The sequence below is a fragment of the Doryrhamphus excisus genome, chromosome 10 (genome assembly GCF_030265055.1).
Source record: "Doryrhamphus excisus isolate RoL2022-K1 chromosome 10, RoL_Dexc_1.0, whole genome shotgun sequence".
In the NCBI taxonomy this organism is placed as follows: Eukaryota; Metazoa; Chordata; class Actinopteri; order Syngnathiformes; family Syngnathidae; genus Doryrhamphus; species Doryrhamphus excisus.
In genome coordinates, this window is record NC_080475.1 from 20285223 (window position 1) to 20429401 (window position 144179).

At 38.6% G+C, this 144179-nt stretch overlaps 3 protein-coding genes and 1 long non-coding RNA gene across 7 annotated transcripts in view; 2 read left to right on the top strand and 2 right to left on the bottom strand.

Moving 5' to 3' along the window:
* Window positions 1–1387, bottom strand: part of LOC131136731 (uncharacterized) — a 3098-nt gene extending 1711 nt beyond the window's left edge. Inside the window, exons 1-3 of the long non-coding RNA XR_009131795.1 lie at window positions 1318–1387; window positions 974–1046; window positions 613–704 (exon numbers count right to left, since the gene is read on the bottom strand). This is a non-coding gene — a long non-coding RNA (uncharacterized LOC131136731). The remainder of the gene's footprint in view (window positions 1–612; window positions 705–973; window positions 1047–1317) is intronic.
* A 9097-nt stretch (window positions 1388–10484) lies between these two features.
* LOC131136694 (putative helicase mov-10-B.1) lies at window positions 10485–28077 on the top strand. 4 transcript variants are annotated; one of them, XR_009131787.1, is made up of 24 exons: window positions 10485–10711; window positions 10837–10936; window positions 13356–13537; window positions 13722–13815; window positions 13881–14022; window positions 16041–16290; window positions 16411–16521; window positions 16787–16955; window positions 17825–17967; window positions 18039–18212; window positions 20065–20177; window positions 20250–20446; window positions 21717–21814; window positions 23584–23681; window positions 23774–23872; window positions 23964–24066; window positions 24141–24258; window positions 24385–24576; window positions 25548–25619; window positions 25690–25815; window positions 25883–25971; window positions 26045–26154; window positions 26247–26885; window positions 26995–28074. XR_009131787.1 is itself a non-coding variant. In XM_058083855.1 (23 exons), exons 1-23 carry the CDS (start codon window positions 10581–10583, stop codon window positions 26291–26293), a joined length of 2958 nt encoding a protein of 985 aa, XP_057939838.1. In that variant the 5' UTR covers window positions 10485–10580; the 3' UTR covers window positions 26294–28075. The 4 variants fall into 4 exon arrangements, 3 of the variants coding, with proteins under 3 accessions (XP_057939838.1, XP_057939839.1, XP_057939841.1); XM_058083855.1 differs by having other exon boundaries at window positions 26247–28075; XM_058083856.1 differs by lacking the exon at window positions 10837–10936 and having other exon boundaries at window positions 10570–10711; window positions 26247–28075.
* LOC131136724 (rho-related GTP-binding protein RhoA-D-like) lies at window positions 26417–35714 on the bottom strand. Its single transcript, XM_058083914.1, has 5 exons — window positions 35605–35714; window positions 33759–33914; window positions 29810–29930; window positions 29569–29699; window positions 26417–29485 (listed from the first exon to the last, which is right to left on the bottom strand). The coding sequence occupies exons 2-5, from the start codon at window positions 33912–33914 to the stop codon at window positions 29312–29314; spliced, it is 582 nt and encodes a 193-aa protein (XP_057939897.1). The 5' UTR covers window positions 35605–35714; the 3' UTR covers window positions 26417–29311.
* A 9230-nt stretch (window positions 35715–44944) lies between these two features.
* LOC131137266 (chemokine-like protein TAFA-2) lies at window positions 44945–118650 on the top strand. Its single transcript, XM_058084988.1, has 5 exons — window positions 44945–45480; window positions 83327–83427; window positions 106056–106205; window positions 110097–110221; window positions 117577–118650. The coding sequence occupies exons 2-5, from the start codon at window positions 83328–83330 to the stop codon at window positions 117586–117588; spliced, it is 387 nt and encodes a 128-aa protein (XP_057940971.1). The 5' UTR covers window positions 44945–45480; window position 83327; the 3' UTR covers window positions 117589–118650.
* Window positions 118651–144179: the final 25529 nt, after the last annotated feature.

A 144179-nucleotide genomic window follows, 5' to 3' on the forward strand; every position in this document is an offset into this window, starting at 1 on the left:
AACGGGACTGAAGATTTTGTCCGAAATAGGCGAAATCCGTTATAAAAAATCCGATATATGCAATGAATTTTTATTGGAAATGCATTACAGAAAAATCGGTTCTTTTTTATCTGTCCGTTGTGAGCAAATTTCCGATATATCCGAGGTTTACTGTACAATACACTCATAAGTGAATTTTACTCATGTGTATACACCATTCATCATTGCACTAAAATTAATATATCTGCAATATGTCTGCAACACATATCTGCTCCTGTGCAATATTATGTGTATATGTTGGATACCTTGTATATATCTTGTATATATCTTGTTAAAATGTCTTTTAACAACCATTCCATTCCAGAATCAGAATCAGAATCAGAAATGGTTTATTGTCAGGTATGATCAAACACATACTAGGAATTTGTTTTGGTGAAGTAGGTGCAGACACATCTATTAAAAAATGAAAATACAAAATATACAGAATAAACAGTATAAATATATGTACAAAGTCTGTTTTTTGTTTGTTATTCCGGAAGTGCAGTCTGATTGTTATTTCTAAGAGTCCAACCTCAGATTCAATCACAACTACTTATTAAGCCTTATTATAAGCAGCTTAATATAAAGCATTACCGGAAGTGTTGCCCCTCCAAATCCTGTGGTACAGAATAAGGAAGACAATCCACGATGACTTGACGTATATTCACCCTCAGGATTTATTCTTCCTGTCAAAAATAACAACACTTCAGATATCATAAGATGATTACATCAACAATTAACAAATTTATTTCCAGACACATTTCACATTTTTCAATTAGCCTGCTTCATGCTAATAACTGTACATTAAAGCGGGCTAGCATTAGCCGTTTCGCTTATGTTCAAATGCTCTACAACACATTTTGTAACAAACATTTAGCAGTCAGCTGTTTACTCTAGCAACTTTCTAAACTCTTTACAGCCGTTAAAATATAAATTATCTCTACTTTGTACTAACCTGTGGTAGGTACAGAATAAGGAAGACAATCCACGATGACTTGACGTATATTCACCCTCAGGATTTATTCTTCCTGTGAAAAAAATAACAACACTTCAGATATCATAAGATGATTACATCAACAATTAACAAATTTATTTCCAGACACATTTCACATTTTTCAATTAGCCTGCTTGATGCTAATAACTGTACATTAAATCTGGCTAGCATTAGCCGTTTAGCTTATGTTCAAATGCTCTACAACACATTTTGTAACAAACATTTAGCAGTCAGCTGTCTACTATAGCAACTTTCTAAACTCTTTACAGCCGTTAAAATATAAATTATCTCTACTTTGTACTAACCTGTGGTACAGAATAAGGAAGACAATCCACGATGACTTGACGTATATTCACCCTCAGGATTTATTCTTCCTGTCAAAAATAACAACACTTCAGATATCATAAGATGATTACATCAACAATTAACAAATTTATTTCCAGACACATTTCACATTTTTCAATTAGCCTGCTTTATGCTAATAACTGTACATTAAAGCTGGCTAGCATTAGCCGTTTCGCTTATGTTCAAATGCTCTACAACACATTTTGTAACAAACATTTAGCAGTCAGCTGTCTACTATAGCAACTTTCTAAACTCTTTACAGCCGTTAAAATATAAATTATCACTACTTTGTACTAACCTGTGGTAGGTACAGAATAAGGAAGACAATCCACGATGACTTGACGTATATTTACCTTCAGGATTTCTTCTTCTTCTGTCGTTTTGTCACCTACTGTAATAACCACCATCGCTGCTAGCACCCCCTAGTGGATTTTGCGGTATTACACCCAAACGCCAACAATTGAGATTTGGTTATTTTTGAAACAAACATGTAAAAAAAAAATCTTTTTTCTTTTACAACTGAATTTTATATGTATACTCTTAAATGCTCTAACCATATTTAAGCATTTAAAAAAAAAAATTTAAAAACCATATTACCTTATATTTTCTGTACCTTACAGAAGAAGCATTGTGATAAACTCCCTTAAATGAAAATACTGTATATCTGACATAAAGTGACATTTATAGTGAATGAGATGAACTCCTCCCGATTATATACACTTAGTGACAATCGCAAGGCGATACTGGGAATACATTATGTCCTTAATATACACTACAGTGTATGAAAGGAGAATAAACGCAACTTCCACTCGTCATCATTTAGTGTTGTGAACAAGGCGTGCGCGTGTGTTGTTTTTTGTCTGACTCAATGAGTGAGTAGAGTTCGGTTCTAAGGCTATCTGCACCTCTCAGACACCCTATCTATCGCTGTCACTGTGCCTGCAAACATACACACACACAAGCGGCAATCACGTGGAGAAACCCGAATGTGGACATGTTGGACGTGTTAAGGTCAGACCCACGTAAGTATTGGATAAGGACTGAGTAAGAGTTAGCGGAAAAGCGCCGATTCATCACAAAATTTCAAACAAACAGAGCAGAAGACGTCTGCTGCTGTATTCAAACGGACTTATAGGATTTGTTAGTGTATACATTAGTGTATACATGTGTGCATGAGATTGTGGCCGGTGTGTGGTGAGGATGCCAAAACAGTGACAGGCGGTTCCCGTGTGCTGATTCTCACTAAGTCTCTTGTATGCACTTTTCTCATTACACTTGTTTGCTGCATTCCTCCCTTTCTCGCTCCTTCAATAGCATTTGGTAATGGTAATGGTAATGGTAATGGTAATGGTAATGGTAATGGTAATGGTAATGGTAATGGTAATGGTTTTATTTCATTTGAACATGCATCAGATTCCAATTGAGTGCATCCCATAATCAGTTCCCAGTTCCACATGTCCAAAAGGAGTAGGAAGAAACAAAGCTTATTAAATCCTATCCCTCCATCTGGTACTTTTACAATCAGTAACTGTTACATTTGTTCACTTCCTGCTTTCCATAATACAGTTTAAGGTTTTTTTTTTTTGTTTTTGTTTTTTTTTATGAGGAAAAAGCAGTAGAAAATGAATGAATGAATGAATTATTTTTATTTATTTATTTATTTATTTATTTATTTATTTATTTATTTATTTATTTATTTATTTATTTATTTATTTATTTATTTATTTATTTATTTATGGCATGGATCAGATTATAATTGAGTGCATTAAATAATCAGTTCCCAGTTCCACATGTCCAAAAGGAGTAGGAAGAAGCAAAGCTTATTAAATCACTAACTGTTACATTTGTTCACCTCCTGCTTTCCTAATAAAATTTATTGTTTTTATTTTTTTGTATTTTTTGTGTCCAAAAGGAGTAGGAAGAAGCAAAGCTTGTTAAATCCTACCCTTCCAGCTGGTACTTTTACAATCAGTAACTGTTACATTTGTTCACTTCCTGCTTTCCTAATATAATTTAAGTTTTTTTTAATAATTTTTTTTATTATTTTTTTTTACATTTTTAGTATATATTTTTTATTATTATTATTTTATTTTGGTATGGATCAGATTACAATTCAGTGCATTAAATAATCAGTTCCCAGTTCCACATGTCCAAAAGGAGTAGGAAGAAGCAAAGCTTATTAAATCAGTAACTGTTACATTTGTTCACCTCCTGCTTTCCTAATAAAATTTATATTTTTTATTTTTTTGTATTTTTTGTGTCCAAAAGGAGTAGGAAGAAGCAAAGCTTGTTAAATCCTACCCTTCCAGCTGGTACTTTTACAACCAGTAACTGTTACATTTGTTCACTTCCTGCTTTCCTAATATAATTTAAGTTTTTTTAAATTATTAAAAAAAAATTTTTTTTTACATTTTTAGTATATATTTTTTTATTATTATTATTTTATTTTGGTATGGATCAGATTACAATTCAGTGCATCAAATAATCAGTTTCCAGTTCCACATGTCCAAAAGGAGTAGGAAGAAGCAAAGCTTATTAAATCCTACCCCTCCATCTGGTACTTTTACAATCAGTAACTGTTACATTTGTTCACTTCCTGCTTTCCTAATATAGTTTAAGTTATTTTTTTTTTTTGTCATATACCAAAGTACTCGGTGATATGAGCATCCAATGCCATAATGTGTACCATAGTAAGTGTCAATATAGTGATATATATAGCACATCATGACTGGTTCAAGACTCTTCATCCTTGTATTTAGCAAACATCAACTGCTTGTATTGTTTCTTGAATTCGTCCATCGTTGTGTATTGTTTGAGGGTTTAAATGTTCTTTAAATTTTTACATTACATTTAAAATCTTTAAATGTTGAAATACGTGGAGGAATAGATCTGAGAATTGAACACAATCTCCGCGACAAGATTGGACGAACGTGTGTGTGTGCGTGGGAGGGAGGGGTGGTTTCCAGGTGACCTCTGCGGCCCAGGCTGCCTGTCTATTAGAGCAGGGGGCTGTTAGACCATCAGAAAGCGGGAGCATCCCCTCTCACCATACTGATAAGATCAAGGCATTCCGATGGCCAGAGCGGTCATTACCCTGCGTTCCAGCCCATAATATCACTCCATTAAAACACCCGGTTGCCATGGAAATGCAGCTGCAGCTTTTTAAGACTCTCTTTAAGACGCTCTGCTCGGATACGCATACGGCGTATCGATATGCTGTTTGATCAGACGGACACTTTTGGAAACACACACACACACACACACATGGGAGTTGAACTGTTGGGGGTGTGAGGTTATGAGCGACAGGACAGTGACACGGATGCTGTGTCACTGCCAAAACAACAGCACAGTATGATGCTGTGGATGGTTCAAGCCAAAGACAAACAAGGCGTCGCCTCGCAGACACACACGGTTAACACTGAACAGGACAAACATAACTAATTGTTATGGAACTCTTCGGCCTCATACTTTCTTCTCAGTCATCAGTTAACACGCCCCCCCCCCCCTTTAAACACGAAGCCAGCAAAGACATATTTTACGTTGCATTATTTACAAATATCTTCAACCCGTTTGGGTGCACAGAGTATAAAACGGTTTATAGCGATCTCTAGCGGCAACAACAGGTACTCTTTCTAATGTAAAAAAATAATAACAAGAAATAAATGAAAAAACAACAACAAAAAAACTTTAACTATATTAGGAAAGCAGGAAGTGAACAAATGTAACAGTTACTGATTGTAAAAGTACCAGATGGAGGGGTAGGATTTAATAAGCTTTGCTTCTTCCTACTCCTTTTGGACATGTGGAACTGGGAACTGATTATGGGATGCACTCAATTGGAATTTGATCCATACCAAAATAAATAATAAAAAATAAAATAAAAAATAAAATAAAAAAAATGTAAAAAATGTAAAAAGATAATTAAAAAAATAATTAAAAAATAATAATAAAAAATAATTTAAAAAATAATAAAAAAAATAATTAAAAAACTTAAATCATATTAGGAAAGCAGGAAGTGAACAAATGTACCAGTTACTGATTGTAAAAGTACCAGATGGAGGGGTAGGATTTAATAAGCTTTGCTTCTTCCTACTCCTTTTGGACATGTGGAACTGGGAACTGATTATGGGATGCACTCAATTGGAATCTGATCCATACCAAAATAAAAATAAAAAATAAAAAATAATAAAAAACTTAAATTATATTAGGAAAGCAGGAAGTGAACAAATGTAACATATGTAATGTATGGTCATATCACCTTGTACTTCGGTACGGGACAAAAAATTACAAAATTAAAAAAAAAACAACCAAAAACCTTAAACTGTATTATGGAAAGCAGGAAGTGAACAAATGTAACAGTTACTGATTGTAAAAGTACCAGATGGAGGTGTCACTCAATTGTAATCTGATGCATGTTCAAATGAAATAAAACCATTATTTATTATTTAATGGTACAGGGTGTAATAGTGTTTACGACATCTGCCTCACAGTCAGGAAACCCAGGACTCAAGGGTGGAACATCTCAGTGTGGCGTTCACATGTTCTCCTCGCATGGGCCGCTATACTCACATTCCCGAAACATGCATTTTGAGTTAATTGCATGATTCTAACTAACATGATTTTTTTTTTGTCTGTACGTGATCTTTTATCTGACCTCGCCGCTTCAGTCCAGGTCCAACCTTAGACTCTACAGACAAACTTGCATTTGGTTGCCTTGACTTCATGGGAATGTTTAGTTGACGTGAGAGTCAAGGCCATCTCATCTCAGTCTGTTTTACTCCACTGCCGAAGGATGTCCTCCCCAATTTCGTTCTTCCTGTGTCTCCTTTGTTGTCTGCTGTGTCTTCTCCGTGTTTATCAGTAACGTTCGTCTTCAAGGAAAAATCCTCAGAAAGGAGACCAGAATTGGGTGATTAATAAAAGAGGATTTATTGGCTCTAGTTTTATTGGATCCAAGATACTGTAGATTCCACCCATGCCAAACATATAGTTGGGTAATACCAAGTATTCAGCGGGGGAGGACAGCTACATTATGATGATTATGATTAAACATGTTACTGTTTTTGCTGGCAAATGATATAAATAAAGAAAATCAACATGTGGTTATATCGGCTGGATCTGATTATTGCAAAGGGTTATGACACCCCCCATTCAACTATTATAATGTAATAAATAACAAAATACATTTTGGGGTTATATGCTTTTTTTTTCTTCAGCAGTATAAAACGTAAAAACATACAAAATTACATTTTACAATTAGGTATCGGCGATTTGGTCGACAATAATATTGTAAATATTGTTTTTGGCGATGTGATGACCAAATGGAACAAAATGAAATAAATAAATCTGTCAATAATTAATCAAAACAATAAATAAATCTTGAATTAAATGTGTCTTTACACAATTTAATACCACTTAATACCATTTAATGTACAAATATAACTATTTCAAGTGAATAGAACTAACTCAAATCTAGTTGAATAATTGCGTTGGTCTGAATCCCGTAAGACTTAACAGATATCGGAGCTCATCCAATTATCTTCATCAAAAAACTAGAAATAATCAAAACGTTTGTACCCATATCACCCAATGCTACAAATTACAATATCGTTAGTTATGGCAATTTAATTAAAAAATTTCACTTCATGAAAAAGTCAAAGTGGCACATAAGTAAAAATAAAGCCTTGTGTGTTCATGTTTAACTCCTAGAATAAAGTCCAAAGTGTTTTTTAGTTGCTGAGGGTACTCCAAGTTCAGGTCGTAAATAATCCCGAAGTGAAGGCATGTGGCATTGGGAAGATTTTTAAGGTCATCCATCACCACTTTACCTTCCAGAAGCCTCGAGATGCAGTGAGTCAGGATAGGATGGAGAGCCTTCAGGAATTACCAAAGGAGGTGCCCAAAATGTCCGGTGCATTTTTGGCGCACCCACGCCTCCGTCCCTCTCACAGGCGCAAGGGGCAAAGAGGTAGGATGGGGTAAAGGTAGGATGGAGTGCCTTCAGGAATTACCAAAGGAGGTGCCCGAAATGTCCGGTGCATTTTTGGCGCACCCACGCCTCCGTCCCTCCCACCGGCGCAAGGGACAAAGAGGTAGGATGGGTAGGGTGGGGTAGAGGTAGGATGGAGTGCCTTCAGGAACTACCAAAGGTGGTGCCCAAAATGTCCGGTGCATTTTTGGCGCACCCACGCCTCCGTCCGTCCCCATTGGCACAAGGGGAAAAGAGGTAGGATGGGTAGGCTGGGGTAGAGGTAGGATGGAGTGCCTTTGGGAATTACCAAAGGTGTTGCCCAAAATGTCCGGTGCATTTTTGGTGCACCTACGCCTCCATCCCTCTCACCGGCACAAGGGGCAAAGAGGTAGGATGGAGGCCTTCAGGAATTACCAAAGGACGTGCCCAAAATGTCCAGTGCATTTTTGGCGCACCCACGCCTCCGTCCCTCCCACCGGCACAAGGGACAAAGAGGTAGTATGGGTAGGCTGGGGTAGAGGTTGGATGGAGTGCCTTCAGGAATTACCAAAGGTGGTGCTCAAAATGTCCGGTGCATTTTTGGCGCACCCACGCCTCCGTCCATCCCACCAGCACAAGGGGCAAAGAGGTAGGATGGGTAGGGTGGGGTAGAGGTAGGATGGAGTGCCTTCAGGAATTACCAAAGGAGGTGCCCAAAATGTCCGGTGCATTTTGGCGCACCCACGCCTCTGTCCCTCTCACCGGCGCAAGGGGCAAAGAGGTAGGATGGGTAGGGTAGGGGTAGAGATAGGATGGAGTGCCTTCAGGAACTACCAAAGGTGGTGCCCAAAATGTCCGGTGCATTTTTGGCGCACCCACGCCTCCGTTCCTCCCACCGGCACAAGGGGCAAAGAGGTAGGATGGAGTGCCTTCAGGAATTACCAAAGGTGTTGCCCAAAATGTCTGGTGCAATTTTGGCGCACCCACGGCTCCGTCCCTCTTACCGGCGCTAGGGGCAAAGAGGTAGGATGGGTAGGGTAGAGGTAGGATGGAGTGCCTTCGGGAATTACCAAAGGTGGTGCCCAAAATGTCCGGTGCATTTTTGGCGCACCCACGCCTCCGTCCCTCCCACCGGCGCAAGGGACAAAGAGGTAGGATGGGTAGGGTGGGGTAGAGGTAGGATGGAGTGACTTCAGGAACTACCAAAGGTGGTGCCCAAAATGTCCGGTGCATTTTTGGCGCACCCACGCCACCGTCCCTCCCACCGGCACAAGGGGCAAAGAGGTAGGATGGGTAGGGTGGGGTAGAGGTAGGATGGGGTGCCTTCAGGAATTACCAAAGGTGGTGCCCAAAATGTCCGGTGCATTTTTGGCGCACCCACGCCTCCGTTCCTCCCACCGGCACAAGGGGCAAAGAGGTAGGATGGAGTGCCTTCAGGAATTACCAAAGGACGTGCCCAAAATGTCCGGTGCATTTTTGGCGCATCCACGCCTCCGTCCCTCCCACCGGCGCAAGGGACAAAGAGGTAGGATGGGTAGGGTGGGGTAGAGGTAGGATGGAGTGCCTTCAGGAATTACCAAAGGAGGTGCCCAAAATGTCCGGTGCATTTTTGGCGCACCCACGCCTCCGTCCCTCCCACCGGCGCAAGGGGCAAAGAGGTAGGATGGGTATGGTAGGGGTAGAGGTAGGATGGAGTGCCTTCAGGAACTACCAAAGGTGGTGCCCAAAATGTCCGGTGCATTTTTGGCGCACCCACGCCTCCGTCCCTCCCACCGGCACAAGGGACAAAGAGGTAGGATGGGTAGGCTGGGGTAGAGGTTGGATGGAGTGCCTTCAGGAATTACCAAAGGTGGTGCCCAAAATGTCCGGTGCATTTTTGGCGCACCCACGCCTCCGTCCCTCTCACCGGCACAAGGGGCAAAGAGGTAGGATGGGTAGGGTGGGGTAGAGGTAGGATGGAGTGCCTTCAGGAACTACCAAAGGTGGTGCCCAAAATGTCCGGTGCATTTTTGGCGCACCCACGCCTCCGTTCCTCCCACCGGCACAAGGGGCAAAGAGGTAGGATGGAGTGCCTTCAGGAATTACCAAAGGAGGTGCCCAAAATGTCCGGTGCATTTTTGGCGCACCCACGCCTCCGTTCCTCCCACTGGCACAAGGGGCAAAGAGGTAGGATGGGTAGGGTGGGGTAGAGGTAGGATGGAGTGCCTTCAGGAATTACCAAAGGAGGTGCCCAAAATGTCCGGTGCATTTTTGGCGCACCCACGCCTCCGTTCCTCCCACCGGCGCAAGGGGCAAAGAGGTAGGATGCGTAGGGTAGGGGTAGAGGTAGGATGGAGTGCCTTCAGGAACTACCAAAGGTGGTGCTCAAAATGTCCGGTGCATTTTTGGCGCACCCACGCCTCCGTCCCTCCCACCGGCGCAAGGGGCAAATAGGTAGGTATAGGGGATAATGCATTTTTGCTGCATATGCGTATGCGTCAGAGTATGTTTTGTTATTATCCGAAAATGCTTATTATGCGTTCACTCCTTTTTCGTTTCAGTGATATCGCTCTGGCTGTTTGATACTTTGACCTCTCCATTGTGACCCTTTATAGCCATCATTGACATTTACTGATGTTTGTCTCTGTGGTTGTCATTGCAATTGTTGTTGTTTTGTCTGTATTGTCATTTTTGTATCCCTGCTTTTTGGCTTTTAGGCCTCTGAGTACTTGCTTGCTAGTTTTTTTTTTAATTATTTTTACTATCTTCACTTATGTTTAGTGTTTGTCTTTGTTGGTGTGTACTTCTCTGTGGAAAAACGATTGGTTAATCGGTAACATATTTTTACCTTTTAGAAATACTGACAACCCCGCCCTACGCTTTTACTTCTGTTTCCTGGATAATCCATCTTACTTTCACTTTCCAGTTTGTGGATATACGGACAACAGAATAATACTTTGTCACTGTATGAGTCAGTAAATGACACATTAAAAGCTACTTCTTGTGTAGTTTTTATTACCATTGTTGTTCTTACTGTATTTCATTTGTTATGATTTCATGGTTAAGTTTCGTTTCCTCCGCTAAGAGGTGATGCATATGACTGGTGCGTTTGTTTTACACATCGAGACTGCACTGCACGTCTACCAATCGCAGCATGGCTACATAGCACCGCCCTCGTCGGCTGTGCTTGAAGAAGTATGTGACGCCGACGTGGGACTTGAGCTTGACCATCAACACATCCGCATCTGAGACAAGACAGTCGATTTAATATTCCTACCGAGGGCAGACATTAATATGTCAGAAAAGAAGAAGGCAAGCCACGAAGTTGGGCTCCGCTTTTTTGGGTTTCTCAGGGAAACCGATCGAGCAGCCATTCGAGCTCGAGCCGAACTGAAGGACATTTATAACAACGAGTTCAAAGCAGCGTAAGTGTTATGATAGCTTCTTATGTATCTATACGCGTTTTAGTCTGCTTTAGAATATAACAGCTTCGTATGTCTCTTTACGTCTTTTAATCTAATTCACAATGTCTCGTTTTTGTGAAATTCAGGAACGAGACCAAAGTTCCAAACTTCAGCAGTGTCCTGTTTGCCTTGAAAATGTCGAAGAAAATTCAAGTGGGTCGCGATTATATTTTCGTCAGGTCCAGGGTATGTTCATTCTTTTCGCACTTTGTCGCTAAAATTGCCTTTTAAAAAATATATATTTACGATTGAAATGCTTCCACACAATTGTTCCTATTAAAGGCAATGTCTTAGCGAAAATGTTTTCACATTAATTAGCCATAGGAATAAAATGTTTCCTATTAAAGGCAATGTCTTACCGAAAATGTCTTCACGTGAATTAGCCATAGGAATAAACAGTGCGTCAATTCCACCTTAAATGTCCCTTTAAGCCAACTTCAGAGTCATTTACAACCAATGAGGCATTCACTGACAACGTTGAAGTGTAATATATTACAACACTGGGTTAGGTACATCTTTATGATACAAGTATGGACATTTTGGAAGACTGGTTGAGTTGCCAGGCCAGAGATAATGCGGAAGTTTGACTTGGAGGGGTGTGGACCCAAATATTCCGCTTGCATTCGGTTTACTCGCAATAACGGAGTTATTCCGACAAATGAAAGCAAAACTCGGGGAAGCCGGTTTTGTATAATTTTGATATCTGTGTGATTATAACGGTGGAATATTCCTTTCCTTGTATACCATTGTTTTCGGAAAAGTCATTCAGAAAGATTCCAAGATTTGGAAAGACGAAAAACTCGTCATGTAAACGTGGCGAGTGACCCTACCCTACTTATCTATTTATCAGTGCTCATGTTTAGTTTATCAAAATGTGAAAATGTATGTATAATATTTCAAGTTACCGTATTTTCCGCACTATAACGCCCACTTAAAAGTCTTTAATTTGTGGAGGGTTTTATTATATTTGATATTCCATTCTATTTGAGGCAATTTAAGGCAAAATAAGGTTTAAGGTACCTCTGTAATATGGAAGTGGTTTGGTTTTTCTAGAGACCATAATAATAAAAGCAACGGTGATGGCCAAAGGTGGGAACACGACAACTAGACCATAGACCAGGGGTGGGCAAACTACGGCACGGGGGCCACATCCGGCCCGCCAAGTGCTTGAATACGGCCCGCCTGTTCTTTCCAAAGTATTTCATTTAAACTCAGCATACAACCTGGCATCAAGTAGCTGGTTTATCAATTTCGTTATTTGATGTGGTCTGTTGTTTACAAAATGCTCCTAAAAAAAGGGACACAAGCACATAATAATAATAATAATAAATATAAAAAAATCTATATTTTCCAATAATATTAAATAAATAATAATTATATTAATAATACAATCAATAAAATATTATTAATTATTACCATTAATAATATTAATTAATAATAATATTAAATTAAAAATAATTATTAATATTAATGATATTAATTAATAATAGTACTAAATTAAAAATAATTATTAAATAATCATTATTATTATTATTATTATACATTTAATTTCTAACACACTTACAAATAAATAAATAATTTCAATAATAAATAAATAATTTAATAAATAATAATAAATAAATAATAATAAAAAAAATAATAAATAATTTCTAACACAAATAAATAATTTCAAAGTGCACATATAGCAGATTGCATGACACTTATACATGTAAAACGTGTGTGAAATATACGTGTAAAAATTACGTGTAAAATATTATAATCTGGCCCCCCCCCCGTCAATGTTGTTAAATCAATGCGGCCCACAAGTCAAAAAGTTTGCCCACCCCTGCCATAGACCATCTCAGACCATAGACCATTGTCAAATAGACAAAACGCCTGTTTTGGTTCACAATAAATACACTCGCTGTATTGCACAGTTTGAAATGATAACTATTATAATAACTTTTTATACAAGACACCACTGAATTTTAATATTATTATGATACATCCCCAAAATATGTGATACATAATCTAAATTATGAGTAATTACACAAAATATTGCCTAACCCTAATACAAGTGTATTTCGTTATATGGCTTAAGGTTTGTAGCGTTTTATACAATACTCTGAATTAAGATTTGATATTGTGATATCGTGATACAGCCAAAAATATCATGATACAGTATTCCAGAATTGGCGGCACAGCGGACGAGTGGTTAGCTTGCAGACCTCACAGCTAGGAGACCAGGGTTCAATTCCATCCTCGGCCATGGAGTTTGCATGTTCTCCCCGTGCATGCGTGGGTTTTCTCCGAGTACTCCGGTTTCCTCCCACATTCCAAAAACATGCTAGGTACTCCAAATTGTCCATAGGGTATGAATGTGAGTGTGAATGGTTGTTTGTGTATATGTGCCCTGTGATTGGCTGGCCACCAGTCCAGGGTGGACACCGCCTCTCGCCCAAAGACAGCTGGCATAGGCTCCCCGCGACCCTCGTGAGGAAAAAGCGTTAGAAAATGAATATTATATGAATATTCCAGAATTTCTGCAAATGGATAGATTGGTTTGCAATGAAGTTGAGCTACATAGCAAAATATGACATCCATCCACTGTTGATGCCGTGCACAGGCGAGAGCGCTTCTTGTAGACCAGTGGTACACACCCAACAGGCCGAGACCGCAGGAGGCCTCGAATGGAGCAGCCCGTCCATCTCCAGCTTCAGCTCCATCTTCAGGTCAGCCTGCCATGTCTGCAGATGAACAAAACAAGAGATTTGCCCAGCTCCTTGTGGAACAACTCAATACAAACAGGTAATCAATCATACGTACGAGCAGGTTTGACTTGTACTGTCTTGTACAAAACACCAGCAGATATATGAACGTGATATCAAAGTTAATATCGACTGTATGACGATAACATGTGACATGCCATTGTTGAGCGCATTGAGAGATTAACCTTGGGTTTTTGTTTTTGTTTTTTGTTTTACACCCACAGGCTTCACTACATTGCGGATAAAAACGGCATTGTCATCACATCAAACCATCACTTCAATGACGGATCAATTTGTATCGAATTACAAAAATCGGAGGTATCTTTCATGGACTCAGCCAAAGCACAAAATATTTATTTATGATACCCTTTTTCTTTCAACAGTGTGTGGTGAAACTAACTGTAGAAAACACTGGAACCGAAACTGTGGATTTTATCTACTACACCGTGTTGCACAAACTCGCTTGCTTCTCACTCTGTGATGAGCACAAAGTGACCAGAAAAAACCCACTTGCACTCAAACCAGGTAAAAAAAAATCCAGGTGGATTTTTGGGTTATGTTTTACCAATAATTGTAATCTGGATACTCACAGTCAATAGAACCTTTGAGGTAGAAATGTACGCATATTTCTACTTGTGGGAGGGTTGTAATTTGACATTTTTACCATGTGGATATTTTGCTGACTGCATAGTTTGGGGATTGGTTTTGGAGGTCTGTATAAAGGCCTAAAGAAGGCCAGCATTGTTAGTCCAGTGAACGGCGTCATGCCAAGGTTTGCTGTTCTTAAAACACGGATACTGTGTGTTGGTTATGGTTAAGAACCCTTCATTTGGGATGAAGATCTTGACAGACAGACATTTGGATACCCTCGCTCGGGGCCGGTGAAATATTTTCGAGTTTTTTTGTTCCATTATCCAATTTTAAAGGAGCCAGTTTACCCAAAATGGTCTGATGTGAATGTCTCCCGGAATGAAGGGATGGATTTATTGAAACTTTGTTGGTAAGGAACGTGTACAGGAACAAGGTTGTCTCACAGACCTTAAACATGGTAATGGTAATGGTAATGGTAATGGTAATGGTAACGGTAATGGTTTTATTTCATTTGAACATGCATCAGATTACAATTGAGTGCATCCCATAATCAGTTCCCAGTTCCACATGTCCAAAAGGAGTAGGAAGAAGCAAAGCTTATTAAATCCTACCCCTCCATCTGGTACTTTTACAATCAGTAACTGTTACATTTGTTCACGTCCTGCTTTCCTAATATCATTTAATTTTTTTTTATAATTTTTTAAAAATTTTTATTATTTTTTTTTATTATTTTGGAATGGATCAGATTACAATTGAGTGCATCCCATAATCAGTTCCCAGTTCCACATGTCCAAAATGAGTAGGAAGAAGCAAAGCTTATTAAATCCTACCCCTCCATCTGGTACTTTTACAATCAGTAACTGTTACATTTGTTCACTTCCTGCTTTCCTAATATCATTTAAGTTTTTTTTTTATAATTTTTTAAAATTTTTTATTATTATTTTGGAATGGATCTGATTACAATTGAGTGCATCCCATAATCAGTTCCCAGTTCCACATGTCCAAAAGGAGTAGGAAGAAGCAAAGCTTATTAAATCCTACCCCTCTATCTGGTACTTTTACAATCAGTAACTGTTACATTTGTTCACTTCCTGCTTTCCTAATATAATTTAAGTTTTTTTTATAATTTTTTTTTATAATTTTTTAAAATTTTTATTATTTTTTTTATTATTTTGGAATGGATCTGATTACAATTGAGTGCATCCCATAATAAGTTCCCAGTTCCACATGTCCAAAAGGAGTAGGAAGAAGCAAAGCTTATTAAATCCTACCCCTCCATCTGGTACTTTTACAATCAGTAACTGTTACATTTGTTCACTTCCTGCTTTCCATAATACAGTTTAATTTTTTTTTGATTTTTTAAAATAATGTACCTTAATTATTAATTATTAATTATTAATTATTAATTATTAATTATTAATTATTAATTATTAATTATTAATTATTAATTATTAATTATTAATTATTAATTATTAATTATTAATTATTAATTATTAATTTATTTTTGTTTTCATTATTATTATTATTATTTTAATAATGCATACAAGGTATCGAACATGGACACAACAATGTAGGAATTTTCTAGTGCGACTTCTCTAACCCGGAGCATTTTAATCATACAGATCAAAAATCAGTCCAAATCATAAAAGACTGAGTGGGCGGGGTTTTAAAAATGATTGACATTGAGTGGGTTAATATGCACACTAGCAAAAATACATACATACACATCTACAGTACTATATCTAATATCAGCAAAATCAAATAATAAGTGCTATACCAAACCATATTTGCCACGGAACGCCAAAACCTGGAATAAGGACCACCTATACTTATTTTGATGTATTATAACATTTGGCTACGACAAGTTATGTTATGTTTTAGTTATTGAACAATATGTTTATTATTATTTCTTAATATTTCTTAATATTTCCAATGTATACGTGATGTTGCAGGTGACACCTATGAAATCCAGGTTCTCTTCCAGATGAAGTGTGCCGGCAACTACCCAGCAACGTTGGCATTCGAATTCCAACAAGACTGGGAATCGTCCCAATCGTCATTCCACATTGTGCGTTATATTCAGGTTCACTATGTGAGCACTCTGGGAATGGAGCTGAAGCCGGTGGCACCTTTCAAACGCTCCCTTCCTAGCCGTTCGGCTGTGTTGGAATGCAAGATCCTGCACGGGCAACCACCTGAAGGGTAATCAAGTTAGGGCTGCAAGTTTTTTTTTTCAAGTGGAAATTCATTCAATTCAATACATTCAAGTTTTTGCAATGTATTACAATATTTGCTGTATATTTGCTTTGCTTTGATTTCCAGGATGTCAGAGAATAAACTAAAAAATGAAACTCCACTTGGCCTCTACCCAATGCCAGAACACATGCCCGTCCTAATCCAGTCTCTGAAGAATCGCACTCACTCTGCTAAAAGGTATTTTGATATTTATGAATGAATGAATGATGCTTTTTATTATTAAGGGTGGGAAAAAAATGGCCCCGTGTGGAAAAAGCGAGAAAGTGGTTGAGCCACCCGGCAACAACTGCAATCAAAAACTTGCAATGAGTCTCCAATTTTGTCCCACTCGTCTTTGTAGAATTACTGCACTGCTACCGCGTCTCGAAAGGAACTGAAATGTTGCTCGTATTTGTAATAAATGCAAAGTGTCCACATTAATATTTTCCTTTGCTTGTTGAAGAGATTTGCTGCAACGCAGTTTGACTTTTGAGAACTACGCCGCCAAGTTCCATCTGATGTTGTATCTGGAGGAGCATCAGATGCAGGTGGACATCAGGCGATACTTCATACCCAACAGCGACATGACGTACGCCACCATGGAGCGAGACGGGAAGCTGTTGATTCTGAAGGTTTTTGTGACTTTATTATTGACATTTGTATCGTTGTGGGATTTTAAACTATAAAATATAACAGAATTTTAACTACAAAAACTAAGTATTTCAGATCGGCGTCGCCTTTTGACCACCAATGCTTCAACTTCCGTCATGATTTAAACCAGGGGTGGGCAAACTACGGCCCGGGGGCCACATCCGGCCCGCCAAGTGCTTGAATACGGCCCGCCTGTTCTTTCCAAAGTATTTCATTTATTTAGTATTTCAGCATACAACCTGGCATCAAGTAGCTGGTTTATCAATTTCGTTATTTGATGTGGTCTGTTGTTTACAAAATGCTCCTAAAAAAAGGGACACAAGCACATAATAATAATAATAAATATAAAAAATATATATTTTCCAATAATATTAAATAAATAATAATTATATTAATAATACAATCAATAAAATATTATTAATTATTACCATTAATAATATTAATTAATAATAATATTAAATTAAAAATAATTATTAATATTAATGATATTAATTAATAATAGTACTAAATAAAAATAATTATTAAATAATCATTATTATTATTATTATTATACATTTAATTTCTAACACACTTTATATCAAATAAATAATTTCAAAGTGCACATATAGCAGATTGCATGACACTTTTACATGTAAAACGTGTGTGAAATATACGTGTTAAAATTACGTGTAAAATATTATAATCTGGCCCCCCCCGTCAATGTTGTTAAATCAATGCGGCCCACAAGTCAAAAAGTTTGCCCACCCCTGATTTAAACCAACGATACCATTTCTGTCGTTGTCAATCAGAGAAATATGTTCAAATCAACCATTTATGAGCTACTTCTGGCTTATTTTTTTTTGCTTTCCAGATCCCTGGTCTGTCTGAGAACCGCCCTTCTGTGCTGCGAGGGGATAGACTGATAGTTTACCCCCAAGAAGAAACTACTGTAAAGTACTGTGGTTACGTCCACAAAGTAGAAAGGGACTGGGTCAAACTGGGATTTCACTCAAAGTACGACAGTTACTTCAACTACCTGTCCAGAAACACTTAGCTCTTACTTACGCCTGCGAATGGCCTTGCAGGTTGTTGGATCAATTTATCGACGGCATGAAGTTCAGCGTGGAGTTCGTAATCAACCGTCTCATGCTACGTGTGCAGCACAGAGCGGTGGACCTTGCAATCAAATCCGGACTCGGAGAAGTGTTATTCCCGCAGAGGAAGCGCAACTTAAAGGTTCCTGAGCTCCCCGCACTCAAGTGAGTTGCACGGATGTCTCCAGAAAAATTTGACTCTCAAAACTCGAACCTTTGACCTGCACGAGAACGGGTATTTAAGGTGGCCAATTGCAAGTTGAATCTTCTCTGAAGAGTAGCACCATGGCAGCCGCAAAACCGTCACATGACCTGAAAGCAGAGATTGTTCAACATCATGGTCTAGGGGAAGGATACAAAAGCTAGCTCAGATATTTCAGCTAAGGAAAATAGTTTCGGTAACATTTTAAATCATCAAAATACAACAATACAACGTTGTTAGTTTTTTTTACTTCATAGTTGAAATAAGTGTACCCCAATGACAGCATCGTAAGCTAGCTGAAATTAACTAGTTTTCTCGTGTTGTAAAGCACAGAAAATGGAAATACATTTTTGAGTTGCACGAATATCTCCAAAAAAAATTTGATTCTTAAATTAGTTTGGTAAGCTCGTTGACCTTTGACCTGCACGAGAAAGGGTATTTAAGGTGGCCAATTAGGCCTCAAAACTGTCACATGACCAGAAAGCAAAGATTGTTCAACATCATGGTCTAGGGGAAGGATACAAAAGCTAGCTCAGATATTTCGGTAGCGTTTTAAATCATTGAAAAATACGGTTAATGCACGGTGACAGCATGTATATCAAACAATACAACGTTGTTAGTTTTTTTTACTTCATAGTCGAAATAAGTGTACCCCAATGACAGCATCGTAAGCTAGCTGAAATTAACTAGTTTTCTCGTGTTGTAAAGCACAGAAAATGGAAATACATTTTTGAGTTGCACGAATATCTCCAGAAAAAATTGATTCCTAAATTAGTTTAGTAAGCTCGTTGACCTTTGACCTGCACGAGAAAGGGTATTTAAGGTGGCCAATTAGGCCTCAAAACTGTCACATGACCTGAAAGCAAAGATTGTTCAACATCATGGTCTAGGGGAAGGATACAAAAGCTAGCTCAGATATTTTGGTAGCGTTTTAAATCATTAAAAAATACGGTTAATGCATGGTCACAGCATGTATATCAAACAATACAACGTTGTTAGTTTTTTTTACTTCATAGTTGAAATAAGTGTATCCCAATGACAGCATCGTAAGCTAGCTGAAATTAACTAGTTTTCTCATGTTATAAAGCACAGAAAAGGGAAATACATTTTTGAGTTGCACAAATATCTCCAAAAAAATTTGATTCTTAAATTAGTTTGGTAAGCTCGTTGACCTTTGACCTGCACGAGAAAGGGTCTTTAAGGTGGCCAATTAGGCCTCAAAACTGTCACATGACCAGAAAGCAAAGATTGTTCAACATCATGGTCTAGGGGAAGGATACAAAAGCTAGCTCAGATATTTCGGTAGCGTTTTAAATCATTAAAAAATACGGTTAATGCATGGTCACAGCATGTATATCAAACAATACTTTGTTAGTATTTTTACTTCATAGTTGAAATAAGTGTATCCGAATGACAGCATCGTAAGCTAGCTGAAATTAACTAGTTTTCTCGTGTTATAAAGCACAGAAAAGGTAAATACATTTTTGACCTGCACGAGAAAGGGTATTGAAGGTGGCCAATTAGGCCTCAAAACTGTCACATGACCTGAAAGCAAAGATTGTTCAACATCATGGTCTAGGGGAAGGATACAAAAGCTAGCTCAGATATTTCGTTTTTTTGATATACAATACATTTTTGAGTTGCATCATCTTGAACATGATCCGGGGTATCCAAACATGGCAGTTTTTACGAGATTCGAATCAAACCTCGTTGAATCGAATCATCAAATCCTGCAATTGATTATTCTAAGACAATATTTATTCTTATCCACTAATGTACATGTCTGAGATCACCATCTTTTATTTGTTGGTGTAGATTATACGACAGAAAGTTGGAGGATAACCCCGAGCAGTATAAAGCGGTGTGTCATATCGTAGCTGGCACCTCCAAACCTGCTCCGTACCTGGTGTTTGGACCACCCGGCACTGGTAAAGAACGGGGTATTTTTCTCCTGATTTCAGATGATGTCCTCTCTCAGGTGTTTCTTTTGTCCTTTTTAGGTAAAACTGTCACTTTGGTGGAGGCCGTCAAGCAGATCGTGAAGACCCAGCCGCATTGCCGCGTTTTAGCCTGCGCTCCCTCCAACAGTGCGACTGATCTCCTCTGCCTGAGGATTTCAGAACATGTGGATAAGCGTTATTTGTACCGCATGTACGCTTGCAGCCGTGATCCACAATGCGTCCCCAAGGAACTCAAGGTCGGTGGAGAGAACCAAAAGCTATATAGATAACATTGTACTGTTTCAGTAGCTTGTTCTGTTAACATCAGTGACCTCTAGTGGACATCACAATGTAGTGTTAACATAAATGATTTACTCTAGTGACCTCTAGTGGACATCACAATGTAGTGTTAACATAAATTATTTACCCTAGTGACCTCTAGTGGACATCACAATGTAGTGTTAACGTAAATGATTTACCCTAGTGACCCCTAGTGGACATCACAATGTAGTGTTAACATAAATGATTTACCCTAGTGACCTCTAGTGGACATCACAATGTAGTGTTAACATAAATGATTTACCCTAGTGACCTCTAGTGGACATCACAATGTAGTGTTAACATAAATTATTTACCCTAGTGACCTCTAGTGGACATCACAATGTAGTGTTAACATAAATGACTTACCCTAGTGACCTCTAGTGGACATCACAATGTAGCGTTAACATAAATGACTTACCCTAGTGACCTCTAGTGGACATCACAATGTAGTGTTAACATAAATGATTTACCCTAGTGACCTCTAGTGGACATCACAATGTAGTGTTAACATAAATTACTTACCCTAGTGACCTCTAGTGGACATCACAATGTAGTGTTAACATAAATGATTTACCCTAGTGACCTCTAGTGGACATCACAATGTAGTGTTAACATAAATGATTTACCTTAGTGACCCCTAGTGGACATCACAATGTAGTGTTAACATAAATGATTTACCCTAGTGACCTCTAGTGGACATCACAATGTAGTGTTAACATAAATGATTTACCCTAGTGACCTCTAGTGGACATCACAATGTAGTGTTAACATAAATTATTTACCCTAGTGACCTCTAGTGGACATCAGAATGTAGTGTTAACATAAATTACTTACCCTAGTGACCTCTAGTGGACATCACAATGTAGCGTTAACATAAATTATTTACCCTAGTGACCTCTCGTGGACATCACAATGTAGTGTTAACAAATTACCCTAGTGACCTCTAGTGGACATCACAATGTAGTGTTAACATAAATGACTTACCCTAGTGACCTCTAGTGGACATCACAATGTAGTGTTAACATAAATGATTTACCCTAGTGACCTCTAGTGGACATCACAATGTAGTGTTAACATAAATGACTTACTCTAGTGACCTCTAGTGGATTTCTGCATGCAGCGTCACACTAATTGGGAAATTGTGTGTTTTGCTGTGCTTTACACGTATGACCTTTTGTGTGCACATTCATTGTGTTGACCGCACAGGCATGTTGTAACCTGAACGGGGAGATTTACATTTTTCCTCCCAAAGAGGACCTGATGAAGTATAGAGTCATTGTCACCACTCTGATCACCGCCGGAAGGTAGTATAAGACTCACTCGTTGATGTATATGACCTTAATTTGTCGTATGTGTACTACAGTAGCCATGTTTTTCTTTTCCCGAATGGAATCTTTTTGAATGACCTTTCCGAAAGCAATGGTATATACTACATGGAAAGGAATATTCCAATCTACATGCGGCGCTATAATCAACCAGAATAGTAAAGCGAAAACATCAACATCATGTGATACCGACTTTTTCGATTTTTTTTTTTACTTGTTGGAATAACTCCATATTGCCATTTTTTTTCCTTAGTTCGGTCTTGAAATTTAGTTTGGAACAAAAACAAACTTTCCGCAGCCGTCCAGTGCCGATTGCTCGCCTCCATTTTTTTAAAAATCGAAAAACGTCTGGAGCTGCGTGCTCGGCACATGTTTTATATTTTATACAGTAAACCTCGGATATATCGGATTCAATTGTTCCCACTGGTTTTGTCCGATATAAGCGAAATCCGTTATATGCGTATACCGGAAAATGTCCGTTTTACGCATATATGGGATTTATATCCGGTATATGCGTAAATGGAGTCGAGGCTGTCCCACAGGCTATGTGCGCTAGCATCAGTGTAATGTGCGTAAACATGAACAAATGCTGGGGCTCAATTGTGAGTCTTTATACACATTCATGGCAAACGGTACATTTCAGTTTGGTATGACATATTAGTTTCATATGTGGATGTCGGTACCAGGTACATTATTTAAAAAAACAAAAAAAACAACAAAAAACCCTTAAACTGTATTATGGAAAGCAGGAAGTGAACAAATGTAACAGTTACTGATTGTAAAAGTACCAGATGGAGGGGTAGGATTTAATAAGCTTTGCTTCTTCCTACTCCTTTTGGACATGTGGAACTGGGAACTGATTATGGGATGCACTCAATTGGAATCTGATCTACAGTGAACCTCGGATATATCGGATTCAATTGTTCCCACTGGTTTTGTCCGATATAAGCGAAATCCGTTATATGCGTATACCGGAAAATGTCCGTTTTACGCATATATGGGATTTATATCCGGTATATGCGTAAATGGGATTTTATCCGTTATAAAAAGGCACTTCCTTGACTATGTTTCCAATGTACCTGGACGCGCAGGCAACGCTGCAAACGCTGCAAATGACGTCGTATAGCGGCCTGTCACGATTCGGCGAATCGGAGCGCCATGATGCGGCCATCCGATATATGTGAGGGAAATTTCATGGAAATGCATTGGAACGGGACTGGAGATTTTGTCCGAAATAGGCGAAATCCGTTATAAAAAATCCGATATATGCAATGAATTTTTATTGGAAAAAATCGGTTCTTTTTTATCTGTCCATTGTGAGCGAATTTCCGATATATCCGAGTCCGATATATCCGAGGTTTACTGTATATATATTTTCTTTTTTAATAAAAGTGGACGTGCGAATGGCGTATAGAAGGGTTTAGATTCCGTTCCGCAGATGGCGCTAATGCACACCAAAGCTTTCGACAACTTTCCGATTGAGCGGATACAAGATACCTCAATCGGATCGGGGAAAGAAATATTCCACTTCTGTGAATCCGATTTATGTATTCATTCGGATTGGCACTTTTCTTTGGGAATGAGGTGAATACAAAGATTAGATTTTTTCCGTTTTAGCAAATAACCCGAATGGAATTGGAATATTTGGGTCCATGTAAACGTGGCTATTGTTAGCATCAAGTGAAAATTGGATCCCATTCAGTTGTTTAGTTGAAGCTAATCCCGAGTGGTATTCTGGTATTCCTCAGACTGGTCTCAGGAAACCTCCCCATCGGTCATTTCACTCACTTTTTTGTGGATGAGGCCGGACACGCCATGGAGCCCGAATGTTTGATTCCACTGGCTGGTAAAAAGTCGTTAAGCAGATGTCTCAAGTGCACTGAACCCGTTTCGTTTGTTTAGTTTGACGTGTTCTGGATTTGCCTGATTGCGTTCAAGGGTTGCTGGATCCAAAGACCGGGCAGGTGGTCCTAGCTGGAGACCACAAGCAGCTTGGACCGATTGTCTCATCGCCCCTCGCTCAAGGATTTGGAATGGGTAAAGGGTCCTCGGTAGCATACTACATCCTAACGGTGATTGTGTGTGCGTGATGGTATGGAACTATAATATTCCCTACCGGATTTTGCAGACATTTCCCTCTTGGAAAGACTGATGAAAGATGTTCCTCTGTATCAGAAGCAGGATGATGTGTTCGACAACAACTTTGTCACCAAATTGCTGCGTAATTACAGGTGTTACTACTATGGAAATCCGGCTAGTTTTTGCTTTTCTGGACTTCAGTCATTAATATCGGTGTCCTTATTAGGTCCCACCCGGCCATTTTGAAAATTCCCAACGAGCTCTTCTACGATGGAGAGCTCCAGGCCTGCGCCGATGAAATTAAACGCAGCTACTTCTGCAAATGGGAACACCTGAAACAAATGGTATGGATATGGATGAAGCTGAGATGGTGGGTGCTTCCGCGCCAAACATGTTCGAGAACCACTTTTATCAGATTTTTTCCAGAGCTGGAATGAAATAACCGCACGTCTTTTCACTTCCTGGACTAGGACTTCCCGGTGATTTTCCACGGGGTGACAGGCCTCGATGAACGAGAGGCCAACAGCCCGTCGTACTTCAACAGAGCGGAGGTGGATGTGTTGATGTACTACGTGAAAGAAGTACTGCAGAGCAGCGGCAAAAAGGGCATGGCCCGCATCTCTCCCAAAGACATCGGCATCATCGCCCCCTACAGGAAACAAGTAAGAATTCCTCTTGTTGAGGAATTTAATGTAATTTCATGTTTTCTGTGAAAAAGATCCCATTGGAAATGAATGGGCAAGTTAAATGGCGCCCTCTACTGGTGAAAAGATGTTCCATTCTTGAATCACTGCTGATTCTACAGCAGGGGTGGGCAAACTACGGCCCGGGGGCCACATCCGGCCCGCCAAGTGTTTGAATACGGCCCGCCCAATCTTTCAAAAGTATTTAATTTAAACTCAACATACAAGCTGGCATCATGGCCTGAGCCAACCTTTTGATGGTTGTATCAATTTCGTTGTTTGACAAGCACATAATAATAATAAAAATTAAAATAATAATTATTATATTATTATTATAACTATTATGATTATTATATTTATTATATTAATGCTAATTATTATATTAAATATATATACTAATATTGTTATTTGCATATTTTACATAATAATAATATAATAATTATTATTTTAATTTTATTTTAATTATTATAATATTTTATTATTTTTAAAATAATATATATTATTATTATAAATATTATAATAAATATAATTGTATATTATAATATAATAAATATAATTATAAATATAAAATAATAAATAATAAATAATAATAGCAGATTGCATGACAATTTTACAGATACAATAATACCAGGTGGACTGTTACATGTAAAATATATAGTCTGCCCCCCCCCCGGAAATTTTGTTATATCAATGCGGCCCGCGAGTCAAAAAGTTTGCCCACCCCCGTTCTACAGCATAGACACGGTTCGGGGGGGGGGCGGAGACCGGTAAGTCTGGGCTGAGACTGCTGCCCCCGTGACCCGGATAAATGGAAGAAAATAGATAGATTTGATGTTTTGTTGTTATGCAAATTTCAAGCGACCGAAATGGAGCATGAGGGGATAGAAAATGAAAGGAACAAGAACGGGAACAATGGAGGAATGTTTTATATTATACATTTTATTTCACAGGTGCAGAAAATCCGTCAGGCCCTGGATAAAATTGAGAAAGATTTCAAATTAAAGGACATGGCATCCCTGAAGGTAAGGTTCCGTAAAATAATGAAGCAACCGTTTGTCACACTGAAATTAATTAATTGTCGTGTTTTATCAGGTTGGTTCCGTGGAGGAGTTCCAAGGTCAGGAGAAGAGAGTGATTTTGGTGTCGGCGGTGCGGAGCAATCGCAAATACACCGAATACGACAAAAAGTTCAACATCGGCTTTGTCGCCAATGCGAAGGTACCATCGGGCGCCACAACGCACGATGTGATTAATCTTCATTTCAACACTTCATATTCTTGACCAGAGGTTCAATGTGGCCGTGACGCGAGCCAAAGCCCTTCTGATTTTGATCGGAAACCCGTTTGTGCTCCATGCCGATCCGGTATGGAAGCGGTACGTGTCACATCATAAGATGGCACATTTTTAATCGGAAAATCCGATCAAATATTATCGACTTATGCTACAGCTTCATAGAGTACTGTAGAGACGCAGGGGGCTACGAGAACTATTATCTCGAGGAAGATGGTGAGGTCAAGGCAAGGCTCTCAGCTCTCTTCCAGAAGCTTGACCTCAAAGGTAACGCAACCCCTCAACTCCTTACACTTTGGAAAGTTTTTTTTTTTTTTTTTTTTTTAAAGATCCTAATAGTTTGTCCTCTCTCCAATCAGACGCCGGCGACTGTCGTCAGATTGAGATTTCCCAAGTCGAGCAGTGATGAAATTTGACATCTGAATGTGAACTCCAGAAAATCACAACACACCGATTTTAATAAATTAACCAGAAAATGCATCATAACCTTCACAATACAATAATTACTCCAGACTCCACATAACAAAAAAAAAAAATTTATTATTGAATCACGATGGTGTTTCCTCAATGCATTATAGTACACTTTATACTGATATTAAATACATAAATCAACAATATCAATGGAATTTTTCCAGTGTCTTATTTTCTACAGGAGGATGGCATGTTGGTCATTATTGTATAGTATTATATTGTACAAGTATTATAGCAGTATCTTTGTATGTGTGTCTCTTTAGGAAACAGTACGGACAATCAAAATCAAAATCTTAAGACCAGTTGGAAAAATTGCTAGAATTTAATTTTTGCATATTTGGTAATGGTTGTATTTCATTTGAACATGCATCAGATTACAATTGAGTGCATCAGGAGTAGGAAGAAGCAAAGCTTATTAAATCCTACCCCTCCATTAGTAACTTTTACATTTGTTCACTTCCTGCTTTCCTAATTTTTTTTAAATTTTTTTTTTAGGCAGAGCTACAACATGAAAAAAGCAAAAAGGGGTGAGTCTGTGTACATTTTCTCATCAGAGAATATAATTGTTTTGTGGCAGTTTTTAAACCTGTGGGACCTGTTATGCTCATTTTTTGACCCTTTTTTTTATTATTGAAGGTGTGGACTCCTATAGAGCAGCTACACACAATAACCCCGCACGGAAAACTGCACCTATTCCAGCTGTATTTCCTTTTAGATTTGTGCTTCCGGCCAAAACGGTCTGTTTTCATTTATTGTTACAGAACTATGAACCATTATAAGGAGGTCCGTCTCTCTGTGACATCACAAAGGGGGCAGTTTTACCACGCCTCTTGAAACTAAGTGTTTTGAGCCATCTCAAAACGTCTTTTAGGGCTCACTTCCGAATGCGCAAATCTGATTATGTGAAACTTTGGCATTTTTTAAACACCAGGATACAACATTCTAACTATATTTATAGGTCAGAAAAGTGGAAAAATAAAAATAGGTCCAGTTTTAAGATTCTGATCAGGTCATTATAGTATACAGCGACACCATGATGCATGCGTACTGCACGTTCGTGAGGGTGAGATATTCTAAGCCAAAGGGTCGAGAACCTTTTTGGCTAAGAGAGCCATGAAGGCCAGATATTTTAAAATGTGTATCTGTGAGAGCCATATACATTTTTTTAAACATTGAATGCAATAAAATGTGTGTATTTTTATGTAAGACCAACAGTTTTAGATATAATGGGCTCTAATTACGTAGACCAGGCACACTACCCCACGCTAATGGGGTGTGGCCAGCACACTTTCGTGAGCAGCGCAGTGTCTAATAATAAATCAAATACTTGTTGCCATTAATGCAACTTCTGCTGCTGCATGGTTTTGCACCATACTCCGTACACATATTTCATTCTTTTGGCCATCTTCGTCAGAAGGCGTAGTTCTGCAGCTTTAGCTAGGTGACTATTTGACTAAAGGAGGAAAGTTTACATTTACATGTTGACATCTCAATGACCGAGGTAGACTACCGCATTACCCAGTAATAATCGAGTTTTGGTGTTTGACCTGGAAAATATCATCAGGAAAGATAGATATGGTCGGCCGTATTGCAGTAGAAAAGAGATGGACGGATTAACCCTTGTATTATGTTACGGGTCAATTTGACCCGTTTCAGTTTTTGTGTTGACCAAAGTACTGGTTATCCTTTCTTTTTCTTCATGAAATTTTGTGACTTTTCCTCATCTAGGGTCATTAACACAAAAACTGAAACAAGTCAAATTGACCCGTAACATAATACAAGGTTAACTAGCATGATTTGTTAACCCTTGTATTATGTTACGGGTCAATTAGACCCGTTTCAGTTTTTGTGTTGACCAAAGTACTGGTTATCCTTTCTTTTTCTTCATGAAATTTTGTGACTTTTCCTCATCTAGGGTCATTAACACAAAAACTGAAACAGGTCAAATTGACCCGTAACATAATGCAAGGGTTAACTACCATGATGCTAGCATGATTTGTTAACAAATCATGCTAGTTAACCTTGTTAACCTTAACTGAAACGGGTCAAATTGACCCGCAACATAATACAAGGGTTAACAAATCATGCTAGTTAACCTTGTTAACCTTAACTGAAACGGGTCAAATTGACCCGCAACATAATACAAGGGTTAACAAATCATGCTAGTTAACCTTGTTAACCTTAACTGAAACGGGTCAAATTGACCCGCAACATAATACAAGGGTTAAAATGCATAAGAAAGTTGTTGATTTTGAATATTATTATATTATCATTTCTGTCATGGTTTACTTTAAAATGTTAGCAAAAATACATTTTTATTGTGGTAAGAAATGCTTGAGAGCCAGATACAGTCATCTAAAGAGCCCTACCTGGCTCCCGAGCCATAGGTTCCCTACCTCTGTTCTAAGCGTTGTATCTGGGACAACGGCCCACTGTCTTCACTCCCGGTGCCGGCTATCACCACGTGCTACAATACCTGCTTTGAATGCGGATGCGGATTTGAACGAGTAGGGGAAATCTCTCCGCACCTCTAGTCAACAAATGCTTGTAAGACCGAGTAGCACAAACGACATGTTAATTTAAAGAAACGCAGCGAGTACACCATTATCTGTATGTGCTCACCCATCTAAATTATCCGTATCCATACTCGGAGTGGCTAAAAATACATGATCCGTAACGGATACTCGTTAATAACATCCCTAAAAATCAGATGTTAACGATGCGAGATCAAATGAAAAAAGCAATCTCATCACCTCACCAGTCATTTTAGAGGCACATGTGATATATTTGATAAGTAAATGCACATATAAATAATAAAAGAGTAGAAGGACGAAGGTGAAGCGCACCAGGCTGGTGCGCCATAAAAGTGCGCCAAGTCTTTCAAATCCATCAGCGGCGTAGCTGCATCGTGCATCTGTTGCGGTATCGCGGGGCGCTGCCCCGGCCGTACTCTTTACAGGAGCTGGCACACGTGCCTCTTCTTGCGCTTGCGAACCTGCAGCGCCGCTCTGGTGGCCATCTCGAAGACCTCGCGCACACCGTCCTTGGTCTTGGCCGAGCACTCCAGGTAGCTGAAGGCGCCGATGCGGTTGGCCATGTCCCTGCCTTCGTCCGACTTGACCGGTTCCTGCGGGTTGGACCGTGACAGACGGAGCTAGGTTAGAACGACGTTGCGGTCGCGGCGGCCGCAACGTGACGGTTGGCACGCGCCTGTTTCATCTTGGCCAGCTCTCGCCGTGTGTTTTCGTCATTCCTGAGGTCCTTCTTGTTACCCACGAGGATGATGGGGACGTTGGGACAAAAATGTTTCACTTCGGGCGTCCATTTCTCCGGAATGTTCTCTTTGAGAAGGGAGAATCAACATTCCGGCTTTTAAGGAAAACGGCGTACACGATTTTAAACGATTTTAAATGTGTATAAATGAATGCTACATCTTATAGCATAGCCTTACCGAGGCTGTCAGGGCTGTCAATGGAGAAGCACATGAGGATAACGTCGGTGTCCGGGTAGGAGAGAGGCCTCAATCTGTCGTAGTCTTCCTGACCTGCCGTGTCCCACAGCGCCAGTTCCACCTGGCAGGGGAGGGCAAGAGGAGGCCATCAGTGCTCTCCAAAGTAGGTGGTAGCTAGGACAACCGTTGAAATGGCTTCCATGGAAAGTAAATATTGTCCATGACCGGTTCATGTGGTCTCGTGTGTCCTGTTGGTGGTCAAAACTATTTCACACTTATAAGACTTAATGATATGTAAAAACGACTAAACGCAACTAACGACCAAGGCACATATATTTAGAGTAGTTACTTACTGGGGAACTAATGAGTAGAGTAGTTACTAAGGCACATGCATTTAGACTAGTTACTGGGGAACTAATGACTAAGGCACATACGCTTAGAGTAGTTACTTATTGGGAAACTAATGATTAGAGTAGTTTTAAGGCACATAAATTTGAGTGGTTACTGAGGAACTAATGACTAAGGCACATATATTTAGAGTAGTTACTTACTGGGGAACTAATGAGTAGAGTAGTTACTAAGGCACATGCATTTAGACTAGTTGCTGGGGAACTAATGACTAAGGCACATACGCTTAGAGTAGTTACTTACTGGGGAACTAATGATTAGAGTAGTTCTAAGGCACATACATTTAGAGTGGTTACTGAGGAACTAATGACTAAGGCACATATATTTAAAGTAGTTACTTACTGGGGAACTAATGATTAGAGTAGTTCTAAGGCACATACATTTAGAGTGGTTACTGAGGAACTAATGACTAAGGCACATACGCTTAGAGTAGTTACTTATTGGGACACTAATGATTAGAGTAGTTCTAAGGCACATAAATTTGAGTGGTTACTGAGGAACTAATGACTAAGGCACATATATTTAAAGTAGTTACTTACTGGGGAACTAATGATTAGAGTAGTTCTAAGGCACATACATTTAGAGTGGTTACTGAGGAACTAATGACTAAGGCACATATATTTAAAGTAGTTACTTACTGGGGAACTAATGAGTAGAGTAGTTACTAAGGCACATGCATTTAGAGTAGTTACTGGGGAACTAATGACTAAGGCACATACGCTTAGAGTAGTTACTTATTGGGAAACTAATGATTAGAGTAGTTCTAAGGCACATAAATTTGAGTGGTTACTGAGGAACTAATGACTAAGGCACATATATTTAGAGTAGTTACTTACTGGGGAACTAATGAGTAGAGTAGTTACTAAGGCACATGCATTTAGACTAGTTGCTGGGGAACTAATGACTAAGGCACATACGCTTAGAGTAGTTACTTACTGGGGAACTAATGATTAGAGTAGTTCTAAGGCACATACATTTAGAGTGGTTACTGAGGAACTAATGACTAAGGCACATATATTTAAAGTAGTTACTTACTGGGGAACTAATGATTAGAGTAGTTCTAAGGCACATACATTTAGAGTGGTTACTGAGGAACTAATGACTAAGGCACATGTATTTAAAGTAGTTACTTACTGGGGAACTAATGATTAGAGTAGTTCTAAGGCACATAAATTTGAGTGGTTACTGAGGAACTAATGACTAAGGCACATATATTTAAAGTAGTTACTCACTGGGGAACTAATGATTAGAGTAGTTCTAAGGCACATGCATTTAGAGTGGTTACTGAGGAACTAATGACTAAGGCACATATATTTAAAGTAGTTACTTACTGGGGAACTAATGAGTAGAGTAGTTACTAAGGCACATGCATTTAGACTAGTTACTGGGGAACTAATGACTAAGGCACATACGCTTAGAGTAGTTACTTATTGGGAAACTAATGATTAGAGTAGTTCTAAGGCACATAAATTTGAGTGGTTACTGAGGAACTAATGACTAAGGCACATATATTTAAAGTAGTTACTTATTGGGAAACTAATGATTAGAGTAGTTACTAAGGCACATGCATTTAGACTAGTTACTGGGGAACTAATGACTAAGGCACATACGCTTAGAGTAGTTACTTATTGGGAAACTAATGATTAGAGTAGTTCTTAGGCACATACATTTGAGTGGTTACTGAGGAACTAATGACTAAGGCACATGTATTTAAAGTAGTTACTTACTGGGGAACTAATGATTAGAGTAGGTCTAAGGCACATGCATTTAGAGTAGTTACTGAGGAACTAATGACTAAGGCACATACGCTTAGAGTAGTTACTTATTGGGAAACTAATGATTAGAGTAGTTCTAAGGCACATACATTTAGAGTGGTTACTGAGGAACTAATGACTAAGGCACATGTATTTAAAGTAGTTACTTACTGGGGAACTAATGATTAGAGTAGTTCTAAGGCACATAAATTTGAGTGGTTACTGAGGAACTAATGACTAAGGCACATATATTTAAAGTAGTTACTTACTGGGGAACTAATGATTAGAGTAGTTCTAAGGCACATACATTTGAGTGGTTACTGAGGAACTAATGACTAAGGCACATATAGTTTGACTTAATGATATGTAAAAAGTAGGGCTGTCAAAGTTCACGTGTTAGCATAGCATTAGATCGACGCACGTTGACGCTGTAGCCACAAGCTGGAACAAATAAGCAGAAACGAAGAAAGAAAACGAGTATTTGGATTGTTAAACTGAGCTTCAAAGCCCTGGCAGATGGCTCTAGTAGCAAGACCCAAGTTATTTGGTTCTACTCTCATCACGGATTACATGGCCTGCGTGGAAAAACCATAATAGGTCTACTCTAAGACGTTTTACATTTTACAACTTCGCAGAACTTCAGACTTTGAATTTGTCCAAAAATATCGGTATATATATATATCGTGTATTCAACGTAAGTATATTGGGATATGAGTTTTGGTCCATATCAAACTGCGACAGCCCCAAATGCAGCAAAAATCGGGGGTTTTCAATCTCCTCAAATCTCCAATATAAGATATAGCAGATGGCTCTTGTAGCAAGACCCAAGTTTTTTTGGTTCTACTCTCATCGCGGATTACATGGCCTGCCAGAGACCGGAGCAGTGTAGGTCGCTTTTAATCGCGGCTCCAATTAAACATGAAAAAAATTGTGGGATTGTATTGTAATAAAAAATGAATTTCTATGTATTATAATGTGTTTTAAAAGAGAAATGTATTTTCATTTGTACGTTTCATGAAGGAAAGATGCATTGTGGCAAATCTTTTAATATTAATCCTTTCTGAATGATCCTAAATAGGCTTTTTTACTCACAAACATTTAGAATTTAAAACCAGTATCGTATATAAATCTTATTTTTGCGCTCACATTTTGTATTTGCTGAATGTTTGTGGGCGAGTTTAATAACTATTGTGCTAATAATATAGAAAAATAATAATACAATAATATGCTTGCTGACTATTGTTTTAAATAATGGCCGAAAGTTATGAAATTGATATCCCTTTCCATAAAATTTCGGTATTTCTACCTGCGAGTAAATGTGATTAATTCTGAGTTAACTGGACAGATTGCGATTAATCGCGGTCAGATATTTTAATCGGTTGACAGCCCTCATAAAAAGTAAAGTGTTTCTTGCTTTTACTACCATCGGCCACTAGGTGTCATGCGTTGTCCGAGTTCAGCTGCTAGCTGCTAGCTGCTAGCTGCTAAATATTCCGCTGGATGAGGTTTAAAAAGTGACATCATCGTGTCGTCGGCGAGAACGGCAACTTCAAGTATTAGATGTCGGATCCCGCCACATTCCCAGAGGGACTGGAGCGGGAAACAGGAAAGAGGACATTATTCATTACACGGGGGTCGGGGGGGTTTCCCAGCCGGTACAGGAAGGTGGCGCACATCCATTTCCTGTTATTGACTGGCGTTCAGCTGTGGAATTACAATGAAAAGTCCCAGAGTACTGCCGCGGCCTGGAGTACTCGCGCTTCACAGTAGTACCCAGCACCATGTACCTGTTTGCCATCCACTTCGATGTCGGCAATGTAGTTCTCAAAGACGGTGGGGACGTAGACCTCCGGGAACTGGTCCTTGCTGAAGACGATGAGGAGACACGTCTTACCGCACGCGCCGTCGCCGACTATGACCAACTTCTTCCTGATGGCTGCCATCTGCAAAGACGTTACATTGGGAAGATATGGCAGATATATCAGATTTTTTATTATTATTATTATTATTATTATTTTATTTTGGTATACATCAGATTACAATTGAGTGCATCCCATAATCAAATCCTACCCCTCCATCTGGTACTTTTACAATCAGTAACTGTTACATTTGTTCACTTCCTGCTTTCCATAATACAGTTTAAGGTTTTTTGTTTTTGTTTTTTTTTCTTAATATACACATATATACATATATATATATTTCCTAATGTCATTTAATTTTTTTAATTTTTTTTTGTATTATTTTTTTAATTTTTAGTATTTTTTAATTTTATTTTTTATTTTTATTTTGGTATGGATCAGATTACAATTGAGTGCATCAAATAATCAGTTCCCAGTTGCACATGTCCAAAAGGAGTAGGAAGAAGCAAAACTTATTAAATCCTACCCCTCCATCTGGTACTTTTACAATCAGTAACTGTTACATTTGTTCACTTCCTGCTTTACATAATACAGTTTAAGGTTTTTTGTTTTTGTTTTTTTTTCTTAATATACACATATATACATATATATATTTCTTAATGTCATCTAATTTTTGTAATTTTTCAAATTATTTTTTGTATTATTTTTTTAATTTTTAGTATTTTTTAATTTAATTTTTTATTTTTATTTTGGTATGGATCAGATTACAATTGAGTGCATCAAATAATCAGTTCCCAGTTGCACATGTCCAAAAGGAGTAGGAAGAAGCAAAGCTTATTAAATCCTACCCCTCCATCTGGTACTTTTACAATCAGTAACTGTTACATTTGTTCACTTCCTGCTTTCCATAATACAGTTTTTTTTAGCCTTATGCATTATTTTAGCTGTTTGAAGATGAACTATATCAGCAAGTTGAAGTATTAGTGATTTTAGAAATAAGGAGTTAGTATGTTCTCTGTAGGCGGCATTATGAATTATCCTTACTGGCCTTTTTTGCAGTACATTTAGCGAGTGAAGATTGCTTTTTATAGTTATTAGCCCATATTTCCACACAATAAGTAAGATATGGTAGAACCAGAGAAAATTAATGAGTGGATACTTGTAGCATACAGGTTTAGCTTGATTGAAATACATTATTTTTGCTGTGGGCACATAAAAGAGACATAAGTATCTGCATCACTGGAGCCAAGCAGCACAGTAAGGGTGTGGTGGCTCAGATTCCTCCGGACAAACAATTTAGCATTATTTCAAACTAGCCCAATGGTCCAGTCACTCAATTCGTTCAGAAAATTCTAAATATAGAGCCATATTATACCGGAAATGTCGGATTTTCAAGCCACCGCAATGTTTTGGTTCAATCGTAACTTTATTGTCCAAATTTCACCGTCGGTGACGTCATCAAATGAGGCTCCTCGTGCTAGTAGTGTCAGGGTTGGGTTCAAGGTACTGCTAAACTTTTAACGTCTAACCTGTTTAAGAGGGAAAAAAACACCTTATGGAATAAAATATGACGCGTTAATATTACTTCGAAGAAACGTTTAAAAGCATTAGTCACCAACCGAGGGAAACTTCTGGGAAAAAGTAACAGGTTTCAACAAGTCAGCGAGGTACTGCTGCTAGCTAGCTAGAGAGCAGCCGCGGTTCAATTTTGACCTCAAAGTCACTTTTTGTCTGTGTAAGTTATTAGGCTTTTTAAGAGTTTTTTTTCGCCTACCTTCGCCGAAAAAAAGACTTTCAAATTCGGAGGAGTTCCGTGTTTGCTTGGCTAGGCGTATCAGCGGCAGTGTGCATGAAACAGCCCAGAAGAAATCAGACGCATTACCCTCCCCGGTTGCTGCGTTCAATTACAACTTGTAAACTTTGCTATCATTCCGTATGTTGGTTCGCGAGACAATAATTGCCGTTAATGTCAATGAATGTTTCCATGAATAACATTCCTCATTTTAAATATTAAAATGTCTTTCTAAATATATTGTTTTTCAGATCGTAAAATTGTCTCCATGTTGACGTGATAGGAGTGGAAAGTGGAAATAGTCCGATTTCACTGAATGCAACGTAGAATCCCATTGGTTGCGAGTACCAGCGTTCCCTCCCCCTGACGGTTATTGGATGACATCACTTTAGGAACATTTTGAAATATTAAATATAAAGATATATTTAGAATATTTAGATAAAAAAAACTTATTCCCAAATGAGCTGAACAATTTGATGCTGGAAGCATTCACACTATTACTTTACAGCACTGTTATTCCTGTCATATTACAGTGTAGTAATTTCCAAGTCTTACCACAAGAGGGCGCCCAAATACAAGGTGACTGTTATTATGATATGCTTTGTCCTTATGGTTGATTTAATTCTATTTCTCTTTGAAAGGTTTTTTTTTTTTTTTTTTAAATCAGAAACCATATGAACTAGTTCATGCTCCTTTACTTCTGTAGAGTATACTTGGGGGATTTGTAAACTAGACCTTGACCAAATAAAAAAGACTAATTTCTCCATAAGTTGACATTTATAGTCACCATCATTTCCTACCTCCTACTAATGAGAATGTAGACACAAGCGTTTTTTTTTTTCTTTCCAAAGCGTCTTTCATCTGGACTCCCTGTGGTGTCTTTTTTTTACTCGGTAATCAGCTGAGTAAAATACACTTCTGGGAGCTGAGAAAGATTGGGTATAAATTCCCCCTGTTGCTTCCCATAAAATACTCCCAAACTGCCAAACTCCCAAACTCATTATTCATGTGTGGATGTCATGTGGGAAATTGAGGAGATTGGAGAAGTGTGGAAAGGGAGAAGCAGGTGGGGAAGGAGGGATGAATGGATGCAGTGTGGAACCCCCACTGGCAAATGAACTGAATTGGATTCAGTGGCCTCGCCTTGCACACTGATGTCTCTTTGGGTTACACGCGGACATCGGAGAAATGCCGCGGGAGTAGTTTAACTTCTCTTAGACCCGTCGCTGTCCGTAAGTACTTCATGTCAGGCTTGAAGAGTCTTGAACCAGTCATGATGTGCTATATATATCACTATATTGGCACTTACTATGGTACCCATTATGGCATTGGATGCTCATATCACCGAGTACTTTGGTACGTGACAAAAAAAAAACAACAAATAAAAAACTTGAACTATATTAGGAAAGCAGGAAGTGAACAAATGTAACAGTTACTGATTGTAAAAGTACCAGATGGAGGGGTAGGATTTAATAAGCTTTGCTTCTTCCTACTCCTGTTGGACATGTGGAACTGGGAACTGATTATGGGATGCACTCAATTGGAATCTGATCCGTACCAAAATAAAAAAAAAAAATAAAAAAAAAAATGATAAAAATTAAAAAAAATAATTAAAATTAAAAAAATATATATTAGGAAATATATATGTATATATATATATGTATATTAGGAAAAAAAAACAAAACAAAAAAACCTTAAACTGTATTATAGAAAGCAGGAAGTGAACAAATGTAACAGTTACTGATTGTAAAAGTACCAGATGGAGGGGTAGGATTTAATAAGCTTTGCTTCTTCCTACTCCTTTTGGACATGTGGAACTGGGAACTGATTATGGGATGCACTCAATTGTAATCTGATCCAAAATAAAAATAAATAAATAAATAATAATAATAAAATTAAAAACAAAATACTTAAAATTAAAAATATATATATTAGGAAATATATATATGTATATATATGTATATTAGGAAAAAAAACAAAACAAAAAAACCTTAAACTGTATTATAGAAAGCAGGAAGTGAACAAATGTAACCGTTACTGATTGTAAAAGTACCAGATGGAGGGGTAAGATTTAATAAGCTTTGCTTCTTCCTACTCCTTTTGGATATGTGGAACTGGGAACTGATTATGGGATGCACTCAATTGTAATCTGATCCATACCAAAATAAAAAAAAATAATATTAATAATAATAAAATTAAAAAAAATAATTAAAATAAAAAATATATATTAGGAAATATATATATGGATATATATGTATATTAGGAAAAAAACAAAACAAAAAAACCTTAAACTGTATTATAGAAAGCAGGAAGTGAACAAATGTAACAGTTACTGATTGTAAAAGTACCAGATGGAGGGGTAGGATTTAATAAGCTTTGCTTCTTCCTACTCCTTTTGGACATGTGGAACTGGGAACTGATTATGGGATGCACTCAATTGGAATCTGATGCATGTTCAAATGAAATAAAACCATTACCATTACCATTACCATTACCATTACCATTACCATTACCATTACCAATAACCTTTCAACTTTCAATTCTTCTCCATTTGGGCTCTCCTAACTGAAGTATACTTTCAATGGTTGACAAAAACGCCTTTGCAGCAATATTTCTCTTCAACCCCCCAAATAGAACCTTTTCTGTCTGATCCCATCCCGATAAGAACTAAAGCTCTTTATGAGATTTAGAAAAGGAGAGAGAAACAGGGTGACACGCTGTAAAGGAGGAGAAAGAGAGAGAAAACGAGTGGGAGAAGATTAAAAATACAGAAGGAGCAACAGATATGCCCGTCCATGAATCAGTACTGTGGAAAAAAAAAAAAAAACCTAATCCCAGATTTCAACGGGTGTTGTGTTTCCTAAAACGAAATCCTGTATTGTGACAGGCTCCTGTATCATAGCGTTTGTGTTCTACAAGTTATAAACATGACCCCACTGCACTGATGCTAAAATGATGGGAAGGTTTATAGTACAGCATCAGGCAGGGATCAAGTGTTAAAAGAACACAATCCCAGGCATTAAATGAAGAGTACAAATATATAATAATAAAATAAAAATAAAAATAAAAATAAAAATAAAAATAAAAATAAAAATAAAAATAAAAATAAAAATAAAAATAAAAATAAAAATAAAAATAAAAAAATAATAGCAATGTATCTCAGAAAAAGTCATCCATTTGCTTATTGGCAAACATAAACATGACCCCACTGCACTGACGCTAAAATGACGGGAAGGTTTATAGTACAACATCAGGCAAGGATCAAGTGTTAAAAGAACACAATCCCAGGCATTAAATGAAGAGTAAAAATATATAATAATATAATAAAAAAATAAAAATAAAAATAAAAATAAAAATAAAAATAAAAATAAAAATAAAAATAAAAATAAAAATAAAAATAAAAATAAAAATAAAAATAAAAATAAAAATAGGCATTAAATGAAGAGTAAAAATATAGAATAATATAAAAAAATAAAAATAAAAATAAAAATAAAAATAAAAATAAAAATAAAAATAAAAATAAAAATAAAAATAAAAATAAAAATAAAAATAAAAATAAAAATAAAAATAAAAATAAAAGCAATGTATCTCAAAAAAGTCATCCATTTACTTATTCAATCTCATACATGTCAGAATACGCCATTGAGAAATACTGCATTACAAACCGATACCGCCGTCTTCACCTTCACTATTGAATGTTTTAAAGAGCCATGGAAACCGGTTTCAGTGCAGCCTCTCCCTCGCTTGCCCTCGCTTCCCAGCTGGTGTGCATATCATGGCGCACGTATAGGATAACCGACTCCTTTCACACGTGGACATCTGATAAGTCAAAGCATCATCACTTTGCTTCCCAAGTGAGACAGCAGGTGACATCGTCAATAAATAGTCATATGAGCATTTCCTGTTTTTGCGCCTCCATTTGTTTGTGCGTTGGTATATTTGGCGAAATGGAACACCTCATGGAACACATTATTGAATTTACGGTCCATCATAACCACACAATAACTACACACAATAACTCCAAGTATGACAGCACAAACATACATATTAAATGCACAAACAGCACAAACAAAGAAGGGCAAATATTTGACTATTTTGGATTCTGAGAGTGTTTGAGGGGGATGATTATGTAATAGGCCAAAACCAAAAACAAAAGCAGCACAAATGTTAATTTTAACTGCACAAAACAGCACAAACGTAGCACAAAAAATGACACTACTTCGGTTCAATTTGGAGCATGTTGGGGGCTGGTTATGTAATAGACCAAAACTTAAATCATTAATAACTCAATAACAAAAACAGCACAAATGGTCAATTTAACCGCACAAACCAGCACAAACCTAACACAAAAAAATGACATTACTTTGGTTCATTTTAGAGCATGTTGGTGGGCTGGTTATGCAATAGGCCAAAACTTAAATCAATAATAACTCAACAACAAAAACAGCACAAATGGTCAATTTAACCGCACAAACTAGCACAAACCAGCACAAACCTAGCACAAACTTAGCACAAACCTAGCACAAAAAAATGGCACTACTTTGGTTCAATTTGGAGCATGTTGGGGGGCTGAGTGACCTTTGTTTGACCTATGTAATAAACTGTAATAAGAATTTTTTTTTAATTTTAACTCCACAAAACAGCACAAACGTAGCACAAAAAAAATGACACTACTTCGGTTCAATTTGGGGGCATGTTGTAGGCTGGTTATGTAATAGGCCAAAACTTAAATCATTAATAACTCAATAACAAAAACAGCACAAATGGTCAATTTAACCGTACAAACCAGCACAAACCTAGCACAAACTTAGCAAAAAAAAATGGCACTACTTTGGTTCAATTTGGAGCATGTTGGGGGGCTGGGTGACCTTTGTTTGACTTATGTAAAAAACAAAGCAGAAAAAAATGCAATTTTTTTTTCAAAACAGCACAAACGTAGCACAAAAAAATGACACTACTTCGGTTCAATTTGGAGCATGTTGGGGGCTAGTTATGTAATAGGCCAAAACTTAAATCATTAATAACTCAATAACAAAAACAGCACAAATGGTCAATTTAACCGCACAAACCAGCACAAACCCAGCACAAACCTAGCACAAACCTAGCACAAACTTAGCACAAACCTAGCACAAAAAAATGGCACTACTTTGGTTCAATTTGGAGCATGTTGGGGGGCTGGGTGACCTTTGTTTGACCTATGTAATAAACTGTAATAAGAATTTTTTTTTTAATTTTAACTCCACAAAACAGCACAAACGTAGCACAAAAAAATGACACTACTTCGGTTCAATTTGGAGCATGTTGGGGGCTGGTTATGTAAAGGGCCAAAACTTAAATCATTAATAACTCAATAACAAAAACAGCACAAATGGTCAATTTAACCGCACAAACCAGCACAAACCTAGCACAAACTTAGCAAAAAAAAATGGCACTACTTTGGTTCAATTTGGAGCATGTTGGGGGGCTGGGTGACCTTTGTTTGACTTATGTAAAAAACAAAGCAGAAAAAATGCAATTTTTTTTTCAAAACAGCACAAACGTAGCACAAAAAAATGACACTACTTCGGTTCAATTTGGAGCATGTTGGGGGCTAGTTATGTAATAGGCCAAAACTTAAATCATTAATAACTCAATAACAAAAACAGCACAAATGGTCAATTTAACCGCACAAACCAGCACAAACCCAGCACAAACCTAGCACAAACCTAGCACAAACCTAGCACAAAAAATGGCACTACTTTGGTTCAATTTGGAGCATGTTGGGGGGCTGGGTGACCTTTGTTTGACCTATGTAATAAACTGTAATAAGAATTTTTTTTTAATTTTAACTCCACAAAACAGCACAAACGTAGCACAAAAAAATGACACTACTTCGGTTCAATTTGGAGCATGTTGGGGGCTGGTTATGTAATAGGCCAAAACTTAAATCATTAATAACTCAATAACAAAAACAGCACAAATGGTCAATTTAACCGCACAAACTAGCACAAACCAGCACAAACCTAGCACAAAAAAATGGCACTACTTTGGTTCAATTTGGAGCATGTTGGGGGGCTGGGTGACCTTTGTTTGACTTATGTAAAAAACAAAGCAAAAAAAAATGCAATTTTTTTTCAAAACAGCACAAACGTAGCACAAAAAAATGACACTACTTCGGTTCAATTTGGAGCATGTTGGGGGCTGGTTATGTAATAGGCCAAAACATAAATCATTAATAACTCAATAACAAAAACAGCACAAATGGTAAATTTAACCGCACAAACTAGCACAAACCAGCACAAACCTAGCACAAAAAAATGGCACTACTTTGGTTAAATTTGGAGCATGTTGGTGGGCTGGGTGACCTTTGTTTGACCTATGTAATAAACTGTAATAACTCTGCAATAACTCATAAACAAAGAATAAATTTTTTTAAATTTTAACTCCACAAAACAGCACAAACGTAGCACAAAAAATGACACTACTTCGGTTGAATTTGGAGCATGTTGAGGGCTGGTTATGTAATAGGCCAAAACTTAAATCATTAATAACTCAATAACAAAAACAGCACAAATGGTCAATTTAACTGTACAAACCAGCACAAACCTAGCACAAACTTAGCACAAAAAAATGGCACTACTTTGGTTCAATTTGGAGCATGTTGGGGGGCTGGGTGACCTTTGTTTGACCTATGTAATAAACTGTAATAAGATTTTTTTTTTAAATTTTAACTCCACAAAACAGCACAAACGTAGCACAAAAAAATGACACTATTTCGGTTCAATTTGGAGCATGTTGAGGGCTGGTTATGTAATAGGCCAAAACTTAAATCATTAATAACTCAATAACAAAAACAGCACAAATGGTCAATTTAACCGCACAAACCAGCACAAACCAGCACAAACCAGCACAAACCTAGCACAAAAAAATGGCACTACTTTGGTTCAATTTGGAGCATGTTGGGGGGCTGGGTGACCTTTGTTTGACCTATGTAATAAACTGTAATAACTGTAATAAGAATTTTTTTTTTATTTTAACTCCACAAAACAGCACAAACGTAGCACAAAAAATATTACACTACTTCGGTTCAATTTGGAGCATGTTGTAGGCTGGTTATGTAATAGGTCAAAATGACAATATGTAAATGCAAAATTAGTTCAACACAATAAAAAATTGAGGAATTTCGCTATTTTTAGAAAATTGCAATGATAATTGTAATTCAAAGTCATAATTTGAACGAGAAGATCAGCGTAGCGTGGGTCTTGAATATCTGAAATGTAAATTTACTGCAGCTCACTGTGGCGTCGTCGCCGCTAATGAGAGCCCCAAGCAGGACTCATTGGACATTCACGCTGAGATGCAAGACCATCAATTAGCGATGCAGGAGGAGACTGGCCTTTCAAGCTTATTGCGGCTTTGAAGGGATAAGGCCGTTTGAACATTTACATCTTGGAGTGAAAAAAGGGAAAAGGAGAAACAGACAAGAGGAAAAAGATGAGCTGGCAGGTTGCGCCCCGTTGCTGTCAAGTCGTCTTTTGCTGAGGCAACTCTGCTTTTCAACTTCAATTACAGTCTCTGATAAATGATGTGATTCCCGATTCAATACCGAGTAAGACTATGTCCACATCAATACGCATTTTGAAAAAAAATCATATTTTTCTACGCATTTTGGCTAACACATGGCAAGAACATGTTGATTGCTTTTGACAGAGCTGCTTTGCCCGCACATTGAATACTTCCCAGTGTAAGAAGTCTACTGATAGACTGCTGTAATACAACACAAGGACGTAGAACACAATGTGCGTTCATATGTGATGTGGTAGCAGTAGTACATAAATACAATAACAAACAGATACTGATACAGATACTGATAGATTGCTGTAATACAACACAAGGACGTAGAACACAATGTGCGTTCATACTTGACGTGGTAGCAGTAGTCCATAAATACAATAACAAACAAATACAACAGAGTACTGATAGACTGCTGTAATACAACACAAGGACGCAGAACACAATGTGCGTTCATACATAATGTGGTAGCAGTAGTCCATAAATACAATAACAAACAGATACTGATACAGATACTGATAGACTGCTGTAATACAACACAAGCACGTAGAACACAATGTGCATTCATACTTGACGTGGTAGCAGTAGTCCATAAATACATTAACAAACAGATACAACAGAGTACTGATAGACTGCTGTAATACAACACAAGGACGTAGAACACAATGTGCGTTCATACTTGACGTGGTAGCAGTAGTCCATAAATACAATAACAAACAGATACAACAGAGTACTGATAGACTGCTGTAATACAACACAAGGACGCAGAACACAATGTGCGTTCATACGTGACGTGGTAGCAGTAGTCCATAAATACAATAACAAACAGATACTGATAGAGATACTGATAGATTGCTGTAATACAACACAAGCACGTAGAACACAATGTGCATTCATACTTGACGTGGTAGCAGTAGTCCATAAATACAATAACAAACAAATACAACAGAGTACTGATAGACTGCTGTAATACAACACAAGGACGCAGAACACAATGTGCGTTCATTCGTGATGTGGTAGCAGTAGTACATAAATACAATAACAAACAGATACTGATACAGATACTGATAGACTGCTGTAATACAACACAAGGACGCAGAACACAATGTGCGTTCATACGTGATGTGGTAGCAGTAGTACATAAATACAATAACAAACAGATACTGATACAGATACTGATAGACTGCTGTAATACAACACAAGGACGCAGAACACAATGTGCGTTCATACGCAGGCAATTGCCTGTGTTTGCCTCCCCCCCTGAAAATTAGTCTTTATGTGTGTTTTTGTACTTTGGAAACTATACTATATACAATACTTTAGTGCAGGGGCGGCCCGCGGGCCGTGAGTTTGAGGCCCCCGCCTTGATATGAAAGTTGAATTTGTTAATTTGTTTCATTTGTTTTTTGATTTTCTTATTTATTTTTCCATCTTATTTTGTGTTGAAAAATAAAAATTAACATTGAACATTTATTTAATAATTTAATAATAAATAAAAAATAATTTATCATAATTTATAATAATTTATAATAATTGAATGTTTTATTCAGTGAACCAAAGCACTGAAAAAGTGGAGGGTATAGCAGAAGCATTGAAGACTATTATATTATATATATTTATTAATATTTAAAAGAATTAATATTTATTAATATTTTTATTATATTTTTATTTTTAATATATATATATATTTTTTTTTCACCCAGACCCTAGCTCCAGTGGCCCCTAAATAAATTGAGTTTGAGACCCCTGCTTTAGTGTATTCTGAACAGTTATTTCAGCATTCAACCGCTAGAGGGCGCTGCTCCCCTTTCGCAGCTGCCACATAGTCCCGCTGTTGATCCTGCAGGAGGGCAGTCCGGTTGCGCACTAACAGTCCGTCTGACTCCAACAGCAGCGCACATCTGTCCCGACGCGTCCTCGTCATCCGGGAGGATAAAGGATTCTCGCCGCGACAAAAACCTTAACATGGATTTCTTCATCATGTTTCCTTGTCCCTGCAACTAAGTTTCCTTGAATCCATCCAAAGTGGAAAAGAGGAGCGGAACTTTGCGCGGACCCTTTTCCGGGGAAGACTGCGCAGACCTCCGTGACGGGAATCCCTGTTGACAAGGAGTCCCCGCAGCTCGACTGTGGAAGTGGATGTTTGGGGTGGAACTTTGCCGTCCAAGTATACACATAGAAGCCCAGCAGCCGTGGTAAATAGCGGATGAGGGGGTCGGGATGCGAGCCTTGGTCTTGTCTCGGATAGCGGACTGGCGATGAGGAGGGAGATCAGCTGAAGAGAAGCAGACCTCACCGCACCAACAGGTATGGGCATCATCAATGTGGCAGAGCCGCACATCTATTTGCGGGGAAAAAAAATGACCACTTGTGAACATTTCCAGTTATTAAAATACATTTTAATATGATAGCAATATTGCTAAAAATACAAATAATTGCAATTGTTTCATTTATTGCACAAATACATGAACCCACCATAGTGAAGGGGCACATCTCCAAGATTTTAAATATCAGATTCCTTATTTTTTTTGTTGGTTTTAAGATGAAGTTGGTGTTTTTCTTGGCTGTGTAATTTTATTTTTATATAATTTTATTTTTTTATTCAATAGTCTGCCAGTTAAAACCCAGTCTAGGCTCAGTCTAGTGGGCAACATCGGCACCAAGCCATTCATTTATACCGCTTATCCGTGCTGGAGCCTATCCCAGCTGTCATCAGGCGAGAGGCTGGTGGCCAGCCAATCGCAGGGCACATATAGACAAACAACCATTCACACTCACATTCATACCTATGGACAATTTGGAGTCGCTAATTAACCTAGCATGTTTTTTTTTTTTGGAATGTTGGAGGAAACCGGAATACGGGGAGAACATGCAAACTCCACACAGAGATAACCGAGAGTGGAATTGAACTCGGGTCTCCTAGCTGTGAGGCCACCGTGCTAACCACTCGAGCACCGTGCAGCCCTTAAAGCAGGGGTCTCAAACTCAATTTACTTGGGGGCCACTGGGTGAGACTGGGCCGCATCAGGTTTAAAAAAAAAACAAAACAAAAATAATGCATTTATTAAAAACAAAAAAATTAAAAAAACGTCGCTTTGGTTCCAATTTTCTACAAGAAAAGCTCTGATAAAACATTCCACTGTTCTCAAATAACTTAATTTTTTATTTTTCTACACAAAATAAGATGAAAAATAAATAAACAAATCAAGAATAAAGAATCAATCAATCAGTAATAAGTAAATATAATAATAATAATAAAAGGGCAAATAATAAAAACTTAAGAAAGCACATATAGTTGGTGGGTCGACAAATGATTTTTTTCACATTAAAATGAACATGCTAACTCATGCTAACTCATGCTAACTCATGCTAACTCGCAAACTAGAGAGCTAGCGACCTAAACGGTAGCCTTCAAGTTATTTCCTTTCAACTTAAATAGCCAAAAACTTACCACTTCCACACGCATAGGGAGGATAACTATTAACAGTTATTTAACCTTTAACATGAACATGAATCAAACGTAATAATTTTTTTCTGGGTACATGATACCATACAGCATCCATATCAAACTTGCGCGGGCCGCACTAACATTAAACTTTCATATCAAGGCGGGGGCCTCAAACTAGTGTCCTGCGGGCCACATTTGGCCCGCGGGCCGCATGTTTGAGACCCCTGACCTAAACGGTAGCCGTCAAGTTATTTCCTTTCAACTTAATTAGCCAAAAACTTACCACTTCCACACGGATAGGGGGGATAACTATTAACAGTTATTTAACCTTTAACATGAACATGAATCAAACGTAATCATTTTTTCTGGGTACATGATACCATACAGCATCCATATCAAACTTGCGCGGGCCGCACTGACATTAAACTTTCATATCAAAGCTGGGGACTCAAACTAGTGTCCTGCGGGCCACATTTGGCCCGCGGGCCGTGTGTTTGAGACACATGCTAACTCGCAAACTAGAGAGCTAGCGACCTAAACGGTAGCCTTCAAGTTATTTCCTTTCAACTTAAATAGCCAAAAACTTACCACTTCCACATGGATAGGGAGGATAACTATTAACAGTTATTTAACCTTTAACATGAACATGAATCAAACGTAATAATTTTTTCTGGGTACATGATACCATACAGCATCCATATCAAACTTGCGCGGGCCTGCAGGATGTGTAGTGGTAATATGAATGAGGTAACAAAGGTCGAAGATATGATTATGATTGGAAAGATTCGCCTTGTAAATACTAAGTAGCTTATGATTGCAACAAATAAGGTAATTACAGCTGACGTCCTTGTGCTCTTGCTCCCACTTTGCTCTTACAAGTCCCACAGAGGAACGTGAGGGAGGTAGATGCAATTCAATGAGGAACGAGAACCGGCGGTGAGAAATGATTGACAGCAGGGAGCAATGCATTGAGTATTAGAGGGAGGTAAAAAAGTACTAAGAGAGTATTACTGATTAGTTGCATCAAAAGTGTTAACACAGAGCAATTGAAAGGGGACCTACAGTATTATGCTCATTTTCCAACCCTTTTGTATTAATGTTGTGGTTCCTATAGAGCAGCTCCACACAATAACCCACACAGAAAAGTTTTTAGATTTTGCAGAATCTGCACCAATTCCACTTTTATTTCCTTTGATTTGTGCTTCCTGGCAATTATTATTATAATTATTTATTATTAATTAATTAATTAATTATTATATTATATGTTAGTAAAGGAAAAGAAAGACATGTTGTAGCAGTTACTCGCAGAATCTGTCGGTATCGGTTGGCCCGTCATGATCATCAATAAATCAATTAACCACACAATAAATCAAAATGAGTTTCAATTTTCCAGCTCTGCAATTTTTGTGAGCAGCGCAGTCCGGCGCAGCGCCGCGCACCCACGCCTCCCTCCCTCCCTCCCTCCCTCAAAAAAGTAGGAGAGAAGGCGCGAGAGGGTTTAACACAGCCGAGTGTCATCTTAACCGATCAAACAAACGCCTCTCATTGCCTTTAAATGCGCACCAGAGGCCACGTCATCTGTTCCTTAAACACAGCAGCAGGCTAATCCAGAGCAAAAATAACATTTAATGTAATTTTTTTCTTTTTTGTTATTATATTATTTTATTTTCAAAATCAGTTTATGCTAACTATTATTATTATTATTTTTATTTTTTATTTTTTTTCATTTAATCTAATTTTAATCTAATTCCATTAATAGTGAATGGAACTCATCTGTTCCTTAAACACAGCAGCAGGCTAATCCAGAGCAAAAATAACATTTAATGTAATTTTTTTCTTTTTTGTTATTATATTATTTTATTTTGAAAATCAGTTTATGCTAACTATTATTATTTTTATTTTTATTTTTTTTATTTTTTTTCATTTAATCTAATTTTAATCTAATTCCATTAATAGTGAAAGGAACTTAAGTCATACGGCCGTTCCCATTCGTCTAAAAATAAAACATTTGCATGAGAAAAATCCACCAGGCATTCCGATAAAGTATGTACCGTAAGTTTCAGCGTGACCTTTTGTTCCACTAACTCTTTTGTACGTCTCTCACTAACTTCTTCTTTCCTACTCTTCTCACAATAAGCCCCCTGGCCTTCATGGGGATAATGTCAAAGCTCCTATCCGGCGAGCGAGTGAGAGACAGAGAAAATGAAACAAATACAAAAAAACTGAAGAAATACGTGTTGTATCCAAGGCGATCTATTTTTCATTTGCCACTTCCCGTCGCTGTGTATTACGGTACAGGAAAAAAGGGGGGAATAAATAAATGAACGACTGAATGAATGAGTGAGTGACAAGGAGACCTTGACAGAGTGGATAAGAAAAAAGAACACCAGCAGATAAATACATATAAATAACAAGCACGCGTTCTATAAAAGGTGATGGCTATTTCATTTTTTTTGTGAGGGCTATATATTTCCCATGACATCTGTTGTTAGCTAGCTCATATTAAGTCATTTTCTCGCATTAGAATGCACAGAAAATTTTTTTTGTTATGTTTTCCATCTGTTGTTAGCTAGCTCATATTAAGTCATTTTCTCGCATTACAATGCACAGAAAACAATTTTTTTGTTATGTTTTCCATCTGTTGTTAGCTAGCTCATATTAAGTCATTTTCTCGCATTAGAATGCACAGAAAACAATTTTTTGTTATGTTTTCCATCCGTTGTTAGCTAGCTCATATTAAGTCATTTTCTCGCATTAGAATGCACAAAAAAAAATTTTTTTGTTATGTTTTCCACCTGTTGTTAGCTAGCTCATATTAAGTCATTTTCTCGCATTAGAATGCACAAAAAAAAATTTTTTCGTTATGTTTTCCACCGTTGTTAGCTAGCTCATATTACGTCATTTTCTCGCATTAGAATGCACAGAATTTTTTTTTTGTTATGTTTTCCATCCGTTGTTAGCTAGCTCATATTAAGTCATTTTCTCGCATTAGAATGCACAGAAAATGTTTTTTTGTTATGTTTTCCATCTGTTGTTAGCTAGCTCATATTAAGTCATTTTCTCGCATTAGAATGCACAAAAAAAAATTTTTGTTATGTTTTCCATCCGTTGTTAGCTAGCTCATATTAAGTCATTTTCTCGCATTAGAATGCACAGAAATTTTTTTTTGTTATGTTTTCCATCTGTTGTTAGCTAGCTCATATTAAGTCATTTTCTCGCATTAGAATGCACAGAAAACAATTTTTTTGTTATGCTTTCCATCCGTTGTTAGCTAGCTCATATTAAGTCATTTTCTCGCATTAGAATGCACAGAATTTTTTTTTGTTATGTTTTCCATCTGTTGTTAGCTAGCTCATATTAAGTCATTTTCTCGCATTAGAATGCACAGAAAACAATGTTTTTGTTATGTTTTCCATTTGTTGTTAGCTAGCTCATATTAAGTCATTTTCTCGCATTAGAATGCACAGAATTTTTTTTGTTATGTTTTCCATCTGTTGTTAGCTAGCTCATATTAAGTCATTTTCTTGCATTAGAATGCACAAAAAAAATTTTTTTGTTATGTTTTCCATCCGTTGTTAGCTAGCTCATATTAAGTCATTTTCTCGCATTAGAATGCACAGAAAACAATTTTTTGTTATGTTTTCCACCTGTTGTTAGCTAGCTCATATTAAGTCATTTTCTTGCATTAGAATGCACAGAAAACATTTTTTTTGTTATGTTTTCCATCTGTTGTTAGCTAGCTCATATTAAGTCATTTTCTCGCATTAGAATGCACAGAAATTTTTTTTTTGTTATGTTTTCCATCTGTTGTTAGCTAGCTCATATTAAGTCATTTTCTCGCATTAGAATGCACAGGAAAAAAAAATTGTTATGTTTTCCATCTGTTGTTAGCTAGCTCATATTAAGTCATTTTCTCGCATTAGAATGCACAGAAAAAAAATGTTATATATATATTTTTTGGCTATTTTTTTGGCTGGCTATTTCCCATCGCATCTGTTAGCTAGCTCATATTAAGTCATTTTAAGTCACAAAAATGATTTTTTATGTTTTTTTTTTTTTGGCTATTTTTTGGCTGGCTATTTCCCATCACTGTGTGTTGTGTGTGGAGGCCCGGGGGGGATGAGTAACCACTCTAAATGTGTGTAACCCACATAAAGAAACTGTATCTGGGAAATCGGTCCACATAAGTTCATTCCTAGCCACCATCCCCCCCTCCCAAAGGTGGCCTAGAACATCCAAACACATTTATTTTTCTTAGCAGGCTCCTACCACACACACACACACACACCTCATTTTGGATGTGTGTCCCATTTTTTTTATGACACATCTTCCAGAAAACAGGCACACATGCGGGGACAGCATGGGTGACGAGCACCTACTGTGGAATTGAGCACTGTGGCGGAGAAGAACAGCAGCAGCTGCTGGGTTCACAGCTCGGAGATTACCTGAGACTGAGTAAACTCCATTACTGCCTCCATTACCCGGGTATACAGAGCCCATGGAAGAAAAAAAAAAAACATTTTGCACAACCACTGTTTACCCAGCCTCTGTGTGACCCACACCCTCCCTCCATTCCCTTGACTACACAACAAGGATGGCTGAGCACCACAATGAGCAGCCAGGAGCAAGACAATATCCCTGCATGTCGCCCTCTCGGCCAAGGGGAGTGGGAGTTAAAAGGGACAAGTGTTACTGTTGTAATTATTAGCAAATTAATAAAGTGGTTGATAATTAATATCACAGTTTTTTTCCTTCCTATTTCATGCATTTGCACCCGACCCTCGGCCTGCTTACATAAGTGAAGCCAACCATAAGAAAGGGTATTTAAGGCGGCCAAAAGCACTATGGTCGCCTCAAAACAACTGTCAAATAACCTGAAAGCAAACATTGTTCAACATCATGGTGTAGGAGAAGGATACAAAAAGCTAGCTCAGAGATTTCAGCTGTCAGGTTCCGCTCTGGGGAACATGGTCAGGAAATGGAAGACCACAGGCACAGTTCTAGTTAATGGTAATGGTAATGGTAATGGTTTTATTTCATTTGAACATGCATCAGATTCCAATTGAGTGCATCCCATAATCAGTTCCCAGTTCCACATGTCCAAAAGGAGTAGGAAGAAGCAAAGCTTATTAAATCCTACCCCTCCATCTGGTACTTTTACAATCAGTAACTGTTACATTTGTTCACTTCCTGCTTTCCATAATACAGTTTAAGGTTTGTTGGGTTTTTCCCCCTAATATACACATATATATATATATATATATATATATATATATATATATATATATATATACATATATATAGTTCCTAATATAATTTATTTTTTAAAATTATTTTTTTTATATTTTTTTTTATTTTAATTTTATTTTTTTTAATTTTTATTTTGGTATGCATCAGATTCCAATTGAGTGCATCCCATAATCAGTTCCCAGTTCCACATGTCCAAAAGGAGTAGGAAGAAGCAAAGCTTATTAAATCCTACCCCTCCAACTGGTATCCAATCTGTAACTATTACATTTGTTCACCTCCTGCTTTCCTAATATAATTAAATTTTTAAAATTATTTTTTAAAATTATTATTATTATTATTTTATTTTGGTATGGATCAGATTACAATTGAATGATCAAATAATTAGTTCACAGTTCCACATGTCTTTTTTATTTTATTTTATTTTATTTTATTTTATTTCATTTTTTTTGTTGTTGTTGTTGTCAGAGCTAGCATATGTGTATCAATCCGCCGAGAAAAGGAGTTACGTGAACATTCTTAGCGTAAAAAAGTCTTTATCAAAAAAAAGCAATTTAATGTGATGATTTTCTATTTACCCCACCGTAGTTTCTGCGGTTATAAAAAAAAAAAAAAGAGTGTTGCTTCGGCGATGTCATGGCGGTCTCATTACGGCCGACAGCTCCGTGAAGCTGACCGCCACACGTTGACAACATACACACACACACACAGTGGCGGCGGCTTTCTTCTTCATTAGAAACAACTACACCAGGGGTCAGCAACCTGCGGCTCCAGAGCTGCATGTGGCTCTTCAGCCTCTTTGTTGTGGCTCCATTTGCAATATTTTTTAAACACCCGAGTGTGGAAAATGCACGTCTTTGTAATGAGTTGAAAAAAATCCAACTTTGTGTGAGACCATGAATGCATCCTGACTGAGTTCTGACTGGTGATTGGATGAGCAGACAGGATGCGATTCAGTTCATTTGCGGCTCCAGGCTAGTTTTCTTTAGTGGGCAAGGGGGTAAAATGGCTCTTTGCATAGTAAAGGTTGCCGACCCCTGAACTACACAGTAATCACCGTCCGTGGCCATTGGCCCGGCTTAATTAGGTTCTTTTTGGTGGGCGGGTGTTCCCTTCTGCTCCCCACGGGGGGCTTGTTTGTGTGGTCAGGAAAGGTGAAGAGCAAATGTTGTCCCAAAGGTTGCGACATGACGGAATGGGAATCTCGGTTTAACGAGGTGTGTGTCGTTCTCTCTGACACAAACACACACAAACACACAAACACACACCCGGACTATTCTTTCATTTGATATTTTTGACTCTGCTTTGGTTGTTTGGCTCAAGGGTTAGCGCGTTACTGCTCACTCGCCGATGTTTGTGTATGCACTTTTATCTTCTTGTCTTTGATTATGTCCTTTTAAGTGGAACCTCTACTTGTTTTCATATCTGCCTCGTTTGGATGCGAGGCAAGCCCAAAGCACATGCGCTTACTGCTTATAATTATGCAATTATTCATTTCACGTTTTGCGTAAAAAACACCTAACACGTTTGTCAGGGAAATTTCAAAATACAAAATACAAGTGGTTGGAGTTCCCGATTCCCGACCAGCAAAAATAAATAAATTTTAATCTGTCAACGGAATTTTACACCGGACTGTTTAGTGAACATAGTCCACTATGCAGCTGGACTAGCCGACAAACTTGCTGAAGCCCGACGTAACCGTTTATCGGTGTGCTAACTTTCTTTATTTTGTGTTAATCTTGAATCAAAAGCGCTTGTTTGTGTAGCATAATAGCATACAGGAAGTGGGGTATGCAGGTAATTCCATAATTGGCGGCTCTACACGATTTTTTTTTTTTACATACTGGTAGTCCAGCAAAACACATAACACGTTACCGACGCTAAAATGCTAAAGCTAGTTACCATTCAGAGACGTATTTTTTTTTCTTGAGAAACTTAGCTAGCTCATATGAAGTCATTTTCTCGCATTAGAATGCACAGAAAAAAAAATGTTTATGTTTTTTGTTTTTTTTTGGCTATTTTTTGGCTGGCTAGTTCCCATCACATCTGTTGTTAGCTAGCTCATATTAAGTCATTTTCTCACATTAGAATACACAGAAAATTTTTTTTGTTATGTGTTCCATCTGTTGTTAGCTAGCTCATATTAAGTCATTTTCTCGCATTAGAATGCACAAAAAATTTTTTTTGTTATGTTTTCCATCCGTTGTTAGCTAGCTCATATTAAGTCATTTTCTCGCATTAGAATGCACAGAAAAACATTTTTTGTTATGTTTTCCATCTGTTGTTAGCTAACTCATATTAAGTCATTTTCTCGCATTAGAATGCACAAAAAAAATTTTTTTGTTATGTTTTCCATCCGTTGTTAGCTAGCTCATATTAAGTCATTTTCTCGCATTAGAATGCACAAAAAAATTTTTTTTGTTATGTTTTCCATCCGTTGTTAGCTAGCTCATATTAAGTCATTTTCTCGCATTAGAATGCACAGAAAACATTTTTTTGTTATGTTTTCCATCTGTTGTTAGCTAGCTTATATTAAGTCATTTTCTCACATTAGAATGCACAGAAAAAATTTTTTTGTTATGTTTTCCATCCGTTGTTAGCTAGCTCATATTAAGTCATTTTCTCGCATTAGAATGCACAGAAAAAAAAATGTTTATGTTTTTTTTTTTTTTGGCTATTTTTTGGCTGGCTAGTTCTCATCGCATCTGTTGTTAGCTAGCTCATATTAAGTCATTTTCTCGCATTAGAATGTGGGGGGGGGGGGGGGGGGGGGGTGAGTAACCACTCTAAATTCTCGTATTTTTTTTCTTGAGAAACTTCCACTTCCTGATCGGATTCAGAATCCAACACACCGCTTATCAACTGTGACCAAACGTTTGCAAAGCATACTTAAAACCACTACAGCTCAGTTTAGCAGTAAAATATATTTTTTAAATTTTTTTCAAATTTTTTCACGTTAGTCTGCGAGATAAAAACAGTTTTTCGTGTTAGCTGCTACAATAATAACAAGTCAGTTATGTAAATGTTGACATTTTTTTGTGAGGGCTAGTATATATTTCCCATGACATCTGTTGTTAGCTAGCTCATATTAAGTCATTTTCTCGCATTAGAATGCACAGAAAAAAAAGTTTGTTTTTTTCTTTTTTTTTTTCACGTCATGAACTTCATGCAGCAAGGAGAAAGTTGAATCATGAAAAAAATGAAAAAATTTGAAAAAAATTAAAATATATATTTTAATTATTTTCAAATTTTTCCATCTGTCATCTGTTGTTAGCTAGCTCATATTAAGTCATTTTCTCGCATTGGAATGCACAGAAAAAAAATGTTTGTTATGTTTTTTGATTTTTTGGGGTTTTGGGTTTGAAAAAATTTGAAAGAAATTAAAATATATATTTTAATTTTTTTCAAATTTTTCCATCCGTCATCTGTTGTTAGCTAGCTCATATTAAGTCATTTTCTCGCATTAGAATGCACAGAAAAAAAATGTTTATGTTTTTATTTTTTGGCCAAAAGAAATACAGCTGAATAGGTGCAGATTCCGGAAGAACTAGAATGCTTTCTTTGCTGGTTATTGTGTGTCACTGCTCTATAGGAGTCCAAAAAAGGCCAAAAAATGAGCATCATAATAAGTCCCCTTTAATGCATTAAGGTAAGAGCTTTATAGTATAATTTTTTGATGTTTTGACTCTGAAGGACATTATGTAATTTATAATTAATTTCTACGGCAGTAAAAGCCACTTTGAGTGCCATCACGCAGTCTTCCTTTTTGTTCAAATAAGTTAATTAAAATGCAGTTTCTAAACGAGATTTCTCTGCTAGACTGCAGTACGTCGCCAAAAGTATTCAGTGGTATTCATTGGGTGCTCCTCGTTGTGTCATGTTACAACAAGTGTGCCTCCGAAGCCGAGCTGACAGTAACACAAGCAGTATCCAGCACCCCCTCCGAGGGATCACATCTTTAAGACGGTTTTTGTTACTAATCCCCCCCCCCCTAAAAAAATACGATTAATAATATGCCACAGCGCAAAGAGCACATATGTGTTCATATCGGGTGATACACTGACCAATAGTAATATTTATATACACCAATACTTTACAACTGAGGAACGCTACATGCACATCATCCTTCTAAATCAGGGGTCTCAAACACGCGGCCCGCGGGCCAAATGTGGCCCGCAGGACACTAGTTTGAGGCCCGCCTATGAAAGTTTAATATGGATGCTGTATGGTATCATGTACCCAGAAATGATTATTACGTTTGATTAATGTTCATGTTAAAGGTTAAATAACTGTTAATAGTTATCCTCCCTATCCGTGTGGAAGTGGTAAGTTTTTGGCTATTTAAGTTGAAAGGAAATAACTTGAAGGCTACCGTTTAGGTCAGGGGTCTCAAACACGCGGCCCGCGGGCCAAATGTGGCCCGCAGGACACTAGTTTGAGGCCCCCCGCCTTGATATGAAAGTTTAATGTTAAGTTTGATATGGATGCTGTATGGTATCATGTACCCAGAAAAAATTATTACTGTTTGATTCATGTTCATGTTAAAGGTTAAATAACTGTTAATAGTTATCCTCCCTATCCGTGTGGAAGTGGTACGTTTTTGGCTAATTAAGTTGAAAGGAAATAACTTGAAGGCTACCGTTTAGGTCAGGGGTTTCAAACACGCGGGCCAAATGTGGCCCGCAGGACGCTAGTTTGACGCCCCCCGCCTTGATATGAAAGTTTAATGTTAGTGCGGCCCGCGCAAAGTTTGATATGGATGCTGTATGGTATCATGTACCCAGAAAAAATTATTACGTTTGATTCATGTTCATGTTAAAGGTTAAATAACTGTTAATAGTTATCCTCCCTATCCGTGTGGAAGTGGTAAGTTTTTGGCTATTTAAGTTGAAAGGAAATAACTTGAAGGCTACCGGTTAGGTCAGTGGTCTCAAACACGCGGCCCGCGGGCCAAATGTGGCCCGCAGGACACTAGTTTGAGGCCCCCGCCTTGATATGAAAGTTTAATGTTAGTTTGATATGGATGCTGTATGGTATCATGTACCCAGAAAAAATTATTACTGTTTGATTCATGTTCATTTTAAAGGTTAAATAACTGTTAATAGTTATCCTCCCTATCCGTGTGGAAGTGGTAAGTTTTGGGCTATTTAAGTTGAAAGGAAATAACTCGAAGGCTACCGTTTAGGTGGCTAGCTCTCTAGTTTGCGAGTTAGCATGTGTCTCAAGACCCTGCAGTTGCGCAATATGTTGTAAATAAAAAGAGTATAAATGTGACTATAGTCGTGTTTTGTCATGTCTACAGGGCTCTAATAATGCTTTGTTCATTTTAATATGAAAAAAATAATTTGTCTACCCACCAACTATATGTGCTTTCTTAAGTTTTTATTATTTGGTGTTTTATTATCATTATTATATTTATTTATTACTGATTGATTTTCTTTATTCTTGATTTGTTTATTTATTTTTCATCTTATTTTGTGTAGAAAAATAAAAATCAAGATATTTGAGAACAGTGGAATGTTTTATCAGAGCTTTTATTGTAGAAAATCGGAACCAAAGCAACGTTTTTTTAATGTTTTTGTTTTTAATAAATGCGTTTTTTTTGTTTTTTTTTTGAAAACCTGATGCGGCCCAGTCTCACCCAGACCCGAGCTCCAGTGGCCCCCAAGTAAATTGAGTTTGAGACCCCTGTTCTAAATAATAATAGATGTTTTTACAGAGGCTATGTGTCCAAATGTCCTTTCTTCAGTGGACAACAACAAGAGCGTCTCAGTCCCAAGTCCCAGAAGAAGACCTGGACTGTGTAGGAGAGTCGGAGTGACGCTCTGAATGCACAACAAGATTTTTAATTTTAAAGCCACGAATTGCCAAAAGACCACTTTCCAATTTGATTGACTCCAACTTTATTAGCATTCGTAGCAGCCTTTCGCTGTGTGATGAGGTAGAGTCTGACCTTGTGTTCTCTTGGAGGGCGTACCTGCGGTGGAGGTGGGGATGAAAAAAAGGTTAAATTCTGTATGCATATGCCTTTCTTTATTCATTTATATAAGTTTTTTTAATTTAAAATTTGAAGGTCCTCATTAATTCTTTGGACCAAACTAAAATCAGCAGAAAGGACACGTACCAGCAAATACAAATAGACGGTGTAGACATTGAAAGAGTGAACGAAAATACATTTCTGGCGATCACAATAAATGAAAATATGAGCTGGAAACATCATATTACAAATATACAACATAAGGTGGACAGAAATATTTCAGTATTCAGTAACAAAGCAAAAAATTTGTTCTCAATCAGAAATGACTCCACACTCTTTATTGCTCTCTGGTTCTACCATATCTTACTTATTGTTTGGGAATATGGGATAATAACTATAAAAAGCAATCTTCACTCGCTAAATGTATTTATTTTTAATTTAATTTAATTTAATTTAATTTAATTTAATTTAATTTAATTTAATTTAATTTAATTTAATTTAATTTAATTTAATTTAATTTAATTTAATTTAATTTAATTTAATTTAATTTAATTTAAAAAATGAGGTTCTCATTGGGAGTGACCAGGATAGATAGGATCAGGAACAAGGTACATTACATGTTAGAGGCCTTGGTGGGACAACATTGACAAGCAAGTCATTATTTTGTAAAATGGCACCAGATTTTAATTTAATTTAATTTAATTTAATTTAATTTAATTTAATTTAATTTAATTTAATTTAATTTAATTTAATTTAATTTAATTTAATTTAATTTAATTTAATTTAATTTAATTTAATTTAATTTAATTTAATTTAATTTAATTTAATTTAAATTCAACTTAATTTTATTTACTTTAATTTAATTTAAATCTGGTGCCATTTTACAAAATAATGACTTGCTTGTCAATGTTGTCCCACCAAGGCCTCTAACATGTAATGTACCTTGTTCCTGATCCTATCTATCCTGGTCACTCCCAATGAGAACCTCATTTTTTTTTTTTTTAATTGGGCAAATAATAATAATACCTGATGGTTTTTCACCTGACATTTTATTGATTTTTTTGTCTTTTAAAATAGACCAAGTAAACATAATCGAGACATTTTCTTAATATTTTGTTAGGGTTGATTGCAATACGACAACACAGCACAGTAGTGGAAAGTAATGAAAACAAGACAGTTTTATCTAAAATTGTAATATTATATTATACAGTAAACCTCGGATATATCGGAAATTCGCTTACAACGGACAGATAAAAAAGAACCGATTTTTCTGTAATGCATTTCCAATAAAAATTCATTGCATATATCGGATTTTTTATAACGGATTTCGCCTATTTCGGACAAAATCTCCAGTCCCGTTCCAATGCATTTCCATGAAATTTCCCTCGCATATATCGGATGGCCGCATCGTGGCGCTCCGATTCGCCGAATCGTGACAGGCCGCTATACGACGTCATTTGCAGCGTTTGCAGCGTTGCCTGCGCGTCCAGGTACATTGGAAACATAGTCAAGGAAGTGCCTTTTTATAACGGATAAAATCCCATTTACGCATATACCGGATATAAATCCCATATATGCGTAAAACGGACATTTTCCGGTATACGCATATAACGGATTTCGCTTATATCGGACAAAACCAGTGGGAACAATTGAATCCGATATATCCGAGGTTTACTGTATTATTTAAAACTCATGTTCTCAACAATCTGGTAATGACACAAAAACATTAATCAAAATATATTTTTTTTCTCAGTTTATGACCTCTTTACCTACAAACAAAACAAGTCGTTTGATGCATCCATTGCCACTTCTTGAACCACCTTTAGGGGTACGTCAAGGAGATTCTTAAGATCACCATGTCCGTGCTGAAAACCCCTTCAAGACTCGGAGTCCTTTTGCCCTACGTCTTCCTTCCCTACGCGGTCTTCGCCATGCGTGTCCACTGAACTCGGATTGATGCATCCCCAGCGAGGAATGCTTTTGTTCTGATCTACTGTTGTCATGCATGCCAAGTGGTTTACAGTGGCCGCAGTAAAGGTCTTTTATTTCCTCAGAGAGTTTCCTCAAAAGGAGGATGTGCGGGGTTTGCTGCACCGGTCAGCACATACAGACAGCTCCTCACTGGAGGAGATGTACCACACAGCAGTTTTCAAAGCAAGGGGTCAAACACCTTCAGGGGCCCCCATTAATACAGTCATGGATATGCAGATTGTGCATAAAAAAATACTCACTGTTCCGTTTGATACGTTTCAGCTCTCCTTTTATTCCACTTGAGGGGATGTGGCGAGGATTAATGAGTCAAGCAGGATTAAGATAGGAAATAAGAACAATGTAAACTTGACATCATCGCATGGTAATATTAATATTTTGACCTCATATTCACAAATATTTGCAATAATCTCTTTACGGTTTTATTTCATTTGAACTTGCATCAGATTCCAATTGAGTGTATCCCATAATCAGTTCCCAGTTCCACATGTCCAAAAGGAGTAGGAAGAAGCAAAGCTTATTAAATCCTACCCCTCCATCTGGTACTTTTACAATCACTAACTGTTACATTTGTTCACTTCCTGCTTTCCTAATATAATTTAAGTTTTTTTTATTTTTATTATTATTATTTTTTATTATTTTTTTATTTTTATTTATTTTGGTATAGATTAGATTACAATTGAGTGCATCCCATAATCAGTTACCAGTTACATTTTTTCACTTCCTGCTTTCCTAATATAATTGAAGTTTTTTTGTATTATTTTTTTAAATTCTTTTTTATTTTTATTTATTTATTTATTTTTTATTTATTTTCCCAGTTACATTTGTTCACTTCCTGTTTTCTTAATATAATTGAAGTTCTTTTTAATTATTTTTTAAATTATTTTTTATTTTTATTTATTTTAGTATAGATCAGATTCCAATTGAGTGCATCCCATAATCAGTTCCCAGTTCCACATGTCCAAAAGGAGTAGGAAGAAGCAAAGCTTATTAAATCCTACCCCTCCATCTGGTACTTTTACAATCAGTAACTGTTACATTTGTTCACTTCCTGCTTTCCATAATATAGTTTAAGAACAAATAAAATTAAATTAAATTAAAAATTAAAATTTTAAATTAAAATTTTAAATTAAAATTTTAAATTAAAATTTTAAATTAAAATTTTAATTAAATGTACTTAAATTAAATTAAATTAAATGTACTTAAATTAAATTAAATTAAATTAAATTTTTATCACGTACCGAAGTAGGAGGTAGGAGTAGGAGGCGACTTCTTCCCTGAGATCATATTTCTCCTCTCTTGTAGAGAAGTATTGGATGACATTTTTAGCTAATTGCTTATTTTTAGCCTTATGCATTATTTTAGCTGTTTGAAGATGAACTATATCAGCAAGTTGAAGTATTTGTGATTTTAGAAATAAGGAGTTAGTACATTCTCTGTAGGCGGCATTATGAATTATCCTTACTGGCCTTTTTTGCAGTACATTTAGCGAGTGAATATTGCTTTTATAGTTATTAGCCCATATTTCCACACAATAAGTAAGATATGGTAGAACCAGAGAGCAATAAAGAGCGTGGAGTGATTTCTGATTAAGAACTACACTTCACAGCATGATCGTGATAATCGACATAAAGTATACCGTAATATCTGTTACATTTTCAGAGCTTTGTATTCCATCAATATTGCAGACAAATGTGCAGTCGGAGGGGAAATCGATGCAGGAGAATATAGTGCCAATTACTAAAGCAGTCTGAAAGTGAACCTGGTGGAAAAAAATAAACTTATACATGAATAAATAACCAGAGAGAATAGTGTGTATGGTCTGTAGATATTGGCTAGTTTTTATTGTATCCGCTAATTAACCCAATGTATAAATGTTGCTTATTAAAGACATATTCTCCCTATTTGTACCAAGTCTGGTACTGATCTTGTTGATCTGGTTCCTATTGAGTAAATGTCGGTCTGGGTTTGAACACACTGTGAAAGATTGATTTTGACCTATCGCCAAGAGCCGCCTCACAAGCCAGCCATGTTCCGAAAACAAAAAAAAAAAAAATCTTGTCTGGCCTCCACCTACTAACTCTTCCCCCCCCTCTAAAGTGTCTCCATCATGAGTCGCTGCCTCTTGGCTTGGCTTATCTGACACTCATCTGCTTCCAAGCTGGGTTCTTTATTTCCGCGACTCCTGCCCCCTGGTCTCGAGTGGTGGGATGAGATGAGCAGCACAAATAAAACATTTTCTTTGCTTGTAATAATATTGAGTCACACAGGGTTGTTCCAATGTGTGTGTGGCCAAATGTGGCCCGCAGGACACTAGTTTGAGGCCCGCCTATGAAAGTTTAATATGGATGCTGTATGGTATCATGTACCCAGAAATGATTATGACGTTTGATTCATGTTCATGTTAAAGGTTAAATAACTGTTAATAGTTATCCTCCCTATCCGTGTGGAAGTGGTACGTTTTTGGCTATTTAAGTTAAAAGGAAATAACTTGAAGGCTACCGGTTAGGTCAGTGGTCTCAAACATGCGGCCCGTGGGCCAAATGTGGACTCTAGTTTGAGGCCCCCGCCTTGATATGAAAGTTTAATGTCAGTGCGGCCCGCGCAAAGTTCGATATGAATGCTGTATGGTATCATGTACCCAGAAAAAATGATTACGTTTGATTCATGTTCATGTTAAAGGTTAAATAACTGTTAATAGTTATCCTCCCTATCCCTGTGGAAGTGGTAAGTTTTTGACAATTTAAGTTTAAAAGGAAATAACTTGAAGGCTACCGTTTAAGTCAGTGGTGTCAAACACGCGGCCCGCGGGCCAAATATGGCCCGCAGGACACTAATTTGAGGCCCCCGCCTTGATATGAAAGTTTAATGTTAATGCGGCCCGCGCAAAGTTTGATATGGATGCTGTATGGTATCATGTACCCAGAAAAAAATGATTACGTTTGATTCATGTTCATGTTAAAGGTTAAATAACTGTTAATAGTTATCCTCCCTATCCGTGTGGAAGTGGTAAGTTTTTGGCTATTTGAGTTGAAAGGAAATAACTTGAAGGCTACCGTTTAGGTCGCTGGCTCTCTAGTTTGCGAGTTAGCATGTGTCTCAAACACACGGCCCACGGGCCAAATGTGGCCGGCAGGACGCTACTTTGAGGCCCCCGCCTTGATATGAAAGTTTAATGTCAGTGCGGCCGGCGCAAAGTTATATGATATGGATGCTGTATGGTATCATGTACCCAGAAAAAAATGATTACGTTTGATTCATGTTCATGTTAAAGGTTAAATAACTGTTAATAGTTATCCTCCCTATCCGTGTGGAAGTGGTACGTTTTTGGCTATTTAAGTTGAAAGGAAATAACTTGAAGGCTACCGTTTAGGTCGCTAGCTCTCTAGTTTGCGAGTTAGCATGTGTCTCAAACACACGGCCCACGGGCCAAATGTGGCCGGCAGGACACTACTTTGAGGCCCCCGCCTTGATATGAAAGTTTAATGTCAGTATCTTGCATGTTCACCCATACATACTACCTCATTATGTCTGATTACGATGTGCTGTCTTCAAGGTGTGGCATCACTTTACATTTCGCTCCTGATGGCACATTGCCAAAATAAACAACATCGACCATGTCAACACAGACCCCCCCCCTCACTGCACGGGGGACTCTGACAGACAACCGGTGGTCTCACACATGCTCCAATGCAAAGCGGTTTACATACAAGACAAACATTATTTAACCTACAAATGTATCAGATCATTTTGTCCAACATGTCTGCTGTGGTTCAGGTACAGTAAGTGGTGTTGACATCTAACTTGTATGGGGGGGTTCCGATCATGTCTGACCTTTTACACAGCTGGATGGTTCCAGGTAAAGGTCAACAGCTCGCCAGTGGCAGGTTCCCATGTGAAACTGAGCAGATGACAGCATAGAAAGGAGACCCCCCCCCCCCCCCAATGCAATCCTCCAAAAATAATACAGTAAACCTCGGATATATCGGACTCGGATATATCGGAAATTCGCTCACAACGGACAGATAAAAAAGAACCGATTTTTCTGTAATGCATTTCCAATAAAAATTCATTGCATATATCGGATTTTTTATAACGGATTTCGCCTATTTCGGACAAAATCTCCAGTCCTGTTCCAATGCATTTCCATGAAATTTCCCTGGCATATATCGGATGGCCGATGATCGTGGCGCTCCGATTCGCCGAATCGTGACAGGCCGCTATACGACGTCATTTGCAGCGTTTGCAGCGTTGCCTGCGCGTCCAGGTACATTGGAAACATAGCCAAGGAAGTGCCTTTTTATAACGGATAAAATCCCATTTACGCATATACCGCATATAAATCCCATATATGCGTAAAACGGACATTTTCCGGTATACGCATATAACGGATTTCGCTTATATCGGACAAAACCAGTGGGAACAATTGAATCCGATATATCCGAGGTTTACTGTAGATCAGATTCCAATTGAGTGCATCCCATAATCAGTTCCCAGTTCCACATGTCCAAAAGGAGTAGGAAGAAGCAAAGCTTATTAAATCCTACCCCTCCATCTGGTACTTTTACAATCAGTAACTGTTACATTTGTTCACTTCCTGCTTTCCATAATACACTTTTAGGTTTTTTTTTGTTTTTGTTTTTTCATAATTTTTTGTTAATTATTTTTTTATTTTTATTTATTTATTTATTTATTTATTTATTTATTTATTTATTTTGGTATGGATCAGATTCCAATTGAGTGCATCCCATAATCAGTTCCCAGTTCCACATGTCCAAAAGGAGTAGGAAGAAGCAAAGCTTATTAAATCCTACCCCTCCATCTGGTACTTTTACAATCAGTAACTGTTACATTTGTTCACTTCCTGCTTTCCATAATACAGTTTAAGGGTTTTTTTTTGTTTTTTTTGTTTTTTTTAAATAATGTACCTGGTACCGACATCCACATATGAAACTAATATGTCATACCAAACTGAAATGTACCGTTTGCCATGAATGTGTATAAAGACTCACTATTGAGCCCCAGCATTTGTTCGTGTTTACGCACATTACACTGATGCTAGCGCACGTAGCCTGTGGGACAGCCTCGACTCCATCTGTGCCTCTCACTGAGCCAGGAGTGGACCGCGTTCAATCTTCTTGAAGAAATACCGATTTCAAAATGGCAACCTGCGTGTTTGATACACTTGTGCGCTCGGTCCACGATGCCACGATTTCCAGCTGAGTGCCTTGTTGAATCCTTCGCCGCACGACGACGACGGCGGCGTTTCCAGATCGAGTGCCGCGGGGCCTCGTGCAACGGCAGCAGGGCCAGGTGGCGGGAATCTGTCGGAGATTAAAGTGCTTGGTGACTGGCTAAACAGTTCACCCTTGGCCTGACGCTCATGGCACCCCTGGCAGAAAGACCCGTGATGCAGGTGGCATGGGCGCATAGAAGAAGACGGGTCAGTGAATGTCCTTTCCTTCTTTTGGACGGCGAGTAATGCGGATGTGCAGGAAAGAGCGTTTTTTCGGACGTGTTCTGATTCGGATCTGTACTGATCTCCATGTTTTCATATGTTAAATACTAAAATGTCAACAATCTTGGCTGTTTATTATTGTGTATATTCATGAGACTACAGATCCTACACTTAATCATAACTATGCAAATATTTTTAATCACTATAAAAGGTAAGAAAAGCAATATTTCCAATTAAAACAGAAGGTTTCTCAAAAGGTTTGAGACCCACTGTAGACCAAACATTACAGTCCACGGACTGCAGAGATGAACAAAACCAAATTTCCTAAAGGCAAACTCCTAGAATCCTCCCCCTTGGGCGAAACTGCAAAATTCAAACATATGCTTAATAAAGTACACGGCGGTCTACTGGATGTTCCTGTAAAATATAACAACACTGAGATGCCATTCATGGTTCGTAGTACCATTGATTCAGAGACAGTATTATAAGAAACGTAAATACTTCTAAATTCTTCGCTAGGCATATTTTTAGCTCACACGTTCTTACACTCAAACAGATATTGTCTTTATTCACCAATATTTATAATTCGGTGCTGAGGAAAGTGGTTCCTTCTAGTTGGGAACAGTTGAGTAAAGAGTTTGGCTTCTCAAAACAATATGCGTTCAAAAGCGTAATGTCACGCTATGTCACCTCTGGACATGTCCGAACCATCTCAGTGTGGCTTCTGTGACTTTATCTCCCAGGCCTCGAACGTGTCATGTACCTTGTTCCTGATCCTATCTATCCCGGTCACTCCCAATGAGAACCTCAGCATCAGACGTCACAGTGTCGTATCAGTATCCAAACTAAAAATTATTATTATTTAGTTATTTTTAGTTTTAGTTTAGTTATTTTTTAGTTAAAAATAACTAAAAAAAACTACAAAAGCAATCTTCACTCACAAAATGTATTGCAAAAAAGATCAGTGTGAAGACATGATCTAGACATGACAAAACACGACTATAGTCACATTTATACTCTTTTTATTTACAACATATTGCGCAACTGCGGGGTCTTGAGACACATGCTAACTCGCAAACTAGAGAGCTAGCGACCTCAACGGTAGCCTTCAAGTTATTTCCTTTCAACTTAAATAGCCAAAAACTTACCACTTCCACACGGATAGGGAGGATAACTATTAACAGTTATTTAACCTTTAACATGAACATGAATCAAACGTAATAATTTTTTCTGGGTACATATAGTTGGTGGGTAGACAAATGATTTTTTTCATATTAAAATGAACAAAGCATTATTAGAGCCCTGTAGACATGACAAAACACGACTATAGTCACATTTATACTCTTTTTATTAAAATCGAGTTTGTCTTTTTTGTGTTTCAATGTGTGTATTACAACCACACAACATATTGAAGTGACGTGTGTCAAACAGCTAAGCGATGTTTTTACTGTGTCAATGAATTATTAGTGTGTGCATGTGTGTCAGCGTATAACAGCAGGGGGGGGCTGGGACGTTTCTCAGACTGGAGGCCACGTCACATTTTGCACAGGATTCTTCCATCGTTGCATAATTTTTTTTCCCCCTCTTCTACTGCTTTGTGATCCACTTATTGTACGAGCTGTTACTTAAAGTACTTGTATGCCTCGGAAATGCTGAGTACATGCACCTTACGCAGTCGCAATACTGCATCATGACAGAACCCGTCCCCCATCCCTACTGAACAATGCAGACTCACTGCTTGTATTCACTTTTGGGGTCAAATTTTGTGGCGCAGCGCAAGGAGGCGCAGGGTGGCGAAGCGGGGTGCCGCCCATGCAGTGGTAATTTGGTCCAGCGCACCACTGTGCGCAGCTAATTTGTTAGACGGGACTGCGCCGTGATGGGAGTGGCGGCGCACCATGGGAGGTGTCCACATTTTCAGCTTGGCGCAGTAACAAAACAACATCCTAAAAGGTGCGCAGCTAATTTGGTAGACTGGACTGCGCCGTGATGGGAGTGGCGGCGCACCAGGGGAGGTGTCCACATTTTCAGCTTGGCGCAGTAACAAAACAACATCCAAAAAAGGTGCGCAGCTAATTTGGTAGCCTGGACTACGTTGAGATGGGAGTGGCGGCGCACCATGGGAGGTGTCCACATTTTCAGCTTGGCGCAGTAACAAAACAACATCATAAAAAAGTGCGCAGCTAATTTGGTAGGCTGGACTGCGCCGAGAGGGGAGTGGCGGCGCACCATGGGAGGTGTCCACATTTTCAGCTTGGCGCAGTAACAAAACAACATCATAAAAAGGTGCGCAGCTAATTTGGTAGTCTGGACTGCGCCGAGATGGGAGTGGCGGCGCACCATGGGAGGTGTCCACATTTTGAGCTTGGCGCAGTAACAAAACAACATCCTAAAAAGGTGCGCAGCTAATTTGGTAGACTGGACTGCGCCGAGATGGGAGTGGCGGCGCACCATGGGAGGTGTCCACATTTTCAGCTTGGCGCAGTAACAAAACAACATCCTAAAAAGGTGCGCAGCTAATTTGGTAGACTGGACTGAGCCGAAATGGGAGTGTCGGCGCACCATGGGAGGTGTCCACATTTCCAGCTTGGCGCAGTAACAAAACAACATCCTAAAAAGGTGCACAGCTAATTTGGTAGACTGGACTACGTTGAGATGGGAGTGGCGGCGCACCATGGGAGGTGTCCACATTTTCAGCCTGGCGCAGTAACAAAACATCCTAAAAAGGTGCGCAGCTAATTTGGTAGTCTGGACTGCGCCGAGATGGGAGTGGCGGCGCACCATGGGAGGTGTCCACATTTTCAGCTTGGCGCAGTAACAAAACAACATCATAAAAAGGTGCGCAGCTAATTTGGTAGTCTGGACTGCGCCGAGATGGGAGTGGCGGCGCACCATGGGGAGGTGTCCACATTTTCAGCTTGGCGCAGTAACAAAACAACATCCTAAAAAGGTGTGCAGCTAATTTGGTAGTCTGGACTGCGCCGAGAGGGGAATGGCGGCGCACCAGGGGAGGTGTCCACATTTTCAGCTTGGCGCAGTAACGAAACATCCTAAAAAGGTGCGCAGCTAATTTGGTAGTCTGGACTACGTTGAGATGGGAGTCGCGGCGCACCATGGGAGGTGTCCACATTTTCAGCTTGGCGCAGTAACAAAACAACATCATAAAAAAGGTGCGCAGCTAATTTGGTAGTCTGGACTGCGCCGAGAGGGGAGTGGCGGCGCACCATGGGAGGTGTCCACATTTTCAGCTTGGCGCAGTAACAAAACAACATCTTAAAAAGGTGCGCTGAAAGCTTGACATTTCCGACCTGGTCCATTCTTGGCGCAGGCGAAGCGCAGCCTGCATAATGGTAAATTGGCTGACAGGCAGATTTTTCATAGTTTTTCATCTACCAGTGCCTTTCAACATGATATTGTTTTGAAGATTCTGTAAGAATGCCACTTTCATATAACTGCATCTGTATTTTAATATCTTTATAAGAAAAAAAATGATCAGTATAACCTGTATAGCTCATTTAACACAAAGATATTTACATCCCCAAGAAATACTTCATGATCATCATGATTTTATCAGATCACTGAAGCTTTGTAAATGCATCCCCAATGTCAGCCAGTGTCTTGCGGGCTCCCGTGTGCAGGAGGCCAAGCATTATAAACTCAAATTACACAGAGTGTGGGAAACATCTGGCCGCATACGAAAGAGGATATACGAAACCAAACAGTCACAGTGACAGACCAGATGTCAATATTGGCAGGGGAAATTTACAGCATGACTTGTGATTAAATAAATCCTACTATTTTTAAACCTTGGATCCTAATTTTTTTTTTTTTACAGCCTTTTGGATTTCAAATCAGAACATACCAACCCTTTATTCTTAAAAATCAAATACAGTAAACCTGGGATATATCGGATTCAATTGTTCCCACTGGTTTTGTCCGATATAAGCGAAATCCGTTATATGCGTATACCGGAAAATGTCCGTTTTACGCATATATCGGATTTATATCCGGTATATGCGTGAATCGGATTTTATCCGTTATAAAAAGGCATTTCCTTGACTATGTTTCCAATGTACCTGGACGCGCAGGCAACGCTGCAAACGCTGCAAACGACGTCGTATAGCGGCCTGTCACGATTCGGCGAATCGGAGCGCCACGATGCGGCCATCCGATATATGCGAGGGAAATTTCATGGAAATGCATTGGAACGGGACTGGAGATTTTGTCCGAAATAGGCGAAATCCGTTATAAAAAATCCGATATATGCAATGAATTTTTATTGGAAATGCATTACAGAAAAATCGGTTCTTTTTTATCCATCCGTTGTGAGCGAATTTCCGATATATCCGAGTCCGATATATCCGAGGTTTACTGTATTATGCCGATTACAAGCAGTTGATAATTTGATCATTTTCCTGTAATATTTCAATTTGGTTTCTCTTTCAAAATTGGTAAATGATACATGTTGAATACCAGAAGGGCACCAACAAATGAATTAGCATCGGCATTTATTATCAACTCCTATAAAGTCGGGATTGCAACTAGCGGCACAGCCCTTGACCAACCACAGCGGAGTGGCTGCGCCTGGAGGCGGGCTGTGGGTGGAATAAATTAAAAACAGACGCGGGAAGCATAAAATCCAAAGAAATACAGCTGAATAGGTGCAGATTCTGGAAGAACTAGAAAGCTTTGTGTGCTGGTTATTGTGTGTAGCCGCTCTATAGGAGTCCACAACTCAATACAAAGGGCAGAAATGAGTCATAATAGATCAAAAACTTATCATTAGTATTTTATTTGACTATATTTTTTTATTTATCTTTTATTTACCTGTCCGCCTTGCCATGATTTAACACAGGGGTGCTCACACTTTTTCAGCATGCGAGCTACTTTTAAAATGACCGAGTCAAAACGATCTACCCACTACAAAAATGCAAAACATCTATTTATTTTCAAATGTATTGAGGATTATTTGTACGTACAATGTATGTTGATGTACCTTACATAACCAAATGAGCCAATATTGCAAAACACACATAATTAACTATTAACATTTTTTGTAATTACCTGAGTTTACTTTGATGACTTGCACTGAATTGAACCAGCCAGGGATGCATAGTCCGGACAGTAGCTGCTGATAGCCAGCCTCAAGCACACTTCCAAATGTTTATCAGTCATGGATAATATCCGTATCATAATATCCGTATAATATTCCATATCCATATGGAAGTGATATGTTTTTTGCCTTTTTACTTGGTCCAGTTTTTGCCTTTTTACTTGGTCCAGCTCCTTCACTCATTTTAGTGACCATAAACTTTAGCGAGGGCTTAAAATCTGACGCAATTCGCCGACTAGCTTAGCACTTTGCATCGTTGTTTACGCATGAGCGGTGACCTAAAGGTCAAAATTCAGTTGTCATCTGACTGGTTGTCCTGTATGTCAATCAAGTAACGGGGATGGATGATAGGCTGACATCGTAAGTTCTGCTGCACTTAGAGACGTCGTTTGATTTGATTGGTCGCCCGAAGGGCAACATTCAGTTGTCATCTGAATGGCTGCCCTGTATGTCAATCAAGTGACGGCATTGATGCTAGGATGATATTTTTTTAATGTCACGCCGCGATCGACCAGTACCACCTTCGCGATCGACCGGTAGATCGCGATCGACTTAATGAGCACCCCTGATTTAACATAATGACACCCACGGTAGTCCTTTCTTATGACACAGAAAATGTAAATATCCAAGTAGTAACACTATAATGTGCTTTTTTTTAAATTTTTGAGTGTGACAAACGAGGTGTGTAACACTATTTTTGCTCGCCTTTACGCTGATTTGCATGCATATGTGTGTCACCGGATCCCTCCGTTGTTATGTGGGATGAAATTGCATCTGCAACTGCGGGAAGCAACATAAGACATTAGAAAGGAACACACACACACACATACACAAGCGTAGCCATCCTGTGCAGATTACAGTACAATTCATTTGACACTGTAATTACAGCTAGCGATAATGTAGCCATTTATCAGCCGCTTTCCTCTGGCTGTTGGCTGATAAAAGTGTTGCAAAGTTGCTATGCAGAGATGCTCAACTGGAGATTCGAACCAAGGTCTTACCGATCTCCTGACTGTAGTAAGACCAACATGCTAATCTTTTTATTTTTTATTTTTACAGTAGTCCCTCTAAATGTTCAAGCCACTCAATAGGCGTCCCTGCCATGAATTAAACCTTCTGTGACATCACATCGAGACCTTTTGAAAACAAGCCAAAGAACCCCGGTCCAAAGACCTTCAATTGATGCAGTGCCGCTTTAAGAGCAGACCCCGGGAGACGTGTTATATAAAGTGTATATGTGGGAACTGTGGATCAGTAGGAGACCTACTTCCACGCTGACGAAGAAGCAGCTGGTGACTCAATGCTCAAGCATGAAGAAGAAGAAGAAAAAAAAAAAGCACAAGTCACAAGTGAAGGTGAAGACGAATGAATGAATGGATGGATGACCATGGAATTCCGCGGACTGCAGGTCTGCACAATATACTGTAGAATTTTTTTTTTTTTTTTTGCGGGGGAAATTTACGTTTCTAACTAATTCAAAGTGCTACAAAAGCAGACATCATTCCTTTATTCTTCGCAATCGCGACAGATCCACACACTGAAGCTGTCTGTATTTTTAGCTCTTATATGCGTCACCGGGTTGCACGGTGGTCGAGTGGTTAGCGCAGAAAAAAAACAGAACTAACAAGAACATAAACATGGGGGGGGCAGAATATATTTTTTTATAACACACACTATTTTACGCTTATAATTCTAACAGTCCACCTTGAATTATTTGTCTTATTGTATTTATTTATTATATTTAATATATATATATTAATTATATTATATAATATATTTATTATCTTTATATTTTTATATATTCATTATTTATATATTTTATTTATTTGTACATATTTTATTTGTATATATGTATATGCTTATAATTTTAACAGTCCACCTTGAATTATTTGTCAAATTTTATTTATTATATTATATTTAATCTATATATTATAATTATATGATTATTATTCATTATTATATATTTCTTTATTTACCTATTTGTATAATTTTATCTGTAAAAGTGTCAGACTATTAGATATATGTTTTAAATATGTTCCATATATCCTTTTTTTGGAGCATTTTAAACATCAGACCACATCAAACTACAAACTAATTTTACATTTTTATTTTTTCATTTTTATTAATATTTTTTTTTTACTGAATAAGACATCCGACTTGCAAGTCATGTTGCCAGCATGTACGTATGTTAAAAGTTAGAAAGCAACTGGCGGGCCGGATTCAAACGCTCGGTGGGCCGCATGTGGCCCCCGGGCCGTAGTTTGCCCACCCCTGGGCTAGACACATTTTTTTTAACAAGGAAGATAAACTAAACACTAAATTTAAAAAAAATTTTTTTTGAAATAAAAATTACTTGGCTTCCCAAAAACAGCAAGAACAATAAATGCATTCACTCAACATCAATGAAAAAACTGTACAGCAGCAACACCACCATACATCACTCTATCCTCCCCAAAGAAGCCCCAGCTGCTCCTTTTATAGGGCTCTCAATCTGCCCAGCATGTCCCATTTTTACCCATAGGGTGGTCTCCAAAACATATTTAAATCATGTAACTCTTAAAACTGGATTTCAACAATATCATCTTATGTGAACCCACTTCTGCTACAACTCTCCATAAAACATTAACAAATATACATATTCCCCTACCCGAAATCGAGATTAAATACCCATCAAACCTTAGAAACCCCCCTCCCTCATCCCCAGTAAATGGTATGGTCTGATGATGACGGCTCCTCCCCAAACATTCCTGCAGCTGACTACCTTGGTTAGATGAACTCTTTACACCTGTTCCTAATGAATCCCAATTTAGCACGCAGAACTCACAGCTAGGAGACCAGGGTTCAATTCCACCTTCGGCTATCTCTGTGTGGAGTTTGCATGGTTTTCTCCGGGTATTCCAGTATTCCAGTTTCCTCCCACATTCCAAAAACATGCTAGGTTAATTTACGACTCCAAATTGTCCATAGGTATGAATGTGAGTGTGAATGGTTGTTTGTCTATATGTGCCCTGTGATTGGCTGGCCACCAGTCCAGGGTGTACCCCGCCTCTTTAGCCTGAAGACAGCTGGGATAGGCTCCAGCACCCCCGTGAACCTCGTGAGGAAAATCGGTAGAAAATGAATAAATTAATGAATCCTACTTGGTTGCACAGCGGTCGAGTGGTTAGCGTGCAGAACTCACAGCTAGAAGACCCGAGTTCAATCCCACCCTCGGCCATCTCTGTGTGGAGTTTGATGTTTTTTTCCGGGTATTCCGATTTCCTCCCACATTCCAAAAACATGCTAATGCTAATTAGCGACTCCAAATTGTCCATAGGTATGAATGTGAGTGTGAATGGTTGTTTGTCTATATGTGCCCTGTGATTGGCTGGCCACCAGTCCAGGGTGTACCTCTCGCCCAAAGACAGCTGGGATAGGCTCCAGCACCCCCTTGACCCTCGTGAGGAAAAACGGTAGAAAATGAATAAATTAATGAATCCTACTTGGTTGCACGGCGGTCGAGTGGTTAGCGCGCAGACCTCACAGCTAAGAGACCAGGGTTCAATCCCACCCTTGGCTATCTCTGTGAGGAGTTTGCATGTTTTCCCCGGGTTTTCCGATTTCCTCCCACATTCCAAAAACATGCTAGGTTAATTAGCGACTCCAAATTGTCCATAGGTATGAATGTGAGTGTGAATGGTTGTTTGTCTATATGTGCCCTGTGATTGGCTGGCAACCAGTCCAGGGTGTACCCCACCTCTTTAGCCCAAAGACAGCTGGGATAGGCTCCAGCACCCCCGCGACCCTCGTGAGGAAAAACGGTAGAAAATTAATAAATTAATGAATCCTACTTGGTTGCACAGCGGTCGAGTGGTTAGCGTGCAGAACTCACATCTAGAAGACCCGAGTTAAATTCCACTCTCGGCCATCTCTGTGTGGAGTTTGCATGGTTTTCTCCGGGTATTCCGGTTTCCTCCCACATTCCAAAAACATGCTAATGCTAATTAGCGACTCCAAATTGTCCATAGGTATGAATGTGAGTGTGAATGGTTGTTTGTCTATATGTGCCCTGTGATTGGGGGTGTACCCCGCCTCTTGCCCGAAGACAGCTGGGATAGGCTCCAGCACCCCCTTGACCCTCGTGAGGAAAAGCGGTAGAAAATGAAATGAAATGAAACTCTCAACAAACAATGACATCATGAATACAACCTACAAGTCTAAAATTTACACAAAACATACATAAGACTTTCATTTGTAGCGAAAAAAAGTATTTGGCAGTCAATGTTACTTTTTAAAAAGACGTCTATAGACGTCTTTGGCAGCCGATGACTTAATAAAGATGTACATATTCAGTATTTTTCACATAAGATTTGTGAGATTCGAACTCATTTTGAATGATGATGTTTGTGTGCGAGCCTCAGCCACACACACAGAAGCCTACCGAGACCACCCAAGCAGATGCTTCATTTACCAAATTATGCATTTAGGGCAGGGAAATAGGTCTTAACCAAGGGAGTTTGGAAAAGTTAGCGAACAAGACTAGAAAAAGGGCTGCCATGAGTCTGATTCCCTTTATGTCGCTCCGAAAATATTTCTGCCAGAATGAAATTAGGGAATTAAGTAAGAGAAGAAGAGAAGATGGGCTAGTTCCTTTTCACCTGGGCCGTGTTCCACTGTCCATCTTCCATCTTATCTTTTACCAATTATTTTTATTCTCATTTGGTCCACATCAGTGTTCCCAATAACTTTATTGTTATTGTTGTTATTCCAGGGAAAACGTCCATTTGGATTCATATAAAAGTGTATTTAAAGCCAAACACCATGACGGAGGCTTGCTCTATACCAGGGGTCTCAAACTCAATTTACCTGGGGGCCACTGGAGCTAGGGTCTGGGCAAGGCTGGGCCGCATCACGTTTCCCCCCCCAAAATTATTTTTATTAAAAACAGAAAAATATACAAACTTTTTCAGTGCTTTGGTTCCGATTTTCTACAATAAAAGCTCTGATAAAACATTCCAATGTTGTCAAATATCTTAATTTTTATTTTTCTGCACAAAATAAGATGAAAAATAAATAAACAAATCAAGAATACAGAAAATCAATCAGTAATAAATAAATATAATAATAATAATAATAATAATAATAAAAACTTAATAAACCACATATAGTTGGTGGGTAGACAAATGATTTTTTTCATATTAAAATGAACAAAGCATTATTAGAGCCCTGTAGACATGACAAAACACGACTATAGTCACATTTATACTCTTTTTATTTACAACATATTGCGCAACTGCGGGGTCTTGAGACACATGCTAACTCGCAAACTAGAGCGCTAGCGACCTAAACGGTAGCCTTCAAGTTATTTCCTTTCAACTTAAATAGCCAAAAACTTACCACTTCCACACGGATAGGGAGGATACCTATTAACAGTTATTTAACCTTTAACATGAACATGAATCAAACGTAATCATTTTTTCTGGGTACATGATACCATACAGCATCCATATCAAACTTTGCGCGGGCCGCACTGACATTAAACTTTCATATCAAGGCGGGGGCCTCAAAGTAGTGTCCTGCGGGCCACATTTGGCCCGCGGGCCGTGTGTTTGAGACACATGCTAACTCGCAAACTAGAGCGCTAGCGACCTAAACGGTAAGCCTTCAAGTTATTTCCTTTCAACTTAAATAGCCAAAAACTTACCACTTCCACACGGATAGGGAGGATAACTATTAACAGTTATTTAACCTTTAACATGAACATGAATCAAACGTAATCATTTTTTCTGGGTACATGATACCATACAGCATCCATATCAAACTAACATTAAACTTTCATATCAAGGCGGGGGCCTCAAAGTAGTGTCCTGCGGGCCACATTTGGCTGCGTGTTTGAGACCCCTGCTCTATACGGAATTCTGGTGATTTTTTTTTTATTGCATTGTTTAACTGTGTTGAACTTGTGTTTGTGTGAGAATAAAATGTACATAGAATGAATATAATGTTAGTTATCACTCTTACGTATATCCATTTGCTTAGACAATAAAAAGTGTTTGAATGTGCTGAAGAAGTAAAGTTCCCGTGACCCTGATCGGAGAACCCTAGCGACCCCCAGGTCCTGGAGGCGCCTGGATGCGCCAACAGCGAACCTGCAGATCCTGCAAGAATGTGTCAAGATAAGAAGTCATAAAACAATAAAAGTAATTACTCTCACATACTATACACACACACATAGACAAACGAATACAGCTCGTATTTAAAAACGGCCTTCTCCCCCCTCTTAGAGTTGCACGGCCATGTAGTAGGGACCCCCGAAAAGAGAATAACTGCGAGTAACTTTGAATATTATTTTCTGTCTCTTCTGTATTTCTGCATTTAAGTGTTTTTACAAGTGTCACAGGAGTTTGAACCTGTCAGGTTCAGACAACAATAACTGAATTTACTACCTGGATCCGCACTGTCAGCAGCCACACTCTATGTGTGTGTGTGTGTGTTCACATCTGTTTGACCTCAGGATGTTTTAGGGGTGACTGTGGAGCCTTGCAGACGACGGATTTGTAGTGACATTGGGATTGTACCTCGCGGTGAAACAAGTTCTCCAGGTTGGCTCAGCCGGAGACAGACGGAGACGGAGCGATACAAAAGGAAAGAGAGTGGGTGAGAATGCGGGGGAGATGGATAGAGTGTGACACCCTTGGGTTGAATGGAGCTGTAGGGAGGTGTGGAGGACACGGACGTATGGCAGGAAGAGGCAAAAAAAATACTGATCCCCAAGACGGGAATGTCAGGTCTGGGATGTGCATTCCGTTGGAGTCACTGCGCTGTTTAACGAGCGATACGCACGAACATGCGGCTAAATTTCCTCAATCCATGTTAAATTGGAGGCTTAATTTGGAGTTGCTGGCATCCTCTACGGGCCACATGGAGTGTCTTTTCAAAGGCCAAACTTTGGATTTCATTAACCAAAACACACAAAACGACACAACCATGCACATAAACTCACACGTGCTCCCGCGGGCGGTCGCCCAGCTGAAATCTCTTGAGGTTCCGTTTAGTTTAAATAGACTCTGTTGACCACTGAGGTTCTTCCAATAAATCAGAGTAATACACAGATTTGCTATGACATTCCATATAATATTTTTCTCTGCTTTTTGTGTGTGATTGGCCAATCACACGGCCTGAATAGTGAATACATAAGAAATTGTAATGGTAATGGTAATGGTTTTATTTCATTTGAACATGCATCAGATTACAATTGAGTGCATCCCATAATCAGTTCCCAGTTCCACATGTCCAAAAGGAGTAGGAAGAAGCAAAGTTTATTAAATCCTACCCCTCCATCTGGTACTTTTACAATCAGGAACTGTTGCATTTGTTCACTTCCTGCTTTCATAATATAGTTTAAGGACAAATTAAATTAAATTAAATTAAATTAAATTAAATTAAATTAAATTAAATTAAATTAAATTAAATTAAATTAAATTAAATTAAATTAAATTAAATTAAATTAAATTAAATTAAATTAAATTAAATTAAATTAAATTAAATTAAATTAAATTTAATTTAATTTAATTTAATTTAATTTAATTGTCTTACGTGTTTCAAATTTAGTTCTTTCCTGAGATCATATTTCTCCTCTCTTGTAGAGAAGTATTGGATGACATTTTTAGCTAATTGCTTATTTTTAGCCTTATGCATTATTTTAGCTGTTTTTGAAGTATTTGTGATTTTAGAAATAAGGAGTTAGTATGTTCTCTGTAGGCGGCATTATGAATTATCCTTACTGACCTTTTTTGCAGTACATTTAGCCAGTGAAGATTGCTGTTGTAGTTATTAGCCCATATTTCCACACAATAGGTAAGATAATGGATACTTGTCTAAAAAAAAAGTACTCAGTACCTCAGACCACTTTGGCGCTGTCGCCACTTCTGCTGTGTTTTTAATTTTGAGTTCGGAAAAGTTTATGCTAGGTGTAGACATTTTTTTTCTATGTTGCAATATGAAATCGATGCCACCAGGAATAAAGTTCCGGTAATGCTTAAAAAGGCCGGAATACGGTAAAATACTGTAGCATGTACCCTTTACTGCATGGTCACATGGTTCTTGGCCTTGGACGCCTTAACTAGAGCTGTGCCGTTGGTCTTGTATTTCCTCACTATGTTTCCTCACAGCTGAAATCTCTGATCTAGCTTTTGTATCCTTCCCTTAGACCATGATGTTGAACAATCTTTGCTTGTTTTGAGGCTACCATGGTGCTACTCTTTAGAGAAGATGCAACTTGCAATCGGCCACCTTAAATATCCTTTCTCGTGAACAAAACCCCGAGGTACTTAGGTACAGGATCTCATCCCCGATCCGGAGATGGTACTCCACACTTTTCCGGGTGAGAACAATGGACTCAGACTTGCAGGTGCTGAGTATCATTCCATCCGCTTCACACTCGACTGCGAACCAATCCAGTGAGAGTTGAAGGTCACGGCTCGATGAAGCCAGCAGGACCACATTATCTGCAAAAAGCAGAGACCCAATCCGGCTGCCATGAAACCAGAACCCCCTCAACGCCCTGGCTCGGGATTCTAGAGATTCTGTCAGCGGCACAACATCGCCATCATACACGGGTACTTTTTCCCCAAACTGGGACGGCGGATAGTGGTCCAAACTCTATTTGAAGCCATCTGGAAGTTGTTCTCCATGGCTTCTCCAAACTCCTCCCATGTTTTGGCCTCAGCGACTGCCAAAGCCGAGGACCGCTTGGCCTGTCAGCTGCCACCGAGGTCCAATGAGCCAAGTAGGAGCCAAGGACTCCTTCTTCACCGACCAACCAGCTCTGATCATCCGCCTCAACAATGGATCCATATAACAAGGCCCATTCGGACTCAATGTCCGCCCCCTTCCCTCGGAACATGGTCTAAGCTCTCCCAAAGGTTGAAGCTGAGTTGAAGCTCCTTCTGACAGGGGACTCTGCCAACCATTCCCAACAGACCCTCACAATACGTTGGGGCCTGCCAGGTCCGACCATCGCAGCCAATTCACCACCAAAATCCCTAATTTTTGCGTCATGTGGGATCTCATTCTCCCATGGTAAATATCTCAGAGAACAGATACACCTTGAATATGAATTTATTTCTGATAGATTTTCTCGTGGACCTTTGGGAACTAAAAAAAAAAATGTCTCATATGCCCGCGAGATGCGCTCGGCTTTTGCTAGGATGCATACAAACACACACACACACACACATATATGCACACACACTCTAAAATACAGAGTGGAAATATCAAGGGAAGGCTGATGAGGCATGTGGAGTGGGGAGCGCATTCCAATGGGACTAATTAAAGGAGTTGAACAGACTGCACAACTCATGTGGGACCACCTCTGTTTCTCCAACTATCTCTCGCTCTTGCTTTCGCTTTTGCCCCTCAGAATTTCATTAATAAAAGCTACGTTAATATGAACTCTTGTTTTTTTTATTACTATTTTGGCTGGCAAATTCCATCAGGGGCGTCGGACCAGCATATGTGGCATCCATCAGGGATACGTACGTGAGCCATGTCCCCTTCTTCAAAGGTCTGACGACTCTACTCCCTGATCGGAGTCCCTGTACTAGGATACCATCATATCAGCATCCGCCTTATATATAAACTATATGGCCTTCCCTAAGCTCTTATTTTCTGTTTACTTCTGTTTTATTTTCTTTTACTCTTCTGTATACACCATTATTTGCACTAAGACCCATACATCATTGCACTAAAATTAATATATCTGCAATACGTCTGCTCTTGTATATGCTCCTGTGCAAACAAAACAAAAAAAACCTTAAACTGTATTATGGAAAGCAGGAAGTGAACAAATGTTACAGTTACTGATTGTAAAAGTACCAATATAGAAAATATGTAATATTACCTTGTACTTCAGTACGGGATAAAAAATTACAAAATTTAAAAATTAAAAAAAACAAAACAAAACAAAAAAAACCTTAAACTGTATTATGGAAAGCAGGAAGTGAACAAATGTAACAGTTACTGATTGTCAAAGTACCAATATAGAAAATATGTAATATTACCCCGTACTTCTGTACGGGACAAATAATTACAACATTTAAAAATTCAAAAAAAACAAAACAAAAATCCCTTAAACTGTATTATAGAAAGCAGGAAGTGAACAAATATAACAGTAACTGATAGTAAAAGTACTAGATGGAGGGGTAGGATTTAATAAGCTTTGCTTCTTCCTACTCCTTTTGGACATGTGGAACTGGGAACTGATTATGGGATGCACTCAATTGTAATCTGATCTATACCAAAAAAATAATAATAATAATAATACAAAATTTATATTAGGAAAGCAGGAAGTGAACAAATGTAACAGTTGTAATCTGATGTATACCAAAAATAATGATAATAATAATAATAAAAATTTAAGAAAAAATTTAAAATTAAAAAAAAAAAAAAAATTATATTAGGAAAGCAGGAAGTGAACAAATGTAACAGTTACTGATTGTAAAAGTACCAGATGGAGGGGTAGGATTTAATAAGCTTTGCTTCTTCCTACTCCTTTTGGACATGTGGAACTGGGAACTGATTATGGGATGTACTCAATTGTAATTTGATCTATACCAAAAAAAAAAATAAAAAAATAAAAATAATAATAATAATAATAATTAAAAAGAACAATTATATTAGGAAAGCAGGAAGTGAACAAATGTAATGGGATGCACTCAATTGTAATCTGATGCATGTTCAAATGAAATTAAACCATCTGGTACTTTTACAATCAGTAACTGTTACATTTGTTCACTTCCTGCTTTCCATAATACAGTTTAAGGTTTTTTTTTTTAATTTACATTTTTGTTGCGCTGCAAGGATTCGCTTTGCTGAGACAAACAATACCAATGTGCGATTCCGCAAGCGCTCAGCTTAAAGCGAACTTGTACAACGAGGTTACAACATCTACTCATCACGACATTAAATGCCTATTTATTCACTGATGGCCAATAAGCCAATTCTCTGTTTTTCCAAGTGAAGTGAAGAGGAAGAAGGTATTCTTGAGGACAAGAGGAAAGGGCTGGGGGGAGATGGGTAAAGTGGTGAAAAAAAAAAATAAAAATGTGGCAACCAAAACGTACATGCATATGATTCTGTGTTTGTCTGTGATTCCCTGTAGCCTGAAAAAGCCTTGGCTCAGCCTGTCTGGCTTTGCAGCTTCCCTCAGCTCGAGAAACGCCTGCTCGCATAGCCAGATGACTCACCACTGCTCAGACGTCAAGCCAAGGCTTAACGCACATTCACAAATACACTCCTCACAACGCCATTTACATATGTTCACGCAGATCTGTACCCAAATATGCACAAGCGCTTTGCTTTCATGCGGTCTGCGTTACATCTGTAGATCTCTACAGATTTTCACTCCATCCTAGCCTGTTTGGTTTGTTTACACTTTTATTTTTACTTGCAAAATTACATTCTGGAATTACAGTGAATGGCAAAAATCTACAAGTAATTGAGTACAAAGACTCTAAATAATAAAAAAAAAAGTTACACAGCTTACATGTCCATAGTTCCTTCTTTCTTTTTACTCATTTTAATTACAAGAACGCAAGATGCATTCAGAGACACTCCGAATAACGGCTTAATAATGCATGTGTGTGTGTAAATAAACAGGAAAATGAAGAAAAACATGAATAGGATACTCATATCACTCACTTTTAGCAGTTTAATGAGATTCATGCACCGCTAAACTGAAGCGTACGGCTTCTATTAGCGGCAGTCCACAAAACTTCACCGCGCTCTGGGTTGCCGGAGAGGACAACCCAGAGGATTCACAGGTTTCTCTGAAAAGACAACGTGCGTATTTCAGACGTAGGTGTTCATGTGATTAATCATGATTAATTACTTTCCTCATCAATACTTTATTAATCATGATTAATCCCGCCCTTTACAAATACATGTATCACGATTGATCATGATTACCCCCAAATGTGATTAATCATGATTAATTACTTTCCCATCATTACTTTTTAAATCATTATTAATCCCACCCTTTACAGATATGTGATTAATCACGATTGATCATGATTACCTCAATGTGATTAATCATGATTCATTACTTTCCCCATCATTACTTTATTAATCATGATTAATCCCACCCTTTACAGATACGTGATTAATCACGATTGATCATGATTACCTCAATGTAATTAATCATGATTCATTACTTTCCCCATCATTACTTTTTAAATCATGATTAATCCCACCCTTTAAAAATATGCAATTAATCACAATTGCTTGTGATTAATCCCCTACATTTTTGATTAATCATGTTAAAAAACCCCTTAACTATGCAATTATCACAATTAATCATGATGAATTCTTTCCTCAGATTTGATTAATTGTGATTAATTGATTACACGTATATGATTAATCTTTAAAAATATATAATTTAACAGCCCTAGTTAATACACGTATCACATTAATTTAGCTGTTTACGGTCATTCAAATTTGCAACCACACACAGGTGCGATGACGTTACGAATAACACAACCTAGCTCATCTGTCTTTGGACGTTTGTGTTCCACTTGGCTGCAAACATAGGGAATTAAACAGTGAACCCCAAATCTCCTGCCCCTCATCCTGTGTATCACTTTGTGTCCTTTTCTCACTCTCTTCCAAAGCGTTTGAAAAATTAGGCAGCAAAACAATTTTCCTGTGTTTAAATGTTTATTTCTCCATTGCCAAGACGGTGAAATGCTTGTGATGCCATTTGAGCCGACATGTTTAAATGCTTTCTAGAGTTCCTCGTGTTTAATGCATGTGTGCTTTACACAGGCAGTAACGTTGGAGGGGGGGCGTTAACGTTCTTAAATGTGACTTTAAATGAGTTGTATGTTTGTGTGTGTGTTCTCTAATGAAGTATGCATGTTTTTTTTTTGTTCTCCTTTCTGGCAGGATGCGGGAGCGGGGCCCCTGTATTTGTGGATTTGGTCTGTGGAGTCTACTGCTGTCGCTTTGTCTGGCCTCGCTCACTCATGCACACAGAAGCCACACAGGTAGGATGGCTTTTGGTTGAAACTATGTCGGAATCGGAACACAAAATACCCACATTGACGGTACACTGGTTTTGAAATAAGACAGAACAAAGGTAAAAGTTCCCACATTAATTGGCGTGAATATGAGTGCGAATGTTTGTTCGTTGGCTGGGTGTACCCCGCCTCTCGCACTAAAAACAGCTGGGATAGGCTCCAGCATACCCGCTGCCCTAATGAGGATAATCGGCATAGCAAAAAGATGGATTGACAACACACTCACCATATTTTTCAATTAATCTTCTCCCACAAATCCATTAAAGTCTTTATTTTCTGTAACGGAATTGAACAGCTGGGCAATTTCGCCATCATTGGCGGGTTCCCTCTCGTCAGTCTCGTTGGCAGGTGGCTGTTCAGCAATGATGCCGGCTTTGGCCAAAGCTCCGACAACAGTTAAAGCAGATACCTTATACCAGATACTCCGTGTTCACCAACTTCGCTTTGAACGCCCGGTTTAAACCAAAGTATGAATTCATAGTCGCAATGTTGTTTTGCAGACCCGGAGGCATGGCGGACGTTACGTGTACATACTAAGGTTATGACAAATCTCTAATTTATTAGCTTGGGCTTTGGTTGCATACAATATCACCCCGTACTTCGGTACGAGATTTAAAAAAAGAACAAACAAAAACAAAAAAAACTGTATTATGGAAAGCAGGAAGTGAACAAATGTAACAGTTACTGATTGTAAAAGTACCAATATAGAAAATATGTAATATTACCTCGTACTTCAGTACGGGATAAAAAAATTACAAAATTTAAAAATAAAAAAAAAACAAAAACAACAAAAAAACCCTTAAACTGTATTATGGAAAGCAGGAAGTGAACAAATGTAACTGTTACTGATTGTAAAAGTACCAATATAGAAAATATGTAATATTACCTCGTACTTCAGTATGGGACAAAAAATTGCAAAATTTAAAAATTCAAAAAAAACAAACAAAAAAAACTTAAACTGCATTATGGAAAGCAGGAAGTGAACAAATGTAACAGTTACTGATTGTAAAAGTGCCAATATAGAAAATATGTAATATTACCTCATACTTCAGTATGGGACAAAAATTTTTTAAATAAAAAAAAAACAAACAAACAAAAAAAAACTTAAACTGTATTATGGAAAGCAGGAAGTGAACAAATGTAACAGTTACTGATTGTAAAAGTACCAGATGGAGGGGTAGGATTTAATAAGCTTTGCTTCTTCCTACTCCTTTCGGACATGTGGAACTGGGAACTGATTATGGGATGCACTCAATTGTTATCTGATGCATGTTCAAATGAAATAAAACCATTACCATTACCATTACCATTACCATTACCATTACCAATGTGTTGGCCTTAAAATGCTTCTTAAATGTAATGTTTATGTGTAACAGTTTCAAGTTACAGCGAAAGAGAAGCCAAACTGCCAATTCAAATACCTTGACCGAGGTTGTTGTACAAAGACGTAAGAAAAACAACATTGCTGCAAGGCAAACACCTCAGGAAGACAAAATAGGAACGGACTCATAAACAAATAAGCAGCAAGCTTGAGTTCAGATGTGCAAGAAAAGAGAGATGACACGGAGGAGGGGAAGTGGTAAAAAAAAAAAAAAAAAAAAAAGAGTTTCTACATTAAAAAACGTTCACTCTTGGTCTCCCCTTACCCCTGCTGAAACCCACGCTGTGCAACCTGATTGAAATGTCCTGGTTTAATAGCTGTGAAATAAAGTGAAAGTTGGAGAGAGGAGGATGGAAGTACTGGGAATTAGAGGGCAGCGCTGAGAAATTGAGCGGGACTGAGATCACGGAATTAGAAAAGGGGTAAAAAAGAAAAAAAAAAGTTGAGACATTTTGTATTTGTATGAGTAAACGTACAGTGAATCGGCACAAATTCGCAATTCAGCATTCATGACCCAACGTTTTGTTGTGTTTGCTTCGGCATTTGTTTTTCAGCTGTTTGCTAACAATCTGCGTCTGCAGATAGAATTTTTTTAATAGCTAGTAAATATGATTGATATCGTTAAGCAGGACAATAATCAGAAAACATTTAGTAGCCAAAATCGATTGTATAGCATCCGACAAAAGCTAAGACAAAAACTCACAAACTTGTACTGTGAATGAACTTGCAGTACCACAACAGTCGCCTTTACCTGACGTCATTCATGCGACCCACTTTCCAGGCATGACCAATCAACCTGTGCCAAATCAATCTGTGGCAGTCGTGACAGTCGGCTGGGTCTGAGCAGCTGTAGCACTTTTAAGCTTAATCCGACGTACTTAAGATTTAACGTACTTAAGATTTGTCAGATCAAAACGTGATTACCGCGTAAGACTTCAAATGTGATATTAGCGCTCACTTTACTACTTCTGAATCTGGAATCTAAGCATCATGGGAACTGGAGTTTTAGCCGTAAATTAAGAAAACGGGGAAAAAAAAAATTCCCGGTTCACATAATGATTGAGAATTTTAGGCAAAAAGTGATAATAATAATAATAAGCAGGATTGTGGAGTGATTTTTGATTGAGAACAAATTTTGCTTTGTTCAATATTGAAATGTTTCTCGCCACGTTATGTTTTATATTTGTAATATGAGGTTTCCAGCTAAATTTTTCATCTATTATGATCCCTAGAATTGTATTTTTCTTCACCCTTTCAATGTCTACACCGTTTATTTGTTTGCTTGTGCGTATCTTTTCTACTGTTACCAAAGCTTAGCTTAGCTTAGCTTCAAGGACAATCTATGATTACCATCAAACCATCGTTTTAATATGATCATTTCAACTAAAAGCCAGTAGTATCATCCACAAATAATAACAACTTTAAATATTTCATGACTTTGTAGATGTCATTGATGTACACGTTGAACAGTTTTGGTTCCGGTATTGACCCCTGTGGCACTCCACATGTAATATTTATTGCATTTTTGAAACCTGATTTTTGAAACCCGATTTTTGAAACCTGATTTTAGTTTTACTTAGCTTCAAGCGCAATCTATTATTACCATCAAACCATCGTTTTAGTAATATGAGCATTTCATCTGTGCTTCCTCCGGAACAAAAAACCAGTAGTATCATCCTCAAATAATACCAACTTTAAATATTTCATGACTTTGCAGATGTCATTGTTGTACAAGTTGAACAGTTTTGGTTCCGGTATTGACCCCTGTGGCACTCCACATGTAATATTTATTGCATTTTTTAAACCTGATTTTAGAAACCCGATTTTTGAAACCTGATTTTAGTTTTACTTAGCTTCCAGCACAATCTATTATTACCATCAAACCATCGTTTTAATATGACCATTTCATCTGTGCTTCCTCCGGAACAAAAAAACAGTAGTATCATCCACAAATAATACCAACTTTAAATATTTCATGACTTTGCAGATGTCATTGATGTACAAGTTGAATAGTTTTGGTTCCGGTATTGACCCCTGTGGCACTCCACATGTAATATTTATTGCATTTTTGAGTGAGTGAGGGTGCTATGTTCAGACAAAAGATGACTGCGTTTGTAATTTTCGTTATTATGACCTGTTTCATAGATTGGCTTGGAGATATTCCATGATTGTCCCGATGACATAGTGAGGCAGCATGACTTCGTTCTAAGTGGAATGTTTTTTTGTAGCCATAGTCGGATGGTTCTGTCTGGTTCCATAACTTTATAAAACTCTGCTACGGCAAGCAGTGTTGTGATTTCTTGTCCCACGCTTAATGAATATTCAATTTCAATACCAGTGTGATTGAGCAAAAAGCAAACTTGCTCTCAAAGGCGACCAAATGAGCCGAGTCTGATGGCCCGGCTGACAACAAGCATCTCTTCATCCCGCACTACGTCTTCCTCATTTGCCCTTTGCCTTTACCTCGTTTTCCAGCGGTGTGGGAGAGAACGCTTTTGGCTGTTTTGCTTCCGTTCATGTCAAACATATTCCTTGTGTGTTAAATTGTGCTTTTAGCTGTTTGGCTTTTGTTCACGTCAAGCTTCTCATGCTCAAATCCCCAGCGCTTCACCGGCTGACTTTCTAGCTCCAAGCAGAACCGGTCCTCCACCTGCTCGATCCGCCTTGTTCAGTCGCCCACTTTGGTGTCCTGCTCGGCTTCATTGCGTTTGGAAGACCGGTAATGAATGAAACTGATCTTCCTTCATTTACTCCAGCACTGAAAGTGGAATATTCCGAGTAAGGATTTCTTTTTTAGGGCTGGAAGAGCCATTGGTGGTGGGAGTCAGTAAATCATTTAAATACCCGCAAAAATATAAGTACAAAACTTTATATGTTTGCTCCCATTTTTCATGAGCTGAACTCAAAGATGTAAAAATGTGTTCTATGTACAAATATTTGTTTCAAATCTGTTAGTGAGCATTAATTTATTATTTAAAAAAAAACAACTTAAACTGTATTATGGAAAGCAGGAAGTGAACAAATGTAACAGTTAGTGATTGTAAAAGTACCAGATGAAGAGGTAGGATTTAATAAGCTTTGCTCCTTCCTACTCCTTTTGGACATGTGGAACTGGGAACTGATTATGGGATGCATGCAATTGTAATCTGATCTATACCAAAATAAAAACTAAATAAAAAAAATAAATGAATAAAAATAAATAATTAAAAAAATTAAAAAACTTAAATTATATTAGGAAAGCAGGAAGTGAACAAATGTAACAGTTAGTGATTGTAAAAGTACCAGATGGAGGGGTAGGATTTAATAAGCTTTGCTTCTTCCTACTCCTTTTGGACATGTGGAACTGGGAACTGATTATGGGATGCACTCAATTGGAATCTGATCCATACCAAAATAAAAATAGAAAAAAAATAATAAAAAAATTATTTTAATATAATTATATAGTAATAATAATCATAAAAAATATAACAATAATTATTAAAACTTTAATTATGTTAGGAAAGCAGGAAGTGAACAAATGTAACAGTTACTGATTGGACATGTGGAACTGGGAACTGATTATGGGATGCACTCAATTGTAATCTTACCATTACCATTACCATTAATAATTCCACCTCACAAATCGAAATGTTGACCGGACAATGATTATTACACAGGTGTCCCACCTTAGGTTGGCCAGCGACCCTCATGAGGATAAGCGGCATAGAAAGCGGATGCTGCAGAAGAAGCACGAAGCTCGTGGAAGCTTCTAAAGAGTGCAGACAGCTTGTCTCCAAGCATCACATTAGAGAGCCTCTGACTAGTGAATGCATGTCGGTCCGTGTCCATGTGTGACGCCTTCCATGTGCACTTACTGAAAAAAAAAAAAAAAAAAACAACCTTTCTGCATGCCTGACTCATGTGAGAGTTGCATCTTCTATCAACTCTTGTGCCTGTTTTGTCCTTTAAGTGTCGAGAAAGTAAAGTTCTTTGAGGCCCTTAATCAGCAGCGATATATCGAGATCGCCCCCGATAGATTGCGAATCAATGAGGCGACATTGTGTTGTCAAGTCATCAGCATAATCGCTAATCTGCATTTCCTTAAAGTCCAAGCCAAACTGTTTCTACCAGACTGGAACTGCTACTTAGCTACCAAAATAAGAACATATTTGACTCCGTTGGAGGCTAACGAGGGTAGAGGGCGAGCTGGAGCCTATCCCAGCCTGGAAAGGTGGCCAGCCAATCACAGGGCACATATAGACAAACAACCATTCACACTCACATTCATACCTATGGACAATTTGGAGTCGCTAATTAACCTAGCATGTTTTTGGAATGTGGGAGGAAACCGGAGTACCCGGAGATTCCACCCTGTCCGAGGGTGGAATCGAACCCTGATCCTCTTAGCTGTGAGGTCTGCGCGCTAACCACTCGACCGCCGTGCCGCCCGAGCATTAATTTATTATTAAAAAAAAAACAACTTAAACTGTATTATGGAAAGCAGGAAGTGAACAAATGTAACAGTTACTGATTGTAAAAGTACCAGATGGAGGGGTAGGATTTAATAAGCTTTGCTTCTTCCTACTCCTTTTGGACATGTGGAACTGGGAACTGATTATGGGATGCACGCAATTGTAATCTGATCCATACCAAAATAAAAACTAAATAAAAAAATAAAAAATAAAAAATAAAAATAAATAATTAAAAAAATAGAAAAAACTTAAATTATATTAGGAAAGCAGGAAGTGAACAAATGTCACAGTTACTGATTGTAAAAGTACCAGATGGAGGGGTAGGATTTAATAAGCTTTGCTTCTTCCTACTCCTTTTGGACATGTGGAACTGGGAACTGATTATGGGATGCACTCAATTGTAATCTGATGCATACCAAAATAAAAATAGAAAAATAATAAAAAAATAATTATAATATAATTCTATAATAATAATAATAATAATAATAAAAATAAAAAAATAATATAACAATAATTAACCTATTAACCTATTAATAATTAACCTAGCATGTTTTTGGAATGTGGGAGGAAACCGGAGTACCCGGAGAAAACCCACGCATGCACGGGGGAGAACATGCAAACTCCGCACAAAGAAGCCCAAGGGTGGAATCGAACTCGGGTCTCTTAGCTGTGTGGCCTGTGCGCTAGCCACTCGTCCGCCGTGAGCTGTATTATTGTTGAAAAATCACCCTGACATATTTCTGTTTGCACTTTTTTTTTTAACAACATACATAAAAAATGCACACAAATTATGTCATCCATTCTTAAAGGGGAACTGCACTTTTTTTTTTTATTGTGTCCATCATTCATAATCCTTATGTGAAACATAACACATATTCCTTCTTCTTTTCTGTGCATTCTAGCGAGACGGCACAAGTTAATTTGAGCTAGCTAGCTAATATCATGGGAAATATCTGTTTATCCATTTACATAACTGACTTGTATAATGACCGAACTACAAAAATATTGTTATTATCTGGCGGACTAACTCGCTAACCGCTAGTCTTAGTGTCATTCGCCGAAGGAAGAGCGGATACCTAAGTCTAAATTTTGCTACAAAGACCCAACAAGATGGTCATTTGCCGTTAGCGTTTTTTAACCTGGAAACTGGAGCACACGTTCCGTGCTGGAAGACACAGCCATCCCAAGAAGAGCGGTGTTGTCGCCGCTGTATGTGTATCAACGCGCCGAGAAAAGACGCATCCTGCCGTGACTTACTTGTAAGAGCATCAACGTCGAAGCAATCTTAAGCGATGATACCCGGTAATCATCTGATAGCATGTTTGCTCTCCCCCCATGTGACAAGTTGTAAACGGATGTCGTGCATCCCAGAGGACGACTTGTTCTGTCATGAATTAAACGGAGCGCAGGGAGACCACACACCTTCGCGTAGTCAGCCATTGTTAGGCTGTAATATGGACGCCACCATGATTGTCACAGTGTATTGGTCTTATCTAGGAGAACTGTGCAAGACAAACACAGAACGTTTACATCTAAAGAGAACATCTAATCCTCAAATACATAATCATGCCTGGCAGTTATACAACGTATGTGTAAATATTTGTCCACTGAACTGTATTATTAATGTATTTTCTGTATGATTCCAATTGTTAACCTGATCTTAAGGACAAATCACTGAATTTGTACCTTGGCAGTGCAAATACAGGAAGAAACCTAAGCTGAGGCCACCTTGAGCGTCCCATTCTATCTTAGTACACACTGAGTGGGATCATGACGCCTGCCAGTTTCTGCTTGCATGTCGCCGGTGGGGGCATGCATGACTTGGAAAAGGTGCTTGTCATTTTTTTGCATAGAGAAAAAGGAAGCCACAATTTTTTTTATTGCATAACCAAACACCACTGGTGGCTTTTTTTTCCCTTTTTTTTTTTTACATGCTTTTACTTTTTTTTACTTTTTTTACATGTTTTGCTTTTTTTGTACATTTTTTACATTTTTTATATATGTTTTTTAAATCATTTTGAAGATGAAATATTTTTGTCAATCTCTTACGTTCACTCAAAGCATCATCTTGATTGTGTTATACAAAATGGATGGTTAGAGCTAGATTTACATAATTTAAAATTTTAAATTCAAGATGATGCTTTGATTTGATTTGATTTGATTGAAATTTCAAATCATTCTGAAGATGAAATATTTCTGTCAAACTCTTACATTCACTCAATTAAAAATGATTGATGTTTGACAAAAATATTTCATCTTCAGAATGATTTTAAATTTCAATCAAATCAAATCAAAGCATCATCTTGAATTTAAAATTTAAAATTTAAAATTTAAAATTTAAAATTTAAAATTTAAAATTTAAAATTTAAAATTTAAAATTTAAAATTTAAAATTTAAAATTTAAAATCATTCTGAAGATGAAATATTTTTGTCAAACTCTTACGTTCACTCAAAGCATCATCTTGATTGTTTCATACAAAATGGATGGTTTGAGCTAGATTTACATAATTTAATTTTTTTAATTCAAGATGATGCTTTGAGTGAATGTAAGAGTTTGAATTTTAAATTTTAAATTTTAAATTTTAAATTTTAAATTTTAAATTTTAAATTTTAAATTTTAAATTTTAAATTTTAAATTTTAAATTTTAAATTTTAAATTTTAAATTTTAAATTTTAAATTTTAAATTTTAAATCATTCTGAAGATGAAATATTTTTGTCAAGCTCTTACATTCACTCAAAGCATCATCTTGATTGTTTTGTACAAAACAGGTCGCATATAAAGGCACAGTCATAAATTGTCAAAATATTTCTGTGTATTTCATTACATATATTTAGCAGCAGTGCGACATGAAGAATTAAAAACAATAAAAAAAAGCCAACAACAGCCAGTTCAGATGAAGGGCAGCCTGTCCAAGGCTTATTACAACAGGGAAGCCAAAGGCAGGGCTTGACATTTTCCAGCCATCATCGTCTATGATGTAAGGTCAAAGCCAACATAGTAAAACCCACTTTCTTAACTTTTTGATTTCTTCCTAAGGTGATGGTGTCATTGTCTATTACTCAAAGTGCTCACATTTGTTTTGTGCCTGCTTTTCTTATTTGTTTTTTTTTTTTTTTTGCACAAGTGGCTTGGATGAGCAATCTTAAAATGCCCTTTTGTGCCTGTGATAGTGTCAGGAGGAGGAATACAATCCTGCAGTTTGACATATTACACGGACTGACACACAATCTAAGCCAGTGTGACAGCATTGCAATGAAGACATGGAACAACAATGTTTTTCTCCGGGAAAAAAATGTGTTAGAATTAACAACACATCATAACAAAGCCAATGGAAATGTACAGATTGCCCTTAACCACCTTTTTTTGTGAGAAATGAAATACCAGTACGCCAAAAAAACGTCTAATTAATTGGCTTCAGATAACTGGCTATTAAATTGCACCACCTTGGAGCATATATTGTATAAATCTTAAATCATAAAGGGAGGTCATTTTCAACTTGACACAAGTGATCATTTTCATCTCGAGGGATAAAAATATCGTAAAATGGCGAGGCATAATAGGCGTCTGAGCTCAATTATGCTAGTGATTCCGCCACTTGGCTCACACGGGAGCGATATCATGCAACAGAGGATTTCTAAACTGTAAGGATCATTGCTCGTTGCTGAGTTGAAACCAACAGCCATCCCTTCCCAAATGGGACTGCTGCGATGACGACAGCCTCTTTGTTTGACGACCTGTTTTTTGTTGGGGTTACTCATACCCGTCTTGCGGTTTATTGGAAAATTTTTAGAAGATCTTTCCCGGAAAGAAGCTTCGGATGTGTCAACAACATATCAGCAGACGTCAGAAGCGATCCCTGAGATCCCTCTAGTCTAGTCTACCATGTCTACCATGTTGTTTTTGCTAAACAACAACTGTCTACAAAGGTTCACAAACCTGTATCGCATGTTTACGACCAACCGCGGAATTGGAAGAAAACCTTGCTCATCTGTTCGATATCACAAAAACATTGGGTCCTGTGTCGACAATCCATCAAAAAGGGCCAAACATACATCAGAACCGTCAACAAACCAAACAGTTATCTCCGAATTGAATCATAGTAAAGAAGGAAGTCTGACCCAGTTCCAGAAGTAGACTCTCCAACAAAGAGTCCAACGCGCCACTCAACAAATTCTGCTGCAAAACTGATGTCTAAACACTTTGTCAACAAGAAAACCATCGAAGGTGCTTCAAAGTCTGGCTGAAGATGACGGACTGAACGTCCCAACGCCATCCCAGTCTGGAGTCTGGCGTCAACTGAGTTTTAGGAACAATATGATGATTGGGCACAGAAGCGATAGATACCAAGCGTATGTATTCAGAGACAGATTACCAAGACCTGATATCAGCAATATCCTAAATTAAGTGTCCTAAATCTGTGAAATGCTTCTCTACTCACTGGGGAATTGAACCATCAGAGCTTAATGTGCTTCGGAGACTTCTGAAAGACTGTTGGAAAACACTACAAATTATATGATATCTTCTTTTCCCATGCGTATTGGTAATGGTAATTGTAATGGTAATGGTTTTATTTCATTTGAACATGCATCAGATTCCAATTGAGTGCATCCCATAATCAGTTCCCAGTCCATCTGGTACTTTTACAATCAGTAACTGTTACATTTGTTCACTTCCTGCTTTCATAATATAATTTAAGTTTTTTAATTTTTTTAATTATTTATTTTTATTTGTATTTATTTATTTTTTTTAGTTAGTTTTTATTTTGGTATAGATCAGATTCCAATTGAGTGCATCCCATAATCAGTTCCCAGTTCCACATGTCCAAAAGGAGTAGGAAGAAGCAAAGCTTATTAAATCCTACCCCTCCATCTGGTACTTTTACAATCAGTAACTGTTACATTTGTTCACTTCCTGCTTTCCTAATATAATTTCATTTTTTTTAATTTTATTTATTTATTTTTTTAATTATTTTTAAAATTGTTATTATTATTATTATTATTTTATTTTGGTATAGATCAGATTCCAATTGAGTGCATCCCATAATCAGTTCCCAGTTCCACATGTCCAAAAGGAGTAGGAAGAAGCAAAGCTTATTAAATCCTACCCCTCCATCTGGTACTTTTACAATCAGTAACTGTTACATTTGTTCACTTCCTGCTTTCCATAATACAGTTTGAGATTTTTTTTTTTTTTTAAATAATGTACCTCGTACCGAAGTACGAGGTGATATGACCATAACATTCTGTTGTTGATTCTTTGGAGATGAACATTACTCTATTTTCTGGATTATAATTTCACGCCCTGTGTGGGTTCGTGCGTGACAGTTTGTTTATGTTCCCTGTCTGGGCTTTGGTTTCCCCTTTTGAACACTCTGGTTTTGTATTGGACTTCCTCTTTTGCCCCGTTTGCCTTAGTTGCCATGGTTACCCACACCTGTCCCTAATTTGTCCTATTTAGTTCAGGTGTGTGCATCTCCCCTTTGTTGGATCATTATCGTTTGTCTGTTTGCTACCTGAGTTGCTTTTTCGCTGCTGCTGCAATTACTGCACAGAATAAACATTATTTACCTGCTATTGGTCCTGCTCTCTGCATCCTGGGGTCGAACTTTAAAGCTCTCAAGCCGAACCGTGACATATAAGTCACTATTTATTTCATGGTTTGACTAGTCCTGCTACTTGTACTCCGAAGCGTGTGCTGTCGCAATGCTACAAACAGGATGTTGCCACTTTCTTTGAAACACTAAAGCAACTGAGGTTTCTCATTTTGGAGATGGTATTTGAATGTATCACAGGCCAGTATCTGTTACTTCGATACAGGCGATCTGAGAATGAAGGCGTCAAAGCTTCGTCACATGACCAGAAGCTAACATAATATCCGAATATTTCAACAGACAGAAAACAAAAATCAAATATATATATATGGGAGTATCAAATATGGGACATTGAAGGGTGGAAAAAAGGTTTTATTCTCTGAGAAAAAATATAGCTAGTCAATACTTTTAAAATATCCACATTTACTTTAAGCGCCATATCAAAACCAAGCATATACAATTAATGCTGCAAACACCTTGAATATGGAAGCATATCACAACATGAGCTTCTGAGTCCTTTTTGGCCCTGTTTCCTTCCGAATGAATTCTCGATTTGCCCTATTTTTCGATGCTGTCTCGTGAGACAGATACTTGGAAAATAAGCACAAATTCCCTGTTGAATCATTAGGATATCCAAATTTTTTTTTTACCATGTATATGTTCAGATGAAATGAACTCTACTAAATGTATAACAATGTAATAACTCTGAAATAAGCTCTTTCCATAATCACCTATGGCCTCTTTAATTATGTTCATGGTTCCCTCGATTGCAAACCGCTTTTGTTCCATAGTTTTCCCAGAAGTGCTTGAAGCTGTGAATAATGAATGGGAAGCCTACTTATCCTATATGAAAGGCTCAAAATGTGGGAGCTCAAAACATTGTGGCCACACAGATGTCTTCCCGTTGTGTTCATGCAGATTTAATAGGCATTACATGCTGCTAACATGCATTGGATGGATGATAATAATAATAAAAAAAAATAATAATAATAATAAACAGGAGTGTGGAGTGATTTTTGATAGAGAACAAATTTTGCTACTTTCAAAATTGAAATGTTTCTCGCCACCTTATGTTGTATATTTTGTAATATTAGATTTCCAACTAATTTTTTTCATCTATTATGATCCCCAGAAATGCATTTTTCTTCACCCTTTCAATGTCTACACCGCTTATTTGTTTGCTTGTGCGTATCTTTTCTACTGTTACCAAAGCTTAGCTTAGCTTAGCTTCAAGGACAATCTATTATTACCATCAAACCATCGTTTTAATATGACCATTTCATCTAAAAGCCAGTAGTATCATCCACAAATAATACCAACTTTAAATATTTCATGACTTTGCAGATGTCATTGATGTACAAGTTGAACAGTTTTGGTTCCGGTATTGACCCCTGTGGTACTCCACATGTAATATTTATTGCATTTTTGGAACCTGGTTTTTGAAACCTGATTTTTGAAACCTGATTTTTGAAACCTGATTTTTGAAACCTGATTTTACTTTTACTTAGCTTCTAGCACAATCTATTATTACCATCAAACCATCGTTTTAATATGACCATTTCATCTGTGCTTCCTCCGGAACAAAAAAACAGTAGTATCATCCACAAATAATACCAACTTTAAATATTTCATGACTTTGCAGATTGATGTACAAGTTGAACAGTTTTGGTTCCAGTATTGACCCCTGTGGTACTCCACATGTAATATTTATTGCATTTTTGGAACCTGATTTTTGAAACCTGATTTTTTGAAACCTGATTTCTGAAACCTGATTTTAGTTTTACTTAGCTTCAAGCACAATCTATTATTACCATCAAACCATCGTTTTAATATTATTTGATCTGTGCTTCCTCCGGAACAAAAAACCAGTAGTATCATCCACAAATAATACCAACTTTAAATATTTCATGACTTTGCAGATGTCATTGATGTACAAGTTGAATAGTTTTGGTTCCGGTATTGACCCCTGTGGTACTCCACATGTAATATTTATTGCATTTTTGGAACCTGGTTTTTGAAACCTGATTTTTGAAAACTGATTTTAGTTTTACTTAGCTTCAAGCACAATCTATTATTACCATCAAACCATCGTTTTAATATGACCATTTCATCTGTGCTTCCACCGGAACAAAAGCCAGTAGTATCATCCACAAATAATACCAACTTTAAATATTTCATCACTTTGAAGATGTCATTGATGTACAAGTTGAACAGTTTTGGTTCTGGTATTGACCCCTGTGGTACTCCACATGTAATATTTATTGCATTTTTGAAACCTGATTTCAATGTCTACACCGTCTATTTGTGTTTGCTGGTACATATCTTTATTTTTACTGATACCAAACATGATTTTAGTTTTACTTAGGTTCAAGGACAATCTATTATTATCATCAAAGTGTTGTTTTAATATGAACATTTCATATCTGACCTTTTTAATGATTTTTTCACTGCTCCTTCCGGAACAAAAACCAGTCATATTGTCAAAGTCCATGCCTTCGTCTACGTTTAGCCAAGTTTCCGAGATTGCGATTACTCTTAAGGGTTCCTTGAATAGATTCAAATATTATTTGATGTTGTCATAATTTGCGTATGTGCAACTGCAGTAATTTGATCAACAGTCTTCACTCTATATAATGTTGATACGGCAAACAAAGTGCAGCACAGCGCCGTGCTTTCCAGCGTTTGCGTGCACAACGCCGAGGAGCTCCAGTATTCTTAACAGCAGCTCTGGGAGTCGTGCGCTGATGGATGGCGTGCTCTTTACTTTACTGATGTACCGTGATCAATGCCGATGCCGGGACGGAGATGGACAGCAAAGAGGAGGCGAGGGAAGAAGAAGTAATGTGCTGCCTCTGCAGATCTCGCTCATTTTCTCACCATCTCTCTCTCTCTCTCTTTTTTAGTCTTTCCGATTTAATCCTCGCCGCTCGAATTGAGCTTCGCAGTCTGTTGAAGCGACTCCTATCTGCATATGCGGCACTCTTACGCTCTCGCCTTAACTCAAATGACACAGTGTTTCCATGCCGAGCATATGCTTTACAGGACAACTTTCAGCAGATTAATAGATTAGAGATGAAATACGGGAACATCCGTCTATGCGTGTATTTATGAGCGTCCTTTTTCAGCTCATTTATTTAAAAAAAACAAAAAAAAAACATCAACACACATCACGTTTGTCTAGCTGTCAAGCACAGCCTCTCATGTTGCCTAAATGTGGTTAAGAGGCTTTTATTTTTAGTCTTTTGCTGTTGTGAGTTAAATAAAACAGCCGTAATGCAGCTTCACTAATCCTCTCACACTCAACTAATCCTTGCAGAACACCACTGTAAATACTCTTGTGGGCTGCATTAATGTACAAATCACTCAGTCCCTCGCTCGGTCTCGCTTATTTTGGGTTCAGATTAATTGAAATTTCTCATACGTATTTCTCATGTAATTTTTCATATGAAAAATAGGTCCCAGAAATAGGCTTGTGTACATTTGTGTGCAGCGCATAGCTGTAAATTATTATTATTTTTTATTATTATTATTCTGTAACTCTCTTAGAGTTATTTGGAATTTCCAGTGCCTTTTACACGATTTTTCAAAAATATATTAATTAAAAATGATATTGTTTTAAAGAACAGCTCTTGTGGGGCGCTGCAATGACTTCAGCCTCCCTCTGGACTCTTGTGGGCTGCATTAATGTACAAATCACTCAGTCCCTCGCTCGGTGTCGCTTATTTTGGGTTCAGATTAATTGAAATTTCTCGTACGTATTTTTCATGTAATTTTTCATATGAAAAATAGGTCCCAGAAATAGGCTTGTTTACATTTGTGTGCAGCGCATAGCTGTAAATTATTATTATTTTTTATTATTATTATTATTCTGTATTATTTGGAATTTCCAGTGCCTTTTACACGATTTTTCAAAAATATATTAATTAAAAATGATATTGTTTTAAAGAACAGCTCTTGTGGGGCGCTGCAATGACTTCAGCCTCCCTCTTGTGGGTTGCATTAATGTACAAATCACTCAGTCCCTCGCTCGGTGTCGCTTATTTGGGTTCAGATTAATTGAAATTATTATTAAATAAATAATAATAATAAATAATAATAATTAATTAAATAATTAATTAAATTATTGAATATTTCTCATATAATTTTTCATTTCATTTTTTATGAAAGATAGGTTCCAGAAATAGGCAAATATGTGGCTTATACTTGCTCACTGTGAACAAGCTCAGACCTTGTAGGTTGTGTAGTTGCGGGCCATAAAATATCACCTAGCGGGCTAAAAATGGCCCGCGTGCCGTGAGTTTGAGACCCCTGCTCTAATTTGTCCATAGGTGTGAATATATAATTTCCCTGTTAAAAAAGTAAGCGGTCATTTCCGTGGAAAAGAAAAATGCAGAGACTAGCTGGTGAACGACTTGAATGGCTATTCTTAGTCTAAGCGTGGAGGCCCTGCAGGCAGGCTGCGGCGGTTCGATGCCTCGCAGCGCCACTGTGGCGCTTCTTCAGTTGCCTTCCCACAGAGTTGCAAGGGAGGCTAATCAACCGCCGTCGCCGTCATCTGTCCTCCCGCTTCCCTTCTCAACTTTCTACCTCTGGCTCTGCCTCAGACTCAGACTCACCAGGGCTACTCTTTCATTTGAGGGATGGTGCGGGAGACGGGGAGAGGCACAGGAGGAAACGAGTGGAAGGACATAATGATCTGTCCTGATGAATGCCGCTGGAGAGAAAGTGCTGATGCCGGGGAAGTGTGACTTTTTGAAATGATGGAGCTAATGCGCCAATCACAGAGCTCATCAGGAGCCAAAGAGGGTGACTTAAACTGCTTGGGTTTTTAATTACATTAATTAGGGATGAGCGAGTACACTATCTGTTCAACCATCTAAAGTATCCATATCTGTACTCGTAATGGGCGGGACACAAACCAGAGTTTTTTTTTTAAGCCTCATATTGACATGCATTGATCAGCTACAGTAAACCTCGGATATATCGGACTCGGATATATCGGAAATTCGCTCACAACGGACAGATAAAAAAGAACCGATTTTTCTGTAATGCATTTCCAATAAAAATTCATTGCATATATCGGATTTTTTATAACGGATTTCGCCTATTTCGGACAAAATCTCCAGTCCCGTTCCAATGCATTTCCATTAAATTTCCCTCGCATAAATCGGATGGCCGCATTGTTGTGCTAATCTTGTTAATATTGGAAATAACGTAGGCCTGACGGGCGTAACAGGGCCTAGCTTAATTAACAATTTGTTATGCTCAGAGTCCAATAAAGTTAAATTCTCATTACCTTACGTCTCTTTTCATTGCCCAGTCCAGGTACATTGGAAACATAGTCAAGGAAGTGCCTTTTTATAACGGATAAAATCCCATTTACGCATATACCGGATATAAATCCCATATATGCGTAAAACGGACATTTTCCGGTATACGCATATAACGGATTTCGCTTATATCGGACAAAACCAGTGGGAACAATTGAATCCGATATATCCGAGGTTTACTGTATATCAGGGGTCTCAAACTCAATTTACCTGGGGGCCACTGGAGCTAGGGTCTGGGCGAGGCTGGGCCGCATCAGGTTTTCCAAAAAAAAACAAAAAATGCATTTATTAAAAACTGAAAAATTAATAACATTTGCTTTGGTTCCGATTTTCTACAAGAAAAGCTCTGATAAAACATTCCACTGTTCACAAATATCTTACTTTTTATTTTTCTACACAAAATAAGATGAAAAATAAATAAAAATTAAATAAAATTAAATAAAATGTAATAAAATGTAATAAAATTTAATTTAATTTAATTTAATTTAATTTAATTTAATTTAATTTAATTTAATTTAATTTAATTTAATTTAATTTAATTTAATTTAATTTAATTTAATTTAATTTAATTTAATTTAATTTAATTTAATTTAATTTAATTTAATTTAATTTAATTTGTCCTTAAACTATATTAGGAAAGCAGGAAGTGAACAAATGTAACAGTTACTGATTGTAAAAATACCAGATGGAGGGGTAGGATTTAATAAGCTTTGCTTCTTCCTACTCCTTTTGGACATGTGGAACTGGGAACTGATTATGGGATGCACTCAATTGGAATCTGATGCATGTTCAATCAGTACAATCAGTCATCAGTCAATCAAAAAATAATAATAAGAATAATTAAAAAAAAGTATATTAGGAAAGCAGGAAGTGAACAAATGTAACAGTTGTAATCTGATGTATACCAAAAATAATGATAATAATAATAATAAAAATTTAAGAAAAAATTAAAAAAAAAATTATATTAGGAAAGCAGGAAGTGAACAAATGTAACAGTTACTGATTGTAAAAGCACCAGATGGAGGGGTAGGATTTAATAAGCTTTGCTTCTTCCTACTCCTTTTGGACATGTGGAACTGGGAACTGATTATGGGATGCACTCAATTGGAATCTGATGCATGTTCATATGAAATAAAACCATTACCATTACCATAATGTCATACGACACACCTAATCAAAATTAATTACTGTTCCAGTAGATCCTGAAACTGTCATATTTTCTTTTGCGTTTCTAACCATAACATTGATCTCCCTAAAAAAACAAAAAAAAAGCATAATTAATCAATAGATGTTTCTAGTTGCCAGTGACAATGTGTGCAGTGCAGCATACGTGTCGGTCCGAGCTTCCACGCAGAGTAAATAGCGAGTCGTAGCAAGCCTGATAGCAAGCCATTTATCTTGATCTGTGTAATGACACCTCCCTGACAGGATGACATAAACAACAACAATAACTCATTCACATAGTAGACACGGGCATACGCATTGTCACAGAGACAGTGTATATATATATATATATTTATATTTATATATTTATATTTATACACACTCACACACACGGACACCTTTTAAAGTGAAATACGCAGTGCTTGACGTTTACAAGTGTTTGTCTTTTGACAGGGAAGGAATTTAGATGGACTGAAATGCTCATCGACATGCTCGTTATGCTGCCTCGCCGTTCCCTGGCAAAATACTGTAACCAAGAGACAATTGTTACATTTCTGTTTTTATTTTTTTTTTCCAAAATGACACTCAAGAACAAAGAGAATGACACTCGAAGAGAGTGCTTCTAATGATGGAAATGCTGGAAAGCTTTGTAGAACGATGACACGGACGCATGAGGAAGGAAAACTTTTGACAATACGGGACTGTATTCCTGTTTGAAACGAGAGGGAATCGGTGGCAACGTTAGCTTCTAGGGTAGGGGTCTCAAACTCAATTTACTTGGGGGCCACTGGATCTCGGGTCTGGGTGAGACTGGGCCGCATCAGGTTTTCAAAAAAAAAAAAAAAAACACATTTATTAAAAACAAAAAATTTTAAAAAACTTCGCTTTGGTTCCGATTTTCGACAATAAAAGCTCTGATAAAACATTCCACTGTTCTCAAATATCTTAATTTTTATTTTTCTACACAAAATAAGATGAAAAATAAATAAACAAATCAAGAATAAAGAAAATCAATCAATCAGTAATAAATAAATATAATAATAATAATAATAAAAACTTAAGAAAGCACATATAGTTGGTGGGTAGACGAATGATTTTTTTCATATTAAAATGAACAAAGCATTATTAGAGCCCTGTAGACATGACAAAACACGACTATAGTCACATTTATACTCTTTTTATTTACAACATATTGCGCAACTGCAGGGTCTTGAGACACATGCTAACTCGCAAACTAGAGAGCTAGCGACCTAAACGGTAGCCTTCAAGTTATTTCCTTTCAACTTAAATAGCCAAAAACTTACCACTTCCACACGGATAGGGAGGATAACTATTAACAGTTATTTAACCTTTAACATGAACATGAATCAAACGTAATAATTTTTTCTGGGTACATGATACCATACAGCATCCATATCAAACTTGCGCGGGGCCGCACTGACATTAAACTTTCATATCAAGGCGGGGGCCTCAAACTAGTGTCCTGTGGGCCACATTTGGCCCGCGGGCCGTGTGTTTGAGACACATGCTAACTCGCAAACTAGAGCGCTAGCGACCTAAACGGTAGCCTTCAAGTTATTTCCTTTCAACTTAAATAGCCAAAAACTTACCACTTCCACACGGATAGGGAGGATAACTATTAACAGTTATTTAACCTTTAACATGAACATGAATCAAACGTAATAATTTTTTCTGGGTACATGATACCATACAGCATCCATATCAAACTAACATTAAACTTTCATATCAAGGCGGGGGCCTCAAACTAGTGTCCTGCGGGCCACATTTGGCCCGCGGGCCACGTGTTTGAGACCCCTGTTCTAGGGGATGTGTATGGATTTTAGACAGATATGCTGCAATTTGACTGCACATGAAAACTGAATGAATAGATAATGATGCCGCCTGCCCGAGATCACTTCCTGTCTATTGTGATAACTCGCAACTTCATCCCCGCAGTCTCTCGACGTTATCTTCGACTTAGATTAAAACCTTCAAAGCAGACCAAAAGTCTCTTGTTTGAGGGCAGCGGAGTGAAAAAAATCACGACGCAATCATCCCTTAGGAATTCATTAAAATGGAGATACTGTCTTTACCGGGTTTATAATCTGTTCAAGACTTGACTTGCGATAAACAAATTTCCATGATACAGGAATATTTGGTCCGTGGTTTACAACGAAATGTCCTTTAGCTACAGAGTTAACCAGTTCAAATGTATTTGTTCTACACATAAGAAGACAAAAATGTACCACTTCCACACAACATGGGAGAAGAACTTTTTTTTTTTCACTTTATCAGACAGATTCTGTCTGCCCTCATGATTGTTCAATGCCGGTTGACAGTTGAGGGAAATTGAGGGTCATGTGCCTGGTGATTCTTTTTGTTGAGAATATCAGAATCCACCTATTCGGAATTATTATTATATTGGCAATTGCCTATGTGGCTCTGTACTAGAACCACTATTGTTTTCCATTCACCACCACGACGACAAAACAATTAAGATGCAATTGAAAGTTTAAGTTAAGTCGTATTATTTGGCTGCCTGAAAAATCACAAATTTGCATAATGTATAATTTGCATATACTTTATTTGCATGTAGCATCTCAAAATGTTATCGATTTCTATACACATATTTTTATTCCTGTGTACTATCCAGAATGTGAGATGTTCCCGATTGGTGGGAATGATTTTCAAAAGTGGTTTCCCACTGAGACCAGGACAGCTCTTTCCGAGTGTGCTTCTTATTCTAAAGCGCCCACGCAAACCAATCCGTCAGTCAGTAGCACGTGAATGGTAAATGTGAAACATACTGGAAATGTTGTGAAAACTTAATGGATAACAGCTTGCCTTCCTCTGAAAGAGATGGAGAAACATCAACGAGAACTGAATGAAAACACATTATCAAACGTGTAAAAGATATCGAATTGACGGTCTGGGATGAAGGATAACATTCCGCCCCCCTGATGGGTAAGTACAGGACACAGCAGGGGCAAAATGAGGCTGGAGACTGAGAAACGGAGTGAAAAGGAGGGGTCGTTTATGAAATAGGACTACAAGATGAAACGTGGAAATGAGATGAAGTTCATATTTGATGAAATTGATAATGATCAATTTACGTTTGGACGCAGGTGTGGTATGTGTTGGACCCCAAAAGAACAGAAAGAGGTACAGTTTTAATGCAGCAAACGCAAAGTAAAACTTTTTAGATTTTCCAGAATCTGCACCTATTCCAGCTGCATTTCTTTTGATTTGTGCTTCCTGACAAAACGAGCAGTTTTAATTCTACTCCGCTGTGATTGGTCACATGCCCAAAGTGCTTCCTAACTATGAACCATATAAGGAAGTCCCCTCTGTGACATCACAAAGGGGCAGTTTAACCACACCCTCTGAAACCGAGCGTTTTTAGGTTTTTTGGTCGGACCCACTGCCGTGGTCGGAGACACTGCCTTGGGTCGGACCCACTGCCGTGGTCGGAGACACTGCCTTGGGTCGGACCCACTGCCGTGGTCGGACCCACTGCCGTGGTGGGACCCACTGCCGTGGTCAGACCCACTTCCTTGGTCGGACCCACTGCTGTGGTCGACCTGCCTTGGTTGGACCCACTGCCGTGGTTGGACCCACTGCCTTGGTCGGACCCGCTGCCGTGGTCGGACCCACTGCCTTGGTCGAACACACTGCCCTGGTCGGACCCACTGCAGTGGTGGGACCCACTGCCTAGGTCGGACCCACTTGCGTGGTCGGACCCACTGCCTTGGTCGGATCCACTGCCTTGGTTGGACCCACTGACTTGGTCGGACCAACTGCCTCGGTCGCACTCACTGCCTTGGTCGGACCCACTGCCGTGGTCGGACCCACTGCCGTGGTGGGACCCACTGCCGTGGTGGGACCCGCTACCTTGGTCAGACCCACTTCCTTGGTCGGACCCACTGCCGTGGTCGACCTGCCTTGGTTGGACCCACTGCCGTGGTTGGATCCACTGCCGTGGTCGGACCCACTGACTTGTTCGGACCAACTGCCTTGGTCACACTCACTGCCTTGGTCCGACCCACTGCTGCGGTCGGACCCACTGCCTTGGTCGGACCCACTGCCGTGGTCGGACCCACTGCCTTGGTCGGACACACTGCCTTGGTGGGACCCACTGCCTTGGTCCAACCCACTGCCTTGGTCCAACCCACTGCCGTGGTTGGACCCACTGCCTTGTTCGGACCCACTGCCGTGGTCGGCCAATATACACAATGAACTTTTAAACCTTAGTCGTTCCCAAATATTTCCTTCCCATCAGAGAAGACAACTCATTTGTATTTTAACTTTAGAATACACAGGGCAGTTCTGTGGACAGTACAAAAAAAATATTTAATTCCATGCATAATTAATTACTAATTTTGTTGTCATTTAATTTGATAAAGGTCACATAGTAAACAGAAGAGATCCTACGGGTGCCATTTAATGTTTGGCTCTGGTGTGTGCAGAGAAAAAGGTCATTGCGGTCGGTAAAATTGTTCCTCGGTGGATTTTTAATGTGTGGATGTCATTCGAACTACATTCATATCGTAGTACGGTTATTTGATGTAATATTGTTTAAGGAAGTAATGGATCATCTTTACCACCTTCTCACCTCCTAAACATCCATTTTATGATATAACCGTTCACCAATTATGTATGTGTGTTTGTGTTCCACAGTGCACGTCAAGGCAGGCACGTGTGAGGTGATTGCCGCCCATCGCTGCTGCAACAAGAACAAGATCGAGGAAAGATCTCAGACGGTCAAATGTTCCTGCTTCCCCGGACAGGTTGCCGGCACCACTCGGGCCATGCCCTCTTGTGTTGATGGTACGTTCCACTGAGTGTCTATTCCAGGGGTGGGCAAACTTTTTGGCATTGATATAACAAAATTCAGGGCGGCACGGTGGTCTAGTGGTTAGCGCGCAGACCTCACAGCTAGGAGACCAGGGTTCAATTCCACCCTCGGCCATCTCTGTGCATGCGTGGGTTTTCTCCGGGTACTCCGGTTTCCTCCCACATTCCAAAAACATGCTAGGTTAATTAGCGACTCCAAATTGTCCATAGGTATGAATGTGAGTGTGAATGGTTGTTTGTCTATATGTGCCCTGTGATTGGCTGGCGACCAGTCCAGGGTGTACCCCGCCTCTCGCCCGAAGACAGCTGGGATAGGCTCCAGCACCCCCCGCGACCCTCGTGAGGAAAAAGCGGTAGAAAATGAATGAATGAATGAATAACAAAATTTACGGGGGGGGGGGGGGGGCACAGACTATATATTTTACACGTAACAGTCCACCTGGTATTATTGTATCTGTAAAATTGTCATGCAATCTGCTATTATTATTTATTATTTTATATTTATATTTAAATATTTTAAAAATAATAAAATATTATAATAATTAAAATAAAATTAAAATAATAATTATTATATTATTATTATGTAAAATATGCAAATATAACAATATTATTATATATAATTAATATAATAATTAGCATTAATATTATAAATATAATAATCATAACAGTTATAATAATAATATAATAATTCATTCATTCATTCATTCATTTTCTACCGCTTTTCCTCACGAGGGTCGCAGGGGGTGCTGGAGCCTATCCCAGCTGTCTTCGGGCGTAAGGCGGGGTACACCCTGGACTGGTCGCCAGCCAATCACAGGGCACATATAGACAAACAACCATTCACACTCACATTCATACCTATGGACAATTTGGAGTCGCCAATTAACCTAGCATGTTTTTGGAATGTGGGAGGAAACCGGAGTACCCGGAGAAAACCCACGCATGCACGGGGAGAACATGCAAACTCCACACAGAGATGCCCGAGGGTGGAATATAATAATTATTATTTTAATTTTTATTATTATGTGCTTGTGTCTCTTTTTTCAGGAGCACTTTGTAAACAACAGACCATGTCAAACAACGAAATTGATACAACCATCAAAAGGTTGGCTCAGGCCATGATGCCAGGTTGTATGTTGAGTTTAAATTAAATACTTTGGAAAGATTGAGCCGGGCCGTATTCAAACACTTGGCGGGCCGGATGTGGCCCCCGGGCCGTAGTTTGCCCACCCCTGGTCTATTCCCTCCATTAACAAAGGACGCTGATAAAAGAACACATTCGTGTCCCAAAAACAAAGCGTGAATGTCCTAAAGATTGGTTGACCTTCACGGTTTCGCTCCAACTCACCTGGGGCACACTTGTTCTCCCTGGAAGAACCTTTTTCGATTGATTTTAGCTCCTTATCAGGACACAAGCGTGCTTACCTGGCAACTTGAACAATTTGATTTAAATGGTCGGTCTGCTGAAATACCCACAATCCCAACGAGATCTGTTGTTTATTTTTCCTCAAGTAATGACTTCACCATAATACAGTAAACCTCGGATATATCGGATTCAATTGTTCCCACTGGTTTTGTCCGATATAAGCGAAATCCGTTATATGCGTATACCGGAAAATGTCAGTTTTACGCATATATCGGATTTATATCCGGTATATGCGTAAATGGGATTTTATCCGTTATAAAAAGGCACTTCCTTGACTATGTTTCCAATGTACCTGGCAACGCTGCAAACGCTGCAAATGACGTCGTATAGGCCTGTCACGATTCGGCGAATCGGAGCGCCACGATGCGGCCATCCGATATATATATGTGAGGGAAATTTAATGGAAATGCATTGGAACGGGACTGGAGATTTTGTCCGAAATAGGCGAAATTCCGTTATAAAAAATCCGATATATGCAATGAATTTTTATTGGAAATGCATTACAGAAAAATCGGTTCTTTTTTATCTGTCCGTTGTGAGTGAGCGAATTTCCGATATATCCGAGTCCGATATATCCGAGGTTTACTGTATTATACGTATATGCGGCACCCTCACATCCAGCCTCTGAGCTCCACAGCACCAAAAGTGCCTCTGACAAAGTGTATCCGACAATGAGTGCTCCTCACCCACTTTCCAATTAGCTTTCCAAAGACTTTATTCATTTATTACCAACTCCCAGTTTCACTATTTTAGACAGAGGTAGTTAGGAAGCACTTTGGGCATCTAACCAATCACGGTGGAGTGGGTGTGCCCGGAGGCGGGCCATGGCGTGGGTGGAATAAATTAAAATTGTTTTGGCAGGAAGCAAAAATCCAAGTAACAACAGCTGGAATAGGTGCAGATTCTGGAAGATCTAGTTATGATAGGAGTCCACAACTTTCGATATTTCCGATATATCCGAGTCCGATATATCCGAGGTTTACTGTATAAGGATTGTGAATGATGGACAATATTCGCCCAAAAGTGCAGTTCCCCATTAAATCTTAATGAACACAGTCTGACACGCTGATGCACTGAGGAAAACGTAACACCCCTGCAAGGGGCGGGACTCAAGCATAGTATAACCTGGTAGGCTCTTCCCAGTTTCAGGACTTCCTGCTTCCTACTTTGACGTTGTGAGCGAATTTCCGATATATCCGAGTCCGATATATCCGAGGTTTACTGTATACAAATCTGTGTCCTTCAGGTTGGTCTCATACCGGGTCCAATTTCCCCATCCACTGCCGGCCTGCAGTCCAACCCTTTAAGTACTTTGAGTACTTGAGTAGTTTATTTATATTATGCAAAGGGGTGTTCATCATCATTTACTAGCTGGAGGAACAATACTTTGGAAGTCCATCAGTCGGTCCGTGTTGATGGGCTGCTAGAATCAGCGAAATTGATTCAAACAATTCATTAAATGTCATTTTTTTTTTAATTTGTTTGTTTAACGTACCATGGACCGATAATAAAAGTGCGATGGGCCGTAAATGGCCCCCTGCGTCACACTGTGGATAACCTTGCTACAACCCCGGTTCTCATTGACGACTTATCGCTGTTCCTTGTTGTTCTTCCATCGTCGGCATTGAACGGGAGTCATTTCAGAGGAGTATCGGGGTTCCACTCTAAGACAAGCCACCGTGCGGAGAAAACTCATATTGGTCGCTAGGATAAGCGGTAGAAAATGAATGTACCCTGTGGATAACCTTGCTACAACCCCGGTTCTCATTGACGACTTATCGCTGTTCCTTGTTGTTCTTCCATCGTCGGCATTGAACTGGAGACAATTCAGAGGAGTATCGGGGTTCCACTCTAAGACAAGCCACCGTGCGGAGAAAACTCATATTGGTCGCTAGGATAAGCGGTAGAAAATGAATGTACCCTGTGGATAACCTTGCTACAACCCCAGTTCTCATTGACGACTTATCGCTGTTCCTTGTTGTTCTTCCATCGTCGGCATTGAACGGGAGTCAACTCAGAGGAGTATCGGGGTTCCACTCTAAGACAAGCCACCGTGCGGAGAAAACTCATATTGGTCGCTAGGATAAGCGGTAGAAAATGAATGTACCCGCAATCTTTTCCTTTCGGTCACTACCCAATGCTGAAGACCGTAGGTGAGGGTATGAACGCAGATGCCAACATGAGTGTTGAAGTCCCTTAGGAGAAACATGGGAATTCCCTACGGATCATTCTCCAGAATTCCCTCAAGCGACTCCAAAAAGGGCGGGGATTCTGAACTGCAACAGTCAAGATCCGTTCCCTCCACCTTCAGGTGTTCACCGGGTCAAACTCCAACATACAGGTCGCGAGTTTATTAAGTCGAGTTAAGAGTTAATTTCATAGTAGATTAATAGTATTTTCTGTATAAATATTTGCATTTAAGTATTTTCTTTCACCAGCGTCCATCGTTGGCCAGAAGTGGTGGTGCCAGATGCAGCCTTGCATGGACGGGGAGGAATGTAAAGTTCTTCCAGACCTCACAGGATGGAGCTGCAGCACAGGCAACAAAGTCAAGACCACAAAGGTGATCGAACATATACACTCCTTTGTGTTTATTTTTTATTTACACATTAACCATTTGCTGTCCTGTTTCTTATGTATGTCTTATGTATATGTACAGTACACAAATGGTCAGACGTGGTCAATGGTCTTGAACCAGTCATGATGTGCTATAGATATCACGATATGGACAGTTACTATGGTACACATTATGGCATTGGATGCTCATATCACATCGTACTTCGGTATGGGACAAAAAATTAAAACAAAAAAAAAAAAACCCTTAAAGTGTATTATGGAAAGCAGGAAGTGAACAAATGTAACAGTTACTGATTGTAAAAGTACCAGATGGAGGGGTAGGATTTAATAAGCTTTGCTTCTTCCTACTCCTTTTGGACATGTGGAACTGGGAACTGATTATTTGATGCACTCAATTGTAATCTGATCCATGCCAAAATAAAAATAAAATAAAAAAATAATAATAAAAATTGAAAAAAAAATTTTTTTTTAATTATTTAAAAAAACTTAAATTATATTATGAAAGCAGGAAGTGAACAAATGTAACAGTTACTGATTGTAAAAGAACCAGACGGAGGGGTAGGATTTAATAAGATGTGCTTCTTCCTACTCCTTTCAGACATGTGGAACTGGGAACTGATTATGGGATGCACTCAATTGTAATCCATATTGATCCATACCAAAATAAAAATAAAAAAAAATAAAAATAATAATAATAAAAAAACAAAAAAAAACTTAAATTATATTAGGAAAGCAGGAGGTGAACAAATGTAACAGTTAGTGATTGTAAAAGTACCAGATGGAGGGGTAGGATTTAATAAGCGTTGCTTCTTCCTACTCCTTTTGGACATGTGGAACTGGGAACTGATTATGGGATGCACTCAATTGTAATCTGATCTATACCAAAATAAAAATTTAAAAATAATGATAATACAAATTTTAAAAAAATAAAAAAAAAAATTAAAAAAACTTAAATTATATTAGGGAAGCAGGAAGTGAACAAATGTAACAGTTACTGATTGTAAAAGTACCAGATGGAGGGGTAGGATTTAATAAGATGTGCTTCTTCCTACTCCTTTTCGACATGTGGAACTCGGAAATGATTATGGGATGCACTCAATTGGAATCTGATGCATGTTCAAATGAAATAAAACCATTACCATTACCATTACCATTACCATATATTTGCCTCTAAATGTACCTTTACTTTGAAGGGACAAAAGTATACATTGACATTGTAGGTGAATTTTAGGTAATCCTATCTGTGGAGCGATGGGAAAAATCATAAAAATATGAATTATCCTCTGGATGCCGGTTAAGACTTTGCTCAGACGAGCTCTATTGGCACTAGCATGCCCACTTCCACCGTTACAAGACCTTTTGTTGCCCCATATTTTTTTATATTGCTCACCTATTCTCTTTCCCGTCACGCCCTCCAACATCAAATATTGTCTGAGGAGAAAAAGGCCATCTGGCAACGAGGCCAACACATTTCATTCTTCACCTTCCCATCCCTATAAAAACACGTCTTTCCTGTGCAACCTTCTACCCTTTTTTTACTGTATGTGAGCTTGCACACGTATGTTCCACCTCCTTGTGTGGTCTTTTTGTGTGTGGGAACAGCGCCTGTGGATGTACATAATATATCGAACCCACCGGCTCGACCCAAACGAGCTCCGAGCTGTCTGTCACGCAGAGGCGTTTGAGTGAAACTCACCTCTCATCGCCGCACGCCTCTTTTTTTTCTAACCTCCATCCTTCTCCTTGCCTTCTCACCTTCCATTATTCATAGCTGGGTGCAGACCTTTGTTTTCAGCCTTAATAATTGATTGAAAGGCGTGGAAGGAAGGGGAGGACAAGTGCTGGTTTTTGGATTAAAAAAAAAAAGGACGGATGAAAACAAGTCAATGCACGAACCGTTGCATTCAGGTATCGCACGCTTTTGAAAACATTCCGAGGCGGTCTCCTGTACACCAGGCTCATTAGGAATTCTTTCCCTATGTTTTGGTCTCCGCTCACCTCTCACCTAGTAAAGCGAGTGCCACCACCTCTTTTTTTTTCTCTTTCTTGAACTTTTCGAAAACAACCACGTTTCCTTTTTCATGGAAAACAATGCCGTATGCATTCAAGGCCAAATAATGGCGGCACAGCGGAACCTCCGGCATCAAACACAAGCTGTTGACTTATAAGTTGTTCTAATTTCATATGTCATGCAAAGTGAATTCATTTCTTCCACGCCCAAAAAAAAATAAAATCTTTAAGTACCATCGCAATTTCAAATCAAGGTATGCCCTTATGAAGCTTCATGTTAGGTTTGCCGCGTTGGGGAATTTTTGCACGTCCGACTCCCAGCATACCTTGTGTTGAATTGTTGCTATTCATGTAAATCAGGGGTCTCAAACACGCGGTTTAATGTCAGTGCGGCCCGCGCAAGTTTGATATGGATGCTGTATGGTATCATGTACCCAGAAAAAATTATTACGTTTGATTCATGTTCATGTTCAAGGTTAAATAACTGTTAATAGTTGTCCTCCCTACCCGTGTGGAAGTGGTAAGTTTTTGGCTATTTAAGTTGAAAGGAAATAACTTGAAGGCTACCGTTGAGGTCGCTAGCTCTCTAGTTTGCGAGTTAGCATGTGTCTCAAACACACGGCCCGCGGGCCAAATGTGGCCCGCAGGACACTAGTTTGAGGCCCCCGCCTTGATATGAAAGTTTAATGTCAGTGCGGCCCGCGCAAGTTTGATATGGATGCTGTATGGTATCATGTACCCAGAAAAAATTATTACGTTTGATTCATGTTCATGTTAAAGGTTAAATAACTGTTAATAGTTATCCTCCCTATCCGTGTGGAAGTGGTAAGTTTTGGGCTATTTAAGTTGAAAGGAAATAACTTGAAGGCTACCGTTGAGGTCGCTAGCTCTCTAGTTTGCGAGTTAAGCATGTGTCTCAAACACACGGCCCGCGGGCCAAATGTGGCCCGCAGGACACTAGTTTGAGGCCCCCGCCTTGATATGAAAGTTTAATGTTAGTTTGATATGGATGCTGTATGGTATCATGTACCCAGAAAAAATTATTACTTTTAATTAATGTTCATGTTAAAGGTTAAATAACTGTTAATAGTTATCCTCCCTATCCGTGTGGAAGTGGTAGGTTTTTGGCTATTTGAGTTGAAAGGAAATAACTTGAAGGCTACCGTTTAGGTGGCTAGCGCTCTAGTTTGCGAGTTAGCATGTGTCTCAAGACCCTGCAGTTGCGCAATATGTTGTAAATAAAAAGAGTATAAATGTGACTATAGTCGTGTTTTGTCATGTCTACAGGGCTCTAATAATGCTTTGTTCATTTTAATGTGAAAAAAATCATTTGTCTACCCACCAACTATATGTGGTTTATTAAGTTTTTATATTATTATTATATTTATTTATTACTGATTGATTGATTTTCTTTATTCTTGATTTGTTTATTTATTTTTCATCTTATTTTGTGTAGAAAAATAAAAAGTAAGATATTTGAGAACAGTGGAATGTTTTATCAGAGCTTTTCTTGTAGAAAATTGGAACCAAAGCAAAGTTTATTGATTTTTCTGTTTTTAATAAATGCGTTTTTTTTTTTTTTTTGGTTTTTTTTGGAAAACCTGATGCGGCCCAGTCTCGCCCAGACCCTAGCTCCAGTGGCCCCCAAGTAAATTGAGTTTGAGACCCCTGATGTAAATGTTTTCTTTTGGTGCCTTTTGTAGTGTAGTCAAGGTTGTAATACTTCTACCTATGTAGTATAGAATGTGGTTGATTTACTGCTATTATTGGCTGATAGCGTCAACGAGTTAGCATAGTTCATTAGCATTGGAATAATTTTCTGTCATGCGGGATGCCGATGGAAGAGCGTAGATATTTGCTGGTATTCAGGTATTTGATCAACGATTAGTGTGTGTTGTGTGTTGTGTGTCCGTACTTTGTGTGTTAAATGATTTGTTTGCATTATGGAGTTTTTTTTCCCCCCCTTCTGGTGTGGAAGGTTGAGGTCAAAATGCACGGCTATCCAGATCAATAACACTGAAGGTTCTCTTCTAGTCCCATTAAGACCTGCTCATAAATTGAAATTGACGATGAGCAGAGACAGCGAGCGAAAAACGGAGGATGAGAACATATTAGACTCTAAACTAAACTCTGCTCCTAGAGAGGAACACCGAAGGCAAACGTGAGAGGAAGATAAAGGATTAAAGAAAACACTTGAAAACAGCAACATCGCACCTGGTGAACTGACTGGGAGATTATGTTTTGCAACTCGGAGCAGATAAGAATAGAAATGTGGTTTTGGCACTCGTGGACCTTCTCTCCATTTCTGGCTGGGAGCAGAAAGGAGGAGGGCGAAATAAGAAGCGAGACAGCTTGATCAATGCCAAATAATATCATATGGATGAGCGGGCAGACGTTGCTCGGCTGTCAACTTGCTAAGGCACGAGACAGCATCGTGTATGGATGTGTTTAAGGGCCATTGGAAAGCATACGCTTACTGTATTTATACGTGTTGTACAGAATAGCGTCCGGAATGCATCACTAAATCATATTCAAAATGGGCACCCTTCATTGCAGTCTAAAGCAGATGCTAACATAAATAGCTTATCCTATCCATCCATCAGGGTATATATTATTGATCTAAATGCTCTTACATGCCAAACAGATTTTCTCTGTCAGGGAGTCTAAGCTAAGTGTTGAGTTTAGTTCTTCTCATTTGACTTTATTTTTCTCAAAAGCAGCGCATTCAGTACTGACTTTATATCACCAGCCACTACCTGAAACAAAACAGTCAGTGACTGATGCACGATCGTGCCCATAGTGTATTTTATGAAAAAAGTTTAAGATTGCAAAGTCCATTCTGCAACATATTGAGAGGGGAGTAATATTTCATGCCAGACATAAATTCAGAATGCTTGATGCTGCCCATGTGCGGCATCAAGCATGTACTATAAACCAAAAAATAGAGGCGAACTGAAGACAATCTAATAAAGTGGAGGCATTGTGACAAACAAACGCCGTGCCATTTTTAACTTCCCATTTTACTTCCCATTTTAACTTGCCAGACTTGTGTCTGGCAAAAATGCCATAACCAGGGGTCGGCAACCTTTACTATGAAAAGAGCCATTTCACCCACTTGCCCACTAAAGAAAAATAGCCTGGAGCCGCAAAACGTTGTATGTTTAAAACAACATTGGAGGGAATTTGGGGGTGTCAAAGTAGTTCAGATAAAAAAAAGACGAGTTGGAGTACTCTTGCTAGTACTGGAGATAAACTTTTGTTTTTAAATGAGCTCTAATTTATTTTTTAGAATCGTCAAATAACTCATTAATAATAATTAATAACTCAAATAACTCAAAGTATTACTCATTTCCCTTCATGTTAACCTGTCAGAGAGAACTGGATAGCATCCTGTCTGCTCATTCAGTCACCAGTCAGAACTCAGTCAGGATGCATTCATGGTCTCACACAAAGTTGGATTTTTGTAAACTCATAACAAAGACGTGCATTTTCACCACACGGGTGCTAAAAAATATTCAAGCATTGCAAAGGGAGCCGCAACAAAGAGGCTGGAGAGCCACATTTGGCTCTGGAGCCGCGAGTTGCTGACCCCTGGCCATAACCTTAATGGATACTTGTTCAGAATGAGTCCGATTCTGACACCCGGAACTGACGCATTTCACACATGCAATTGACAAACCAGTGGAGGAACTCATCTTCAGTCTGAGTCCGTCATCGTGCTGCCTTGATGGGTTACTACTAGATTTCTAAAGTCTTTGCTGGACAGTTTGGTACCGCAAATCACTCATCTAGTAAACATCTCGCTCCAGACCGGATCATTTCCAAAGGTTCTGTGATTTAGTCTCTTCTGAAGTAGTGCAGTCTTGATGCCACTGTCCTGAGGAACTATCGACATATATCAAACCATTCAAGTAATTCTTGGAGAAAGTCTTTGGAAATATTGACCGCAATACCCGTACCTGTACATTCAGAAGCTCAGACATTTCATCTAAAAAAAACACCTTGGTTAGCACCCAACTTTTATGACTCCGCCTTTTAAAAGCAATGGAATTGAGAATTGAGTTGAGGTGGCTCGGGCATCTAGTCCGGATTCCTCCCGGACGCCTCCCTGGTGAGTTGTTCTGGGCATGCCCAGCCGGGAGAAGGCCCCGGGGCAGACCCAGGACACGCTGGAGGGACTATGTCTCACAGCTGGCCTGGGAACGCCTTGGTGTCCTCCCGGTGGAGCTGGAGGAGGTGGCCGGGGACCGGGAAGTCTGGGCTTCCCTACTAAGACTGCTGCCCCCGCGACCCGGACCCGGATAAGCGGAGGAAAATGGATGGATGCATGGATAGATGGAATTGAGAATCATTAGGAACTGAAATCGAAACCAGGAATAAGAATCGGAATCGTTCATATTCAAACGATGCCCGACCCTAAATCGTGAACCTTGAACAGTTCTTGATTGTTTAATGTAATCGGGCCCAGAAAGTGTAACCTAGAGGCATATTTATACTGGAATAAGTGGCACTGAACTGGCGTGACAACAAAGTTAATGGGGACGGGCCCCCGCAGCAAGGGAGGTCTGGAACCATGGAGCCAGTCCAGATATACTATAACATATCAGCTGGGAGAAAACACTTGGACCAAAGAGTGATTCCCACAAGACGAAGAACAGGAGGACCACCATGTGTTTGAGTTAAGAAGGGGAAACCAGTGGGAATCTTAGCCATCATGAAAACCTGGTCTATTACACCCACCCCTTACGCCAATTTGGGACACAGGAAATGTTTCCTAATGGGTTGAAATGGCTTAAAAGTGTAGGTAAAAGGCAAAAGTGGTAAAGAAACCTTGTGATTAGAGTGTGATTAGAGTGGTGGCATCCGCAGACGCTCTAAATGGCATGGCGGCGTGCCAGGTGCTGAGAAGGCGAGCGAAGCCGACCGCCATTACGCCAGCTGCGTCTTGTTTAGTCTTAGTGCCAGATGAGAGAAGTACGCTTGTTGCTTCCACAACAAGAATCACTTTCCATTATTTTCAAACAGATGACTCCTGCAAAGCTCTGAATTATTAATGACCTTGAAGCACTAATTCTTCTCTCTCGAGTCTAACCTTTTTTTCATGTTTCATGCAACTTGCTAAGCTTATTCTGAATATTTGCGACTATCTTTTAACCCACTTATTTTGTCTTTTTTTTTTCAATTTCAAAAAAAAATTTCCACTGCATTTCAGCCCTGTCACAAAAGGACCAGTTGACATAATGAACAAGGACAAAGGCTGGAAATGACTTTGTCATCATGACATGACATCTTTTAACCCACTTATTTTGTCTTTTTGTTTTTTTTTTTTAGGTAACCCGATAGTTTTGTCTGCCTCGAAAAAGGACGACTCTCGTGGTGATCGAGGACTATGGACTTGCAAGAACATTCTTATCCAAATGGACTTCAGTGACGATTCAGTGGTTTCATTTCTCTGAGGACATCGAGTAGAGTTGACTGGAAAAAGACGAGCCTTATGTCGCCCGTCACCTGAAACACAACTGACCCCAAACTGTGTCGCTGCAAAGGCCTGCACATGACGACATCCTTCTCTGCCTTCTCTGAGATGATAAAACTCCCACAAGTGAAGGCAAAATACTTTTTTTTTCCTTCAGCAAACTGTATTATTAAATCTCTTCTATGACTTAGTAGCGTTCCATACAGGCATATGCATACAGGGAATTATTTGGCTATGGATTTTGGAAAGAAAATATTTTAAAAAATGATCATACTCTGTTGACACTATAACATGAAAAACTGCAAAACATCAAATCTGTCAAAATGTTTCCTAATAATAAAACCTGTAACACTTTGCAGGTCACATACATAGAAAGTGTTTTTTTTTTTTTTTAATTGGGATCTTCTTCATATTTTGGTTTTGGACCGAGGAATAAATCTGTTCAGGTACGGTTTCAAGTATCTAGTATGAAGTAGATGTTATGGTATACGTGTAAAAATGGTCCATGGGATTATTGGGGCTTCAAAGAAATTGATGCTCAAATGGTTTTAATATCTGTGTTTTTAAACCTGTTAACCGCTGTGTCAGTATTATATGAAATGAATAAAGCCTTTAAAAAGGGAGTAGAATATCTCTGAAAATGACTCACAGTTCATTCCAATAAAATTCACTTCCCATGGAATCCTAGCCAATAAAAGAATTTGTCCATGTATAGTTTTTGGTTTTGTTAACTCTAAGGACTCTAATTTCGTAGCGCAGCGCAAAGCGGCGCAGGGTGGCGGTGGTAATTTGGTCCAGTGCACCACTGTGATCGGACAATTTGGTCATTTGGAAGACTGGACTGCTCCGAGATGGCGGCGCACCAGAGGAGGAGTCCACATTTTCAGCTTGGCACAGTGACAATTTTGTGACAAAACAGCCCGCCAAGGGTGCAAAGAAAGTCCGCCAACTCCCACCTGGTCTATTCAGGGCGCAGGTGAAGCGCAGGCACAGCGCAGGTGAACCGCAGGCGAAGCACTGGCAAAGCGCGGGCGAAGCGCAGTGGAAGCGCAGGCAAAGCGCAGGCGAAGCGCTGGCAAAGCGCAGGTGAAGCGCAGGCAAAGCGCAGGCAAAGCGCAGGCAAAGCGCAGGCGAAGCGCGGGCAAAGCGCGGGCAAAGCGCAGTGGAAGCGCAGTGGAAGCGCAGGTGAAGCGCAGGCGAAGCGCAGGCAAAGCGCAGGCAAAGCGCAGGCGCAGCGCAGGCGAAGCACGGGCGAAGTGCAGTGGAAGCGCAGGCGAAGCGCAGGCGAAGCGCAGGCAAAGCGCAGTTGAAGCGCAGGCGCAGCGCAAAAAAATGTCATCTATTCATTGAAACGATCCACATTTGATCCAGATGTTCTGTCGGCACAACTTTCCATGACATTCTTTTTAAGTCTTCAGACCGTTGTTCTCTCCTAAGACCAATGCTTCTCCAGCACAGCTACGCCATCCTTCTCGCAATCATTTTCATATTCATTACAATTGAATGCACCGTCCGGTTTTGCGATGTGAAGGCATTGCAGTATAACCCTTCTTCTGACTGATTGTACATCTCAAAGACAAGAGAGCATGGCGAGGAGAGTCAATGGGAATAATAGAGGAGAGAGTGGATGCTACTGGGAAGTGATGACCTGAAAATAACGTAGCTTATGTCGTAAGACTCCGGAGAACCGAGCACATCTGAGGAGGTTACAAATGAAGTCAACTGATCAGCGTGACGTATAATTCAACAGAGTGACGGAGCGTGTATGCGCTTCCTTGTACGCGGAAGAAACGCGGAACAAGAGTGACTGTGGTGGGGAACTGATAAGCAACATAGACCCAAGGGGTTTTGCACATAGCGGTCTCAACCTGTCACTTCACTACCGCATACTTCCTGATATGCACACTCCAGCGCAGCGGACCACCCCGAACACAGAAAACAGGAGGACATCTTAAATACGACATCGGATGAGCCACAAAATAAAATAAAAGTGACAGCATCAAGGTGTTATCTTGGACCAATCTCTTCAGTTGTCCCTTCTAGAAGCCTCTTCCATCGTTCTGTTCCTAAGAACATATCTCACACTGGTTCTCACATGAGCTTGAAGCTATCACAGTCGTATGTTGAACAGCGTCAACAGAGTGAAGCTTGGCTCACAGCCCCTTGGGAGCTCGTTGAGTTGCCAGATCTCCCTGAACAGTCATGGCCAAAAGGTTTGGAGTTTTTATTATGCTATTTGCATATAGTACAGAATGTTACAAAGAGTGATAAGATGAATAATTTGGGAATTTAAATGAAAAATCACTGAATCACCCGCCCAAAAAAAAATTTCCACTGCATTTCAGCCCTGTCACAAAAGGACCAGTTGACATTATAAACAAGGATAAAGGCTGGAAATGACTTTGTCATCATGACTGATTGACAGGCAATGCATTTGCTAATAAAATAGCAAAAGAAGCAGCAGGGCGAAGCGCGGGCGAAGCGCGGGCGAAGCGCGGGCGAAGCGCGGGCGAAGCGCGGGCGAAGCGCGGGCGAAGCGCGGGCGAAGCGCGGGCGTAGCGCGGGCGAAGCGCGGGCGAAGCGCATGCGAAACGCAAGCGAAACGCAAGCGTAGCGCAGGCGTAGCGCAGGCGAAGCGCAGGCGAAGCGCAGTGTCGGCGCTGTGATGAATATTCAGTTTAACATTTTAGCATGCACCCCCGTGAGGATGAGAAGATGGATGATGCTAAGTTGGAGTGAGAGCATTTCCGAACATGGACATGATGGGGAGAAGAAGCCGATTCTCCTATCTCTTTCATTTTACACTGGAATTATATTTTGCAGAAGTACACCCCCCCCCCCCCCCCCCCCCATGACCCCCTAGTCCCAACAGTGTATTTAATTCCCTGCTACTTAAAAAAAAACACACACTCAGCAGACACCAGGGACTTGACTTCAGAGCGTCACACAGTAAATAGCACCACTGTAATTAATGAGACTTGTTGTTAGCTGAATGCTATTGTCAATTTGCGGGCTCGGTGACAGTCAAGCAGCTTCCATGTAGGTCACACCACCGAAAAATCTTCGGAGAGCGGAAAAGAAAGCGTTTGAGCTCAAACATAAAGGACGTGGCGGGACGACACAGAGAATATGTGCCTTTGTTTACAGACTTCTTTATTAGTTTAATGGCCTGTTTCGCATAATCACAGTCACGTTTCAGAGACAGTTTCAGTTCCGTACATAACCACGACTGTCACAAAGCACCAGGACGAAGACCGATGTGCAGTTAAGACCGAATCATCCATTTGAATTACAACTCTTTTTAAATTAAATGGATCTATTCTTGAGGGAAATGCCCCAAAATTCACAAAATATCATGCAATGTTACTTGTACTTGTACTCGTACTCGTACTCATACTTGTACTTGTACATGTATTGTCGTACTAAACGATGTCAGAGTTTCAGAAAATAAGAGTTGCGCATTTGTAAGTAAGCCCTAAAAAAATTTTTCGGGATTCAAAACGCTTGGTTTCCAAAGGCGTGGTTAAACTCCCCCTTTGTGATGTCACAGAGGTAAGCACTTCCTTATATGGTTCATAGTGCAGGCATGTCCAGAGGCGGGCTGTGGGTGGAATAAATTAAAACAAACTGTTCTTAACAGGAAGCGCAAATCCAAGTAAGTACACCACACATAGGTGCGAATTCAGCAAAATCCTTACGCCTGAAGACAGCTGGGATAGGCTCCAGCACCCCCCGCGACCCTCGTGAGGAAAAGCGGTAGAAAATGAATGAATGAATGAATGGATCTATTGTTGAGGGAAATGCCCCAATATTCACAAAATATCATGCAATGTTACAGTGGCATAACACTTGTACTTGTACTTGTACTCGTACTCATACTCATACTTGTACTTGTATTCTCGTACTAAACGATGTCAGAGTTTCGGAAAATGAGAGTTGCACATTTGGAAGTGAGCCCTAAAAATTTTTTTCGGGATTCAAAACGCTTGGTTTCCAAAGGCGTGGTTAAACTCCCCCTTTGTGATGTCACAGAGGTACGCACTTCCTTATATGGTTCATAGTGCAGGCATGTCCGGAGATGCCCCAATATTCACAAAATATCATGCAATGTTACAGTGGCATAACACTTGTACTTGTACTCGTACTCGTACTCATACTTGTACTTGTATTCTCGTACAAAACGATGTCAGAGTTTCGGAAAATAAGAGTTGCGCATTTGGAAGTGAGCCCTAAAAAAAAATTTCGGGATTCAAAACGCTTGGTTTCCAAAGGCGTGGTTAAACTCCCCCTTTGTGATGTCACAGAGGTAAGCACTTCCTTATATGGTTCATAGTGCGGGCATGTCCAGAGGCGGGCTGTGGGTGGAATAAATTAAAACAAACTGTTCTTAACAGGAAGCGCAAATCCAAGTAAGTACACCACACATAAGTGCGGATTCAGCAAAATCGAAAAAAAAAAAATTATGTGCGGGTTATTGTGTGTAACTGCTCTATAGGAGTCCGCAACTCAATACATTCATTCATTCATTCATTTTCTACCGCTTTTCCTCACGAGGGTTGCGGGGGGTGCTGGAGCCTATCCCAGCTGTCTTCGGGCGTAAGGCGGGGTACACTCTGGACTGGTCGCCAGCCAATCACAGGGCACATATAGACAAACAACCATTCACACTCACATTCATACCTATGGACAATTTGGAGTCGTCAATTAACCTAGCATGTTTTTGGAATGTGGGAGGAAACCGGAGTACCCGGAGAAAACCCACGCATGCACGGGGAGAACATGCAAACTCCACACAGAGATGGCCGAGGGTGGGAATTGAACCCTGGTCTCCTAGCTGTGAGGTCTGCGCGCTAACCCCTAGACCACCGTGCCGCCCAACTCAATACAAAGGGTCGAAAAATGAGCATAGGAAATTACAAACACTTCAGTGAGCCTCAATGACCATTTAGAATTCTTCATGATTAATTACAGAGCACAAGACAAAGTGTCTAGTCTATTTGCATAATTAGAGGGGGGTAAATCTAAAACTAATTGACAGCCCCCCAACTACACCTTCTACAACATAGGTGAGGTTTTTTACAAAAGAAAAAGAAAACTAAAATGAAAAGAATCATACACTGCCATTGTCATATGCAAATCAGGGACACCATTATTTAAACATATTAAAAAAAAACATAACTGCATGTTTTACTTCCCTTTGTTTTCATTCTGCACAATATTACAGGTAGACTTGTAAAAGGGGAAGACCTCTCGAAAACTTTCATTCAGCAGACAGATGGTGAATTCTTGAGAAGACGCATTATTTGTTTAGGTCATTTGTTTGTTTTAGCCTTTTTCTTTCAGGTGGAAAAGCTTGTAAATGAATATCTGTGTATTTGCAAACATAATCCTATATTAAAATACTCGATGCGGCACAATATTTTTCTGAACAATTTCCTTACCACTTTGGTCAAATTTCCGTCAATCATAGCTAACTTTGTCAGAGATGATGAAAAATGGATGACAGGGTAGCATGGCGCACCCCACGCATCAATGTTTTTAGCCGCTTCGGTAAATTGGCAGACCGGACTGCGCCGAGATGGGTGTGGCAGCGCACCAATTAGGTGTCCACGTTTTCAGCTTGGCGCAGTGAAAATTTGGTGACAAAACAACGCGGCAAAGATGCCTTGAAAGATAACCGACTCCAGATGTAACGCACCCTGCAGAGTCGTAAATTGGATGACAGGCAGACAGTGCACACCCGTCGCCAAAAAATCACAGGTAGGTTTTTCAGAGTGTTAGGCACATTTCAATGCAACCAGCAACCACTGTTTATTGTAACTGTCTGAACCAGCATATAGATTTTGTATTTAACACATTTTGGATACCAAATCCGATCCGGACGTAAAGACTGGGCAGTTACTGGGCAGTTACTTCAAAACTTCTCAATGGTAAGTAGCTTTAGCATATTCCTGGTCTACAAAAATAGAGTCCTGTAACACAATTACAGAGTGGAACTATAGTAACTTAGTACCATAGCACGTCCAAAAAAATTCTATCCTGGTTTTTGGCTTTTTTTAGTCCATGATTTAAAATTTTTCCCTTATGCAAAAAAGTCTAGTATGAAAGATCACCGCCTCTGACCTGGTCTATCCTTGGTGCAGATGTAACGCACCCTGCAGAGTCGTAAATTGGAAGACAGGCACACAGTGCACACCCGTTGCCAAAAAAAAATCACAGGCAGGTTTTTCAGAGTGTTAGGCACATTTCAATGCAACCAGCAACCACTGTTTATTGTAACTGTCTGAACCAGCATGTAGATTTTGTATTTAACACATGTTGGATACCGAATCCGATCCGGACGTAAAGACTGGGCAGTTACTTCAAAACTTCTCAATGGTAAGTAGCTTTAGCATTTTCCTGGTCTACAAAAATAGAGTCCTGTAACACAATTACAGAGTGGAACTATAGTAACTTAGTACCATAGCACCTCCAAAAAATTCTATTCTGGTTTTTGGCTTTTTTTAGTCCATGATTTAAAATTTTTCCCTAATGCAAAAGTGCCAAAAAAAGTCTAGTATAAACGATCACCGCCTAAGACCTGGTCTATCCTTGGTGCAGATGTAACGCACCCTGCAGAGTCGTAAACTGGATGACAGGCACACAGTGCACACCCGTCGGCAAAAACTCACAGGCAGGTTTTTCAGAGTGTTAGGCACATTTGAATGCAACCAGCAACCACTGTTTATTGTAACTATCTGAACCAGCATGTAGATTTTGTATTTAACACATGCTGGATACCGAATCCGATCCGGACGTAAAGACTGGGCAGTCCAAAGTTTCTCAAGTAAAGAAGTTACTTCAAGACTTCACTCAATGGTAAGTAGCTTTAGCATTTTCCTGGTCTACAAAAATAGAGTCCTGTAACACAATTACAGAGTGGAACTATAGTAACTTAGTACCATAGCACTATCCTGGTTTTTGGCTTTTTTTAGTCCATGATTTAACATTTTTCCCTTATGCAAAAGTGCCAAAAAAAAGTCTAGTATGAAAGATCACCGCCTCCGACCTGGTCTATCCTTGGTGCAGATGAAACGCACCCTGCAGAGTCGTAAATTGGATGACAGGCACACCCGTCACCAAAAACTCACAGGCAGGTTTTTCAGAGTGTTAGGCACATTTGAATGCAACCAGCAACCACTGTTTATTGTAACTATCTGAACCAGCATGTAGATTTTGTATTTAACACATGTTGGATACCGAATCCGATCCGGACGTAAAGACTGGGCAGTTACTGGGCAGTTACTTCAAAATTTCTCAATGGTAAGTAGCTTTAGCATATTCCTGGTCTACAAAAATAGCGTCCTGTAACACAATTACAGAGTGGAACTATAGTAACTTAGTACCATAGCACCTCCAAAAAAATTCTATCCTGGTTTTTGGCTTTTTTACGTCCATGATTTAAAATTTTTCCCTTATGCAAAAGTGCCAAAAAAAAGTCTAGTATGAAAGATCACCGCCTCCGACGTGGTCTATCCTTGGTGCAGATGTAACGCACCCTGCAGAGTCGTAAACTGGATGACAGGCACACAGTGCACACCCGTCACCAAAAACTCACAGGCAGGTTTTTCACAGTGTTAGGCACATTTCAATGCAACCAGCAACCACTGTTTATTGTAACTGTCTGAACCAGCATGTAGATTTTGTATTTAACACATGTTGGATACCGAATCCGATCCGGACGTAAAGACTGGGCAGTCCAAAGTTTCTCAAGTAAAGAAGTTACTTCAAGACTTCTCTCAATGGTAAATAAGTAGCTTTAGCATATTCCTGGTCCTGGTTCCTGGTACCGTAGCACCTCCAAAAAATTCTACCCTGGTTTTTGTTTTTTTTTAGTCCATGATTTAAATTTTTTCCCTTATGCAAAAGTGCCAAAAAGTCCACCAAGACCAAAAAAAAACAATGTCACAATTTGAGGATTATGTCACCAAATCAGCCAGCAACAGAACCAATGGAGTTACTATGCCAACACATTAATGAAGCCTTTGTCTACAGACGTGTCGACAATGAAATCAATACTTCTTATTCTATAGCTTCTGAAGCACACTGACGTTCCACGGGCTGATGTTGGTGAATCTGGTCCTGCTTCAGACAGCACTGGAGATACAAACCGCAACAAAACCAGACACATACTTCACAAAATGCATTACAGTAACCCGTATAGAATTAATTATCTTTCCTGTACTTGTGGGCCGCTACAGAGGAAATGAATAAAAAATGGATGCAGACAAAGGCACAGAAACCGAGCGCAGCAATGGAAAAGCGTTTATCTTCTGAAAGGGGGAAAGTTTCATCTCCACTGGAACTCCCTTCATTTCAATTAGATTGTTCCTGCATTTCCACATTAAATAATTTAACGGCAAAACCATCAGCAGACAGGCATGGCCGTATGAATGTTTTAGAGTGTGCACAGGGAGTGCAGTGAGTGACGTCTGAGATGGTAGTACGGGGCCAAAGGATGGATACAGTTTTTTTTTTGTTGTGTTTCCTGGGCTTTCAAAAAAAACCTCTTGTAGGGCCCTTTTCTGATGAGCGTCACATGGATGAGGGTTATTGCTGCAATGGTTTTCTAAATACAGATGTAGGACATCAGCGCCGATGTATGTCAACACGAAGACGCACGAAAGGTGGGTCAAAAATAAGATGGGCGGGGCAATGTGTGAGGATAGTAATGATAATGGTTTCATTTTTCTTGAACATGCATCAAGGTATCATGAAATACATCACATGGCTCAATTCACAGTTCGACATATCCAAATCATAAATACAGGGTCAGGAAAAATGATCTGACACATCTAGAGGTTAAATAAAACGCAAATAAAGTAAAGAAACAACATTTTCAAAAAGTACATATAATGCCATTTCATTGTGTTTTCAAAATTAAATCAGTTCTGGCGGTGCGACGTCGGTTGGTTGATTTCCGTTTCAATGCAGATCCGGTAGCTCTGAAGTCTAGTCTACCAAGATCGAAGTGCAAACTGAACGCTCGTTGCGTTGCAGTTCCAGATTCGTTTGTTTTGATAAACGTTTCCACGATGAAAGCTCGATTCTCACCAGCAACTCAAAAATTGTGAATAATTGTCAAAATTCCAAAAAAAAGTGCAGTTCAACCTCTGCAAGACCCTCTGGTTGGACACTGAGTGGAAGTTCCGAACCAGGGACCGAGGCTTAACTGAGCCCAGAGGCTCTGCCCAGTTTTTAGCAAGCCAGCATATGGATACAGAGATAGTAGTCTTGCCTCAGGAGAAGCAGGTTGAGACCTCGGCCAATGGTCAGGACCGCTTTGCAGAATCCAGAAATTAAATCACTTCTGGCGGTACGACGTCGGTTGGTTGATTTCCGTTTCAATGCAGATCCGGTAGCTCTGAAGTCTAGTCTACCAAGATCGAAGTGCAAACGCAACGCTCGTTGCGTTGCAGTTCCAGATTTGTTTGTTTTGATAAACGTTTCCACGATGAAAGCTCGATGCTCACGGGTCCAATTCATGGCAGCAACTAAAAAAATTGTGAATAATTGTCAAAATTCCAAAAAAAAACCTGCAGTTTAACCTCTGCAAGACCCTCTGGTTGGACACTGAGTGGAAGCTCCGAACCAGGGACCGAGGCTTAGTTGAGCCCAGAGGCTCTGCCCAGTTTTTAGCAAGCCAGCATATGGATACAGAGATAGTAGTCTTGCCTCAGGAGAAGCAGGTTGAGACCTCGGCCAATGGTCAGGACCGCTTTGCAGAATCCATGGCCTTGAAAAAAAAAGGTCTTAGGGAAAGTTAATGTGACGAAGGCCTGATAATAATGTATCATTTTTAACCAGTGGGTTTATAGATACACTGGTAAAAAAACAAAACAAAACAAAAAAAATATTTTGTATTTACTGTATCGATGCCGACTGACTGACGGATACCCAATGCTCAACTATTTGTGTCAGCTGACAGAAGCCCAAGGCTACAGAGGAAGAACCAAAGATGAAAAATCTAAACCCAAGAGAGGACGGTGGAGTGGGGAATACAGACGGAAAATATATTCAAAACATAAAATGCACATTACCTATAATTTAGACAAATTATGGTTTGACGAAAAATAGACGTACACTAACAGAGCAATGTTAAAATTACTCCAATAGCAAGTAGTACCAACATTTTGGTACATATTATAGTTATCATCTACTAAAAATTATTCCATAGTTCAGTTTGAAAAGTGAACAACGAGAATGAAAATTACGACATCAATTTCCACGTAAACCTGCTAATTGTTTACATTTATGTGTTCCTCTTGTGCAATTGTAGAACAATATTGATTTTTTTTCGTGTTTTTCTTATTTATGCTTTTCAGTAATCGCTGGTCTACACATCCGGAAGTCCTTGGGAGTGAGATCAATCATATCGGTTTGGGCGTAGTAAATCCAGAGGTGGAGTAAGAGGTGGTCCTGAACATAAACCTTGCAATGTACTGTATGCCTCCCTGCCTACAAAGTATTCCTTCGTCGTCGTGCTAATTGCCTCTTCTTTCCGCATACCGTCAGCAACATTCGCACAACATTATTGCTTCCTAACTCCAAACTTGTCAACATGGTACGTACACACGTTAGCATCTGATGCAAACATTTATTTGGCTACAAAAGATTGTGTCAAAAAATTACATTTTAACGGGCATTTCAATTACTCGCCGTTTTTTCACTACTCACTGGTGGTCCCGAACATAAACCTTGCAATGTACTGTGTGCTTAATTAAACATACCATTTGGGTCGGAAACAGGATGTCTATTGCAGAAATGTCTAATACAAATTTTTTTTGTGAAGGTTATTGTGTGGAGCTGCTCTATAGGAGCCCGTACATCAAAAGTGTAGACAATGATGTACCCTTTATTTTTTTATTTTTTTTTTTTTCATGGGTAATGCAATGTGAAGCAAGTCGAGTATTATATTTGATAAATGTGGGCAGCAACCATAACAATATTGTTGCGGAACGATTGCAAATATCTTTGGAGTATCCACCCACTCCGAGTACTGGTACAGATAATTTAGATGGATGAACAGATACAGATATTGGTGTAAATAATATTTCAACAAGTATAATATCGATTGGAAAGAAACACTATTACAGCAATGTGTAATATTTCTGAATTTTAATGAGAAATTTTTTTCCTCACAAATCCTTAGAAGTAGTTGTTGTGCACACCGGACTTTTGGGGTGAACTAACCCGCACGCCGTAATGAAGAGTAATCATGTGTAAAATGGAGATGAGCGTTCACTGATGAATAACTCCGTGTTTTACAAGGAAGGTCATAGATTGGAGATTGTACAATAGATCCCTCAGATTAGGTACTTTGATTGGTCGGGTAAAAAAAAAAAAAACTCCAAGGGTCGAGTGCGCAATGACTTCGGACGGGAAAATGAACTCCTGATTTTCATTAAAGTTCTTTTTTTTTTCCCCCCCTCACACCCTCAACCTCTTCCTTTGTATGCAAAGTCCGATCCCCGAGGCTCACTTTCCCTCTCTTTAATTTTAAGCCATCTTTTTTTAATCAATTTTCTTTTATCTCTGGGAAGTTATTTTAATACTCCTACATCTTATTTCATTCTCAGCAAGACTGTGTGGGGATATCAATTATTCAATGGGGGGGGGGGCTGAAGAATATGTTAATATTGATTAAGGTTTCGCCACACCAGAGAAGATTACTCTCTCTTATCGCTACGTTAGAGTACCATATTGGACCGGCAAATTAAAGAACGCGTGGATACACTGTCGGCGGTACTACAGTGATGTAAAGAAAATGTTGTGTGTTGGAACGGGGATTAAAAGCCAATTAATGCAACCTTAAAAGAAGCCGTCCTCGGCATTAATCATTCAATTCGTTGCCGCTTAAATCCTTTATTGCGGCAAAGAAGAGCAATTAACCCTCGAAGCAAGAGGAAATTAAATATATGTTACTATTAGACATAAAAGAACGGAGCAGATCCGCTGTTTTGATAATAACCGGAACAGAAAGCAACATCGCTGAAGAAAAAAGGCAAAAAAGCTGAAGATTTATGGCGGTCTTGTGGATAAAAAACTATATTTTTTAATTTATTTTGCACTTTTCTACATACTTATGGTATGGTATCGCGGGGGGTGCTGGAACCTATCCCAGCTGTCTTCAGGCGAGAGGCGGGGTACACCCTGGACTGATCGCCAGCCAATCACAGGGCACATATAGACAAACAACCATTCACACTCACATTCATACCTATGGACAATTTGGAGTCGCTAATTAACCTAGCATGTTTTTGGAATGTGGGAGGAAACCGGAGAAAACCCACGCATGCACGAGGAGAACATGCAAACTCCACACAGAGATGGCCGAGGGTGGAATTGAACCCTGGTCTCCTAGCTGTGAGGTCTGCGCGCTAACCACTAGACCGCCGTGCCGCCCATACTTATGGTATTTCCTAGTTATTATTATTATTATTATTCACATTTTTTTCCCTTTGTATTGAGTTGTGGACTCCTATCATAACTAGATCTTCCAGAATCTGCACCTATTCCAGCTGTAGTTACTTGGATTTTTACTTCCTGCCAAAACGGTCTGTTTTAATTTATTCCACCCATGGCCCGCCTCCAGGCACACCCACTCCACCGTGATTGGTCAGATGCCCAAAGTGCTTCCTAACTACCTCTTTCTAAAATAGTGGAACTGGGAGTTGGTAATAAATGAATAAAGTCTTTGGAAAGTTAATTGGAAAGTGGGTGAGGAGCACTCATTGTCGGATACACTTTGTCAGAGGCACTTTTGGTGCTGTGGAGCTCAGAGGCTGGATGTGAGGGTGCCGCATATATAATACAGTAAACCTCGGATATATCGGACTCGGATATATCGGAAATTCGCTCACAACGGACAGATAAAAAAGAACCGATTTTTCTGTAATGCATTTCCAATAAAAATTCATTGCATATATCGGATTTTTTTTAACGGATTTCGCCTATTTCGGACAAAATCTCCAGTCCCGTTCCAATGCATTTCCATGAAATTTCCCTCGCATATATCGGATGGCCGCATCGTGGTGCTCCGATTCGCCGAATCGTGACAGGCCGCTATACGACGTCATTTGCAGCGTTTGCAGCGTTGCCTGCGCGTCCAGGTACATTGGAAACATAGTCAAGGAAGGTTAGGGTTAGGGTTGTCCGAAATAGGCGAAATCCGTTATAAAAAATCCGATATATGCAATGAATTTTTATTGGAAATGCATTACAGAAAAATCGGTTCTTTTTTATCTGTCCGTTGTGAGCGAATTTCCGATATATCCGAGTCCGATATATCCGAGGTTTACTGTATTATATATGCGGCACCCTCACATCCAGCCTCTGAGCTCCACAGCACCAAAAGTGCCTATGACAAAGTGTATCCGACAATGAGTGCTCCTCACCCACTTTCCAATTAGCTTTCCAAAGACTTTATTCATTTATTATCAACTCCCAGACCGACTATTTTAGAAAGAGGTAGTTAGGAAGCACTTTGGGCATCTGACCAATCACGATGGAGTGGGTGTGCCCGGAGGCGGGCTGTGGGTGGAATAAATTAAAATCGTTTTGGCAGGAAGCAAAAATCCAAGTAACTACAGCTGGAATAGGTGCAGATTCTGGAAGATCTAGTTATGATAGGAGTCCACAACTCAATACAAAGGGAAAAAAATGTGAATAATAATAATAATAATAACTCGGAAAGACCATAAGTATGTAGAAAAGTGCAAAATAAATTAAAAAATATAGTTTTTATCCACAAGACCTCCATAAATCTTCAGCTTTTTTGCCTTTTTTCTTGAGCGATGTTGCTTTCTGTTCCAGTTATATGCATTACAGAAAAATCGGTTCTTTTTTATCTGTCCGTTGTGAGCGAATTTCCGATATATCCGAGTCCGATATATCAGAGGTTTACTGTATGTCCACTTATTACATGAACAGCACTACTGTTACATATGACACCCTGAAAGTAAATCCGACTTCCTTTTCATCTTCAGTCTTTTTTTTGCTCTTGAATATCGGGCACTTCATTTTATTTCCACTGTCCATGTTTTTCTGTATGTTTAAGTTCACGCTAGTTTTGGAGATAGAATAAAATAAAAAAATGGAAGTGCTGTTAGGGTCCGGTTTCACATGTTTTTTTGTCATTTTTCCACAAAATAGAAACAAGCAAGCAATAAATAGAGTGAAGGTGAGAAAGAAGGATGAGAAGGACATAAGATCAGTAAAGACCGAGACCAGAGGAGCGCTCCCTGCTCTGCATTAATGCTCTGTTTGCCAGTCAGAGCATGCTCTTTTGCTATGCCATCAGACTGATAAAATGCACGTCTGAATGAGCGTCCGCATGCATGCGTACGTATACGTACGTGTCACTGTGTGTATTTTTGGGCGTGGGGGTATTTTCACCCTCCCTGGTGAGATTAGGCTGATTTGTCAGTGACACCGAGGTTCATCCATGATTAATAGCCCAACTCGCCGAAAACAGTGCTATTCTGCATTATCTACCCGCGAGACGCTCCACATCATGAATGTGTATTTAAGAGTGTGAAACCGCATCAACGTCAATCATAGCATCTTGTTCCAAACTTGTATGTACACATGTTAGCATCTGATGCAAACATTTATTTGGCTACAACAGACAAATTTGAATGGGCATTTTAATTACTCGAACATAAACCTTGCAATGTACTGTGTGCCTCCCTGCCTACAAACTATTCCTTAGTCGTCGTGCTCATTGCCTCTTCTTTCCACATACCGTCAGCAACATTTGCACAGCATTATTGCTTCCTAACTCCAAACTTGTCAACATTGTATGTACACATGTTAGCATCTGATGCAAACATTTATTTGGCAACAACAGACAAATTTGAATGGGCATTTTAATTACTCGAACATAAACCTTGCAATGTACTGTGTGCCTCCCTGCCTACAAACTATTCCTTAGTCGTCGTGCTCATTGCCTCTTCTTTCCACATAGCGTCAGCAACATTTGCACAGCATTATTGCTTCCTAACGCCAAACTTGTCAACATTGTGCGTACACATGTTAGCATCTGATGCAAACATTTATTTGGCTACAACAGTCAAATTTTAATGGGCATTTTAATTACTCGAACATAAACCTTGCAATGTACTGAATGCCTCCCTGCCTACAAACTATTCCTTATTCGTCTTCTTTCCTCTTCTTTACACATACCGTCAGCAACATTTGCACAGCTTTTTTGCGTCCTAACGCCAAACTTGTCAACATTGTACGTACACATGTTAGCATCTGATGCAAACATTTATTTGGCTACAACAGACTGTGACAAAAAATTACATTTTAATGCAAATTTCAATTACTCGCTGTTTTTTCACTACTCACTGGTGGTCCCGAACATAAACCTTGCAATGTACTGTATGCTTAGTCGTCTTGCTAATTGCCTCTTCTTTCCACATACCGTCAGCAACATTTGCGCAGCATTATTGCTTCCTAATTCCAAACTTGTCAACATTGTATGTACACATGTTAGCATCTGATGCAAACATTTATTTGGCTACAACAGACTGTGTCAAAAAATGACATTTTAATGGGCATTTCAATTACTTGCCGTTTTTTCACCACTCACTGGTGGTCCCGAACACAAACCTTGCAATGTACTGTATGCTTAGTCGTAGTGCTAATTGCCTCTTCTTTCCACATACCGTCAGAAACATTTGCACAGCATTATTGCTTCCTAACGGCAAACTTGTCAACATTGTACGTACACATGTTAGCATCTGATGCAAACATTTATTTGGCTACAACAGACTGTGACAAAAAATGACATTTTAATGCGCATTTCAATTACTCGCTGTTTTTTCACTAATCACTGGTGGTCCCGAACATAAACCTTGCAATGTACCGTATGCTTAGTCGTCTTGCTAATTGCCTCTTCTTTCCACCCACCGTCAGCAACATTTGCGCAGCATTATTGCCTCCTAACTCCAAACTTGTCAACATTGTATGTACACATGTTAGCATCTGATGCAAACATTTATTTGGCTACAACAGAAAATGACATTTTAATGCGCATTTCAATTACTCGCCGTTTTTCACAACTCACTGGTGGTCCCGAACATAAACCTTGCAATGTACCGTATGCTTAGTCGTCTTGCTAATTGCCTCTTCTTTCCACATACCGTCAGCAACATTTGCGCAGCATTAACTCCAAATTTGTAATATAATATGTAATATGTACATATGCAATATGTAACTTGAAATATTTTGGACTGGTCTCCAGTGTTGGGGTAAGGATCATGCAGCAAATAATGTGTAAGTTGAATTGCAATTTAATGCAGTATTTACAGATATTTCCTGGCATAAATATTAGAACAATATATCATATATATTATATAATATATAATATAGAAAAATATAACTTGAAAAATAAGTTATATTCTATCCATTACACGACCAGTCCAGTCTGAGATGACCCTAGTGAGGATAAGCGGCATAGAAAATGCATGTATATCCATTATATCCAAAATAACTTATACCCTGGCAAAATTTTTAGTTGACATACATTTTTAATTGGTAGAAAAGGCATAATTTATAGGAAGGAAGAGTGGGGGAAAAAAGAAAAAAAAACCCAGCAAGGATGCATTCACGGTCTCACAGAAAGTCGGCTATTTTCGGATATGGGTAATTAACACATTGGGTATTAAAAATACTGTATTAGATCATGTTCTAGATAAACACAGTCATGATTAGAGTTTGTTGTTTTTGCACCAGTTAGAAGTTAAAAAAAAAAATTCACAAAAATGTGAAAAAAACATAATTTTTCCCATTATGTCACAAAGTTTACCCATATTTTTGCAAATACTACCAATGTCATTTCTTGCTAATAGACACCCATTCAATAATTTATGTAATATGCCGGGTTCAGTGAATCAAGTTGTAATTTTATATTCTATGGTCCATCCTCAAAGAGCCATACCAGTGGATCAATAACACTTTTTTTTTTCTTTTTCAACAAAAGTGTTGGTGCTAAACCAACCAATCCACAGCGTGACATAAACATGAATGGATCTCCAATTTGCAGTTTTAATGATAAGGGATCAGAATTATTTGGTAAAAAAAAAAAAAAAGCAGGAATGACTTGAATAAGCGGAGTATTTTGCCTTTATGGCTGGCATCCCTATTTTCATTCATATTTAAGAGAGCGATATAGACTATACCAGGGGTGGGCAAACTACGGCCCGGGGGCCACATGCGGCCCACTAAGCGTTTGAATCCGGCCCGCCAGTTGCTTTCTATGGTCATGGTTTTATTTCATTTGACCATGCATCAGATTACAATTGAATGCATCACATAATCAGTTGACAGTTCCACATGTCCAAAAGGAGTAGGAAGAAGCAAAGCTTATTAAATCCTACCCCTCCATCTGGTACTTTTACAATCAGTAACTGTTACATTTGTTCACTTCCTGCTTTCCATAATACAGTTTAAGGTTTTTTTTTTGTTTTTTTTTAATAATGTACCTCGTACCGAAGTACGAGGTGATGTGACCCTACAATGACATAATAATTTGATCACTTCCTGCTTTCCTAATATGGTTTAAGGTTTTTTTTTGTTTGTTTTTTTGTTTGTCACGTACCGAAGTAGGAGGTGATATGACCATACCATGGCATAATGGGTACCATAGTAACTGCCAATATAGTGATTTATTGTATTTATTAGTGATTATTTAGCAAACATCAACTGCTTCTAAATATTTCAAATGTTAACAATTTTAACAACAGCTGGCAACATAAGTCAAGTCGGATGTTTGATTCAGAAAAAACAAAACTGTAAAATTCAATTTCGTAATTTGCTGTGGTCTGATAGTGACAGCTGATAGTATGACACTTTTACAGATAAAATTAGACTAATAATTCAATGCGGACTGTCAGAATTATAAGCGTAAAATAGTGTGTATTAAATATATATTCTGCCCCCCCCCGGGACAATTTTGTTAAATCAAAGTGGCCCGCGAGTCAAAAAGTTTGCCCACCCCTGGACTATACAGTATAGTTGAGTTTATAAAGCCGGCTGTGGATGGGATAAATCAGTCTGTAAAGTGAAGGAAATCAGATCGATACAAAATGCACTAGATGGAGACTGAGAGTGAGGAAAATACACCATGTAGCCAATTAGAAAGCAACTTCGTCAATTACTATATTCGGAATTCGGCTCTCATCTTGTCTTAAGATGGCCTGCATGTCAGCATTAAATGTAAACACGCATGACATCATGACAGAGAATCTACGGAAAAGACTAATTTCTCTCACTTTAACTTGTATGCCTTTCAGCAGATGCATTCATGTTTCAGTTCTGAGCATGAATATTTCAAGGCTGCGTGACACATTCAGTGAAAAATGAAAAAGTAGACGTCCAGGGAGGTATGGGTAATCAAATTTAGTTTTGCAGTCATCAAAAAGAGCCACAGAACCATAGGTTTTAGAACCCTTGTCAACACTGAACATTGAACTCATTCACCTTAGGTTGGTAATGATGAATAAGTACATGATAATACAGTATATAATATATATATATATATATCAGTATAATATATAATATATAATACTGATATTTTTTTGTCAAGCATTGAGATTTCCGATTTTGCTTATTAGTCCTTCAATGCACCAAAGTTGTGTAGCATCTGATGCGAATATTTATTTGGATACAACAGACATTTTAATGGGCAATCCAATGACTTGCCATTTTCACCACTCACAGGTGGTCCCGGACATAAACCTTGCAATGTACTGTATGCTTAGTCGTCTTGCTAATTGCCTCTTCTTTCCACATACCGTCAGCAACATTTGTGTAGCATTATTGCTTCCTAAATCCAAACTTGTCAACAGTGTATGTACACATGTTAGCTGTGTGTGTTTGTGTCAGTGTGCAAGGTTTATTGTCTATTATTTGGGAGTACCTTGGCAACATTTGGCAACATTTTTTGTTGACATGCATTTTTAATTGGTAAATAGGCATAATTTATAGGAAGGAAGAGTGTGGGGAAAAAGAAAAATGAAAGAAAAAGGATGCATTCATGGTCTCACAGAAAGTTGGAGATTTCAGATTTTGCTTGTTGGTTCTTCAATGCACCAAAGTTGTGTAGCAACTGATGCGAATATTTATTTGGCTACAACAGACTGTGTCAAAAAAAAATACATTTTAATGGGCATTTCAATTACTCATCATTTTTCACCACTCCCGAACATAAACCTTGCAATGTACTGTATGCCTCCCTGCCTGCAAACTATTCCTTAGTCATTTTTAATTGGTAAGTAGGCATCATTTATAGGAAGGAAGAGTGTGGGAAAAGGAAAAACTCAGCCAGGATGCATTCATGGTCTCACGGAAAGTTGGAGATTTCAGATTTTGCTTTTTAGTCCTTCAATGCACCAAAGTTGTGTAGCATTTGATGCAAATATTTATTTGACTGTGTCAAAAAATGACATTTTAATGGGCATTTTAATTGTCACCACTCACTGGTGGTCCCGAACATAAACCTTGCAATGTACTGTATGCCTCCCTGCCTACAAACTATTCCTTAGTCATTTTTATTTGGTAAGTAGGCATCGTTTATAGGAAGGAAGAGTGTGGGAAAAAGAAAAACTCAGCCAGGATGCATTCAAGGTCTCACGGAAAGTTGGAGATTTCAGATTATGCTTTTTAGTCCTTCAATGCACCAAAGTCGTGTAGCATCTGATGCAAATATTTATTTGACTGTGTCAAAAAAATGACATTTTAGTGGGCATTTCAATTTTCACCATTCACCGAACATAAACATTGCAATGTACTGTGTGCCTCCCTGCCTACAAACTATTCCTTAGTCATTTTTAATTGGTAAATAGGCATAATTTATAGGAAGGAAGAGTGTGGTGAAAAAGAAAAACTCAGCCAGGATGCATTCATGGTCTCACGGAAAGTTGGAGATTTCAGATTTTGCTTTTTAATCCTTCAATGCACCAAAGTTGTGTAGCATCTGATGCAAATATTTATTTGACTGTGTCAAAAAATGACATTTTAATGGGCATTCAATTTTCACCATTCACCGAACATAAACCTTGCAATGTACTGTATGCCTCACTGCCTACAAACTATTCCTTAGTCAATTTTTATTTGGTAAGTAGGCATCATTTATAGGAAGGAAGAGTGTGGGAAAAAGAAAAACTCGGCCAGGATGCATTCATGGTCTCACGGAAAGTTGGAGATTTCAGATTTTGCTTGTTAGTCCTTCAATGCACCAAAGTTGTGTAGCATCTGATGCAAATATTTATTTGACTGTGTCAAAAAATTACATTTTGATGGGCATTTAAATTTTCACCACTCACTGGTGGTCCCGAACATAAACCTTGCAATGTACTGTATGCCTCCCTGCCTACAAACTATTCCTTAGTCATTTTTAATTGGTAAATAGGTATAATTTATAGGAAGGAAGAGTGTGGTGAAAAAGAAAAACTCAGGCAGGATGCATTCATGGTCTCACGGAAAGTTGGAGATTTCAGATTTTGCTTTTTAGTCCTTCAATGCACCAAAGTTGTGTAGCATCTGATGCAAATATTTATTTGACTGTGTCAAAAAAATGACATTTTAATGGGCATTTCAATTTTCACCATTCACCGAACATAAACATTGCAATGTACTGTGTGCCTCCCTGCCTACAAACTATTCCTTAGTCATTTTTATTTGGTAAGTAGGCATCGTTTATAGGAAGGAAGAGTGTGGGAAAAGGAAAAACTCAGCCAGGATGCATTCATGGTCTCACGGAAAGTTGGAGATTTCAGATTTTGCTTTTTAGTCCTTCAATGCACCAAAGTTGTGTAGCATCTGATGTGAATATTTATTTGACTGTGTCAAAAAATGACATTTTAATGGGCGTTTAAATTTTCATCACTCACTGGTGGTCCCGAACATAAACCTTGCAATGTACGTTATTGCAATTTTTTGTTAATTGTCTTGCTAATTGCCTCTTCTTTCCGCATACCGTCAGCAACATTTGCGCAGCATTATTGCTTCCTAACTCCACAGGTTGATATCCCAAAAGTGTGACGGACATGGCGTTGCACTGTGATGATTGAGCTAGCATTTAAACTGACCTTGATTCCATGACCTTGGCCACAAGAACATTCCAAAGTCCCAGCAGCAATATATCTGTCTAAATGCAAATCATATGCTGTATTATTGTTACAAAACCAGAATAAAAAAAAAATATCTGAGAAACCAAATCTTTTTAAAGCTGACATGTTTCCTTAGACTATCTTTTGGCTGTAATTGATTTATTCTATCGGAGTTAAATAGCTGCTGTGACAGGAAAAGCCAATTCCCAAGGAAGGTAGGTAGGGAATCTGAGAAGATGTAACCTGTATCGTTGTGCTTTTACAAACAAAATACAGTCAAGGAGATAAGGGTAATACTCCCCGCTTGCTTGGAAATGGACGTCTGATTTACAAAAAACACACAATTGATATCAAATCCATTTAGCTGGAAATAGATGATCTCTGCGACTGCAAAGAAGAAGGCAAATAGGACCATGTGTGTGTAGATATAATTTGTTTTTTCCATAAAAATTTATCAAAAGTCGATTAGTTTGACTGCTTTTTGTCTTAATAGTCGCAGTCTCATGTTTTTTTTTTATGTGTTTTTTTTAACGGTGCCTTCGTCAAGACTTTGTGATCAGTTTGTGGTGTTTTTCGCTAACAAGGTTTCAGCTATTCCATCTTCTGTTTCTGACATCTTCTGCCGTCCAGTTCCGGCCTCGGAAGGAGTTATTACAGATGGTTTATCATGATGATGGTTTACTGGAAAAATGATTTGGAGAAAGGCTGCACGGTGGTCGAGTGGTTAGCGCGAAGACCTCACAGCTAGGAGACCAGGGTTCAATTCCAACCTCGGCCATATCTGTGTGGAGTTTGCATGTTCTCCCCCGGTTTTCTCCGGGTACTCCGGTTTCCACCCACATTCCAAAAACATGCTAGGTTAATTAGCGACTCCAAATTGTCCATAGGTATGAATGTGAGTGTGAATGGTTGTTTGTCTATATGTGCGCTGTGATTGGCTGGCAACTGGTTGTGGACTCCTATAGAGCAGCTACACATCATAACCTGTGCGGAAAGCTTTCTAGATCTTCCATAATCTGTACCTATTCCAGCTGTATTTGCTTGGATTTCCAAAGCGGCCTGTTGCATGGTGGTCGAGTGGTTAGCGCGCAGACCTCACAGCTAGGAGACTTGAGTTCGGCCATCTCTGTGCGGCATTTGCATGTTCTCCCCGTGCATGCGTGGGTTTTCTCCGGGTACTCCGGTTTCCTCCCACATTCCGAAAACATGCTAGGTTAATTAGCCACTCCAAATTGTCCATAGGTATGAATGTGAGTGTGAATGGTTGTTTGTCTATATGTTTTAAAAAAAAAACACCTATTCAGTCAATCAGTGAGATTTGTTGAACCATTTGTTGAGATTTGTGGTCTCTATGGTAACTACCGAGCGCAGCCAACCGTGTTCACAAAGCAAAGCCTGTGACGTTCGACCCTATGTAGTTAACCCCTGGTCTTAGGAACACACACAGGACAACGATCACATGGAGCGAGTCCAGTCCAAGCACAGTCACACTTCAGAGCGAGAGTTGAACCGCCGTGACTGCGAGCCATCGTTAAGTTTCCGACATGTAGTACACAGCGCTCCAGTATCCCTCCAGGCGCTTGACTGAGGTTAACTGGGCTTTTTACATTCAGCGTTCCGCTCATTCCAAGGGTAAACAAATCAAAATCGATAACCGTGGTAGGTTAGCTACATTCAAAATATTTAATATTGTTTTACATCAAAATCACATCTGTTTTTGATGGGGTATGCTGGAGCCTATCCCAGCTAACTTCGGACAAGAGGTAATGGCAGGACACATATCGACAAACAAGCATTTATGCTCATATTCATACCTATGGACAATTAGGAATCGCTAATTAAACTAGCATGAATGATCTTAGAAAGTGGAAGGAAAACCCACGGACAACATTCCAAGATGGATTCCACTTTCCCTGATATCTTTTCTCCATGTCCTGATGGAATTGCAATGCAAAAATCAAATTTACAATTTTGATGCAAATATTTATTTGGCTACAACAGACTGTGTCAAAAACACACTCCCGAACATAAACCTTGCAATGCACTGCATGCCTCACTGCCTACAAACATTCCCTTAATTGTGAATTTACAAATTTACAATAATTTACATAATTAACAAAAGGGCTTGGTAGGACCTTAAGAAGTTTTACACCAGCTGCTTATAATTATCTGCTTGGAGGTTTCCGAGAAACTTTGAAACAAAAGTAAATTTTGAAGTTTTTCTCCATGCGTGCATTTTGTCCACAAAAAACAAAACATTTTATGTCAAAACATAAAAGACATATTAAAATAAATATATTATATTATTGCTTGACAATATAATATATAGCTTGTTGATACATTATACGTCGTTTTTGCATTATTTTGCATACATTTCCTATTTTGTACAGTAAACCTCGGATATATCGGATTCAATTGTTCCCACTGGTTTTGTCCGATATAAGCGAAATCCGTTATATGCGTATACCGGAAAATGTCCGGTTTTACGCATATATGGGATTTATATCCGGTATATGCGTAAATGGGATTTTATCCGTTATAAAAAGGCACTTCCTTGACTATGTTTCCAATGTACCTGGACGCGCAGGCAACGCTGCAAATGACGTCGTATAGCGGCCTGTCACGATTCGGCGAATCGGAGCGCCACGATGCGGCCATCCGATATATGTGAGGGAAATTTCATGGAAATGCATTGGAACGGGACTGGAGATTTTGTCCGAAATAGGCGAAATCCGTTATAAAAAAAATCCGATATATGCAATGAATTTTTATTGGAAATGCATTACAGAAAAATCGGTTCTTTTTTATCTGTCCGTTGTGAGCGAATTTCCGATATATCCGAGTCCGATATATCCGAGGTTTACTGTATCTTAGAAACGAGCAAATCTGCACTTCTTTTTATCCGTGACTCAAACCAAGAACAATTTCACCACTTTTATTCCGCAAGCATTTTGCTTGTAGGCTAAGCTAATTGTAATTATGACCAAATTGCCGAATTTCGAAAAAGACCTCGGATTGTCTTGTTGGATGCACGGCTCTTGAAATAAACACAGATATGAAACAGGATGACGCTCTTTGCAGCTTTGATGTATAAACTGAGGATTTGCTCCCTTTTCCTACATTTTGAGGGCGTGGAGAACAAATCACGCGTGTGCGCCGGGTCAGCCATTTTAAGCATCGCATGTCTCATTGCAAGCGTGCACTTCTCCGGGTTTTTAGAGTTTTATCCTTAGCTAAAGTGGCTGAGTGACGAGGAAAAAAAGGGGTTACTTACCTCCAGCCTTCGGTTCAAGTTGAGCTCATTGGGCAGTAAAGTCGCATGTAAATGCGGAATGGATTAGCATATATTAGCATATGGTTGGCGACTGGACTTGGATAAGAAAAGAAGTTGGAATTTGTCCGTAGTTTGTGTTGAATAGTCAGCAGGTAACTCTTCTTTTTGAGCCACCGCTTGACTTCCAAGTTGTTATAATGTATAAAGAATGTATAAAGAACATGAAAATAACTAAAGATGTTCAATAATATTGCCCAATAAATATTAGTAGCATAATACTGACAAATAAGAGATTGGTTTATGTTCTTATCATTTTTCTGCAGATATGTCCGCAGCCTGGATTTATTTGCGTTATTAATTTGCTGCTTTCTTTTTGTGAATTTATTATTATGCTTGTTGATAATAGGAGACTACTGGTCATGATTATTTATTGATTTTTGTTGAGACAAAATATTTACAAGAAATATGGCAGTTTTTGTCTTATTTGTCACAAACAGTATTTATTCATGTTTATTTTACAGCATTTATTTATTTTGTATTTTTTATTTATTTTTTTTATTTTTTATTTTTTATTTTTTATTTTTTATTTTTTATTTTTTTAATTTAAAAAAAAAATTATTTTTTTTATTTTTTACAGCGTTTATTATTTAGTTTGAGGGAAGAACTTATGTCTGGAAAATAAAGTGTTGGATACGCCTTTCCAATACGATACTGAGTCAAATTTAAGGTATCAGTGATACCAATCCGGTACAAATACTTTGTGCCAATACAGGTAATATGTCTAGTAAAACTTAAAAAGTACTCAATTTCAAAAGGGCTTAAAGGCCATAAGCAAAGTCAGGATCTGGGCCCTGCAGATTACCCAAATCCTTTAAGTTCAAATGACTATTAGGTAAAAAAAAGTCTATACTGCAAATATAAATGGTAAATATACTATTAATAATTACTACTACACTTTATACTATGAACAATTACTCTTTAAGAGCCCATTATATTGTGATTGTCTTTATGAACGTATGCAGAACCGAGACTTCAGGCTGCTTTCCAAGACGCATCTGTTGGCGTTAGATAGCGCTCCTTTTATAGCTTTAGCCTTCCGGCATCCAGTTATTGGCCACAATTCTGCTGTGATTTGAAAAGGTCCGCTCCTCGTTAAAGAGATTTATACAAACAAATCCATTCAGTTTTGCACCATCGTGGGGAACGTCGGCGCATGCGGTTACGGGGAACTTTGAATGGACATCGAAACAAAGTATTGAGGCTGCTGTATTGTATAAACAAGGCGTCAATCACTTTGCCACAGTGGAGATTTGATACCAAGATAACCAAAAACATGCTAGGTTAATTGGCTAATTGGATAATTAAAAAAATAATGTACCATAGTTTCAAAAATGTTTTTTTTTTGTGGAAATTTTGTAATAACAAAAAATTTATTTTTTCTTTTTTGGGGGGAAATTATTTTGGACAAAAGGTTATAATATTATGAAGAAAATGAAAAAAATTAAAAAAAATTTCACGAGAATAGACTTGTAAAAACATGCTAGGTTAATTGGCTAATTGGTTAATTAAAAAAATAATGTAGCATAGTTTAAAAAATATTTTTTGTGGAAATTTTGTAATAACAAAAAATAAAGTTTGTTTTTTTGGGGGGGGGAATTATTTTGGACAAAAGGTTATAGTATTATGAAGAAAATGAAAAAAATTAGCGAGACAATATACAAGAAGAAAACTGAAATAGTTGAAAAATTGAATTATACAAGAATAAAGACAAAAATATTCATTAAAAAAAAGTGAAAATTTCATGAGAATAGACTTGTAAAAACATGCTAGGTTAATTGGCTAATTGGTTAATTAAAAAAATAATGTAGCATAATTTAAAAAATATGTGTTTTTTGTGGAAATTTTGTAATAACAAAAAATAAAGTTTGTTTTTTTGGGGGGGGGAATTATTTTGGACAAAAGGTTATAGTATTATGAAGAAAATGAAAAAAATTAGGAAGACAATTTACAAGAAGAAAAGTGAAAT

Coding starts and splice junctions, on each gene's coding strand:
- LOC131136694 (XM_058083855.1), top strand. CDS start 10,581: ATGTCAGAAAAGAAGAAGGCAAGCCACGAAGTTGGGCTCCGCTTTTTT. Junction 10,712..10,836: donor AACAACGAGTTCAAAGCAGC/GTAAGTGTTATG, acceptor TGTGAAATTCAG/GAACGAGACCAAAGTTCCAA. Junction 16,291..16,410: donor CACGGGCAACCACCTGAAGG/GTAATCAAGTTA, acceptor TTTGATTTCCAG/GATGTCAGAGAATAAACTAA.
- LOC131136724 (XM_058083914.1), bottom strand. CDS start 33,914: ATGGCAGCCATCAGGAAGAAGTTGGTCATAGTCGGCGACGGCGCGTGC. Junction 29,931..33,758: donor TCGAAGTGGATGGCAAACAG/GTACATGGTGCT, acceptor CTCCCCTGCCAG/GTGGAACTGGCGCTGTGGGA. Junction 29,486..29,568: donor AGCTGGCCAAGATGAAACAG/GCGCGTGCCAAC, acceptor TCCAACCCGCAG/GAACCGGTCAAGTCGGACGA.
- LOC131137266 (XM_058084988.1), top strand. CDS start 83,328: ATGCGGGAGCGGGGCCCCTGTATTTGTGGATTTGGTCTGTGGAGTCTA. Junction 83,428..106,055: donor TGCACACAGAAGCCACACAG/GTAGGATGGCTT, acceptor TGTGTTCCACAG/TGCACGTCAAGGCAGGCACG. Junction 106,206..110,096: donor CATGCCCTCTTGTGTTGATG/GTACGTTCCACT, acceptor TTCTTTCACCAG/CGTCCATCGTTGGCCAGAAG.